Source organism: Helianthus annuus, chromosome 1, assembly GCF_002127325.2.
Source record: "Helianthus annuus cultivar XRQ/B chromosome 1, HanXRQr2.0-SUNRISE, whole genome shotgun sequence".
NCBI classification, from domain to species: Eukaryota; Viridiplantae; Streptophyta; class Magnoliopsida; order Asterales; family Asteraceae; genus Helianthus; species Helianthus annuus.
In genome coordinates this window covers 1,791,954-1,923,572 of record NC_035433.2, presented here as the reverse complement: position 1 = coordinate 1,923,572, position 131,619 = coordinate 1,791,954, and the positions used below count along the sequence as shown (strand labels likewise).

General features: G+C 36.0%; 9 protein-coding genes and 3 long non-coding RNA genes across 20 annotated transcripts; 4 read left to right on the top strand and 8 right to left on the bottom strand.

Moving 5' to 3' along the window:
• Positions 1-15,675: 15,675 nt before the first annotated feature.
• LOC110942232 (CTP synthase) lies at positions 15,676-22,275 on the bottom strand. Of its 2 annotated transcripts, XM_022183990.2 has the most exons (22): positions 21,988-22,275; positions 21,366-21,445; positions 21,156-21,242; positions 21,022-21,072; positions 20,824-20,941; positions 20,681-20,737; positions 19,788-19,852; positions 19,575-19,658; positions 19,374-19,424; positions 19,203-19,265; positions 19,079-19,125; positions 18,896-18,965; positions 18,758-18,820; positions 18,587-18,676; positions 18,479-18,517; positions 17,754-17,903; positions 17,604-17,681; positions 17,429-17,514; positions 16,846-16,894; positions 16,681-16,761; positions 16,060-16,153; positions 15,676-15,979 (listed from the first exon to the last, which is right to left on the bottom strand). In XM_022183990.2, the coding sequence occupies exons 1-22, from the start codon at positions 22,103-22,105 to the stop codon at positions 15,912-15,914; spliced, it is 1,689 nt and encodes a 562-aa protein (XP_022039682.1). In that variant the 5' UTR covers positions 22,106-22,275; the 3' UTR covers positions 15,676-15,911. The 2 variants fall into 2 exon arrangements, with proteins under 2 accessions (XP_022039682.1, XP_022039675.1); XM_022183983.2 differs by having other exon boundaries at positions 18,758-18,965.
• A 12,528-nt stretch (positions 22,276-34,803) lies between these two features.
• Positions 34,804-36,570, bottom strand: LOC110942222 (transcription repressor MYB6). Its single transcript, XM_022183975.2, has 3 exons — positions 36,369-36,570; positions 35,764-35,893; positions 34,804-35,525 (listed from the first exon to the last, which is right to left on the bottom strand). The coding sequence occupies exons 1-3, from the start codon at positions 36,499-36,501 to the stop codon at positions 34,931-34,933; spliced, it is 858 nt and encodes a 285-aa protein (XP_022039667.1). The 5' UTR covers positions 36,502-36,570; the 3' UTR covers positions 34,804-34,930.
• Positions 36,571-39,919: 3,349 nt separating this feature from the next.
• Positions 39,920-45,652, top strand: LOC110942199 (dnaJ protein ERDJ3B). Its single transcript, XM_022183949.2, has 10 exons — positions 39,920-40,085; positions 40,154-40,302; positions 40,393-40,519; positions 42,504-42,618; positions 42,807-42,923; positions 43,390-43,476; positions 43,580-43,639; positions 43,737-43,814; positions 44,755-44,826; positions 45,330-45,652. The coding sequence occupies exons 1-10, from the start codon at positions 40,015-40,017 to the stop codon at positions 45,486-45,488; spliced, it is 1,035 nt and encodes a 344-aa protein (XP_022039641.1). The 5' UTR covers positions 39,920-40,014; the 3' UTR covers positions 45,489-45,652.
• LOC110942207 (transcription initiation factor TFIID subunit 13) lies at positions 45,493-49,222 on the bottom strand. 2 transcript variants are annotated; one of them, XM_022183966.2, is made up of 6 exons: positions 49,081-49,222; positions 48,634-48,768; positions 48,513-48,550; positions 46,472-46,531; positions 46,313-46,387; positions 45,493-45,788 (listed from the first exon to the last, which is right to left on the bottom strand). In XM_022183966.2, the coding sequence occupies exons 2-6, from the start codon at positions 48,743-48,745 to the stop codon at positions 45,678-45,680; spliced, it is 396 nt and encodes a 131-aa protein (XP_022039658.1). In that variant the 5' UTR covers positions 48,746-48,768; positions 49,081-49,222; the 3' UTR covers positions 45,493-45,677. The 2 variants fall into 2 exon arrangements, with proteins under 2 accessions (XP_022039658.1, XP_022039649.1); XM_022183957.2 differs by having other exon boundaries at positions 48,634-48,771; positions 49,081-49,221.
• An 18,641-nt stretch (positions 49,223-67,863) lies between these two features.
• Positions 67,864-75,183, top strand: LOC110942179 (E3 ubiquitin-protein ligase MARCHF8). Of its 5 annotated transcripts, none has more exons than XM_022183937.2 (7): positions 67,864-68,086; positions 68,204-68,275; positions 73,800-73,849; positions 73,932-74,073; positions 74,203-74,283; positions 74,892-74,987; positions 75,063-75,183. In XM_022183937.2, exons 1-7 carry the CDS (start codon positions 67,925-67,927, stop codon positions 75,096-75,098), a joined length of 639 nt encoding a protein of 212 aa, XP_022039629.1. In that variant the 5' UTR covers positions 67,864-67,924; the 3' UTR covers positions 75,099-75,183. The 5 variants fall into 5 exon arrangements, with proteins under 5 accessions (XP_022039629.1, XP_035833649.1, XP_022039617.1 ...); XM_035977756.1 differs by having other exon boundaries at positions 67,900-68,086; positions 73,929-74,073; XM_022183925.2 differs by lacking the exons at positions 67,864-68,086; positions 68,204-68,275 and adding exons at positions 71,891-72,116; positions 72,226-72,297.
• LOC110942192 lies at positions 75,133-77,647 on the bottom strand. Its single transcript, XR_002594654.2, has 2 exons — positions 77,550-77,647; positions 75,133-75,564 (listed from the first exon to the last, which is right to left on the bottom strand). It is a non-coding gene; the product is annotated as an uncharacterized LOC110942192 (long non-coding RNA).
• Positions 77,648-78,998: 1,351 nt separating this feature from the next.
• Positions 78,999-80,070, top strand: LOC110942167 (bZIP transcription factor 53). 3 transcript variants are annotated; one of them, XM_022183910.2, is made up of 2 exons: positions 78,999-79,137; positions 79,240-80,070. In XM_022183910.2, exon 2 carries the CDS (start codon positions 79,480-79,482, stop codon positions 79,885-79,887), a length of 408 nt encoding a protein of 135 aa, XP_022039602.1. In that variant the 5' UTR covers positions 78,999-79,137; positions 79,240-79,479; the 3' UTR covers positions 79,888-80,070. The 3 variants fall into 3 exon arrangements, with proteins under 3 accessions (XP_022039602.1, XP_022039608.1, XP_035833646.1); XM_022183916.2 differs by having other exon boundaries at positions 79,041-79,137; positions 79,243-80,070; XM_035977753.1 differs by having other exon boundaries at positions 79,074-79,344; positions 79,495-80,070.
• Positions 80,071-91,270: 11,200 nt separating this feature from the next.
• On the top strand, positions 91,271-93,462 carry LOC110942158 (pentatricopeptide repeat-containing protein At1g43980, mitochondrial). Its single transcript, XM_022183897.2, has one exon. It carries the CDS (start codon positions 91,385-91,387, stop codon positions 93,245-93,247), a length of 1,863 nt encoding a protein of 620 aa, XP_022039589.1. The 5' UTR covers positions 91,271-91,384; the 3' UTR covers positions 93,248-93,462.
• Positions 93,463-93,993: 531 nt separating this feature from the next.
• Positions 93,994-105,149, bottom strand: LOC110942152 (nodal modulator 1). Its single transcript, XM_022183884.2, has 27 exons — positions 104,948-105,149; positions 104,800-104,865; positions 103,784-103,870; positions 103,445-103,501; positions 103,264-103,328; positions 102,980-103,149; positions 102,119-102,180; positions 101,951-102,034; positions 101,701-101,860; positions 100,916-101,031; positions 100,665-100,793; positions 99,922-99,993; positions 99,731-99,826; positions 98,996-99,073; positions 98,784-98,912; positions 98,457-98,639; positions 98,177-98,380; positions 97,970-98,083; positions 97,645-97,892; positions 97,117-97,162; positions 96,785-97,030; positions 96,446-96,676; positions 96,263-96,354; positions 95,958-96,186; positions 95,509-95,865; positions 95,332-95,405; positions 93,994-94,316 (listed from the first exon to the last, which is right to left on the bottom strand). The coding sequence occupies exons 1-27, from the start codon at positions 105,062-105,064 to the stop codon at positions 94,226-94,228; spliced, it is 3,603 nt and encodes a 1,200-aa protein (XP_022039576.1). The 5' UTR covers positions 105,065-105,149; the 3' UTR covers positions 93,994-94,225.
• Positions 105,150-109,792: 4,643 nt separating this feature from the next.
• Positions 109,793-113,832, bottom strand: LOC110942141 (UDP-rhamnose/UDP-galactose transporter 3). Its single transcript, XM_022183872.2, has 5 exons — positions 113,375-113,832; positions 112,070-112,254; positions 111,731-111,931; positions 110,719-110,886; positions 109,793-110,638 (listed from the first exon to the last, which is right to left on the bottom strand). The coding sequence occupies exons 1-5, from the start codon at positions 113,508-113,510 to the stop codon at positions 110,273-110,275; spliced, it is 1,056 nt and encodes a 351-aa protein (XP_022039564.1). The 5' UTR covers positions 113,511-113,832; the 3' UTR covers positions 109,793-110,272.
• A 2,983-nt stretch (positions 113,833-116,815) lies between these two features.
• LOC110942131 lies at positions 116,816-119,591 on the bottom strand. The gene is made up of 3 exons (XR_002594629.2): positions 119,455-119,591; positions 118,169-118,256; positions 116,816-116,888 (listed from the first exon to the last, which is right to left on the bottom strand). It is a non-coding gene; the product is annotated as an uncharacterized LOC110942131 (long non-coding RNA).
• Positions 119,592-127,749: 8,158 nt separating this feature from the next.
• LOC110942124 lies at positions 127,750-130,837 on the bottom strand. The gene is made up of 4 exons (XR_002594627.2): positions 130,699-130,837; positions 129,413-129,500; positions 128,098-128,153; positions 127,750-127,975 (listed from the first exon to the last, which is right to left on the bottom strand). It is a non-coding gene; the product is annotated as an uncharacterized LOC110942124 (long non-coding RNA).
• Positions 130,838-131,619: the final 782 nt, after the last annotated feature.

Sequence of the window (131,619 nt, the reverse complement as noted above, 5' to 3'; positions counted from 1 at the left end):
AAATCCACCCACTTGTAGATTTTGAATCATTTGTGCGATCAATCCAGCTTGCATCAGAATAACCTTCAAGTATTCTGGAAGAAGACGTGTATGTCAGTTCTAAGTTACTGGTCCTTTTCAGGTATCCAAGTACTTTACCCACTGCCTTCCAGTGTTCTGTCCCTGGATTAACAGTATACTGACTCAGTTTGCTTACAGCAAAAGCAATATCAGGACGAGTGCAATGTGTTGCATACATCATACTTCCAATAGCACTCGCATACTCCAGTTGAGCCACTGCTCTTCCAGAGTTCACATTAAGTTTCACACTTGGATCAAATGGAGTATTAAACTCTTTAATATTTAAGTGTTGAAACTTAGTCAGAATTTTCTCTATGTAATGAGATTGACTAAGAGAAATCTGACTTCCAGTTCTCTTCACCTTGATCCCAAGAATGGTATCAACTTCTCCTAGATCTTTCATCTTAAAGTTCAAGGACAAATATTTCTTAGTTTCCGAAATACCTTCAAGGTGAGTGCTGATGATCAACATATCATCAACATAGAGACAAATCACGACTGTATAACCGGGTTCGCATTTAGTATAAATACATCTGTCAGCACTGTTGTGTCGAAACCCGAAAGCAGTCACAGTGGTGTCAAATCTCTCATGCCACTGTTTAGGAGCTTGCTTCAAACCATACAGAGATTTAATAAGTCTACACACTTTGTTCTCTTGTCCAGGCATCACAAACCCTTCTGGTTGCTCCAAATAAATCTCCTCATTTAGATACCCATTTAGAAATGCTGTCTTTACATCCATTTGATGAATGTACAGCCCTTTCAAAGCAGACACCGCTATTAGAGTTCTAATAGAACCTATTCTAGCCACAGGTGCATAGGTATCAAAATAGTCGACCCCTTCTCTCTGCCTATACCCTTTAGCAACTAATCTCGCTTTGTAGGCAGAAATGGATCCATCTGGATGATACTTCCTTTTGAAAATCCATTTGGATCCAATAGGTTTCTTTCCCTTGGGTAGATCAGCTAACTCCCAAGTTCCATTTCCCATAATGGAATCCATTTCATCATTGACTGCCTCCTTCCACAAAGGAGCATCTCTTGATGACATTGCCTCGTTGAAAGTTTTAGGATCATCATCCAAATTTACAGCAAAAATGACCTCTCTCGTCACTTTCTTTTGAGTTCCTTCAACCAGGTAAGAAAAGAAATCATCTCCATAACTTTTCTCTTTTCTAACTCTAGTACTTTTCCTTGGTTCTTCAACTATTGGTGAGGGTTGAACCCTTTTCTCAGAAGTACTAGAAGTTGTGGTGCCATTTGAGTTTTCATCATCTCTAGAAAACTTGTTCTCAAAGAATTCCACATCTCTGGATTCTACAACTATACCTGATTCGTCATCCAACAATCGGTAAGATTTACTATGCGAAGCATATCCAATGAATACACTCTTGAAAGCTCGTTCTCCCAGTTTAAGTGTCTTTGGATCAGGTACGCGATAGTAAGCAAGACAACCCCAAACCCTCAAATGCTCTAGGTTTGGTTTTCTTCCTTTCCATAACTCATATGGACTCGTAGGTATCACACGACTAGTGATCCTATTATGAACATAACATGCGGTTAACACAGCTTCCCCCCACATATTACGAGGTAGACCCGATTGGTTTAACATACAGTTAGCCATCTCTACCAAGGTTCGGTTCTTTCTCTCAGCCAAACCATTTTGTTGGGGAGTATATGGTGCAGTTCTCTCATGTATGATGCCTTCTTCTTCGCGGAATGCATCAAACCTTCGGTTAAAGTATTCTCCGCCTCTGTCCGAGCGAAGAATTTTAATGCGTTTCTCCTTTTGTTTTTCAACCTCAGCCTTATATATTTTGAATGCCTCAAAAGCTTCGTCTTTTGAATGCAACAAATAAACATATAAGTATCGGCTCGAGTCGTCACAGAAAGTGATAAAGTATCTCTTACCCCCACGAGTAAGAACTCCCTTCAGTTCACAAATATCTGAATGAATTAGTTCTAGTAGTGATGTATTGCGTTTAGGAACACTTGGAAAAGGTTTCTTTGTGAATTTTGATTTAACACAAGTTTCGCATTTTTCAAAGTCTTTATCATTTAATTTTAATAAACCTTTAGTTTGCATTTTTTCAATGTTTTTAATATTTGTATGAGCTAAACGTTTGTGCCATAAAGAAATTGAACAAGCGATATAATCAGAAGACATAATTTCATTCAAATCAAAACCAATTGCATTACATTCACCAATACTAGAACTAACACTACCACCACTATCACTATCACTTTCATTCCCAAACCCGTCAATCACTGAAACGCCCCCTTGATCCGAATCTTCTTCTTCACCAATCCCATCTTCAGCTAAGTCAAGACGATACATTCCACCCGTGTTCTTTGCTTGACCCACATAGATGTCATTTAGAGAAAACTTCACACGGAGATTCTTGATAACCAGCTTGTAACCATTCCGATCAAACTTATCAGCAGAAACAAGACCCTTGGTGATACCAGGAACATGCAACACGTCCTGAAGAGTAACCACTTGACCATCTCTGAAGTTTAGATGCACCGTGCCTTTACCTCGAACCTCTACACGATGTCCATCAGCACATACCACCACTGTTCCTTGAGGAACAGGAGCATAAGTAAGAAACGAGCCACGATTCCCACAAACATGAACAGTGGCTCCAGAATCCAAAAACCATCCTCTACATGCCACAATGCGTGTATATTGAGAAAGCATGTTGACTTCACCAAGACCCACATTGGCCACTAGATTGGTGACTTTCTCAACATCAATAGCACTCGTAGAACCAACCGTGGATCCAGATTTCCTCTGAGAGCACTCTCGTGCATAATGCCCTGTTTCTCCACAAACATGACATTTACCAGACCTCTTTGGTTGATGGTTGTTAGTGTGTTGTGACTTCTTGAATTCTTTCTTCTTTGGTGCTGTAAACTTCTTATTCCTTGATGATGCCCCTTTTCCCTTTTGACCAGATCCACCAGCAACATGATTCACACTTGATCCGACTTTACCTCTTTTGTCCCTGTTGCGCGTTTCCTCCTCAATTCGAAGGTGCTTCAACAGTTCATCCAAAGAGTAGTCCTCAGACTTGTGCATCATTCTCTTTGAGAAATCCTTCCAACCAGGAGGCAATTTTGCAATAATAACCCCTACTTGAAATATTTCTGGTAGCGGAATAGAAAGTGCAGTCAATTTGTTAACAAGAACTTGGAGTTCATGCACCTGCTCCAAGATTGACTTGTCATCGACCATTTGGAAGTCTAGGTACTTGGCAATAAGGTATTTGTTAGTACCTTCTTCATGAGCCTTGTACTTATCTTCCAAAGCTTTCCACAATTCTCTAGCACTTTTTATTGGCGCGTACAAGTCATAGAGACGATCCGAAAGGGAATTTTTGATGTGACCCAGGCAAAGATCTTCAGCTTCCTTACGGATAAGTCTTTGCCTTGCCAAATCTTCATTTGGGAGCTCTCCTGCTTCACCAGGAGGGTCATCAGGGATTGCAGGCAAGTCAGGATCAAGGATATAGTAAAGTTTCAGCACAACTAGCATGAACTTAACCTTGTCCGCCCAGCGGGTATAGTTCTGACCATCGAATCTGTCCAACTTGACAAACTCTTGATTCATGAATCTCAGATTGGCTGTTGGTAGTTCAGAGTCCATTAATTCTGTTGATTAAAACACAAAATAAAATCCTTTAAGATTGTTGAAAATAATTTAATCAAACAATTAATTTATTAATTACCGAGTTATCAGCCAAACCAGTTTGTTCCAACTTGAGCAAACTGATTAAAGAAAGGTAGAAGGAGACTGTCCCGTTGTCGGACGAATTTAAAGAACAAGTAAATTAAAACCAACCTGGCGAGTGAGAACGAAGATCCTTGAACGAAAGCCTTGAACTGCACGGAAAAACTCCTGTCCTTAAAGGATTTTACGCGCTCGTATTGTTGTGAGCTGCAGCGTAAACTCCCAGGATTTAATGCAGAACTGATCTGGTATTCCAACAGCAATGGAAACCAGAAAACGCAGAAGCTGGAACGAAAACACGAACACCCAGATGGAGGAGAGTAGGCTGCGAAATTGTGAGTATGTGAATGGGTAACAGGAAGTCTTTATTTATAGTTGTGGGTTATACCAGAGAATGAGAAAAACGGGGAGAGATATACCAATCCCATACGAATTCGTTTTTCTGGATGCATATCCACACGAATTCGGTTACTGTATAGTTATCCCATACGAATTCGAATCAGTATGGGATAACCCCCACTGTTTCGAATTAATCTCTATCTCTCTATCTCATTCAATCCACAAATCTGACCCACCTGACCAGACCTTAGCTAAAAATAAAAGCCCCCTAGCTCCTCGCGACGATGCGTAAGTGCAAAGTGCAAAGTGCGCCTCAAACGCGACCATTCGCGAGCTCGCGGCTCGGCTCGGCTCGGCGCGCGTGTGGGCTTCATCCACTACTCAACCCATTTAACACTTTGGAGGCCCATAAGGGGTAATCCCTTATAAACCACTCAAACTTCAATCACTCCACCAATGTGGGATGGAGGAAACATACCAACTTGTATGTTCCTCTTTAATATTATCTACAACACCAGTGAGACCCCCGGCTCGATAGTAGTTTTCTATCAAGCCTTGGACATAAGGCACATAACACTAAGCAATTGAGACAAACGCCGATTAGTGCATGTACCCCTTGTCTTTCGGCTATCAACGCCACCACATGATGCATGATTAACCATCCCCTTTTTTAACGTTATTTTCACGAAATTAGTAAAATAACGTTAAAATTAGAGCACTTTCACTTTTGCCCCCGAGCGCCCACACATATATACATTATATGTGTAACGCCCTGTGTTTTGTACTTTCTATTTATAGCTTGTCTTACTCGTGTTGCTAATTTTGGAAGCTTTGTATCATTGTACTCGTTCCTTCTAGTACTCGTTGTAAACTCGAGATTTTGATCATGAATGAAAACTTGCATTTCCTTGTTACATACTATACATACACCATAATACGATTAATCATGAGATCATTTGATACTTCTTTGTGATACTTACAAACATATGTTGAACTTGTAAATATATGACATATACTTGTCACTTACAAACATGTTACATACTTGTACATTACACTTTTTACCTAGTTAAATCATGTTTTATTTCATATTTCACCTTGTTACAAGTTAGGGGAAACATTGTTGCATATTATTACACAACTTAGCTAATAAAATTACTCATTATAATGTTTTAAAAAAATAAAAAACTAAAGAAACATGGCAGCCCAAATTCAGCAAAATTCAGCCCCATATAGTTGGGTTTTGTTGGCTAGTTTCAAGGTGTAACCCCTTCTAAACACTTCCAAAGCCCAACCCATTGAAACCCTAATCCTTCCCCCTATAAATACCACTTATAACCAGCCTCCCTACCACTTTTGCAACACTAGAAACTCTCAAAACATCCTCCAAACCGTAGCTGAAAGCAAAGGTTCGAGTAGATTGACACCCCTTCACGAAAATGAGCATAACTCACTCAATTCTTATCCGATTCACTCGATTCTTTTTCCTACTTGCTTGTATAATCATGGGGTTCGATTCCTAGACTTCTCCTTGGAGAAATCAGACCTGGAAATGCCCCGAAATAGTCCATAAACTTTCTGTTTGTTTTTATGTTCATCAAAAACTTGTTTAAACCTATGCAACTTGTGTCCAACACATCTCATACCTATGTCCTAATGCTTACAACTTATCCCATGGTTGGTTAAGCTTAAAAACAAGGTTGAGACATCTAAATCAGAGGTTAAAACCTCATAAACTTTCTGTTTTCAATTAGGGTTTTACCCACAAGTAATGTTCAAGTGTGAAACTTGTTGAATGTGTGATGGTTGGATTAGCTTGGGCTATCCTTCATAAGAATCCACTCATTACTTGATGTTTTGCTATAGATTAGTTGTTGTTAATACCTTGATACTTGTATGTTCATGACCCTCCTTGTTGTTTATAACAACAAGTGTAGTGGTGAACAATAGAGGTGCCTAAATGGAAGCTTGTTCTTCCTACCTCATGTATGTATTCTATGACACAAAGAGGTACCTAAATGGAGACATTAATCTCCTACCTCATGCTTGAATCATAAGACTTGTAAACTATATAATATCTAAGTTATTCTATATGTATACATCTAAGTAACTAAGACTTGATGATGACTTAATAGTTATTTGTTAAGTGGACGTTACATCATCTATGACCATGCCCTTGTTACGACTCTAATGGATCTTAGAATCCATGAAATCATACCAACTCTTTTGAGTTTCAATAGTGTCAAGAACAAGAGTTATGCGTACAAGATGATTATTTTCACCTATGTTACTTTCTATATATTAAAAACTCCGAATCTATAATCTTCCGTTATACGCCAAACTCACACACCTACGTTTCCTTGTGTAGAAGGACAAGGTGCTCCGAACTAATTCATCTACAAACTTGCTCTCGGAATTTCAAATCACCACTTGTAAACCGTGAGTATACTCGTACTTTCCCCCTTTTCACTTTTACCACTTTTGGGGTGTAACATGTTTACCTATTGAAACTTACACATGAACTTTTGTCTAAACACATGAACATTCCTATAACATGCTTGTATATGTGATGAGTTGATACTTTAAATTTGGGTGATTCTTATGTGTTGAACTTATCATTAACTTCGTACGAGCCAAACCTTGACATATGTAGCGCTATAGGATTAACGACCCGCCTCTACTGAAACTTTGGTTATGTCATGAGCAAGTTGCGTTTTCTTGGTTTGATATGTTATACACATGCCATATTTAATGTTTATCTTGAATCGCATGCTTGCTATGAGGAATTGTTCACACTTTTATCTTATGCTATGTATGTACCAAACTTGTATACTCGCCTTTGCTTTTGCATTGAATTACTTTAAACATGTTACAGGTTGATGAGGACGATGCTAAGAAAAGAAATAGCGTTGATGCCTAGATACACATATAGACGTTAGGGTTTAATATGTTGTATCAAATTTTGTTATGTTATCATGTTGTTTCGTTAAACTTGTTGTATTTGAATTTCTTGTAATGTTGACTATTTGAAGTTATGAAATGAAATGAAATTTGGATTTTCTAAATATTGTCACAAATAGCGTTATGATGTCTCTAGCAATCTTCACACTTCGTCTCATCCCGATGTTTCCGCCATTGGTTGGGGTGTGACAGATTGGTATCAGAGCAAACAAATGCTTACGCAAGGGTACCTTCGCCTTTCTCGCCCACATTGTGGAAAAGAAGGACAAAGGCCCAAGCATAAGCGACGTTCCTGTTGTACGCGACTTTCCGGATGTATTCCCCGACGATCTTCCTGGTCCGCCTCCTACTCGTTCTGACGATTTTCGCATCGATTTAGTGTCTGGTGCTACGCCTGTCGCTAAGTCCCCCTATCGTTTAGCACCCTCTGAGATGCAAGAGCTCTCGAGTCAACTTCAAGAGCTTCTTAACAAAGGCTTCATACGCCCTAGTACTTCTCCTTGGGGCGCTCCCGTTTTATTCGTCAAGAAGAAAGATGGGTCCTTTCGTATGTGTATTGACTATCGTGAGCTCAACAAGCTTACTATCAAAAACCGATACCCTCTTCCTCGCATTGATGACCTCTTCGACCAATTGTAAGGCGCGACCTGCTTTTCAAAGATCGATCTTCGTTCTGGGTATCATCAACTTCGAGTACTCGAAGAAGATGTACCTAAAACCGCTTTCCGTACACGTTATGGTCATTATGAGTTCGTGGTCATGCCCTTTGGTTTGACCAACGCACCTGCTGTCTTCATGGATTTAATGAACCGCGTGTGCAAAGCATACTTGGACCGTTTTGTGATCGTCTTCATCGACGATATTCTCATCTATTCCAAGACGCAAGAAGAGCATAAGCGACACTTGCATCTTATCCTTGAACTCCTTCGTGCTGAACGTCTATACGCCAAATTCTCCAAGTGTGAATTTTGGCTAAAAGAGGTTCAATTCCTTGGTCATACTGTCAACAAACTCGGAATTCACGTTGACCCCGCAAAAATCGAAGCTGTGAAAAATTGGATCGCACCTAAATCTCCGTCTGAAGTTCGCTCGTTTCTTGGTCTTGCTGGTTACTATCGTCGTTTCATCTCCAACTTTTCAAAAATCGTTGTTCCTTTGACCTCCTTGACTCAAAAAGAGAGACCTTTTGTTTGGGGTCCCGAACAAGAGGAATCTTTTCAAACGCTCAAGGACATGCTTTGCAATGCTCCTATCCTAACGCTTCCTGATGGTAACGATGATTTTGTCGTGTATTGCGACGCTTCAAACCTTGGCCTTGGTTGCGTCCTTATGCAACGTGACAAGGTTATCGCTTACGCATCGAGACAACTCAAAATTCATGAGAAAAACTATACTACCCACGACCTTGAACTTGGTGCAGTCGTTTTTGCATTGAAGATTTGGCGACACTACCTCTACGGTACTAAATGTGTGGTCTTCACCGACCATAAGAGCCTTCAACACATCTTCAACCAAAAAGAACTGAATATGCGTCAACGTCGTTGGGTGGAATTGTTAAACGACTACGATTGCGAAATCAAATACCACCCAGGTAAAGCGAATGTAGTAGCCGACGCTCTTAGTTGTAAAACTCACGTCAAGAGTATTCGTTGTTTCCAACTCGTCCTCGACCTTCAAAATCGCATACGTAACGCTCAGTACACATCCGTTAATGAGGGTAACCTCTACAACGAAATGCAATGTGGTGCTGAAAATAGTCTCGTGTCCAAATCTGATGGCATTTTATACTATCTCAATCGTATCTGGATTCCCGACCGTGATGATCTTCGCAAATTCCTGATGAAGGAGGCCCATAACACGAAGTATTCTATTCACCCTGGTGCCGACAAGATGTACCATGATATGCGTACATCCTATTGGTGGCCTGGAATGAAGAAGGATATAGCCACTTTCGTCTCGAAATGTCTCACATGTTCCAAAGTGAAAGCTCAACATCAACGTCCCTCTGGCTTACTCAAACAACCCAGGATTCCTATCTGGAAATGGGAGAGCATTGCCATGGATTTTATCACTAAGCTTCCTCGCACTACTGCTGGTCATGACAGCATCTGGGTAATCGTTGATCGATTGACCAAGTCAGCTCACTTCCTCCCTATTCGTGAAGATTTCAAAGTCGAGAAATTGGCTAAGGTCTACATGAAGGAGATAATCTGTCGTCATGGTATTCCCATTGACATCATTTCTGATCGTGATGCTCGTTTTACGTCTCGTCTCTGGCAAACTTTTCAATCTGCTATGGGTACTAAACTCAACCTTAGCACTGCCTTCCATCCTCAGACTGACGGTCAAACCGAGCGTACTATCCAAACCTTAGAGGATATGCTTCGTTCATGCGTAATAGATTTTGGTGGCAACTGGGATTCACACTTGCCCTTGGTCGAATTCTCGTACAATAACAGTTATCACGCGAGTATTCAAATGGCACCTTTCGAAGCATTGTATGGTCGTAAGTGTCGTTCGCCTATTTGTTGGCACGAGATTGGTCAAGCTCAACTCACCGGTCCCGAGCTTATACAAGAGACGACGGACAAGATTTTAAAGGTTCGAGACAACCTATTGAAAGCCAGGAACCGACAAAAGAGTTACGCTGACAAAGGACGCAAACCTATGGAATTCGAGACAGGTGACTTCGTGCTTCTCAAGGTATCCCCTTGGAAGGGCGTGGTTCGATTTGGCAAGAAAGGGAAACTCGCACCTCGCTACGTTGGTCCTTTCAAAATTCTCGAGAGGATTGGCGAGGTTGCGTATAGACTGGACCTGCCCGAAGAGCTCAGCAATGTACACCCTGTCTTCCACGTGTCCAACTTAAAGAAATGTCTAGCTGACGAAGGACTCCACGTTCCTCTCGAAGACTTGCAAGTCAACGAAACACTTCACTTTGTAGAAAAACCGGTCGAAATCATGGACCAAGGAACCAAGCAATTGAGGCGCAGTCGAATTCCTATTGTCAAAGTTCGATGGGAAGGAAAACGTGGCGCTGAATTTACTTGGGAGCTCGAAAGCGAAATGAAATCGAAATATCCTCATCTTTTCCCTGAGTCTTCCTAAATTTCGGGACGAAATTTCCTAAAGGAGGGGAGACTGTAACGCCCTGTGTTTTGTACTTTCTATTTATAGCTTGTCTTACTCGTGTTGCTAATTTTGGAAGCTTTGTATCATTGTACTCGTTCCTTCTAGTACTCGTTGTAAACTCGAGATTTTGATCATGAATGAAAACTTGCATTTCCTTGTTACATACTATACATACACCATAATACGATTAATCATGAGATCATTTGATACTTCTTTGTGATACTTACAAACATATGTTGAACTTGTAAATATATGACATATACTTGTCACTTACAAACATGTTACATACTTGTACATTACACTTTTTACCTAGTTAAATCATGTTTTATTTCATATTTCACCTTGTTACAAGTTAGGGGAAACATTGTTGCATATTATTACACAACTTAGCTAATAAAATTACTCATTATAATGTTTTAAAAAAATAAAAAACTAAAGAAACATGGCAGCCCAAATTCAGCAAAATTCAGCCCCATATAGTTGGGTTTTGTGGGCTAGTTTCAAGGTGTAACCCCTTCTAAACACTTCCAAAGCCCAACCCATTGAAACCCTAATCCTTCCCCCTATAAATACCACTTATAACCAGCCTCCCTACCACTTTTGCAACACTAGAAACTCTCAAAACATCCTCCAAACCGTAGCTGAAAGCAAAGGTTCGAGTAGATTGACACCCCTTCACGAAAATGAGCATAACTCACTCAATTCTTATCCGATTCACTCGATTCTTTTTCCTACTTGCTTGTATAATCATGGGGTTCGATTCCTAGACTTCTCCTTGGAGAAATCAGACCTGGAAATGCCCCGAAATAGTCCATAAACTTTCTGTTTGTTTTTATGTTCATCAAAAACTTGTTTAAACCTATGCAACTTGTGTCCAACACATCTCATACCTATGTCCTAATGCTTACAACTTATCCCATGGTTGGTTAAGCTTAAAAACAAGGTTGAGACATCTAAATCAGAGGTTAAAACCTCATAAACTTTCTGTTTTCAATTAGGGTTTTACCCACAAGTAATGTTCAAGTGTGAAACTTGTTGAATGTGTGATGGTTGGATTAGCTTGGGCTATCCTTCATAAGAATCCACTCATTACTTGATGTTTTGCTATAGATTAGTTGTTGTTAATACCTTGATACTTGTATGTTCATGACCCTCCTTGTTGTTTATAACAACAAGTGTAGTGGTGAACAATAGAGGTGCCTAAATGGAAGCTTGTTCTTCCTACCTCATGTATGTATTCTATGACACAAAGAGGTACCTAAATGGAGACATTAATCTCCTACCTCATGCTTGAATCATAAGACTTGTAAACTATATAATATCTAAGTTATTCTATATGTATACATCTAAGTAACTAAGACTTGATGATGACTTAATAGGTATTTGTTAAGTGGACGTTACATCATCTATGACCATGCCCTTGTTACGACTCTAATGGATCTTAGAATCCATGAAATCATACCAACTCTTTTGAGTTTCAATAGTGTCAAGAACAAGAGTTATGCGTACAAGATGATTATTTTCACCTATGTTACTTTCTATATATTAAAAACTCCGAATCTATAATCTTCCGTTATACGCCAAACTCACACACCTACGTTTCCTTGTGTAGAAGGACAAGGTGCTCCGAACTAATTCATCTACAAACTTGCTCTCGGAATTTCAAATCACCACTTGTAAACCGTGAGTATACTCGTACTTTCCCCCTTTTCACTTTTACCACTTTTGGGGTGTAACATGTTTACCTATTGAAACTTACACATGAACTTTTGTCTAAACACATGAACATTCCTATAACATGCTTGTATATGTGATGAGTTGATACTTTAAATTTGGGTGATTCTTATGTGTTGAACTTATCATTAACTTCGTACGAGCCAAACCTTGACATATGTAGCGCTATAGGATTAACGACCCGCCTCTACTGAAACTTTGGTTATGTCATGAGCAAGTTGCGTTTTCTTGGTTTGATATGTTATACACATGCCATATTTAATGTTTATCTTGAATCGCATGCTTGCTATGAGGAATTGTTCACACTTTTATCTTATGCTATGTATGTACCAAACTTGTATACTCGCCTTTGCTTTTGCATTGAATTATTTTAAACATGTTACAGGTTGATGAGGACGATGCTAAGAAAAGAAATAGCGTTGATGCCTAGATACACATATAGACGTTAGGGTTTAATATGTTGTATCAAATTTTGTTATGTTATCATGTTGTTTCGTTTAACTTGTTGTATTTGAATTTCTTGTAATGTTGACTATTTGAAGTTATGAAATGAAATGAAATTTGGATTTTCTAAATATTGTCACAAATAGCGTTATGATGTCTCTAGCAATCTTCACACTTCGTCTCATCCCGATGTTTCCGCCATTGGTTGGGGTGTGACAATATGAGCATACCGCAAGCGGGGCGTAAGAATCTCTGTTGTTAAGTTGGTAATGGGTTAAAAGGGGTTTGGATGTAAAGGGCTCAACTTTTGGTACGGGTTAAAACTTGAAACGAGGAACTGATTTAGGGCTGTTTAGAAAGCTTGCGGCTAAGTCGAAAGTGGCTCGTTTTTAAATGAAGCGAGCCCGAGCCAAGGTAAGCTTGTTGACTCGCTCGTTTGGCTAATTTAAATAAAACCAAAAATTTAATATATTTAAAGTATAACCCAAGTTTTGCTATATATATAAATTATAGATTTTGTAGTTCATAATTTTTCTTAAAAAATGTTATTTTTTTGATTATATATATGTTGGTATGTGTAAGAAAATACAAAATTTAAAAATAAACATGCTGGCTCTAGCAATTTATGACTAGAGCTCGAGCTCGATTTTCAGTGCGTTTCAATAAACGAGCCGAGCTGGCCCAGCTCGTTTGCAGCCATAGTCTTGTTCCGTGCTCACACATCATAAACGGGATTAAGGCTAATCCTTACAAATGAACCCTTCAAGTTTTAGAAAGACAATTTATCCGGGATGTATATAGTCATACCTATGAGTATTGTCTTAACTTTATTGTTTGCTTGTATTTTCAAACATGAATTTCCACTGAGTAGGTACCCATCTGGACAAGAACATCTGTAACTTCCCGGCAGGGGCGGATCTACCTAGTAGTCAGGGGTTGCCCGGGATACCCCTCAACTTTCTTAGCGAAGTGTAATGTTTTTTTTCTAATCTCCGGTTTATTTATAAAGGATACCTATAAGTAAATGTTAGGATACCCCTAAAGATAGGTGAAAATAAGATGAAATGAAATTTTCCGATGAATGTAAACAAAAATTCCGGCCACAAAAAGTTGCAGCGGCACTTTTGAAAAAGTGAAGAAGATAAACTTGCATTTAGTTTTGAACATTGGGAAAGATGAATAAAAAAAAGGCAAAAAACAACACCTGTCAATAACTATTTCCTTTTTATCCATTTACTCTATTTAATTTATTGTAAATGTAAATATTACTTGTTTGTTTTCTTTAGACCATGTGTAGTGGTTATACACTATAATGCCCCCACCATGGGGCGTTTTGCGCCATGTGGCGTCCTAGTCAGCAAGGGGGCATTATAGCAAAAGTGGTGTAGTGGGTATAATGCCCCATAATGCCCTTCCATTCATTTAAAAGGATTAAAAAAAAAAAAAGAAAAAAAATTTTATTTAAAAAGTTGTTGCCCTATGTGATGTGTCAGCCCCTCATTGGTCAAGCCATTTGCAAAATGGCGTTTTAATAGTCACGCCGGGAGGATTTTTTTTCAAAAAAAACGCCCCAAAACGCCCCATGTAATGGGGGTTTGGGCGTTTTTGGGCGTTATAAAGCAAAAATTTTTAAAAAACACGCCCCGTTACGCATGGTCTTAGTTTTTACTTTGTTTGTTTATTCTTTAATTAAGTTTAGATTTACTTACTAATAAGTTTTCAGTGTTTTTTTTTGTTGTTGAATTTTACCGTACAAAGAAAAAAACATATGTGTTACAAACTAAATAATGTCTATGAAACTTTTAAATAATATTTAAAGTTTTATATAAGTTTATTCGTTAACGTCTCTAGTGTATAGCGCACCGGTTATCAAAGAGTGACACTATATAATAAATTATGTATCAAGAAAGGTAGATGAACAATTTTTCTTTTGAAAATAGTTTCACAATACACGTATCAATATCTAAGTAATATATAATTTCAATTATGTCTTGTCTTAAAATATTATCGTATTATAATTTTGAAATCTTATACGAATTATTTCATATTTTTTATTCAACTCATGTAATACACTCTGTAACCTAGTAATTATATACATACACACACACTAGCCGTACAGTGCCCCTAGGGGCTTTCGAATTCTTGGGAATGACCCTCAGTAAAAGAAAAATTTTTAAGGGCCCCTTTTTATTAGCTGCACATGACTCCTAGGGGCTCTCGAATTCTTAGGAACAACCTTAGATTAAAAAAAATTAGGATACCCCTGAATTTTTTTTCTAGTTCCGCCACTGCTTCCCGGTGTGTTCGTACAGTAAAATTCACAAGCATCTGTCGAAGAGCTGGCACCCTGTTTGATCATTTCTCGACTCTATGCTACCTAACGAAGCATTAATTTACTTAAGAGAAGGAGGAATATTTGTCTGGCAACACAATATTCCATAGCATGTGTTATCCGGGACAGTAATATTGCAAAGCGATATGCAACCTCCAATAACCGTCGTTAGCCTGCTGATTAACGCAAGATTATTGCAACCGATAGCTGTGAATCTAGTGGAGGTAGACGAGTATGTAAACGGTGTATCTGTGAAGTTCACGTCTAAATGGTCTGTCCTGCCAGAACAGTTATACGTTAGCAACGGATTGTTGACACGCGCTGTGCCTTCCAATGAGATTTCTAACACTTCAAGATTGTTGTTGGTGATGAAGGGTCTTGGAGGGTTGAAACTTGTGTTGCAAGTTATGGAATAAGTTTGGTGTGCTGAACAATTCGATGTGATTCCGAATGGGTATGGGATCGTGACGGTTCCACATCTTTCTTGGCATCCAGGCAACGGTTGAGACGATGTTTCGGTTAAACAAAAGGTTTTGATCATGAACAACAATAATAATATGTTTCTAGTAAACATCTCAACAATTGGTTAGACTGTTGTGTAGTTGATCTTAATCTGTTTTTGAATAATCAAAGGCATCAGGGGTTTAATTGTTATTAGGGTGTAACATCATAAAACGTATTAGTATAACAGTTCTCGTCTATGGTTTTTTTTTTTTTTTTTTTTTTTTTTGAACGGCAAATTGGGATCATTGACGGACCACTGATGTATCTTCATGTCATCAGTGGAACCACCCGATCATATCCATCTCTACTAGGCAATAATACCTATAAACTAATTCAGGAGGAACCCAATAAACCTGGGAAAAACCCCCTTGTGGGAATCGAACCCAGCCCACCCCGAAATGAATTTCCCTTCTTAAGTTGACATAACCACATGACATTATATCAAAACAAACTTTTCTTTGTAAAGTAAGATGCCAAGCACACAAAATTTCCAGGATTTGAAACAAAGTACCATGTCATTTCCCAACACAAACTTTTCACCAAAAGTAACCAACATTCAAATTTCGCATGAAACAATGCCGCACCGCTCCACTGCATCTATTCAGGTTCCCCTTCCCGCAACTAAAGTTAAAAGATTCCTAATTTCCAAAAACACAGAGAACAGTTTGAAGGTAACTAAATCGATCCATTCTGATGTGACTTCATATACGCTTCTAACTGCCCTGTTGCCGCTAATATAAGACCTGCAGTCAAACATACGTTCAGTTTCATATACGTGTGATGGCAAATGTATCCGTAATACGTCATAACTGACTGCAGATACCTAAAAATAGGGCCGATGGCTTTCCAGGACGCGATTTATATTCAGGATGAAACTGCACTCCCACATAGAATGGATGGCTCGGAAGCTCTAAAATCTGCATGACATAAGAAAAATTAGCAGTTTCCAATAATAATAATAAGAGTAAATTACAAAAATTGTCCTTTATATATGTCATTTATTGCAAACTGTGTCCTTTGTCTTCAATAATTACAGAAAACGTACTCAATGTTTGCAAACCCTTGCAAGTTATGTCATTTAGCCCTAACTCAGTTAATTTTTTGTGGTTAAATCTGACCAAATGGACCCCACATGAGGGTATTTTGGTCATTTTACTCTCATGTGAGGTCCATTTGTTCAGATTTAACCACAAAAATACCCTCATGTGGGGTCCATTTGGTCAGATTTAACCACAAAAAATTAACTGAGTTAGGGCTAAAGGACATAACTTGCAAGGGTTTGCAAACATCAAGTACGTTTTCTGTAATTATTGAAGACAAAGGACACAGTTTGCAATAAGTGACATACATAAAGGACGATTTTTGTAATTTACTCTAATAATAATATTTGTTAACTATAAGGTATGATAAAGATCAAGGGTTCATCATAAAAGTTGAAACAAACCTCCATCCGTTGACGACTTTCATCCTTCCCCACAAATCGTAAGCCGGTTTTCTCTAAATCTCCAACCACCTCGGGATTCACCTACATGACGATGAAAAACTTCTCAAATGAGTGATTTTGTTTGTACTTTTTTACTTTTTTTAACAACCAAATTCCGTTCTAAACCTCGTAACGATGACGGTGTCGCTCATCCACATGATCTGGGTTGTGATACCTGGCAATAAAAAAAAACATAGTAACCAAACAGAAGGTCCGCTGACGCTGATATTTAACGTGTTAAAACACTGAGAAACCGAACCCAAAAGGGTGTGGTTTTCATAGTGTTATATGACATTAAGTATTGAGTAAAGTACACGGATAGTCCCTGTGGTCAACTAAAAATTTGGATTTAGTCCCTAGCTTTTTTAAAGTACACGGATGGTCCTTGTGGTTTGCATTTTGTACACATTTAGTCCCCAACTTTTGCCAAAAGCACATGGATGGTCCCTGTGGTATGCACTTTGTAACACATTTAGTCACTAAACGTTGGGGACTAAATGCATTACAAAGTGCAAACCACAGGGACCATCCGTGTACTTTTGGCAAACGTTAGGGACTAAATATGTTACAAAGTGCAAACTAAAGGGACTATCCGTGTACTTTAAAAAAAAACTAGGGACTAAATCCAAAATTTCGGTTAACCACAGGGACGACGATCCATGTACTTTACTCTTTAAGCATTTAAATAGTTAGGTTGTAGATCGCATACAGTTTTGCAGTTATACAATCAGCAGTCTGCAGTAAAGTTCTTCTAGAGCCAAGCCTCATCGTGTTCCCCATGTGTGTTCTTGAACCCTGAATGTAAACGCGCAAGAAAAAGAAACTGATAATATCCCGTATACGTTTTACACAAACAAGAGATTTGCAATATAAAGCGGAAATACCTCTGGCATGAATATCACAACGGGATTTGGTGCATGCTCATCAAATTCAGTACTATTTGCCCCTTTCCAGCCCAAGATCTGAAAAAAAAAATTGTTATATTACGAATACATAATATTAAGAAAATTAACAGTTATCGTTAAACAACTTACGGATCTAGAAATCTCAATAACCGAAATCTGCATGCCTAAGCAAATGCCAAGATACGGAACTTTATTCTCTCGGGCATACTTAGCAGCAAGTATCATTCCGTTCACACCACGATCACCGAATCCACCAGGAACCAAAACACATGCTGAGTTCTGTACATATTAATATTTAGCTTCACAATAATATTAACTCATACTCAGATATAAACCAAGTTGTGTACAGAGAGAAAGAGTAAAATGCCGTTTTCGTCCCCTGATGGTTTGGCCAGTTTTGCGACTTTCGTCCAAAGGTTTCTTTTTCCGCATCTAGATCCAAAAGGTTTGAAATCTTGCCATTTTCATCCGGCTCATTAACTCCATCCATTTTTCTCAGTTAAGTCAGGGGTATTTCCATCTTTTTTGTTAACTTAAAGGGCAATTAGGTCTTTTCCACATTTTGTAAAAAGACCGAATACCGAATTGCCCTTTAAGTTAACAAAAAAGACGGAAATACCCTTGACCTAACATAATAAAATGGATGGAGTTAACGAACCGGATGAAAAAGGCAGGATTTCAAACCTTTTGGATTCAGATGGGGAAAAGCAAACCTTTGGACAAAGTCGTAAAACTGGCCAAACCTCAGGGACGAAAATGGCATTTTACTCAGAGAGAAATGATAACCAATATGCAGAATGCATGACGGATATTTATAACAGTCATGCAGAGTTAGTTGATGTATGAAACGTTACCCTTAGTGCCTCCCAGGCCTTTGAATGAGCTTCTGGTGTCTGCAAAAGAAAAATCGGTTAAGACGAATATACTTGAACTAAATGGATAAAATAACAGGGGTGTCATACCGATTTAGCACTTTCGTCTTCGAGATCCGAAGCAGCAATCCATTCAATGGAAGGTTTTAACGAACACGCGATGCAGGCATGAAGAAGGGCCTGCATTTCAACCACACGATTATATAAACCAAAACTAAGAGTCTGTACATAGAGTTTAAACTTTAAATACACTAATCATACCTTAACGACAGACAAATAAGAGTCGGTTAGGCCAACGTATTTTCCCACCATTGCAATCTTGACCTGCACGGAATAATCGTTGGTCAGACGCGAAACGAAACGTGGTAATAGAAGAGAATAATCGGGATGAAAACTAACAGAGTTAGTGAGATTGTCAAAAGTTTCGGCCCGAGTAGTCCACTCTTGTAAATTCGGAGGTCCGGCTACACTGAAACACACAATATAATCGATTAGTATACAGTCTATTGTGTCGCAATATCATAACTATTTTACTTGATTATGCAGTGAGTCAGTGACGATAAGGTACATATAAAAGCTCACCGAACTAGTGCTAGCTGTTTCAGGATAGCCTCATGAGCATTTTGGTTCTGGAACAAAGTCATTGAAATTAAGAAACGATGCAAAAGATATCAAAAAATACAAAAAAAATGTTAGGTTTACGTACACGAAGTAAAAGAGGAACATGCCAAATGTTTGGAACGTCATGTATATTGAGAATGTTAGCAGCCTGTTTACAGAATACAGAATTAATCAGGAAACAAAGAAACACAAAAAAAAAATAAAAATAAGTAGAGTCGATACAAAAGATTACAAAACGGTGTAAACATCAACTTACAGGTACATGGCAGAATTGTGAGAGTTTCTGCTTTGTATTTTCCAACAATGGCTGCAAGGTAATCACGGCAGCTAATTAAAACTTAACTACTTATAAGATCCGATAAAGAAAAAGCGACATTTATATGTAATTTTAAGTTAGTCTTGAATATGATTACATGAAACATATGTTGGTAAAAAGTGAGTCCAGATAATAGCCTACCTGTGCGGACCGGCATGCTAAGAAGTGAGGCGTTAGGCCTAATGCTCGCAGTTCTCGAACACTGTGTTGTGTAGGTTTTGTTTTCTGGAAAAAAAAAACAAGCATCAATTAAACACAGGAGTTAACCAATCATAATAACATAACATTTTCCCTTTTTCAAATATTAAAAATTTATAATTTAAATCCAAGTCAAAAGACGTCGAGTATTATTACCTGTTCCCCAACAACACCAAGCACAGGTACAAGGCTAACATGAATAAGGCAGAAATTATCTGGTCCTGTAGTAAAAGAAAAAAAAAATACATAAGCACAATCAACTATACAAACTGCATGCTTGGTTTTAAAAAGCGCGCCCTAGGCGCGCCTAGGCGCAAGGCGCAGGGCCTGGGGCTTTTTTGCTTCTCGCCTTGTGTAATTACAGGAAGCGACCAAAAGGCGCATTTTTTGATGTTTTTTTGTGGGCTTTTTGGCCTGAGGCGCGCGCCTCATGTAACCTAGGCGTTTTACTGCATAAAAATATTGTACCTTGGGTTTTTTGACTTGTACATGTAATTAAAATGGTAAAGCCTTACTTATAGCTATATTTTGGTTAAAGGAAGCTAAAAACCTATGGGATATGTATGGGATATATAAAAAATATTAGAGTGAATTTCAAGTTTTGTCCTTTATCTTTAGGCCACTTTGCAAGTTTTGTCCTTTATGTTTAAATTTGACGAGTTTTGTCCTTTATGTTTAAAAATCAAGCACGTTTTGTCCTTTATGCTTGATTTTTAAGGACAAAACGTGCTTGATTTTTTAAACATAAAGGACAAAACGTGTTTGATTTTTAAACATAAAGGGTAAAACGTGCTTGATTTTTAAACATAAAGGACAAAACTCGTCAAATTTAAACATAAAGGACAAAACTTGCAAAGTGGCCTAAAGATAAAGGACAAAACTTGAAATTCACTAAAAATATTATATAAACATCTTGCGCCTCAGGTACGAAAAGCCCACCGCTTTTGCGCTTTGCGCTTCGCACCTCAATTTTAGACCTCGTCGCTTCTGTGCGCCTCTCGCTTTTTAAAACCAAGACTGCATGTAACGAATCATGATAGTAAACTTACCGGTTGAGAAAAACAACTGCCGCAAAGCCTCTATGAAGGGCATAGACTCAATGTCACCTAAAAAAAGATTAGAAATGTAATAAGTAATAATCATTATACTTCAAAAAGTATTACAAAAGTCAGGCTTCAGAAAGAAGTATTACCAACTGTCCCTCCTAACTCTATGACACACACATCTGCGGGCCCGTCTTTCCCATCCACAGGAATAGCAGAAACAGACTCAATCCAATCCTTAATAGCATCCGTTATGTGCGGGACTACCTAAAACGCGCTTGAACACACAGATCAAGAGTAAGTAATAATATACTAATAAACGATTCAATTTACGCATGTATACTTGCCTGCACAGTCTTTCCAAGGTAATCTCCTTTTCGTTCCTTCTCAAGAACCGACTGATCAAACGAAAACAAGTTAGTTTATCACTACCTTTGCTAGATAAACATAGTTATGACATTACACCAATCGATTTTGGCACCTGATAGATCTTTCCAGTAGTAATGTTATTATCTCTCGTAAGCCTCACATCCAAGAACCGTTCGTAGTTACCGAGATCCAGATCGACCTAATAACATCATATCCATATATAAATCATAGAATCATATACAAACAATAGTTTTTTAAAACTTATGAAATGATATATATATATATATGTGTGTGTGTGTGTGTATATATATATAAACAACACCTCTCCACCATCATCAAGAACAAAAACCTCTCCATGTTCAAAAGGCGACATGGTACCGGCATCCGTGTTCAAGTACGGATCTGCAACCACCAAAGATCATAACAGAACATGTTAGATGCATGCAAAGCAAAGCCCCTTAATTTGAATAACAGTTTCACATGCAATTCACCAGAGATCATGACAGAACATGTTAGATGCATGCAAAGCCCTTAATTTGAATAACAGTTTCATATGCAATTCACCAGAGATCATGACAGAATATGTTAGATGCATGCAAAGCCCCTTAATTTGTATAATAATTTGATACACAATTTCAAAATAAGATGAAAAATATGATCTCTGTACACAATCAGAACTTAAAGTTACCAACAACATAACAAAATTTGCAGCATGCATGAGCAAATCAAACAGAAAATTCAAAAGGGGTTTCTCACAAACTCGAACAGTCGAACATAACCAATAGTTCTCTGGTTAATAACGGTTACCGATTTTTCTCAGAAATTGAAAAACCGTCTCAATTTGGAGCAAGTGAAACAGTTATTTTATAAAAATTTATAAGAACTGTATCTTTTTATGAATAAAATATTAAAATTCTAATGATGAATTTTGAAAAAAAACGAACCGATTTTGATTGAGGTGACGCGAAGGCCACAGGCTTTGAGGACGACGCCAATGCTACTGGCGGTGACGCCTTTGCCGAGGCCGCTAACGACGCCTCCAGTGACCAAAACGTACTTCATTTGTGTGGTGGTTTTGGGTGCCTGCAAGGTGTTTGTGAAAATGTCGCAGAGAAAGAGAGAGAAATGAAATAAAAGGGTTGGTTGAGTGGAGTCGTTTTCTGGAAAGAGAAGAAGAAGAGGAACAATTAAACCCTGGTTGGAGTGGAGTGGGGGATATTAACCCACAAATGGAATCAAACATATAATAGGACAACTTTTTGTTACAAAAAAGGCTATTTGTGGTTCCTTCCCCATTCACTTTTTTAAACCATTTTTTATTATTATTTAGCGTAAATAACTTCAACTTTTATCAATTGACTGACAACATTTCTAACTTTCGATTTGTATTACACCACTCCCAACTTTCAACTTATTGGCCGATAGCACTTCAAAACTAACCTAATACTAACCCATTTTGCTAACATCAACTGTCACGTCACCAAACTAGTGACACGTCATCAAAAAAGCCAAGTTAGATGTCACGTCAGCTGCCATATCATCAACAAAATTTCACATCGGATGGCACGTCAACACACAAGTGTCACATCAGCAAAAAAACTAACTGGGTTAGGGTTCAGTTAGTTTGGGAGTGCTATCGGCCAATAAGTTGAAAGTTTAGAGCAGCGTGGAACAAATCGAAAGTTAAGAATACTAGCGGTCAATTGATGAAAGTTATGATTATTTAAATCAGTTATCCATTATTTATACTAGTATTATTATTATTATATCGTCATTATATATTATTGTTTATTATTGTATGTTTTGTCATTGTATTGTTACATTGTAACCTTAATTGATGGATTATCATGTTTGTGATAGGCTAGTTTACCCATATCCACAAACACAATAATTTAGGTGTCTTATCCCACGTGTGTTGTTAACTATGGTCTTTAAAGTGATATGTTTGTACTTATAAAACATTATTAAGGAATTATTTTTTGAAACTTTTTCTTTGTTGTAACTTTTTAATCCATAAAAAATAAGTAGTACTGAATGAATAATTGATATAATATATTGTTTGTTACGAAGGTATACCAAATTATATAATAGGGTGTAATGCAATGTAATATGATATAATCTAATAATAAGGTGTAATGCGATGTAATATGATATCATCTAATGTTATATAGTATTATATTACGTGGTTGATATAATGTGATATAATGTAACGTAATCCTATATCATATGATATAATATAACTAGCTTTTGAATATATAGTATAGAAACAAAATTTAAAACAATAGAAAAAAGATCTCAAAAAACAACAAGATATTAAAAAAAAAGAAAATCTAATTCTAATAAAAGAGTCTAACTAATGTCACGTATCATTTTCTCCTTCAGTTCATTAATAATAATATTATTATTTATATGTCATTGGCATTTTCTTTTTCAATTCATTAATAATAATAATAATAATAATAATAATAATAATAATAATAACTAATACAAAACAAATAAAGATTCATGTGGTATACTTCCTTAACAATATAAACACACCATTTTACGAATCAATTATAAACAGGTGATCATCGCTATCCGTATAATATCTCACAAATATTATTACTAATAACGTTATATTCAATAACTCTTTATTTAATCCGTATAGAAATGTTTATTTAATCTGTATACATATTAAGAAAAAAAAAAAAAAACAAAGGGTTCAAATGTAAAACATTAAATAGTTTTTATCTCAACTCATTTATTATTATCTTTGACTAATTAATTAGTGATAAACATTATCATCATCCACACTTAAATAACTCTTTATTTAATCCGTATACAAATTAAGAAGAAAAAGAACAAAGGGTACAAATGTAAAACATTAAATAGTTTTTCTCTCAACTCATTTATTATTATCTGTGACTAATTAGTTAGTCATAAACACTGTCATCCTCCACACTTAAATTTTTGCTTACACACATCAAAATTTATCCTACATGTTTTGAAATTTATTCTACACATATTGAAATTAAGAAGAAAAAAAACAAAGGGTACAAATGTAAAACATTAAATAGTTTTTCTCTCAACTCATTTATTATTATCTTTGACTAATTAATTAGTCATAAACACTATCATCCTCCACACTTAAATTTTTGCTTACACACATCAAAACTTATCTTACACGTCTTGAAATTTATCCTACACATATTGAAATTTCTCATACACAGGCACGCAGCTCGTAATTCATTTTACACACCTTGTAATTTATACTACACTTTAAATTATATATTTTTTTTATTTTTTTGAAAAATATGTTTTTTTTTAAATAAGTTACAAATTTAATGTAGTTAGCTATTAAAAAGGAAGACTATCAATTAATGATCCATATAAGTTTACCAGTATACCCTTACGCTAATACTAAATACAAAAATTAAATGAAGTAAAATGAAGCATTCTTATTGGTTGAAATTTCTTTTTTTTATTCTTACAAAAAATTTCTTCTCATTTGAACTCTATACTATATATATGATCATAAAAAACATATCGTAATAGAAAAGGTCATTTTTATGGCAATAAAGCTACTAGAGTGGAGCATTTTTGTAGGATCAAATCAAGCCAAAATCTGATTTTGTATATGAATCAAAGATGAACACACTAAAAAATATATCTTTAAAACCCTTGAAATGATTTGCAAGTGATGAATACAATATAGCCCCCAAATCTCACTCTAAGTGTGTGTTACCTAGAACCCTAATCATCTCTATCTATTTATAGCCTTTACCATTTTAGGCTAATTACAATTAAGTCCCTAGAGATAATAACTTACTAAAAATATCACTAAACATGAAAACTAATTAAATGAACTAATAAATATATTTTGTCTAAATAAAATATATTTAAGTATCCAAAGCAATAAAACTGTCATATCTCAAACTTCCACACGCCATATCATTCTTCGATCTTCTCGTGTCGACTTGCGTGTTGACTTTGACTTGATAGCGTTGACTTTGACTTGTTTGCGTAGACTTTGTTGACTTGATTCGTTGATAACATTAGACTACACGTTTTAGACCCAACAATCTCCCCCTTAGGCTAATGTTATCAAACTCTTGTATCATCTTTAGAACCGCCAACTTTATGCATGTTGTAATCTTGAATTTGGTAAGCTTCAGTCTCAATCTTAGGCCCAACAATTTTCTAAACAATGGTCGAGGGAAAACAAGATTAACATAATTTGAGTAAGCGGATATATGGTTCTGGATAATTATGTTGGCTATCACCTGAACTTATACCCATGAAATATATCTATTCTTTCAGTCTCATACTCTAATGCCCGTCTCAAATTAGACGATAGAATTGTTGGTCATGCAATTTAGGAGAACGAGTAAAAGATGTTGTAGATCCCAAGCCTCAAGGATTGTAGGTTACTGTGGTAAGGATCTTTGGTTGTGTGTTGTTATTGTGGTAGACGGACATGTGGTCAATAATTGTAGGTTAAACTAGTGGAATTTATTCGCGTGTTCGGCAAGAATTCGTTTATTATGATACCAGTGCAAATGTTGCTCAACCAAAATTTATGTGGTACCGATATTATTGGGATGGTATCAGTTTGGGTCGTCGTGGTACCGGTACGGTGCCGACACTCGTTGTAGTTTACAATATCAAAAAGATACTCTATTACGAGTACAACTCGGTTTTGAACAATTTGTATGGAAACCCACAAAAACGAATATTGGTACCATTATCGAAGTTGCTCAAACGATATGGTTAGGTTTGTCACGATAAAAAAAAATCAATTAGATTTGACCAGATTATTTATACAATATTATTCAGAACTCGGTTTGGAGATAAATTTATATCGAGACGTAGATAAAATATATACACATTGCAATAATATATACTTGTAATTTAAAACTATATAAAAACAAAATTTAGTCAAGATTAATTATATTAATAAAATAAATAATAACTATTAAAAGTTACAGAAAATATTGAAAACTTGTATGGTCACTGTCCATAATTTGGTAAATGTTATATAAAATGATAAATAAATAAGCTATCGGTAAATGAAAAGACTAGTTAAGAGTCCAAATACTCCAAGAAATCTTTAAGAAAGAAGGAAATTGTTTCTAAGAAACTTGGTGGCAAGAGATTAACCGATTACGTGGATGATCAATGATGACACTTTATCTTATGATGGAGATATGTAAAAACATATATGTTTAACGATTCAAACATCCACAAAAATATATATGATAGTTGGGACCCCCTCCTTGATATAGAAGGTAGAAAAATTCATAAGTTATTAGGATAATGAGAACATTGACATGTTTGTTTTATTGTTTACCTTCGGAAGGATCTTTCAATTGCTCACAAAAAAAAAGAGTTTAAATGAAAAGGCAGATGATTTACAAGAAATTATAAATAAAAAAATCTATTAAAAAGTTGATAAAAATTTACAAGAAATTATAAAAAAATCTAATAAAAATTGATTAAAAAACTAAGGATGTTAAGATAATATTGTAATAATCTAACAAAATTGTGAAATATTGACATGCATCTGCTAAGAACGCGTGTGAATATTGATTCGGCTACATGCATCTACCGTGTTCTTGTATTTTTACTTCTCAAATCTGGTATTTATTATCCAGATCGTGCAGAATTTCACTCATTTATGGGTTTTCAGTCAAGGACCTTCTTACGGTTCATAAGTTCTCGGGGCTTAATCAAAGCAAAATAGATACGCTTCTTGGCATGATATACATGACGTGTTGGTGGCTTGGTGTATCTGGAAGACGAGGAACGAGCTTACATTCACAGCTACAAAAAGAGACATTTACTCCGTCTTTGAGGATATCAAATCGCTTACCTTTCTTTGGTACAAGAATAGGTCGAAATGTTTGAATGTAGTTTGGTCCGATGGAACCGTTGCCCATTGTAACTTTGCTTTTCGTTGTTGTATCGCTAGCTTCTTACTAGTTTTTGCTTTAATGAAAGTCGCCGTTTCAAAAAAAAAAAAAATTCTTCTAAGCATATAAATGAGCATATACCACATCGAGTAAAAGTCATTGTCAGTAATGACTATAAAAGGATGTTGCCATGAAACATGTGTACATTATAGATCGTAAGTTCCAACCAAAAGAGGAAACAGTACTTGTTAAACTTCTTCTAATGGAAAGATATACATGACCAACAAATTTGTTAGACTAGCAAGTGATGTTAATAAACAGACAAACCTTGATAACTCTAAGTGTTAGGATCTGAGTTTCTTAGATTGTGTTGTTTAATAAAGTTAGGATCTAAGTTTCTTAGATTGTGTTGTTTAATAAAGATGGACGATGAAAACAAAGATTAATGTGCAGCGGAAATGAAAATAAACTTTAACACACAATCAAAGAAGAAAAGTTTAAAGATTGTATCTATTACAAAATTCAACTATGTGTGCATGCAACTAGATTCCCCCTCAGCCTGAGCTCACTGATTTGTTCGTATAAAGATGACTTGTTGCAAAAGAGCTAATATAACGGTACATGCGCCAAGAAAGAATCTCGGGACCGTAATTGGTCTTTGGATTTGATTAGGACATTGACTAATTCTTGCTTAGAGTTGGGAGTCGTGGTGTTTGCGCTCAAAATCTCTGAGTTCCTTTTGGTATTCAGACTGGCAGCATTGTCCACGCCACCACATCAGCCACCAAAATCTACTTGTAAATAATTTTCCGGAATATTTTGGGCAGTCTCTATCTTGGTTAAAATGAAATTCACGGTGGCGTGATAAAGCCCCTAGGGGCTTTCCACTTGCGGGTTATTACCGCGAGGCGTGTGGCTGACCGAAATCTTGTTGAGTGATTTCTGGTTGGAGGCACTGTTCTATTTATAGTACAAACTAAACCACTGAGCATCTTTGTCTAACCACTGATAATACAAAACACTGATTATACATAAACACTGCTGCAGCTTTCCACTATTGTATCCTAAGCACTGATGTTGAGGATCAGTGCTTTCTTCAAAGGGTGATCAGTCCTTGAATGAGCAGTGCTTTGGTCTTCATCAGTACTTGAGAGACAACAGTAGTTAGGGCTTCAGTCTTTCTACTTCATCAGGTCTTTGGCTATCAGTTGTTGAGAAGATCAGTACTTAGAGTCCATCAGATGATAGATAGCCACTGTCATAGGGAGAATCTAGAACAAGCTCTGCTTATGATGATCAACTGTTGTGAACCAGTTTTGGCTTTCCTTATCATCTGCTCTTCTGGGCTTGAATGCATGGGCCAACACTAAGGCCATGTGTAGTTGTTCAGATTTGGGCGTTTTGATGCCCAACCATGCCTGGAAACGGCCCCCATGGGCGTTTGTTTTGATTTTTTGGTGTTTGGCGTGGAATATACAACGCCTGATGGGGCATTCTTTGACCAATCACCAATTTCCAAGCTTTATTTGTCCAATAATAATTTTTTATGGTTTTTCTTTTATTTAATTCTATTACACCACAATACCCACATCCCACTACACCCATTTTAGAAAAACGCCTCATCGCTGACAGGCTGTTACATGGCGCACAACACCTAAGGGTGGGACATTATTCACCCAACGACTACGCATGGTCTAACGATGTTAATTCTTTTCATGTCGTTCGTAAAACCTACTTATGATTCACTAAGTTTATTTGAACGAAGTTAAGTATTTGATTTAGGCTTTTATGATCTTTATTTAATTATTTAATAAATCCTAATCACACATTTGATAATTATATTGTACAATTATTTTGTCTAACTTATATATTTCTCAATTTATTTACAACTATCCAATATACAATTTAGGGGATGTTTGGCAACATCTGAATGGTTAAGTGCTGAATCACTAAGAGGTCTGTCTGAACCATTAAGAGCCTGTATAATACTTAACCGTTCAGAGGCAAATGTTTGACCAATTCAGATTAGAGGTCTTAACCATTCAGACTCTGTATAATGCTTAACCATCCAGAGGCAAATGTCTGAAACATTCAGACATCTGCTCGTGAAACAAACAGTCTGAACCATTAAGTGTTGAACCAGTATGAGGTCTGAACCATTAAGAGTCACATTAAGAGGTAAACAACCAGCCCCTTACACTCAATTATCTCTAAAAACAATTATTTTACAATTAGGATCTGATCGACACGTGTCTATGGCGCTAAATAATATGCGGGGGTACGACTGTCATTCCACGTTAATTTTTGAACATTCCCTTATTTGTCAGCGCCTTTTTATTCCATTTTGAATCAAAACTCCAAAATTTTCGTGTTAGCTGTTACCTCCTCTCCAAGTTTTCGAGATCAATGGCTTTTGATATGGATTGCGGGTTACAGGGTAATCTGTTAGACCTTTGTTTGAGCATATCATGTAAAATTAATGGCGTTTTTTATTATTCGTGTTGTGTTCTTCAAGTAAATCATGTAAAAGCAATGTCGTTTTGTTAATTATATATCTTATAGTGGCGTTTCTTTTGGTATTAATATAAATTCAAATTAGGCGTTTTCCCAGGATATCTCTTATATATATATATATATATATTGTTGATGAAAGACAATGAATAGTAATTTTAGTTTTATAATAATATATTTTTTATATTTTATTATTTTAGTATATAATACTTTATTATTATTACATTAGTATATAATACTTTATTATTATTATTACATTTACTTTAACTTTTAACTTATTTCTCTCTTTTTCTTTTTTAAAACCATATACCCTTTGTCATTTACTTTTTGTTTTTAATAATTAATTTTTTTTATTATCATATTTCGTTTATCAGCTAATTTAATTTTCTTTAATAACTTGCGTTCGTTATTTTTTTTCTAAAAACTAAAGTACGTAGTTGTACTTATTTTTTTCCCTGGACGATCTGAAATAAAGTATTGTTAAAAATGAAGCTGTATTCGCAATAGAGTATTTATTTGGTATCGTTTTACGAGACGATGATAATCCGAACCGATTTTGACGGTTTGGTTTTCTAAACAACATGCTTCATTTTAAAATAACGTTTGTTTAGCATTATCATTTGTCTCGTTTCGCTGCAACGCACGACGTAAACAAACTTAGTTTAATTTATGGAAACTTGTATAACTGAATGTCTGAATGGGCTTAGTGTACAACTTTGTCATCTGAAATTAATGGTGGCCCACTGGCCCATAATAATACAGCCCAAGCTGCTAGGCATCAGGGAGTTAGGGTTGGCTTCAAGTGGGCCAAAAAGTTGTTGACCGACAGCCCTAAAGTTGGAGCTTGTGGAGTTTTAACATTATCATCATATTTTCTATGTACATAAATTCAATTCCATAAAATATAATATAATAAATGAATGTAAGATGAAAAAATTATCTTAGGATTTGAAATATAAAAGATGTATGCTAGATCCATCTTAAATCTGAATCGAGTTAGAATGAAACTTTAATGTTCATAAACCTTTAAGTCGATCAAATCGTGAAAAGTGAAGTAAATTGGTAGGTTTGAACGATTTGAAATTCATACGATTCAACTAATGGTTTAGAACCACGTTTAATGGTTTGGTTCATGGTTGGGAACTTGAAACCAAGTTTATAAACTCATATGTTTGCGTTAAGTGTTATTTGTTGGTTTTTGACGTCATCAAGCCATCTTATATAAACCTCATCATCATCAATACTGAGTATGATGATGATGATGAGGAGGTTTACATAAGATCAAAGTAATATCATAATAACATGTATTGTCTGTGTGGAAACATACCTACGTGTCAAAATTGGTGCGAAATCACACTTCATGTGGACACCTTAGCTGTGTGACACGTGTATTCTTAACCTTGGGATTTTTTTTGTCCGAAACCTCACTCCATGTGACAACAAATCGTTGGAGTGAGAACAAATCGTATTAAGAAATTAAAAGAAAAACAATTCTTAATTTTAAAAATCATTTTTTTGTGCGTCCCTCCCACGGCTTAATTTGTACGTCCCGCCGGCGCCTTTAATTTCTTTGTGCGTCCCGCCGATAGCCATCGATTTCTTTGTGCGTCCTGCACAAAGATGTTAATAGGTTAAAAAAATTTCTACGAAATATACATGTGTCGAGTCCTTAGTGTGTCCATGTTGAGTATGTTTTCGCACAAAGTTTGACACATGGAATGTGTTTTTGCACAACAAGTATATGTTCATTTTTAGAATTTGGAAAATCAGTGTTCATTTTGAAATATTTTTCTGGTCATATGTTCATTTTGTAACTATTCCCAAATAAACTAACACATGTGCCTCAATAGGGTGTGGTCTCATACAAAGCTGTAACACAGGTTTATCCTAATAAGCCTTCAGGTGCCTTTATTAGGAATAGTCCATTTAATTTATACAGTAGCACAGATCTTTGACAATCACATATCAACCCTCTATTTAAGTTTATAATTGTAATGGTCACATCACCATTGCACAACTTGCCCTTATGCACTCTCTGTTTAATTTCATTCCATATATGATGTATTTAAAGACATAAATGTAATCCCAAGTGGTCCTATCCCGTTGTGCATGCTAAATATTTACGCCTCGGGGCCATCTGAGAAGGTGTTTAATATGAGGGTGACCATACTGGTCGCGAGCTTAGTCACTCCCCTAATAAGTCCAAAACATAATAAAACTAGTGAACCTTAATCATACACGGGAGAGGAGAGGAGATTGAGCTTTGTCGACATAAGGCCGTCGCACTACACCCGATGTCCTTGACGTTAGTGTCGGACAGTTTTTAAATATGCATGATTTCTTCATTTTTTTTACCAGAAAATATTGATTGCTAAATATAGTTAGTTAGGGACATTCAATGTGATAATGTTATGGGCAAGTGGAGTGGGCCTTCAATGTGACAGGATAATATTTGAAAAGATTTTAGTTCTTAAATTCTTTAAAAGAACGTGTACATATTTATATAGAAACTTGTGTGTATGTATATATATATATACACAAAAGTTTTGTGTATAAACTTGTCACGATATGAAAACTAAACAGTTTATGTTGATAACTAATTAGTTTATTGTAAAAAAGATATATATGTAAAAAACAAAGACAACTCAAAAAATATAAAAACAATTGCTAAATGGAAATGGATTAAATGATTAATTGCTTGAAATAATATTTGGATGAATCTCTTAGGTGTAACATAACATGACACATAAATATAATATAAATATAATGTATTCTATTTTTTTATTACAGCCACGTTCTATTAAAGCAAATAAATATATCGTATTGACACATAAATATAATTATAATGTATTCTATTTTTTTAGCAACCACGTTTCTATTAAAATAATCTATCCGATCTAGTTATCATATACCTGCATGGGCGGACCTACATTGGTGCCACCGGGGTCTCCGGACCCCAATCTTTTAAAAAAAAATAGTAGATTCGGTATATTAAATTGTATATGGACCCCATGAATACAATTAGATGGACACCATAGAAATAAAAAGAAAGCTGGTGTAGTGGTAAATCTCCCTCTTTTCCACCAAGAGGTCATGGGTTCCATCCTTGATAAACCCATTTTTCTTATTTTTTTTAAAAATCTAGTTCAAACCTCACTTTAACTCGACCCGAACGAGGACCGACCCGAAAATGGATCCCATTGAAATAAAATCCTGGGTCCGCCACTGTATACCTGTGAAAAAACTTTAGTTAGTCAAACATACCGTTTTGGTCAAAAATCTGATTAAGGATAATATAACCAAACTTTGATTGTGAGGTAGAGTGCTTGATGTGTTAAACATTTGACAATTGAGTGAACAAATATGAAACGTAAACAATGATGAACACAGGGATTTATACGAGGAAAAAACTCTTGATCAATTATTGATCTCCGGCACAAAAAAACCTGACAATAACAATCTCACTTTAACGGAAAAGTAGATACGCGTATCCGTAATGAACAATTGACAGATTTTAACCTCAATCAGAATGTTGTAAGTTATTTTGAAACGACATAAATAAAAGTTAGAAACAAGATAGAGTTATTTCTCCATCGTAGTGAGATCGAAATTACAATGAAAGTAAAAAAAAAAAAAAACTTAAGAATGCATCTTTCATATTAGGGTGTAAGGAGTGGTTAAACATTTTGGAGTGGCAAACTAAAAAATCAACCAATGAGAGTGTGCCACGTCAATCAGTGAAAAGTGTTTAAACTTTGGTGAAAAGTGTTGGCAATGGTTTAAACACTTGGTGAAGTGGTAAACTTTTTTTTTTAAAAAAAAAAGAAAAAGGTGTAATTGGTTGAGAGATGGCATGGACCCCACCCCACAACACCCTCTCTCTCATACACTCCCTCTCTCTCTCCTGCTCCCTCACTCTCTCTCTTCTTCCCCGCGTCGGCAAGCAATCACCGATCCATTTACCACACCGATCGGTAAAGGGGTTGGCGGCGGTGTTGCCGCTCGACAAACCGACTTTGCCGCGCCCCTTTACCGACCACTCCGGACACCCTTACTTGCATGAATAATTCACATTACTAGCATGAATTATTATCGATGAGGGGAAAACATTTTCAGTTAATATTATAAACTTAATAATACTCAATTTCCTTTTAAATTTTACCGAAACTATAACTAAATATCAAACTGTTGGTCTTGTTGCTTTAATTACTTACATGAATCATCCTGGAAAATGATGAAACTGTCATCAAAAAGCACATATGGTTTTCTTTATCAACAGAAGGAAAGGATACATGAGACATGTAGTCATAGTCTCGATCACAGATCACTTCGATCTGTCGAATTCATTTTCAAAGGGAAGATGTCATGTACAAATTAAAAAATATAAATAAATTTGATTATTATAATTTATAGGCAATCTTTTACTTAATATTGTTTTGCAACCCGAATGGATTTGTAATCAAATCGATGATGGTCTGAAGTTAAGTTTCAACATGATAAATACACAATACGACCTTTACAGTTTTGGAGTGCTATATATGAGGTTTCCCATCTATGTAACTATATTATTACTTCATGTAATAATATCGTTACAAAGATGGAAAACCTCATATATGTTAACATATGAGGTTTGGCGTGAAGTTTCAACATGATATAATTACATGTATGTTAATTATGTAACTCTGTTAAAAACTTAAATACAAGATATAACTTTGAAAATCATTTATGCTATATTATAAGACGGTTAGTTTAGAACCAGTGGCGGACCCAGGATTTTTGGACAATGGGGTCCCATTTTTCCGATGTTCAAATTTTTTGGATCGCTCGTTATTCGGGTCGGGTCGAGAAACATAATAGAAAACAATATCATAACTAAACTACAAGTTTCATTTACTACACATTCAGCTATTAAAATACCCAATTTTAAAGTCAAGTTTAATTCATTTACTACACATTCAGCTATTAAAATACCCAATTTTAAAGTCAAGTTTAAAAAAAAACCCAAAATAACGAAAGAAACAGGTATTGAACCCAGGACCCTTTGGATGTAAACAAGGGGTTTTAGCAATCGATCAGGCTCACTCTCATTGTTATGGGGTCAAACTAAATTATTTTATGGGGTCCATAGAAAATTTTATATACCGTTTCTACTACTTTTTATAAAAAGATTGAGGTGTATTTTATATACCGTTTCTACTACTTTTTAGCAATCGATCAGGATCCCGTTCCGCTTAACGTGGGTCCGCCCCTGTTTAGAACCCTAATATACCGAGTTTGATAGATTACTAGAATTCGGTTCCTTATCTAATAGTTGGAGATCATGTGGTGTATTTATTCTAAAAAATCTAGGAATTGCTGTTAAAAATATCAAACATAATATAACATGATTCATTATAAAACAACATGATAATACATCATTTATTACTATTGGGACATGAATGTATGATGACCAAATCAATCTTACAAAACTGAATAAAAAATAAAACTAAGAGAGAAGCCATGCAATCATTGCATCTTGCTTTTGTACATCCACCCCTACTTGTTGTTCTTCTTCTGGACTCTCCCATGGCCATGACATAATTATATCATCATCTTCCTCAACCCCCAACCCTAACCCTAACATGCTGTCACCATCTTCAAAATTCCATTCCCACCCCCAATCAACCTGGTTTACTTGGCTACTATCATTGGTTGATGGGCTTGAAGAATTTATATGATTAATCATATCATCTTGATCAGTTAAAGGCAATACCACAGTTGGATCCATTAACAGACTTTCGTCGTAAAAGCATTCATCGAATCCGTTCTCGTTCTCTTTCTCCCTCTCCACACCGGAAGTAGACGAATCATGCATTACTTCACCACCACCGCCTACGGATGGATTAACCATGTTAGTTTGTGGCTCGGACGATGGTTTGGAGGTCTTTTTACGTGGTTTCTTGATCTTCGTGGCAGCGCTCCGTCGCTTGGTGGGAATTGGAGAGGAGGAGGGGGTGAATTTGCGACTCAAATGCGAGTTCCAGTAGTTTTTTATTTCGTTGTCTGTTCTCCCGGCCAAGTGGCCCGCTATCAACGACCACCTACAACGAAAAATTAGATGCTATTAGTAAATAAATAAATTACGCGCACAAGGTTATGTTAAACGTACCCCATTCTCTAAAAATATATCTATCTATTTATAAAAACCTTGGATTTGATGTTTTCATAGGGAGTAGGATGAAAATAATAGGATATGTTTAGCAAAACCCTAACCTATTATATATTAATGATTTCTAATACTTAATTGTCTAAAATTAATTTTGAGAAATTGATAAAAACCTGTTACCGAGCGAGGCATGCAGCTTAAGTATGAGCTCTTCTTCTTCAGCAGATATATTTCCTCTCTTTAAATCAGCTCTTAAGTAGTTTATCCATCTCAACCTACAACTTTTCCCACACCTCAGCAATCCTATAAATGTATTTGATCAATATTAACTCTCATTAGTGTCAAACTTTATATAAATTATAACAAAAAAAATCATGTTTATATAAATTATAACAAAAAAATCATACAAATTATATTTGATCAACATTAACTCATTAGTATCAAACTTTATATAAATTATAACAAAAAATCATACAAATTATATTTGATCAACATTAACTCATTAATGTCAAACTTTTTATTAATTATAACAAAAATCTTACAAATTATATTTGATCAACATTAACTCATTAATGTCAAACTTTATATAAATTATAACAAAAAATCATGACAAATTATATTTGAACAACATTAGCTCATTAGTGTCAAACTTTATATAAATTATAACAAAAAGTCATACAAATTATATTTGATCAACATTAACTCATTAATGTCAAACTTTATATAAATTATAACAAAAAAAAATCATACAAATCATCATATAATAAAGCCAGATTACCAGCATTTTTTGGCAATGATCTCCAAGAACCTTCACCATGAAGATGAATGTAATTAGACAGTATCTGGTCTTCTTCGGCGGTCCAGCGGCCTCTTCGCAACCCGACTTTCGCGCAACATGGAGCTCTTCCCATGATCGAAATTACCTATATGTTGAAGAAATTTGTAGAGATTGCATGCATATATAAAACAAAAAATTTTGGTAGTAAAGTGGGGGTGTGATCGCTGCATTTAAAAAGGGAAAAGGATGATGGGGCCAGAAGGGTGTGGTGGAATGGTTTGCCACATGTGTACAAGAAATGAGTATGACTAACTCTCTTGTCGTGGCTTCTTCTCTGTCGAGTACTCTCAAGGCGTAGCCTTTTAGCATGTTAATCTTCTCTTTGTCCACTTTTTTCATTTATTTATTTTAAATTTTAGTCTAAGATTTGGACCCAAATATTAACCTTAGTAGGTGTTTTTATTGCATGTAGAATAGTAATAACTAGTGGGTTATATCCACGTTTGGCGGTGGGGCGACGTGACTTTTAGGAAATTTTAATTAGAAGATGCAATGCTAAAAATAACGTTAAGAGTAAGAACCCGTTTGATCTTGTAAAGGACGAAAAGTGTAATTTACCCTTAATTGTTTTTTCAGAGTTGGCTTTCAGTATGGATGTCAATGAGCTGGTGCTAAGTGGTTAGGGAGAGACCTGGTGTTTCAAGTGACCTCAGATACAATTCTTGCTTCCCCCCATTAGTTTCGGCAAACTAGTATGCGTCGTTCACTAGTTTCGATCCTTGAACTGAACGGGTTTTACCTCATCGCATTGTCGTGCCTTCGGGCGAGTGTTCACGGGCTTCGGCCCTAGGTCAGGGTTTCCCCTGTTCGAAGGCGGGTGTATCCCGATGTGATAAATTTCATCAATAACCCATTTAGATGATTTATCGGGCGGTAAAAAGTATGGATGTACCACTATTAAACTTTATAGAAGTTCTTTAGTCTTGTTGCATCATTAATCTGTCTTCAAGATTGGATTCAAAAAGTCGAGGAAAGAATCAACTTTGTCAGTCATTCGACTAATCCAGATGATTTTAAACAAAAAAATGAAAAAGAAAAAGGAATATCATACCTTAGTTTTAGTTTGTTATGAAATTTATTAAAGTTTTATTATTTGTAGTCACTATCTTTTGAGAATGATTTTAATGACCAAGTAACTATCTTTGATTGATTCTTAGTTTTTAAGTACATGTTTATTTTGTTGATTCACTTATTCGTTGCCTATTTTTTAAATACACGTTTATTTTGTTGATTCGCTAATTCGTTACCTGTTTGGATAAATAGTATTTATTTACACTAGTTTTTTTATCATTCGAAAAATATCATTGTTTATTTATTAGCTTTGAGAACCATCTGTGGTACGAGTATTTAATGCTTGAAAGAATAGTATGATTATCATAATAATTTCTACGAGTATTTATATGCCATCCATTAGTTTTCTTACCGATCAAGCCCATCTAAACCAAGTGAATAATCACATTTAGACAAAGTAGGCCCAAAAGACTACACAATATGCAGCCTAACCAGTCCCAGAAGAAACATAATTACATGCAGCCCATAAATAGACTTACATATTGCAGAAGGCAGATCTAGACATAACTTACAAGTTACAATTAACAACCCACATTCATAAACTGATATGGCCCAAACCACATTTATGATCGACCTACTGACTGGCCCACTCAAACCAGGACTGACTGACCAACCATGTATGGGTCATTTGGTCGTCCAGGAATGATCGGGTATTGAGAGAAATCAGGTAGGGTTTGGGTAGGGGTATGGAGGAGAAAAACTATGTCCGATGTACCAGGGTAGGGCATGATCGGTTTCGGGTATAACCGGGTATGGATCCGAGCAGTGGCGGATCTTGATTTAAAACTCAGCATGGGCCGATGTTTTTTTGGAGATAAAATCAGCCTGGGCCGAACCAATACACATTTAAAAAAATTCTCGAAAATCTGAAATTTAACACTAATAGGCGAAAAAACCGCACGGGCCGAGGCCCGGTCCGGCCTCCTCTAAGCTCCTCCCCTGGATCCGAGTATTAATACATAGTTTTTTTTTTTTTTTTAAAGTTTGTTTCTATTATTTACATAAAAGTAAATTTGTCTAAAAATTAAATTTGGTTTGTAATGAGTAAAAACAATTAGAATAAATTACAATAATTATTTGCTTTATAATATGCATTTAAAAAATAAAATTTAATTATAAAAGTTGTAAAGCAAACATAAGAATATACTTTAAAAATTCGGGTACTAAATCCAGTATTCAAAAAACCGGTATCGGGTATATGGTATAACGGGTTCCGGGTATTGTCGAGTATAAATCGGGTACGGTTTCGGGTACAGTATTAAACTCAAAATGTATACTCTATCCATACCCCACAGGTAGGGTCAGGTTCGGTTACGGATATAAAATATCCGGGTAGAAAAATAACCGGTTCTGAGTTTTTTTCTCGGGTCTGATTCCGGGTTTTTCGTGCACCTCTAGGTCCCGTATCTGGTATGTGTTTTATCCTTACATTGGTTTCTGGTATTCTTCGATTACAAGTATGTGAATTTTGATGACCTAAAAAAACCATACGTCAGCTATAAGTGAAAGTCCCCTATCATCGTTATTGTTAAAAACTTTAAACATCAAGTACATATTATGGTTTTTGTTATCTTTGACGTTAAAAAACTATGTTTAGAACTCCACTCTGTACTCTGATGCACGTATTATCTTTTGTGAATAATGACAAATGAGATAACCAAAAAGAAAAATGTAGTATTCTTAAATGTACAGAATAACTATACAATTAAATGCATTAGATACATCAAATTTCATCAGGTTCGTTTTTTTTTTTTTTTTTTTTTTTTTTTTTTTGTAAACCGAAAAACTCGATAGTCTGTTGAATCGATAACCGGGTGTGCATTTAGGGCCGGTCTTCAGTTCTTTATTAATAGTATCCTCGGGTTTTAGGTCGGGCATGGCCATTCCAACGTTTTTGAGAACCTAAGCAAACTACAAATGTGAGGCCCTTTCGATTCTCTGTTTTCTTCTTTCTAAGTCTCAATCACAAGCGCAATATCAAAATTCAAAGATTCAAAGCATCAATTAGGAATTTAGGGAAAACAGTGAGTAAGTGAATTGCAATATAGAGAGATTATCAGATTACCATAAAAAAATAGCTGTTAACCACCCTAGATTATCTTTGCGACACCATTAATTTCCCATAATTTCACGTCTAATCTTTCCTTTTTTCCCAATCGACCACACCACTTAGAAAAATGGGCATTTGCGACGTTACACGTGATCGGTCAATCGGTCATCCCTTTATTACAGGACCAATGGGCTATCAATCTATCATTCAAAAAGTGGGACCACAAGTCAACGGTCAACTCCTCATTTGTGCTTTCTTTCTTTCTTGCCGTGTTCAACTCGTTACCACGTGGCAGACTACCATTGGTTCCCACAACTGCAAACTCTCCCTCATTGGTTACATTTTCTCAGTTCCACGTAGCAAATCCTCTGCTTGCTCCAATGTCTACTATAAACAAACTCATGATTCCACAATATTCATGATAACAGTGTGATTATCTCCAATAATTTCTGTATCAGAACCCTAATGGCGCATTGTAGATCGAATTTTTTATTCGTAATCTATCTATCCATCTTTCTACTGATTGCTAATGCAGCGTAAGTGTTCTTCTTCTTTCCGTCGTCAAATTTCATCTTTGTGTGGTTAATTATTCTGTTTGTTACAGTAAAAGTTACTATGATATACTTCAAGTTCCGAAAGGTGCATCAGACGATCAGATTAAACGATCATATAGAAAGCTTGCGTTGAAATATCATCCTGATAAGAATCAAGGAAATGAAGATGCTAACATAAAGTTTGCTGAAATTAACAATGGTAGTAAATCATACATGCATTGTGTTTATTTATAGATTTTGTGTTTCCTGTTGGTGTGAAAGTGAATGGTTTGTGTGTATGTTGTTTCAGCTTATGAAGTGTTGTCGAACAGCGAAAAGCGGAGTATTTACGACCGGTACGGTGAGGAAGGGCTTAAACAGCATGCTGCTGGTGGCGGAGGAGGCGGAGGGGTGAATATTCAGGACATTTTTAAGTCGTAAGATTTCGCTTTCAGACCTTAGTAATATAAGTTTAATCATAGTGTCATTATTACATTTTACATAATATTTTTCGCATTGGTTTTGGTCCACAACCCGAATCTCATTTAACAGGGGGAGGGGGAGGAAAATGAATTAAGAGAGAAAAGGAGAGAAAAGATGTGATTTTTATCGTGTTCCCGAGTTTAATGAAATGTAAAGGAAAAGAGAAAAAAATAAGCATTTTATGTTTTCCTGAGTTAGAAGGAAAAGAGAAGAAAAAGAACAATTTTACGATTATACCCTTTAAACATAAAACATTTTAATTAGATTGGAGGGTAATTTAGTAATGAGTTAAGTTTCCGTAAAAATAAAATAAACGTACGAAACGTACGAATTGAAAGAAAAGTCAAAAAAGTGGTGGTGGCATTTTGGTAATTATCAGCAACTTCAAAATTACTCTAGTACAGTAATTTTGAAGTTGCTGATAAATACCAGATTGCCACCGCCACTTTTTGCTTTTTTGAAGTTGCTGATAATTACCAGATTGCCACCGCCACTTTTTGACTTTTCTTTCAATTCGTACGTTTCGTACGTTAATTTTATTTTTATTTGATCCTTTACCATTTAGTAATTGATAGGATTTTCTCTCCCAATCTCTCCAATTTGGGAGGATGAATATATGGACAAATTTTCTTCCCTTTTCCCTCCTTTTCCCTCCCCTCCTATCCTTAAAAAATCTCGGGAACATGGTTTTTTCATATTTTCATCTCTTTTCCTTCCCCTCTCCCTGTTAAATGAGACTCGGGAACAGAGTGTTAGTTATACCTTCACTGAAGAGTATTAGTATAGGCATGTAAGTGTCATTTGTAATAAACCATGTGCTTGGTTAGCTAGCGGGTGTTTGGGACTGGTGGACCGGAGTTTTTTTTCAGCGGTGTCACTAATATTCAGTGTTCGATGTCTATCACTAGATTATAGAATGTTTGGACCAGTTCATAAATGGGTCGGGTAACATAATATAGATATAATGTAATACGAAATCCTTTAAAAAATACATGATAAAATCATGAAGCGATCAGACTTTCGACGATCCAAATTAGTAATTAAGTTTCAGACTTTCAACAATCCAAGCATGATATAATCAAATGATGTAAACAAGTTTTGTTTAAATGACAAAGTTAGTCATTAAGTTACAAACTTTGACTTTTCATCAAAACATGAAGCTTAAAGAATCAACATTTGAATAAGCTGGGGCGGATTCAGGGGTGTTTTGGGGGTTCCTGTAAACCTCCTCTGTTCGGGAAAAAAATGAAAAAAATAGTGGAAGCCTTGTATGATTTGGAAAAAAATATTGAGAATTGGTGAAAATCTACCAAAAGGAACCCGGTAAAAAGAGTTACTGAATCCGCCACTGAATAAGCAATCGAAACATGAAGAGGCTGAACACTGTTCCTGGTGTTTGGAAGAGTAAAATACACGGATAGTCCTTGTGGTTTGGTTAAATTTCACCTTTAGTCCCCAACTTTTCTGAATTACACTCTTAGTCCCTGTGGTTTGACAAGTTGTTACTCGGATAGTCCCTAAAGCGGATGAAGGTTACTCGAATAGTCCTTGTGGTTTGACAAGTTGTTACTCGGATAGTCCTTGTTATTTCACACCCACTTAACCAGAAAAACTAACTTCCATCCGCTTTGGGGACTATCCGAGTAACAACTTGTCAAACCACAGGGACTAAGAGTGTAATTTTGAAAAGTTGGGGACTAAAAGGAATGATGGAATTGCTTATAAAATTACGCATTTGAATCCCGGACACCCTCAAAACTATTTATCTACAATATCAAAACATAATCACATAACAAGTTTTATAAGGCATCCTAGATACCTTCTTAGATATTGTAATCTTTGGCGGGATGTTGTTGTTGACTTCATGCTACATTTCATCATTTAAGGCATACATCCACTTTTGAAAATTTATTAAACATATTAATTTGCATTTTTCAGTTTTTTTGGTGGCGGAGCAGACCAAGAAGAGGAGGACCGGGTGGCAAAAGGTGATGATGTAATCGTTGACCTCGATGCAAGTTTGGAGGATTTGTACATGGGAGGGTCCCTAAAGGTAAAGAAACTTTACTGACCAGATTACAAATTTTGAGCCCTCGTATATGACCATATAAACCTATAAGGCTATAACGTAACTGTTTTTTATGCAATGTTTGTTAGTTTGTATGATGTTACACACTTGCTAATTTCCAGCATTTTCTTTTGGCTAGTGATTTCTCTAAACCTATGGTTAAACTTGATTAGATTTGGAGGGAGAAGAACATTTTAAAGCCTGCTCCAGGTAAAAGACGCTGCAACTGCAGGAATGAGGTTTATCACCGGCAAGTTGGTCACGGAATGTTCCAACAGATGACAGAGGAGGTATTTTCAAACAAATACTGTTATGAAGAACCTTAGTTTTTTTTTTTTTTTTTTTTTTTTGTCTCATGATAGGTAATCATTATACAGATTGAGGATCCTGTACATTAATCCAGAAGTGTGAGAAGTGTATTATAACACTATATATAATACTATATAACACCATATAAACACCGTATAACAATATGTAACACCATATAACACTATGTAACACTATATAACACTATATAACAAATATAACACTATAGTTTGTCTGATAGCATTTCTATGATAGATGTATAGTGTTATATATTGTTATATAGTGTCGTATAGTGTTACATAGTGTTATATGGTGTTACATATTGTTATACGGTGTTTATATGGTGTTATATAGTATTATATATAGTGTTATAATCCACTTCTCACACTTCTGGATTAATGTACAGGATCCCTACCCTCATTATACATATGTGTGTCTTGTGTTGTTCAGGTCTGTGAGCAGTGCCCTAATGTAAAGTATGCAAGGGAAGGGGACTTTATAACTGTGGATATAGAGAAAGGAATGCAAGACGGGGAGGTAAACAGTTAATTCATGGTTAAGATACTTTATTATTTTTATATATAAACTTACTGGTTGTAATTGATTGTTAAAAATGGTTCTGATGATTTTATTATGGCAGGAAGTGGTCTTTTATGAGGAGGGTGAACCAATTATAGATGGTGAACCTGGAGATTTGAGGGTTAGTTTGTTATTATTGATGGCTTAATTTTGGTCATGTCTGTTTAAGAAAAAGAAAAATATTATATTGCTGACGATATATCTCGAATTTCGTGCAGTTCCGCATTCTTACAGCTCCACACGACAGGTTTAGGAGAGAAGGCAATAACCTTCACACAACTGCCACAATAACTTTGGTACCCCCCCCCCCCCCTCTTTCCTTTAGCTGTTACCATAATGACTAATGCTACCCCTCGCAATCATGACACGTCATTTAAGAAAGTAGATGATTTAAGCTATGTTTATTTGCTTGATGTCTATTCTTATTATACAGCGGATCAAAATGAGTCACTCTTGTGTAACGGCTAACTTAAAACGTGTCCAAATAGGCCAGCCCCACCAACAACCACCTATATGTTGTTGTTAGGGCTGCAAACGAATCAAATATTCGGCGAACAGTTCGTGAACCGTTCGGCGAGAAGTTCGTTTGTGTTCGTTCGTTTATTAAACAAACGAACACGAACAAGAAATTTCGTTCGTTTAGTTAAATGAACAAACACGAACAAAGGTCGTGTTCGTTCGTTTATGTTCGTGAACGTTTGGTAACGTGTTCGTTTGTGTTTGATAGTTCATTAGTGTTTTTAGTTTTTATATTTATTTAAAAAATTCAAAATTCCGACAAATTAAATATCTAATAAGTGTCAATGTATTATATATTTTGTTTATGAACTATTGTTTGTGTTAGTTTGTGCTCATTTGTGTTCATGAACATTAGTTTGTGCTCATTTGTGTTCGTCAACATTCGTTTTTGTTTGTTGCCTAAAATTAACAAAGATTCGCGAACACATATATTTCTTAACAAACGAACATGAACAAGTTCATGTTCGTTCGGCTCGTTTGCAGCCCTGGTTGTTGTCGACACCACCTATGTCACCACCATCACGCCCACCTCCAATGCCGCTAGCAGTAATATATTAACATATATGATATATAGCGGGTGAACCTATTTTGATACTTAATTGAAATCACACTTTCTGAACAGACATAATCCACCCAATGTCCTCTTATAAGTAATATACATTTTGGTGTTAATATAATTTTGCTTTTGTGCATTGATTAAACCCCTTGCCTTTTCAGGCACAAGCACTTGTTGGGTTCGAGAAGACGGTTAAACACCTTGACGATCATCTAGTGAACATCGGCACAAAGGTACTGATTTTGTTTACATTTTAGCTTTCATGCGCCATCTGGTAATTTTATAAAGAGATAAATACTTATAAAGATGGTTGTAAAACAAGGTCTCCAAAGCCGAGTACTCCCCGAGTAGTCGCTACAAGGTAGGCTGCCGAGGCGACTTTCTTCAACTCCGACTAATTACTCGGAATCGATCAAATGCGGTCAACATTGGCCAAAATCGGATCTAGTAGGTCAACTCAGGCCGAGTTTGACTTAAAATAAAATAAAACATAATTTTTATGCCTATCATATTAAAGAATGAATATCAAATTCAAGTATTTTGTTATAAATATTAGTAAATTTATGTTATTTGACATATTTAATTTCCGAAAACTAATTTCTTTATAATTTGGCATCTCCGAGTACTCCCCATGTACTCTCCGACTAGGCCGAGTACTCTCAACTCCCCGGTCGACCGACTAGGGAGCGCCTAGCGACTTTTACAGCCATACTTATAAATGAGAGACTGTTTGCAGGGAATTACAAAACCAAAGGAAGTGAAGAAGTTTAAAGGCGAAGGAATGCCACTGCACTTTAGCAACAAGAAGGGTGATTTGTATGTTACTTTTGAAGTTCTTTTCCCTACATCACTAACAGATGACCAGAAGACCAAGATCAAAGACATTCTCGGTTAGTTAGTTAGATAGCAGGATACATGTATAATATATTTGTTATCAAGGCTGGTCCATAGATTTCTTGTAGAACAAAATGCCACCCGTAAACCATTTTTAGATGTCAAACATTGTAAACATGAGATTGAATGATTTGGATATAGCTATGCTGAAATCTTAAAGTGCACGAAAGTTGTTTTTTGCACCATTTGATCATTCTGGCGATACCAGCTTCTCCTCATCCACGTCGAACGCTTTTCTAGCTTGTTTCAGTTCTTCGTTCATTGACAGCAGTTCTGTACAACGGTTTAACTTGGGCAAGTCCTATAAAGACAATTAACATGATATTAGCAAACCTTTACGTATTAAGGTGTGCAAGAAGAAAAAAAAAAATATTTATTGTTTAAAGAAAGTAAACTGCCATTTTGGTCCCTGAGGTTTGGTCACTTTTTGCCACTTTAGTCCAAAACTCAAACCTTTTGCATTTGCGTCCCTGTGGTTTCAGTTTTATTGCCATTTTAATCCAAAAATGAAATCAGGTCATATTTGTCTTATAAAATCCTGCAATTTTGTCCTTTTCCTCAGGGGCAAATCAGATCATATTTGTCTTATAAAATCCGGTATTTATTTATAATTTTTTTTACCATTTTGCCCCTGAGGAAAAGGACAAAATAACAGGTTTTTGTAAGACAAATATGACCTGATTTCATTTTTGGACCAAAATGGCAATAAAACTGAAACCACAGGGACTCATATGCAAAAAGTTTGAGTTTTGGACTAAAGTGGCAAAAGTGACCAAACCTTAGGGACCAAAATGGCAGTTTACTCTTAAAGAAAAGAAAAGATACTTTGCGGATCAAGAACAAGAAATCCTCAGTCAAGAGCTTTCCCCTCTTTGATGCAATATCTTGGGCTTTATGCACCTACACTTCCATTGATAACTTCTTACAACGAGTTTTTGTAATCCGATTCAAAGATTAAAAATAAATAAATAAATAAAATCTCACCATATCTGTCACATATTCAACAACAATGTCCTCCACAAGAGCAACAGTCTCTGGCAACGGCTGGACAGTGGCATACACCAAAATCATGTCAGACGTGTTTTCTAAGACAAAGATTGCATGTTACTAAACAACTATTACATGTCGGACAACGTTTTCTAAACACATTATAAGATACTAATCATCGACACGTGTTTTGTCTATTTTTGTATGTGATTTCTGTTTGATAACAAGGCACCAAAGGTGTGTGCTGAAGCACACAGGCGAGGCGAGGCGAGGGCGTGAGGCACAACAAAGCCGTCTGGAGTGCAACAAGGCGCAAAGACACAAAACATGGAAAACCGGTAGGGGTGAGCAAGTTTAGGTCCGGACTGAAAATAACCGAGAACCGAACCGAAAATATACTCAACCCGACCCGAACCCAAGTACCTAGGTATTCATGGTGAAACCCGACTTGGACCAATGGACCGGAACCGACCCTATATTTAGGGTAGTGAATCGGTTCTGTATTTTATGTTTGATCGGTTCTCGGGTCGGGTCGGGTTTTTCCTTTTGCTCACCCCTAAAAACCGGCATGGACCTACTAAAAAGCATGTCTGAACCAGCCTAAACTAGTCTAAAACAAGCCAAAAAAACAGTCAAACCAGCCAAAAACAAATATAAAACAGCTAAAAATGGCATGTTTATACTATTGCCTTGCTTGTCTCGGTGTGCGCTTTTTAAGCGCCTAAGCGACATGCTCACCCTTTGCGCCTTGTGCTCTTAACTATACCAGGCGCGCGCCTACTCACCTAGGCGCTCAGGTGCAACCAGGCGCAAGAAAAGCGCCTTCTGGCAGTTCAGGCCCGATCCAGTCATATTCCGGCCAAACCTTGTAAATTCCGGCTAGATTACGTAATTATTCAGGCACTCAGGCGCTAATTTCTGGCCAAAAGTTGTCTGAACCTGTTTAAAACCCCTAAAAGTTGTCTAAAACCCTTGAACAACGCTGGATTTAACCTAAAACCACCTAATTTAGCCCTAAATTAGCACTAAACATGTCTAAATCCCATTAAACACTGCCTTCATACACTACGCACCTAGCATAATAAAGCCCTTGCTTTTTAGTGCCTTGCATAAAAGCCTCAGGCTCACCCTTTGCACCTTAAGTGCGCCTTTGACAACTATGCCTAGATAACAGTAAATGTAAGAGCACCCGACCACCAGCAATGTCAAGGACGCAGCATTGCAGCGGGTTCTCAAGGACGTCCATAGCTTGGTTCATTTTCAATATAGTTTTGGCTATAACCATAGTTATTAAAGCGCTAGGCACACTCAAGGCGCATAGTCCTCGCCTAGGGCCTAGGCGCAAAGCGCACAAAAAGCTAGGGCCTGAGGGAAAAAAAAGCACACAATGAAAAAAAATAAAAAATATATTACGTATTAGAAAAATAATAATATTCTTCAAATAAAGTAAATAAAAGCTATTATAAACATTTAATATTATATATTTAGTACCAAAAGTTCTAAAACATTAGTGTATTGGTGTATAAAAGTAGTTTTCCTTAGATAAAAGTAGAAATCTGGCTAGAATCTTGCCAGAATAAAGAGAGTTTGGTCGGAAACGCTCTGGAATCTATCAATTGCGCCGGAATTTATGCCTGAAGGCCCTGAACCATCACCTAGAGAATTAAAGCGCAATTGCCTAGACTTAAGGCGCAATTGCCTAGACTTAAGGCGCAATTGCCTTGCCTCGCCTGAAAAATGGGCCTAGGCGCAAGAGGCGATGGCTTTCAACAACTATGGCTATAACATATGGGTAGTAATACAAATGACTGCATGAGTTTGACACGATATAACAATTCATCAGAATATTCCTTCCTTGAAAAGAAATATATGTGTTTAAAATATCTTTCATATGTCCATTGCAAGATTTTATCATCATATTACATTGTTCTTAAAAAAATCTTTACTCTGAATGATTCATATCGTGGTAATCTTCATCAAGTTAAACAAATAAACATTTAACAAAACCCAAACATAAAACACTGTGGCTGATACTTACATTAGGATCATCTCCAAAACCATACATCATATGCTGCACTGTTTAAATCAAATCAAATCATAATAAAAAAAAATAAGAAACAGAAATTCTCATAAAAAAAGTGAAACAAACAAACACTCACAATCTTTCTGAAAAACTCCTCTTTTGCGTTTGAATGATGTTTCTGATGGCTGTGATGAACCAACTTTACCTTTTGATGAGGCTCCTGCTGGATTATTATTACTATTATTCATCTTAACCCTAAATCTTCTATAATCTACTGCAACAAACAGATCAAATTTATCAAAAGAATATTTGACGAGTAAAAACCTAATTCTTCAATAACTTAATTCACTTTTTGAAATCGTTACTGGTTTTGGAAGTAACGATTGAGATTAAACCGAGAAATTTACGTTAATCAAGTGATTATCGATTGTCACTGATTTTAATTAAAGTAAAAAAGTTAGGTCAAAGAAGGTTAAATCGTGATTTGAGTATAAATCAGTGAAAAATTGAGAAGGTCTCCGAATGGAGATGCTTATGAGGAGTGAAGATGTGAGAGAAACAATTGATAAGAGACGGAGTTTACCGGCGACGACGGAGACGCGGAGGTGGAACGGTGGAGAAGATGATGATTGGGGGGTTGTTTTATCTGTCACCGCCTTGGTTTGGTTTGAAAATTCACGAATGGTAACCAACCGGTACCAATTTTCCTGAACCGACTTGATTTTCTCTACGGTTTTGGTACCCAAATTTAGCGTTTTCGGTACAGGTATGGTATAGTGATGAGCTTTTTTGTCTCAAATACCCGTACTCGTATCCGTACCATACTCGTACCAATTTGAGGTATCGGGTATATGTATTGGTACCTAGTTTTATTGATTTCAGTATTCGATGCTTTCGATAGGGGCACAAGTAAAAATGAGTACTGGTATCGAATTTTATATAAACTTAAATAAAATTATATTATATTTTATTTCGTATATTTATAGTACTCGTATCGATTATACCTTTTAGTAACCGTGTTGTATTGCTACTCGTACCAGTTTTACCTATTTGATACTCGTATACCCAAAATTTCTATATGAAAACTACATACTCTCCACTACTGAGCGAAAAGTTCTGGGGGTCGGCCGCCCCCTCCCGCCCCCACTATGTTTCGCCCCTGCCTACATGGAACAATTGGAGATATTTTAATTGTAACTAGTGAATAACATCCGCGCTACGCGGCGGTGGTAAAGTCGTTTTCCTTTCGTCATCTGTACAATAACGATTGAAAGTTAAAAAAATCACGTTACGCCATTGTTACACATCGACAATACCATTTCGTGACCTGTACAATACCAGTTAAAACTTAAATAAAAACACATTACCCGCGCGCTACACGACGGCGATACTGGCGTTCGGTCGGTGTGGGTTCAGTTTGTTTCGTGTACAATACCTGATGAACTTAAAAAAAACACCATAGAAACAACAGAGACACAAATAGTTACATACTATGTTACGTGGCGAGGATACCCTTTCGTTACCTGCACAATACCGGTTGAAGCTTAAAAAAATATGTTACGCCGGCGTTACGTGGCCACGGTACTAACGTTTGATCAACGTCGGTCCGGTTTGTTACGTTTACGAAACCAGTTGAAATTTAAGAAAAACACAAAAAAAACCCACAAAAAGACAAAAAAACAACACTATTCGTTGGAATGTTTGAAATTAATATATATATATATATATAGGGTGGGGTTCGGCTAGAAAGTCCAAATTTCCTAGAAAGTGTAAAAAGTCATAAAACACTCTAATTTCAGCTTTAAAACACACCTAAATCCCACAAATAACAAAGTGAAAATTACTAAAACACCATATTCAAACCATAATAGTTCATAAAAACTTAAAACACACAATCGTAGAACTATGAATATAAAACACAACATGCTAATCAACATAAAACACAATAATATTTGTTATTCGATAATCAGAGCCTTATCATTCAAAACACAAAACATAACCCACATATATGATGTTTTATTACTCTTCATTTTGTTATTTGTGGGTTTTTGGTGTGTTTTATGGTTGACAATTTGGTGTTTTATGACTTTCTACACTTTTTAGGAAATTTGGACTTTTTAGCCAACTCCTAGCCTATATATATATAGGATTAGGTTCAAGAGTGAACACCAGTGTAGCTTGCGAACTAAGTGAACTAATCCTGGCCATACACGTGTGTAGATCAATGGCCAGGATTTGATGTTGAAATTAGGGGTGTGCATGGGTCGGTTTGGGTCGGTTTTGACCAAAAACCATAACCATAACCGTGATGTCGGTTATTGGATAACCATAACCATAACCGATCGGTTATGGTGGTTATGGTTATTCGGTTTTGATGGTTATAGTGGGTCGGTTATGGGTGGTTAACCGTGTATTTAGCTTAGCTAAAAATAGCTTAATTTTTTTTAACATGGAATAAATTGTTATTGCATATTTGTATATATTAGTATATTACATAGTATTAAACAAATATATATAATCTATAATATTAATACCAATTATTATTATCGAATATTCAAATAAAGTGATATGATACATTCCATAAATTCAAATAAACATTCAACCAAAATCACAAAATAATATGAAAAACCCATAAGTACTAAAAATCTTCAGTCAAAAACATCAAATATTAAAAATATGGTGAAAGTCCTAAATCCTACAAAGATTTATTACATGTCGGTTCGGTTCGGTTATGGTGGGTATGGAAAAAATGATAACCACAACCGACCCGCTACTTTCGGTTTTCAAAAAAACTATTAACCGACCCACCGGTTTTTTATTCGGTTCGGTTTTTTCGGTTCGGTTTTGTCGGTTAATTCGGTTATGGTTCGGTTAATTCGGTTTTTTGCACACCCCTAGTTGAAATACACAAGTGTATTTTACGATTTGATGATGAGATCCTGGCCATACACGTGTGTAGATCAATGGACAGGATTTGTTCACTCAGTTCGCAAATACACTAGTGTTCACTCTAGAACCCCACCCTATATATATATATATATATATATATATATATATATATATATATATGAATGTGAAGCGTTTTTATTTTCCACTTGGTTTTGTTTTTCTCTATTTACTTCTCTGTTTTCTAATATGGTCCAATTGGTTCTCTTAGTACCTTGCTAAGGGGTTGGTTGGTGTTTTGTGTTATACGAACGTTCCGATTGTCATTCAAGAAAAAACATAAATAGATAAAAAAATCTTTTTGATGACCACAATTTTTCTATGTAGTTAAAGTGGTTTTCGAGTTAAAAGACGTTCAGTAGTAGTAGCAACACATGTCCATCCAGCATTATAAGCGGTACAGGTGAATGACGACAATGGTGTAGCCTGTTCAGAGGTTGCTTTTGATGTGTTTGCACTGACACCAAATTAGTCTAAATTGTTGTCCACTGACGCTACACTAGCCGTCCTTGACACGTGTTCTTTTGTGGTTGGATGAGATGTGGACCCAAGTTTACCTTTTGTGTCTTCTGTGCCAGCTACGGAAGTGTCATCGCTGCCGGTAGAGCGTACTTGTAATCATCTGATTGGTGGGTTTTGGATCTATATATGCTAGGATATAGTGTTTTACATGTTAACACATACTTGTAAAACCCTACACGTGTGAAATCAAACCTTTTTGCATCGTTTACACATACTTATAAAACATACATAAATGAATTAACTTTTTCTCCAAACGTTCACAATGCATATTCTTTCACAATGAATACACCTTTACAAAGACAAAAACATAATCTTCATGCCTTCATAAAAATATAAAATCTTAACAAGTTGAACACACAAGACAATCAAAATCTAACACATACACACAAACAACCAAACAAAACACGCAAAACCCACGGGTGGCAAACTGGCGATTATTTGCGCTTCAAAGTGGATGGTGGCATGACAACTTTGGCGATAGTTGTGAAAGTCGATGTGACCGCTAAATTTAATGCTTAAGCCAAAGTTATATCATGGAGATTAAATGAATAAATATATATCCATTTTGTTGTGTTTGTGCACCACCACATGGAGAACCCATCATAATATACAGCCTTGAAACTATGAGATCTATCAATATCAACATAATGGCCACTTACAAACACACTTACGTATACACACATGTGCTTAATTGAAAAACCAATGGAGGATCTTAGAGTTCCAACTTTTCTCCTTATTGAAAAAGACTCTTTTCCACATCTCCTGTGACTTCTCTTCTAAATTCATCTTTTCTTTTCTATTTCGTTTTGGGCACATTTGAGCAATTTTAGGAACAACTCCGGTGTATGCCGACAATGGAGAGGCCTTCGTGTATCGAACAATCGCTTGTTGTGGCTGTTCTAACATGATTTATGAATAAGTGCTTGGATCTGAATTTTTGAATGTCTTAACAAGTGATAGCAAGGGTGTTAAACCACTCCATGTGGTTAATTAACTAGAAAAAGTAGTGGATTTGGTGCATAACCACTACACTACTAATTGTCTTTTGCTTTGATATCGTGTTTACCTTTATTATTTACTTTTTTATAGGCCTGTAAACGAACCGAACGTTCATGAACTATTCATAAACTTGTTCGGTAGAAAGTTCGTTTATGTTCGTTTATTTAATAAACGAACACGAACAAAAAAATTTTGTTCATTTAATTAAATGAACGAACATGAACACACATTGTGTTCGTTCATTTATGTTCGTGAACATTCATTTATTTACGTTCGTTTAAATTTAATAAATACATAAATAGTTATATTTATATAAATATTAGGTTTTCTAACTACTTATATAAATATAACTAATGAGTATATCTATGAACCCTTATTTAGATGTGTTTTCGAATGAAATGTCATATATTAGACTTGTTTCTTCAATTATGTTAATTTATGTTTATTCAAATATGTTCAGTTAATTTATTTTATGTTCGTTTGTGTTCGTGAATTGTTCGTTTAAGCTTTAAACGAACGAACATAAACGGACACGAACATATCACATTAAGCTTCCACTACCCTATAAGCACCAAAATAGGGGTGTGGTAGGGTAGTGTCCTAGCCACGTCGCCAATCTTTTTTTAAATTCTGCAACGGTCATCTCCCCTTCCAATGGTCACATTCATCCAGCTTCCAACACCCGCTCCACATACCCGGAAAGGGGTCCCGAGCTACACGGGGTGGTGTAGCCGAGCGGATACCCTACCCGGACATGCCTATCCGCAACCACACCGTCTCCCCTAAACGAATTTAAATAGTACCAATACTAATATGAATCACGGACTGAAATAAGCAAAAGACTACTCTTAGAAAATGTCTGATAGGGTGTGGGCACCTACAAAACCATCCAAAAATAAAAAAACAAAGCAAGACATTCTAGGAAAAACAAAACAAAACATTCTAGGAAAAAAAACAAAGCAAGACATTCTAGGAAAAACAAAACAAAACATTCTAGGAAAAAACAAATCAAAGCAAAACATTCTAGGGCTCTTTTGGGTTTCTTTGGACTTAGTGATAATTGACTAAGGGACTATTTGATAACTTATAAACCAGTTTTTTACCCGTCACGCGTTGCGGCGATGTTGTACGCGTATAGACGACAATCAACCCGACACACTTTCGAACTAAAGTTACATTTGAAACATAGAGTAATCTGAATTCATACGCACGAAAAGTCGTTGTACGCGTATACTGTTGAATGAAAATGTATTTTATTTGACTCGACTTGTTTACAAACAAAATTTACGCCTAAACGAAGACCAACTCAAATCGTACATAAAATAAACACGTATGTATGGGTCGTACGTGGTGTACGTGGTGTGATGAAGTATAAACTACAATCAACCCGACTCATTTCCGAACTAAATTTACGTCGAAACGTATAATAACTCAAATTTATATTCTCAAGTGAAAACGTATTATATTTGGCCTAATATCCTTCCAAACAAAATTTATGTCAAAACGCACCTAAAAACAACACATGATATAATTGACTCGACTTGTTTCCAAACCAAAATTGCATTAAAGCGTAGACGAACTCGAATTTATACCGAGACGTACATAAAAATAAAAATAAAAACGTTGCAATAAATTAATTTTAGAGTAAACCCCAAACTTTAGTTTTTTTAGGGGATCAAAGTGAACATTTCAAAGTTTAAGCGCTAGTTTTGATACTATTGCAACGCTGGGTAGAATGAGCATTATAAATCACTTTAGCTTTTTTAGGGGATCAAAGTGACATTTCAAAGTTTAAGCGCTAGTTTTGATACTATTGCAACGTTGGGTAGAATGAGCATTATAAATCAAACAAATTATATACCAGAAAGCACTACATAAATTACAAAAATACAACAAACCACTATTCATTCTCTTCGCACAAACCATTATTCATTCTCTTCACCTATTAATAGTATACAATTGGTAAATGCTGAATTAGTAAGAGGTCTGCAATATTAAGTGTTGAACAAGTAAGATGTTTGAACCATTAAGAGCTAGTACGATTCAGAGGCAAATGTTTAAATCATTCAGACATCTGCTTGCGAATAAATAGTCTGAACTATTAAGAAGCATGGACCATTAAGAACTCAAACAAACAGCCCCTAAGATAACAAAAGAAAAGGGGCCAATAATAATCCCAACTCATTTAATCACCAATAATAATCCGAATTATTCACTTTTGTTTGTAAAATACTCCCAGTTAAAAAAACACTAACTAGGTTAAAAATTTGCTGATGTGGCTTGCCACGTCACCTGCCACATCAGTTGCCACGTCATCAAAAATGCCACATCAACTGCCACATCAGCTGTCACGTCATCAAAAAATGCCACATCAACTGCCACGTCATATGACACATCAGCTAAAAGGGCCACATCAGCAAATTTTTAACCTAGTTAGTGTTTTTTTTAACTGGGAGTATTTTACAAACAAAAGTGAATAGTTCGGATTATTATTGGTGATTAAATGAGTAGGAATTATTGTTGGCCAATAACAGTGAGTTGTGATTATTTAAATCCAATTTGCCATTTTTATTTACTAATATTTTGTTTAGTAGTAATTAAATCTATAGGGTATTTGTTTGTGTATTAATCTAAGAATAGATTTTCGTTATAGGACTTTAATTGTATATAATATTGTGTAAAGTGTAAACATGTTATGATATAACATGTAGGGGGTGTTTGGGGTTGATTTTTGAAAATAGATTATGCGTTTTGAATAATCAGAATCAGATAATTAGCTGTAACAAAACGTGTTGTCGAAAGATAGTGTTTGGATTTGATTATGTTGTTTGATATCATAATAATCAGATAATCAACTATTTGAGTGTTTGGCAAGTAGATATATTTTAAAAAAAATAAATAAGTGAAAACGTAAAAAATCAGTTTTTGGATTATCACGTTTTCCTGCAGCAAGGGGTGACCTACTTATGGATTATCACGTTTTGAACTCTACAAAACGTAAAAAATCACTTTTTATTAATTTTTTACCAAACACTCAAAATAGATTTTTTGTGATTTCAAAACACAATAATCAAATAATCAGGTTGAAAACGCAATCCCAAACACCCCCGTAGTGTTCTACCATCGAACTTATTATGATTTGAAAATTTTAAGGGTTTAGTTTTATTCTAAAATTAAAATATAACGCAAAGTTATATTATTTAACTTGTTTTCATACAAATTACTCAATTTGTCCCGCTTTTGCTTTAGTTTAACGCACAAAGATAACAAGTCGTGTACATTTTAGCTAAAGATCAAATCATTATAGGTCCAGTACTTGTTAATTCAAGATCAAATCATGTTAGACCAAAAAATAAGCCAGCCAAATGGCTTTATGGATTTTAAATGACTTTAAAAAGTCTTCAATATGAATTTATACATGTAGAATAACAAAATATTATAACATTTATGTATTATTAATGGGCAAATGCCATAAAATATAACGCAAAGTTGTTTATGGACTTTTACGAGATAAAAAAGATACTTTATATTCATTTAACATTCACAAACTTGATTCTTCGTTTCCCTCAAACTCAATCTATTTTGATTCAATAAACGTAATGACTTACTCAAACAACTATACATGCATGTCGACGTACATGTTTTGGTCAATATTTCACAACAATCTCACACATATCATTCATTTTTACATACTCAAAACTTCTTGATCATTTTATATGCTTAAATTGTTGTGTTTCAATTTATACTATATACGCAATCGTTATCATTCATGCTTATACTTATATTCATACTCATATTCATACATTCGTACCTATATGTGAGCATAACCCGAGTGGTTCCCTTACGTTGGTCGCATACATACTTAAACATAATCATACTCACATACTTAATTTGTGCCCCTCTGGCGTGGGTATGAAGCCTGGGGTGGGGCAGGTTGGGGAGCTGATGTGGATGGCTGAGATTGGTTGAGTTCATGTGACCGTTGGGCTAGCCGTTGGCCAACGGCTATTTTATAAATAAAAAACAAAAAATCGTTAACTTTTATTCTATATAAATCAACCAATTCTTACTAAATTTTACTATCCAAATATTCAAAAACCATCTCCCATCACCTAAAAAAATTTATACAATGAATTCTTCAAGTTCAAGCGATTCGTCAGATAGTTATGATTCATTATCCTCATCGAACGACAGGACGGAAATATTATTATCAACAGTGGCGAGGCTCCTGAAAGCTATCATTGAGATTCAGAAGAAGGGACTTCCGAACCCCAACCCAAACGGAGGAAGTATATCGTTCGTGAACGCGAAACCGCTAACGATTTGTTGGTAAGTGATTATTTGTCACCCGAACCAACGTATGATGCAGGAATGTTTAGGCGTCGTTTTCGTATGAGTAAACAATTTATTTTTAAGAATATCAAAGGATTTAGAGGATAATTACGATTTTTCCGGCAAAGACCCGATGCACGTGGTAATTTAGGATTTACCACGTGGCAAAAGGTTACGGCCGCCCTAAGACAATTGGCTTACGAGAATAGTTCCTACATAACGGACGAGTATTTAAAAATGTCGAGACGGGTGGCTAGGGAAAGTTTTCACAATTTTTGTGCCTATATCATTGAACTATATACGAAAAGATAATTGAGAAACCGACGTTTAGTGATATGCAACAACTTTCGGAACATCACGCTAAATATCATGGTCTCCCCGGGATGATAGGTAGTTTAGACTATATGAAATGGGAGTGGGAACTTTGTCCAATTGCATGGCAAGGCTCTCACACAAGCGGATATCATGGAATGTCGGCTATGATGCTTGAAGCCGTTGCATCACAAGATCTTTGGATACGGCATGCATTCTTTGGTATGCCAGGTTCACATAACAATATAAATATTATTCATCACTCGCCCCTTTTCAATGATCTGATAAATGGTGTTGGACCTAAAGGGACATTTTTCTGTAAATGATGTTGAATACATTCATGGGTACTATATTGTTGATGAAATTTACCATGAGTGGGTTGTTTTCATGAAATCTTTTTCAAGAGATGGAACTATAGATCCTAAAAGAGTAAAGTTTAACAAAGTTCAGATGGCGGCACACAAAGACATCGAGCGAGCATTTGGTGTTTTGTAGAAAAGGTGGCGCATTTTGAGCATGCCTTGTCGATTGTATCAAAAAGATCAAATAAGAAACATGATGTACGCGTACGTCATTCTACACAACATGATTTTAGAGGATAAAGGCCGGGCAATAGTTGAATATTATCCCGAGGAGACCCAATCAAATAACGAAGACATTAGTGACGAATAGAGAACGCAAAACCAAAATCTAATCGAGCCACGACAAAAAAATGCAAATCTTCGAGTTGATTTGGTACAACATGTTTCAACACTTTCTAGATTTGACAACGTTTGTAACGACTCACACAAAAATGTCCTAACACGCTCCGTAAGTGAAAACCCGGACCCTGAAAACCCTACTGTGCATGGCAAATCAAGAAATCAAGAATTCCGGTCTTCAGGCGGGCCGCGTAAGGGTAAGCCTAGGCTTACGTGGGCCGCGACAGCTCTTGAAACCTCCGGATAAGCTTTAGGACACGTGTCGTTACACGTGTCACAACCACCTATGACTCAGCAACTCTACTGCCGCCTTTATGGCCCTCGCGGGCCGCGTAAGATACATCAAAGGGTTTACGCGGGCCGCGTAAAACCCAAAAGTTTGCTATAAATTGCCTGGGCATGAGCAGTTCATCTGTGCTCGAAAATTTCCTTCAAAAATCGTTTCTTTCTGCAAAAATTCGAATTTCCGCATAGGGAAACGCTGCTACGGATATAGGGTATTAACTCGATCACTGTTCAATTTTTTTCTTTCCGTCAGCTTTTATTTTTGTAAATAATAGCTCGGGATTATACCTTCTAAATCCTGAAACTCTGCCCGTTATTAAGGTACTAACTCTAATCACTGGTACGATACTTTATCCGATCGATTAAAACTATCCGATGGATGTTTAAGTGCTGCTCAAACTCGGGTTATACTTTGTCATTCGTCGTGAATTCGATGGATGTTTAAGTATCGCACTTTGTCATTTATTGTGAGGGTTTCTATCTCGTGATTATCGTTAAAGTTGAATTGAGTTAATACACTAATACGAGTTCCATTGTATCTAGAAATTAGAACTCGTAAGCAAGTAGCTGCTAGAATACTTAATAGCTAAGTAAACTTAATAGTTAAATAAACTTAGCAGTTAAGTTAGTTGAGTAGGTTAATTAATCTGTTAGTTAAGTTAAGTATGATTAATTAATCAGTTAAATTAAGTTAATCAAGATTAATTAAGTTAAGCAAGATTAATTAAACTAAATAAGATTAATTAAACAGCTAAGTAAGTTATTTAGTTAAATGGATAAGGAAACTTAATAGTTAAGGAAACTTAATGGTTAAGGAAACTTAATAGTTAAGGAAACTTAATGGTTAAGGAAACTTAATAGTTAAGGAAACTTAATGGTTAAGGAAACTTCCTAGCTAAGGAATGAATCTACCTTACCTATAAATAGGAAGCTTAGGAATTCATTTTCCTTTGTTCATTTCTTCTTTTCTTCTCTCTATACGTAGGTGTTCTAACCAATAATCACCAAGGCGATGTTCTGTCCGATCGATTCAGGAACCATCTAACGAATGCCAAAGTGTTGTACTTTGTGAATTTCGTTAAACGGAATCCAAAGTACTATACTTTGTGAGTTCATTAAATGGATACCAAAATACTGTCTGAATAAGACTATACTTTGTGAAATTCGTTAAGGTTCGAATCTCGTGATCATCGTTAGGTTTGATATGGTTTTACACAAATACGTATTCCATTCTGTTAAACTATATGTTTAACCATCCGAATACTTCCAACTATACGCTTACAATCAAAATGGATGCTTAATCATCAGAAGATCCAAAATAATAAAGTATATGCTTAATTATCAGAAGGAGTAGAATCAAGAAGCTTGTTAAATCAATACTGCATGCTTATACTACGAGTCATTCTCTTTTTACCAAAATTGCTTTCAAAATCATATTTGTTTCCAAAGTTATAATTACAGGGATTAAGTTTATGTAATCTTCAATTACTGTCGGTATGTGGGGTTTTGTATACATTACTTATTTCCCGTCACCATTGGGCGACGAGTTAGCCAATGGGTGATCTGACCATAGTCACAGAAACGAGTCGAGTGACAAATACCGATTTGGGGTAATTGGTTGATAGAAACATTGTAATCTCCCTTAATACTGTATATTATAACAGTGTGTCATTTTATCAAAATGAATGATTCACTCAGTATTTCCTGCTGACAAAACCTTTTTAAAACGCGTTTCAGGTAATTACAGTATATCGGAATAAGAATTGGATACGGCACTGAAGGGCTTCAAGAAGTGGCTTATTTTATTAATTAAATCAAATTAAGAAATATTGTTTATGTAATTGGATTTATCCCTTATCAAAGCTACCTTTGTAAAACATGGATTTATTCCATCTATTTAATAAATAAAATCCGGTGTTTTCTAAACTTTGATATTTTTCCTAACTCACGGTCCTGGTGAAATTTCCGCTGCAATGTTTTTCAAAAATAAACCACCGGTAGCACTGGGCTGCTCGCGGCTCCCGATTCCGTCTAGGTGGGGTCGGGGGTCGTGACAACGTTGAAGACGAAGATGAAGATGATTGATTTTTTTTATGATGTAATATATTTTTTGTTGTACTTATTTAATATTAATTAAATAGGTGTTTTTAAAATTAATATATTAAATTCTATGATTAAAATAAAAAAAATGAAAAATAGTTGCCAAATGTCAACTCACGTCCCCTCCACACCCCACTTTTTTTGGGTGGTCTGATGGAGCCTATCTCTGCCATATGTCAACCCAAACCCCAAACCCAAACCACACACCCAACAGTCTGATTGTGATAGTTGTCAAACTCACATTTGAAGCGTAAACTGATTTGTAACTGCAGTCTTCGCTATGGAAGATTAATCCCTTTTTTCTAATTTGTTTATAATCTGTCGTTGATCCATTGCTAATTAATATGATAAGTTTTCCTGGGTGAAGATCAAATAGAAAGTTTATTTTGGCTAGGAATGATAGGAAGCAATAGGATTAGGACATGTGGCAAAATTTAAAATAAAGAGGAAGGGTATTTTAGTTAATCTTATCCTTTCTTCTTCTTTTTCAAAACCCAGTAACTTCAAAACCCACCATTTTCAAAACCCATCATCTTCAACCATTTCTTCGCTTTCTATCTCAATAATCACTACATTATAGTACGATTTTCGTCACTAATCAATGATTCAAACACCCGATCAACGTGTTCTTTAGCTTTTTTTTTTTGAAGAAAACCCAGTTTACTTTCATACAAAATCTCGGCTTTTCCGGTGATTTTGAAGATAATCACTCGATCCGTTCGATTCGAACGCTGATAAGTGTTTCAATCATTCAAAATTCGTCAATTGTTGAAGAAATCACTTTGATCCATGTCAGAAATTCTTTAATTTCATTTTTACGATCCGGGTTTTTGATTTAGTCATTGTGTTTTACGATCTTGGCGGGGGTCCGGGGGCAGCGCCCCTGGTAGCGGGGTCCAAGGGGCAGAGCCCCTGACTGGGGTTGAGTTGGAAAATTGCCTCTGGAAATTGCCTCTGGAAAACTGCATTGGTTCAGACAATTCACAGCTCAGACAATTCACAACAGAGACAATTCACATCACAGACAAAACTATTGTCATGGTTCAATGCGTTTTAGAGAGAACACTTTCTTTGGTGTTTTTAGGCAATTGCGTTTTAGAACTAAAACATTTTTATGTGTTTTCTGGCCATTGCGTTTTAGAAAAACACATTTTTTGAAGTGTTTTTAGTCATTGCGTTTTAGGTAAAACACATTTTTAGGTGTTTTCAGTCCATTGCGTTTTACAGAGAACACTTTCTTTTGTTTTTTTAGGCAATTGCGTTTTAGAATGAGACGTTTTTAAGTGTTTTCTGGCCATTGCGTATTACAAATAAGTCATTTCTTTGTTTTTTGGTGCATTGCGTTTTAGGTAAAACACCTTTTTATGCGTTTTCAGTCCATTACGTTTTAGAAAACAGACATTTTAAGTGTTTTCTGGCCATTGTGTTTTAGAAAGTACACTTTCTTTTGAGTTTTTAGGCTATTGCGTTTTAGAAATAAGACATTTTTTTGTGTTTTCTGACCATTGCGTTTTACAAATAAGACATTTCTTTGTGTTTTTTGTGCATTGCGTTTTAGAAAAATGTCATTTTTTTAGGTTTTTTTTTCCATTGCGTTTTACGTAACTGGGTTTTTTCCATTGCGTTTTACGCAACTGTGTTTTAGAAAAAAATCGAAAATATAGCAATAGTATACTCATTTTAAAGATAAAAAAACGTTCGTTTTTTGGTGAAATTTTTATAAAAAAATAATGTCGTATGAAAGAGTTATTAACGTTTAAAAAATCGGGGGGAATTGGAGGAGAGAAAAACTATTGCCTTGGATTGACTAGAATACTCCTAAACAAACTCACGCATCTCTTTTCTTCCCTTAAATTTCCCTGATTTAATCTTAGCCCTTGATTAACTAAATGGATGGTTAAGATCAATTCCTAGCCTTCTTAGCCAAATAAACTTCCTATTATATCCTAACCCAAGTTTTCCTTACATAAATATGATTGTTTTTTTTATTTATAGTTTGTTTCGGTTTATTGTTTTCTCAAAATTGCGATATAAATTTTATTAAAAATGGATACCATGCCGCTATCGTACCAAACGAAACGAAACGAAACCGAAACCGACGATGAGTAGAAGTTTATTATTTTTAGGTATTTATTTAAATTCAAATGATATTTTATTCATCATTTAATTTGATTTTCTTCAAATAACTTGTGTTCTATGTTTATTATTCTCAACATTGTGATATAAAATTTATTGAAAATGGATATTGTGCCGTTATCGTACCAAACCGAACCAAAACCGACTGAACAACATCTATATCAGTATTTATTTTTATAGTTTCTGTTTTCCATGAACTGATCTCGTATTGCTACCATACCATACCTAACTAAACAGAACATCGGTACCAGTACCTATATTTATTTTTGTGGTTTCATGTTTGATAACGAATATTGTGCCACTATAGTAGTGAACCAGACCGAACAACTTCGGTATCAGTATCGATACATGTATTTATTTTTATTGTTTTTACTTTTGATAAGGTGACACCGTATTGCTACGGTACCGTACCGAACAACATCGGTACCAATACCTGTTTTCTTTTTTATGGTTTATGGTTCTGATAATTTTTCATTTATACAACTCGGTATGTGAAGATAAATGAATATTAGTACTAGTACCCTGACGTGTATTCATTTTTATGGTTTCCCGTTTCGATAAATTTTCATTTATCAGTACCACTACCTTGAAGATCTGAACTGATCAATATCGTTCGAACAAGATCGGTGCCGGTACCGGTGTTCGTTTTTATCGTATTATGTCGATGTAAAACACGTGTTTACTTCTATATCGAGCGTATATATCGTATTTGTACTGTAATGAACCTGACCAACACTAATTGAATGCCCACAATAACGTACCGCCGCAACGCATGAACAAATAAACTAGTTAAAATTAAAAGTTAATAGGTATATAACTTATTTAAAAAAAATCAGTAATTCAAATGTAAAAGTGAATATGAGCAAATTGCTACAAATCATATATTTGTTGTCATCTGTTGAGCCGAACAATTTCTAGAAAACTCCATAATGGAGAAGTGAACCGCCGAAAATGACATTTCTGGATCACCTTGTCCAACATTTTAAATTTTGCAAATTTGCACCCATATTTAGACATCCCTACAATTCATGTGTCTATCTCCGATAAATCCAAAGACATGCATTAAAAACTTGTACACGTGATCTTAACACCCACTTGTATTTATTTATTCAGGTCCCAAATAAAAAACAAACATAACATGAGATTTTTATCCAGAAAATAAACATCCAACTAGAAAACATAGAGCATCACCAATTATCTCTTGACCTAGTGTTAAGGGAAGGTGGAAAGTTTTGCTTCTTTTGAAGGTCCTGGGTTCAAATCCAGACAAGGGGTGATTTTAATACTAACTTGGTGATACTAACATACTAACTACTAACCCGGTTAACAACATCCTGACCGTACGCTGTTCAAAAAAAATGAAAACATAGAGGATCTGAAACGGGAAAGACCCCAACACATAAAGAATAAGTCTTCCCTCAACAAAAATCTAATATTTGATGAAGACTAAACTTTTGGTTAACATAAGAGCATATTGTCACGGGCTAAATGTTTGAAGATCGCAATGCTATGGGCTGGGCTTGAACGCTTGGGTTACTGGCTAGTCCTGGACTTTATCGGGGAACGGAGTCAGTGTCAATGAAGAGGTGTACGTGCCTAGTCGTGCAAACGACGAACGCACCACTGGTCGAGAGCTGGCGTCGCTCTCCTGATGAGTCCAAGGCAGGACGAAACCAGTGACCCACACAAAGAAGCGGGATGGATTGGCTTGTCCCCGGGGACTTGGGGACGCCACACGGGGGTCGGAAACTAACCCCGTGACAACTTGGTATCAGAGCAGAACGATTCTCGGATACGTTGGAACGTGACTCTTAACCAAATGAGCTTAACATTTAGAGTATGGTTGCGCAATGGTGGTGGGAGAAGACCAAATATGGGTTTGCTTCGGCAAAGGTCTTTGTACTCCGCGAGTATGGGATCGTGAGAGCCGCTCAAGTATAGTTGCAGTGAAGCCCTCCGTGTTATGTTCAAAAATTATACGGTCCTAGCAGCGCCGTAAAAAGGAAGTTTTGTGAAAGCTGCTACAATTATTCAGGTTCCCCGTATTCCTGAAACAAGGTGAAACATCGGCACCTAATCCGATGCGGCGGACGTCAGCGCCACTTAAAACCAAAACTGACGTACTATATTGAACATGCACGACAGAAGATCATTGTTGCTGTGCTTCCGGGTGTCCTGCCCTCCCAAAGTGAATCATGCTCAACATAAGGGGATCATGCATTGTCAAGTATGCGAGCTGGTATGGGACGGCGAGCATGCACGAGGACGTGCATGAAATGGTGGTGGGATAGTGTCACGGGCTAAATGTTTGAAGATCGCAATGCTATGGGCTGGGCTTGAACGCTTGGGTTACTGGCTAGTCCTGGACTTTATCGGGGGACGGAGTCAGTGTCAATGAAGAGGTGTACGTGCCTAGTCGTGCAAACGACGAACGCACCACTGGTCGAGAGCTGGCGTCGCTCTCCTGATGAGTCCAAGGCAGGACGAAACCAGTGACCCACACAAAGAAGCGGGATGGATTGGCTTGTCCCCGGGGACTTGGGGATGCCACACGGGGGTCGGAAACTAACCCCGTGACAATATGCTAAGATCAGGCGGTGTGGGGAAACACACTCAGCCACCTCAGCTGGGTGGAGCCCTCAACACTACCCCGCACAGCCAAATGGGACGCTATCTATGGCCATAGCCATAGCCATGGCAGGCGTGGGAGGAAGAAGAGGATGAGGTGCACCTCCATGAACCAATTAGATTTCATTTTGTTGTTAATTTATTTTTTTATTTTTTATATAGTTAAAATGGGCTTTATCTCACATCGTGCAACCGTTTACGTGGCGCTAATATGATGTAGGGCTTTATCCCACACCACCCAGTCTAAGAGACATTCACTATGTATGTCGCAAACCGTCATGGACGGACAACCTGTTGCAATGCTTCACTTTTTATTGTTTGTGGCGTGTTGGTTTTTCATGACACATGGTCACGCGAGCATGGTATTGACTCACTATTATTTTAATAAAAATATTTTAAAAAGAATTTGATTTCCATAAATATAAAAATATATTTAAAATTTATTATTTTAATATTTAAGATTTATTATTTTTAATATTATATTTTAATCTATTATTATGTTTATGATCAATTTATTTAATACTTTATTATGTTTGTTTTAATTATATTAATATGTACTTATATTTCTTTTCAGGTTTGTTATAATATATTAGAAATCAAGTTTTGTTTGTGAGGAGAAAAGATTGTAGCAAAATGCTTATTTACATTAATTAATAAATATATAGTTTCTTAAAATAAATATAAAAAAAATGAGAAGAGATAAGTGGATTTTTTTTTTTCTGAAAAGAGTGTTAGATGGAAAATTTATTTACTAAAATGGATGATTTAAAAAATATTTCCAATAATTGGTGTCTTTTAGAAACATTCACTTTCTAACCCTAATCTTATTGGTTAAAAAATTTATATTTAGAAAATAGGTATTTGTAGTGTGAGTCTAGTAATTTTGTTATACCCCAATATTAAAACAGCGCTTAAATTTATATAATTTCATATTATGTTTATTCAGGTAATATGTACTATTACTTTTAGTTGTTTACATTTATTTTTTTTAACTAATTTCGTTTTTTTTTGTTATTAGTTTTTACACCTTAGTTTTCAATTTGCTTTACCATTTTTTTCTTTTTTTAGTTATTAATTTTTACAGCTTAGGATTCATTTTGCTTTACTAAATTTTCCAGTTAATTTATGTTTATTTAGTCAAAGAGATATATATTTTCTAACACGTTGAAAAGAACCCTTATTATTATTATTTAATATCTTGGTTTAAAACACAACAAATATGAAACAATTTTTTATTGAGGTTTTAGAGATATATTTATCCAGATTGTATATTACTTTAGGTAAAAAGAATTCAATCGTATATTATCTTTATTGGATTTGATTATTATTTTAGTTTTTTTCCGTTTACGAACATGAACGAACTTTTCACCGAATAATTCACAGACCGTTCACTACATGTTCGATTCATATGCATGCCTAGCCCACTGTATCTCGTATATATCGAGATTTGAATAAAAGTATGGAGTAAACCACTTGAGCTCAAACTCGGATCGACTCGAGCTTTAAATGAAGCGATCTCGAGTTGTTCACGAACATCTTACCTCGTCTACACCCTAATAAAAGTCAGAGAAATAAAATTACAACATATTTAAAGGGGTCTCAAATTTAGTTAAAAAGATAAGGAAAATTAGTAAAGCAAAATGAAAACTAAGCTGTTAAATTTAATAACAAGATAAAAGAAAAAATAGTAAAGCAAAATGAAAACTAAGGTGTAAAAATTAATAACAAAAAAAGAAACGTAATTTTAAAAACTAAATGTTAGGTAGAAGATCGTTTAAAACAGGAAAATTAATAACAAAAATTGGTTCAAAAGGGTTGTTAGTTTCAGTTCTTAATGGTTCAGTCCTCTTACTGTTTCAACACTTAATGGCTCAGACTGTTTGTTTCGCGAGCAGATGTCTAAATGATTCAGACATTTGTCTCTAAATGGCTAAGCAATATACCGAGTCTGAATGACTAATACCTCTTATCTGAATTGGTCAGACATTTGCCTCTGAACGTTTAAGCATTATATTAGCTTTTAATGGTTCAAACATCTTACTGGTTCAACACCTAATGGTTCAGAACTCTTGCTGGTTCAACACTTACCCATATCGAACGCACTTTTTACATACACATTGATATCTAGAGGATGCAAGTCCATTCCTAGTACGGAATGACTTTAAAGTTAACTCTTGCAAAGGGAAGTTATTGCAAGGGACATGAGAATAGGAAGTTGGACTTAGATGACGTGAATTACAGTTGCAAAGGGTCAACCAATTTTGATATTTATATTCAATCCTTACATTCAATAAGGGCATTATTGTAATTTCATTTTTGGCTATTGTTTGAATAATAAAATAATAATCATCATCATCCCCCCTTCCTTTAAAAGTCTCAGAACCACCACTTGAGTCTACTACCAAAATCAAAACTCAAGCAAAAAAAAAAAAAAAAAAAAAAAACCCTCAAGCCAAAAAAAAAAAGATGGGAGAAGTGAGATTATTTATTGATTTTGATGATGATCAATATTTGTTGTATCCATCAATTTCTTCAGCAGAAATTATATTTTGTAGAATATGTCATGAAGCAGAGTTTGAAAGCTCTAAAACCATGGAGTCTCCCTGTTCTTGTTCTGGTACAGTAAAGGTATTAAAATTTTAATTATTATAATTCAATTTTCTTCTTCTTCTTCTTCTTCTTCTTCTTCTTTTTTTAAAAAAAATTATTATTTGATGATGTGATGATGATTTGTTTGATCATCAGTTTGCTCACAGAGATTGCATACAGAGATGGTGTGATGAAAAGGGCAACACCACTTGTGAAATTTGTCTTCAGGTTTGGTTTTCTTCTAGTGTATGGTAATACACGTTACGTTTAATACACAACCAATTTAAATATAAAACTGTGCCAGTCTGTAATCGTTTCTGTTTTAATGAAAGATCGTTGGGATTGAAACAAAAAATATAAAACTGTTAGAATACAAGCAGTTGTGGTGGGAGAAAGAAAGACGGCTAAAAACTTTCTTATTTCTGATGTATCACGTTTAAAACAATAGATACAAATGATTATGCGTTTTATGGTTTTATTTGAAATGATTTTTTATTTAACTTGGTTATATACTTGTATATTCATTGAACTTGATAACAAATAATAATAAAGGTTGGTTGGCTTTGTATATTTAGCTTTAAATATTTGTTTGTGTTGAGTTTCATGTGACATCCTGCGTGTGTTTGTTCATGTCTGGTTTGTCTTTGGAAAATAATATCCTAAACATACATCGTATTATATTAACTACTAATATAATATCATTGTTTTTTCAAGTTTAGTCAAATTGTGAAAAAGTAAATAAATCATAATTATTCTTTTTTTTATTTAACTATTATTCTTTTTAATCATGCATAACTTATTTTTTGATCATTTAATATCATATATTTGTTATTCTCTCTAATCATTATTGTCTATAAAATATAAAGTAAACCATTTTAAAATAGTTTGAGTTAAAGTCATGTTAAATTTTTTGATAACAATTTTTATTTGGAGTAACCGGAAAAAAATATATAAAGCCTAATTATTCTTTTCTAAAATGAACTATAAATTTGGACTTTGGCATACTATGTATAATTACATGAAATACATGTATATTATACATAGTATGTGCCCTTTATGTAACGAGTTTGAGGAATCGGTGGAACATCTTTTTACTGCTTGTTCAGTGGCGATTCGGGTTTGATCGGAGTTAAGTGTATGGTGTAAAATCCCCCCGATATTTGCTTTCAACTTCAAAGACATTCTGGATTTACACAATTATTCTAAAGTTGGAAAAAATGCTAAAAAATCATTCAAGGGTTAGTAATTATTTTGTGTTGGTGCATATGGAAAGGAAGGAACGACATGGTCTTCAATCAAATCAGTCGTAGCCCGCAGGAGATTGTGAGGGAGATTAAGTCTAGAGGGTTTAGTTGGATTAGAAATAGAACGCCATGTAATTATATTAGTTGGGGTGACTGGTGTAAATACTCTATGTATATGTTATAATTTTCTGCCCTTTGCCCGTTTGGGTCGAGGGGGTGTGTTTTGTTTGGCTTTGCTCGTTTGGGTCCGAGCTGTGTTTTTTTAATGAAGTTCTCTTTTCAAAAAAAAAAAAAATGTAAGACCATGTGTGGTGGGGTTTGAAGTTCAACTTTCTCTTTTGGGTATTATCTAACATGTGGCGTCCTGGTCAGTAAAGAGGTATTATGAGGCTTGAAGTTAAAAATGGTATAGTGATATAATGCCCCAATAATGATTACTCAATTATTATTTTTTTAGAAAAATAAAACAAATAATATTACATGGAATACTTGGAAATTTCTTATCGGCCAAAGCAAAAGTTCTCCGGCGTTTTAAAAGAAACGCCCAACCAACGTTTTGAAGTAAAACACCCCGGGGGCGGTGTACTTGAGCGTGGTGGGGCATTTTGGGGCAAAAAACGCCCAAATCCTCTACCACTACGGGTGGTCTAAAGACAAAGTTAAGTGAAGTAAATTGTGGATTTTATGTGCTTGGAAATTGTGGAATTGTTATAACATTGGTTTAAAAAACATGCCCTAGGTGCGTCTATAGGCAAGGCAACACAAGGCGTTTGTGTATGTGATTCAGACTACATAATGACTACATAATGCGAAAGTTTTATGAAAAACGAGAGCTTCTGGGTTTTTTGATATCGGCGCAAGCGTTCGAGTCAGTGCTTTTGTACACAAAGCGTTGTGCATAATTAAACTCAAGGAAAGTGGGATTGGACTGGAGATGAAACAGATTGACGATTGTGATCTGGATGAAGTAGAACGGCGTTGTGCATATGGAAATGAAATAGTGATTAAGAGTAATGAAGATGAAACTGACGATTGCAACTTTTTTAGGGTTTACACCCTTTATATTTTTTATTTTTGTTTTAACAAAAATACATTTTCATCCTTAATGTTATAGTTTTTTTATGAAATTTAACCCTAAACTTTTTCTAATTTATTTTTTTCTTTTCTTGCTTAGTGCCTTTTATTTGTTGCACATATAGCTTAGTTACTTGTACATTAAGTGTATTATAGAGATTATGTGCTTCTTAGGTTGTATATATAAGTTATTTAGATATTAGACCATAGATAGAGCTTACATGTGTCTAAATTTTGGGTATATGATGCTACAAACATATAAAAAGTAAATCGCGTCTCACGTATAAGAAACAATGTTCTTATGCGTTTTGCGCCTCAGTTTTAGACCTTCTCGCCTCGGTGCGTGTCTCGCTTTTTAAAACCAAGGTTATAACATCGTTCGCCTCGGTTCGTCTTCCTCAGTTTTAGCGTCATTAAGCTATTTTGGCTAATTGAGATTTACTTAAATTCCAAACGGGAAATCACAGTATACATTGGAAGAAGTAAGGAGGTGTGGAGTACATGTTTGTCTAAGACTATTATAATTTCAGGAACCCGGGGGGTTAATGGGGCTGCACCCCTTGGTGGGGGTCGAGGTCAACACCCCAGGCGGGGTCTTAGGGCAACGCCCCATTTGGAGGTCTCGATGTACTTAAAGTTGTTTAATTGGAAATTGCACCCTAATAGTTTGAATGAGAGGAAGACAAACACTCAAGTGGAGTGGAAATCAATAAACAATGATGATGGTTAACCTTTGGTGAAAATGTCAACATATTGGGAGATTGATGGAACATGAAGTACGCAAAGTTGGTCCATCGTTGTTTGATGTTTACTTTTTTAGAACAACCAACTCACACACTCATTGATAAAATAATATCATTCCTAATCTAGAGCTCACACATTTATCTACTACAAGAATAGAACCCTCAATATCTAAAGCAGGAAGGAGTTGTTTGTTTCAGCTTTTAATGGTTCAGACCTCTTACTGTTTCAATATTTAATGGTTAAGACTGTTTGTTTCGCGAGCAGATGTCCGAATGATTCAAATATTTGCATCTGAATGGTTAAGCATTATACTAAGTCTGAATGACTAAGACCTCTTATCTGAATTTGTCAGACATTTGCCTTTGAACGGTTAAGCATTATACTAGCTTTTGATGGTTCAAATATCTTACTGGTTCAGACATCTTGCTAGTTCAACACTTACTCATTCAGAAGTTGTCAATCAGCCTCGAACACACTTTTTACATGCACATTGATATCTAGATGGTGCAAGTCCATTCCTAGTACGGAATGACTTTAAAGTTTTTAACTTAACTCTTGCAAAGGGAAATTATTGCAAGGGACATGAGAATAGGAAGTTGGACTTGGATGACGTGAATTACAGTTGCAAAGGGTCAACCAATTTTGATATTTATATTCAACCCTTACATTCAAAAAGGGCATTATTGTAATTTCATTTTTGGTTATTGTTTGAATAATAAAATAATAATCATCATCATCCCCCCTTCCTTTAAAAGTCTCAGAACCACCACTTGAGTCTACTACCAAAATCAAAACTCAAGCCCAAAAAAAAAAAAAAAAACTCAAGCCAAAAAAAAAAAAAAAAGATGGGAGAAGTGAGATTATTTATTGATTTTGATGATGATCAATATTTGTTGTATCCATCAATTTCTTCAGCAGAAATTATATTTTGTAGAATATGTCATGAAGCAGAGTTTGAAAGCTCTAAAACCATGGAGTCTCCCTGTTCTTGTTCTGGTACAGTAAAGGTACTAAAATTTTAATTATTATAATTCAATTTTCTTCTTCTTCTTCTTTTTTTTTTTTTTTTGAAAAATTATTATTTGATGATGTGATGATGATTTGTTTGATCATCAGTTTGCTCACAGAGATTGCATACAGAGATGGTGTGATGAAAAGGGCAACACCACTTGTGAAATTTGTCTTCAGGTTTGATTTTCTTCTATGTTACGTTTAATACACAACCAATTTAAATATAAAACTGTCAGTCTGTAATCGTTTCTGTTTTAATGAAAGATCGTTGGGATTGAAACAAAAAATATAAAACTGTTAGAATACAAGCAGTTGTGGTGGGAGAAATAAAGACGGCTAAAAACTTTCTGATGTATCACGTTTAAAACAATAGATACAAACGATTATGCGTTTTATGGTTTTTATGTGAAATAATTTTTTATTTAACTTGGTTATATACTTATATATTCATTGAACTTGGATAACAAATAATAATAAAGGTTGGCTTTGTATATTTAGCTTTAAATATTTGTTTGTGTTGAGTTTCATGTGACATCCTGCGTGTGTTTGTTCATGTCTGGTTTGTCTTTTGAAAATAATATCCTAAACATACATCGTATTATATTAACTACTAATATAATATCATTGTTTTTTCAAGTTTAGTCAAATTGTGAAAGAGTAAATAAATCATAATTATTCTTTTTTATATTTAACTATTATTCTTTTTAATCATGCATAACTTATTTTTTGATCATTTAATATCATATATTTGTTATTCTCTCTAATCATTATTGTCTATAAAATATAAAGTAAACCAGTTTAAAACAGTTTGAGTTAAAGTCATGTTAAACTTTTTGACAACAATTTTTATTTGGGGTAACCAAAAAAAAATATATAAATTTGGACTTTGGCATACTATGTATAATTACACGAAATACATGTATATTAGCCTATTAAAGATACGTTTAATAAAAATAGTTGAAGTTTTCTTAACGCTTAGCTTATTAAGGATACGTTTAATAAAAGTAGTTGAAGTTTTCTTAACGTTAATTGTACTTCCGTTTTTAAGTTGTTAAAAGATTATAAAAGCTCCAAAAGAGTACTTGTCAAACAAACCTTTTTTCTTCGACGGGAATTATTTTTAGACATGAAAAGAATAAAATCTAAAAAGCTTGTTAAACATAGGTTGCTTATAGTTAAACATAGCTTGTTAAATTACAAGTTATAAGACAACAAAAAGAAAAGATAAATAACGCACTTATCGCATATTGCTTTAAATGTGATACACACAGTTATTCAACGGACTCCCTTTTTCTCTGTCTATGATTATCTGCTATACGCTATACGCTATGTGCAAGTGCAAACATTTGTACGGTTCTTATAGTTTTTATCTAAAATTATTTTTTTATTGATGTATACACATTTTTGTATCTACACACTTAAGTCAATGACATGAGTTCACCATAGTGGAAAAATGGGGTCCAACATAACCAGAAAAAAAGGGGATGAGAGTATGCCAATTGCCAATATATATCTGTATATTCTTATCTCCTAATATTCATATTCCAAGTCCTTGTCATCATCAATTTAAAGCTACTCAACTCAACACTCTTCTTATCCTCTATGCTTTTAATTTATTATTAATAATTTAATATCCTAATTTCTAAATGAAAATGACACCCTTTTTTGTCATGTTGCAGGAATTTGAACCTGGATACTCATCTTCTCTAAAACTCATCCAAAACCATAGGTAATTCACCAATTATCCTTTGATCAAATCAGCCAATTTTCACATATTTTTCTCATCTAATTAGTTTAATTAATAATATCAGAATAGTAAGTTTGGAGGCGCCTGAAACTGAGGTTACTTCTGCCATTATTGTTCAACAAGAAAGGACTGCTGAAGCAGAATACCCGCAGTGTTCGTCCACCGCTGATACAAGCGCTTATATATGCAGATTTTTTGGTCTTGTTGTAAGTCTCGTTTATTCCCATTCGCATAGGAGATTAGGATCAAAGCGTGCGCACACACACACAACATGAATACATATATGATATATCTATATCCCCAGTGTGATTAAATACATGTTTTTTTACATGCAGGTTACACTACTTCTACTAGTGAGACATTTGTGTGTCTTGTGGCTTGAAGGAACAGGGGATTACCCGTTTACGCTTTTAACTGTAAGCACCCATGAGATTTTTTTTTTTCAGAATAAAGTGGAATATGTCAAAGCAGGGTAGGGATCCTGTACATTAATCCAGAAGTGTGAGAAGTGTATTATAACACTATATATAACACTATATAACACCATATAAATACCGTATAACATTATGTAACACCATATAACAATATATAACACTATACATCTATCATAGACATGCAATCAGACAAAATATAGTGTAATATTTGTTATTTGGTGTTACATAGTGTTATATGGTATTATATGGTGTTACCCGGTGTTTATATGGTGTTATATATAATGCTATAATACACTTCTCACACTTCTGGATTAATGTACAGGATCCTCTATCTGTCAAAGCAATTGGAAACTAAATTTGGTACTTAGCCTGAATTTTTTTCATTATTTGGAAACCAAACATACTCAACCATACAATCCATTCTTGAATTAACATATTAATAATTCCAACGAATTCTGCAAACCAAATGGGTAAAAACGGAATCAAATTCCAATTAACATGTTAATAATTCTAACGAATTCTGCAAACCAAACGCCCATAAATCGTTGTTAATCAACTAGTAAATTTAACTAGCGTGTTTCGATTTGCAGTTGTTGATTATGAGGGCTAGTGGGATAATAATCCCTATGTACATACTCATCCGCACGGTTGACGCCATCCACAAGACCATCACAAGTCGTTATCAGGTTTGCCTACTAACTATTTATTTACGCAAAGTTCTAAAATCATACATTGTAACTGACCCTAATCTTGTGTGTTAGGTTCCGGATGATGGCAATCAACGGCAAGCAGTATAGATTGATTTACGATGGATATATCACCATATACATGTACAGTAAAACTTATATAAAATAAAACTTTCGCAATGGTTGTTTCATGTTAGTTCAAAATTTGCAACTGTATATATAACCAACCATAAAAGTCAACATACCTCATCAGACCAAATAACATAAGTCAACATAATCAACTATTTCTCTGTTCTAATCTTCTTTGACTTGACAACGGGCGCCTCGTCGTCATCATCGGCGTCGCCTTCGGACACTATTTCATCTGGTACATCATTTGGAACGTTATGCTTGGTGATGAATTCTTTCAATACGCTCATACTTTCTCCTTTTATATAAACCAACTGGTCTGAAAGAATACCCTTGCAAGCTTCAATCGTATGCGTTTCTGATCCAAGACAAAGTGTTGCTTTAACCGATGGATTCAGAAATGATTCGTCTTGCATCTGCATCTCCATAGTAATTTCACCACAAAAACCTGCATAATTCTCCAGAGTTAACAATGCATATTGATGAATACATTTCAGTAGGGGTGCAAACGAGCCGAGCCCGAGCTCGACCAGGCTCGAGCTCGAGCTCGTTTAACATATGAAAGCTCGAGCTCGTGCTCGGCTCGAAGGTAATTTTTCAAGCTCGAGCTCGGCTCGGGCTCGACTCATTTAGTATTTTTTTTTAATTAACTTTTATTAATTATAATTATTTTTATACATATAATTTAGTTATTTTTTTATATTTATATAAATGGTAAATATTATTATTTAAATATACGTTTAATATATTAATAAAAAATATATAAAAAGAAAGCTCGTTAAGGCTCGCGAGCCGGCTTGAGCTCGATAACCGAAGCTCGGGCTCGGGCTCGTTTACTAAACGAGCTTGTTTTTAGGCTCGGGCTCGGGGTCGAGCTCGTTTAAGCTCGGCTCGTTCGAGCTTTTTTTCGAGTCGAACTCGAGTAGCTCGCGAGTAGCTCGGCTCGTTTGCACCCCTAAATACAGGCTTTCGAAAAGATCATATATAACATTTAAAAATGTCTACTCGTTGTTGAATTGTAGGAAATCAAAGATCAATGTCATCCTTGGTTTTAGGCAGCGAGTGGCGATCCGATGCGTTTAGATCCCAAAAGTTGATGTGTGATGCGCGAGGCCATAAGGCGCGCACATAGCATCACGTATGCGAGGCTTTTGTTATTAAAAAAATACTAAAAAGTATTTATAAATTATATTTTAACTCGTTACCTTTTAAACTCTAATATATAAGCAAGGTTTTAAAAGGCGGAAGCGGGTATCATGGCGTTTTCCCTTAGCCTCACGAGGCGTAAGCCTCGAGCTCGAAACATTACTAAAAAAATAAAAAATAAAAATACGTATATCTCATAAAAATCACAAATTAATACAAAACAAACATCATAAATAGAAAATCGTTCAACAAACAAGGTTTAACATCAAACAAAACATCATAAAATAGTACGAACAACTTAAATTAGAAATGTTATGACATCTAAATATCATAGAACTCGTTTTCCTCCGCATCATCATCCTCAAAGTTTTGATCTGGCCCACCAATTAAGCCCAATGAACACTAAAGGGGTCTAATATAAAGTCCAAAAAACCTAAAAATTTTCAATTTTCACAAGGTCTGGTGAGGCTTAAGCCTCACCGCCTCGGAAAGTCTCGGACGACTGAGGCCTAGGTTTCAGTTGACCCCTATGAGGCTAAGCCTTTAAGGCGTTTTTTCATAGCCTCAGCTGAATACTCAGAACACATTGCTAAATCGAATGGTCAGAATCAGATCTGTTCTAAACTCAAACACGTTGGAATCTAAGTAGTTAATGCGGTAAAAATCAGATATCGGTCAAGGACTAATATTTGAGATATTGGTAATTGCGGTGGAATATCGGTAATTTTAATATCATGCTGGATTTATATGTATAACAATTTAACACTAACAATTCAAAATACTCTCCTACCATTAACAAATTAACCTTTTGCAAGTTGCAAAACACTAACAGTTGAGCAAGTAGGAACTGATTAAGACTTAAAAAACTCATATTTAACACTAACAATTAACAATTAGACTTAAAACACTGATAGCAACAATAAAAAGAAAGACAAATGGTAGAACTAAGAAGAAAGGTATTGATGTCGGGAAAATCGGTGATATATCGGTCAAATATCAGTCAATATTGCCGATAATATCAATACCGATATTCTGACTGATATTTTGCACCGATATCTCACCAAAGGACCGATAACCAATATATCACCGATACATCGGTGATATTAACTACATAGGTGGGAATGACTGTCTAATTTGTTCAAATACTAGTCAACAAATGACTGTTGCTATAACGAAAATTGGATCGGGTGGTGTTAAATTTGATTCCAATCGTATACATATAATCTACACATGAAACAACACGAGTTGCAAATACCTAGCCTAGGGTTTGAGGGTAATAAAACTGACCTGATGTGATGATAACGCCGACTTGTGTTCCTGTTTGTGTGGGTGTTTGGAATTGGAATTATCCCCCTTTGGTTTACAGGAGTTGATTGATTACAAATGTTGTCCCTCAACTATTGTAAAGTTTGCATGCCTAGTCTAAAAGTTTCATTTATTACAAATGTTGTCCCTCAACTATTTGTTAATTCTGATCTCATCCTTCTATTATTGAAAATTTATAATTTTAGATATCCATGATAAGTTACTCGACAGAATTTATTACGGGGATGGCTACAGTACAAATCACTTTATTCTAAAAACTGCAAAAACATATCCTAGAACTTAAAAAGTTAAAATTAACACATACATGAAAGTAACGTTTCTGAATTCTATTAGCATATTAAATTAAACAAGATAATTGATTTTAGCACGTATGCAAATTATATCACTTTTCATTGTGGAGAATTATACTAGCACATTAAAAACAAAATGAGAATTCAAAAAAAAAAAAAAAAAGAATTGATTGCTCGTTGGCACAATTATAGGAAATTCAATATAATCGATATTATTTATGTTATTATTTTACCCTTTCTCCAATAACTATTTAGATGTCACATAACACTTTTTAAATAATTCATACACTTTTTAGACAATTTGTAGTTTGTATTTGATCTTACTTTCGACTCTTCATAGTTATTCTATCACATCACAAAAGGTAATATTTTAATACTAATATTCCTTGCTAATGGCACTTAAAAGTTGTATTATTCTAGGGATGAGCAAATGGTATCTGGTACTGGTACCGAATTTACCGAACCGGGTACATTTTTGGTACCGATTCGGTACCGATTTTTGACATTTTCGTTACCGGTTCGGTACCGGTACCGAACCGTACCTACCGGGTATATTTGGTACCGATACCTACTTTTGGGGATTTTCGGTACCGGTACTTTCGGTTTCGATACCGGTACCGAGCTTATCCATATATTATTCCATCCTTAAATTCGAAAGATACCATTATACCAACCACCCATAAAAGTTGTATCAAAATTATTATACCACCCCTCCTTTTATAAAAAAAAGGTTAACAAAAGCCTCATCATTCGTGTAACTTAATGGTAAAAAAACTACATACGTCCATGAATACAAATACAAATGACGCTAATGACCATGTCCATCACCATTTAAGAAAAAACTCATCGCCCAAAAGTCCACTATGATAAAACACCTAATTCAACCATTTTGCTATGATTCCTACTCATAACTTCCACTTTGGAAAATCACTGGCCCACCTTAGGATGAGCTCGGTACCGATATTTAAAAGTAAATTTTAGTAAAATATCGGTACCATACCGAATTGGCACCGAGCCAAAAGTAACGGTACCAAAAACGCTAAAAGTGGGTATCGATTCAGTAACAAATTTTCAATACGGAAAATTCGATACTTATACTAGCACTCTACCGGTTCAATACGGCTACAACCGTACAAGTCCTGTATGCTCGTCCCAAGCCCTACAACCGTACAAATTTTCAATAAGCGTATAATATTTTGTAAATCAGGCAGCCACTCGCGAGTCCTGGCGATTATATCACCATTCTTCACGAGGCCAAGGTTTATCTTTCTCCCTTTCTAGGGTTTCCTTTTCAGTTTTCATCATCATCATCATCATCATATAATTCTAATCATTTCTTCTGTTTCAAAAACCTTCTCCAGCAGATCTTCTATCTGATGAAAAAGCTTTAGATTCTTCATGACGTTTGCTGTTCTAATGCGCCGGATCCGAATCCTCCACTCGTTCTCCGTCATCTTCCTCTACTGGTTTCACGAGCTTTCATGAATTCATCTTCAATTTCACTTTCTTATTCCAATTTCTAATAAGTTTCTGTTATCCGTCAATTGCAAAAATTCTAAACTTAACTCCGTCAATTTTCACGGAATATTCCAATTCCATTAATGACGTCATTAAAGCAAAATCAGCATCTGAATTATGACGAAAAGAAGATGAAGAAGTTGATGTCGAACAGAGAATCTGCTCGTAGATCCAGAAAGAAGAAGCAACAACAACTGGATGAACTGCGTGTTCAAATTAACCAGTTGAAGGATGAAAACAAGGTTATGATGCGTAAAATTGACGGTGTAACCGGAGCGTTTGTTGCGGTTAATTCAGAGAATAATGTTATGAGAGCTCAGCTTACAGATTTGGCGGATAGGCTGCGGTTGTTGAACAATGTGTTGTATGTTGCGCAAGAGGTTAGCGGTCTGGTTATGGATATTCCTGAAGTTCCTGATACCTTAATGGAACCGTGGCAGCTGCCTTGCCCGGTTCAGCCCGTTACTGCATTGGATATCGATATGTTTTAGTGTTGATCTCGGGTTTTGTTACGTTATGGCTGTCTACGAGGTGTTCTGTTGTTTGAAGTTTGAACATGTGATTGAAAGTTCTTGGTTTTTAGTTTTATGTATATATATATGACTGTCAGTATGGTACTATGGTTATTGTGATATAGTTGTTTTGGTTATAAATAAATTGTGATCTTTTGGTTATGTTGATCTAGTTGTTGATCAATTCTTTAGATAAATATGATAGAAACAAGAAGATAAAACGTGTGTACCTGATTTAGCCAGCAACCGCAGTGAAGGAGGTAGACATGTTTTTGATTGATTGAGTTCCCGTTTAGAGTGTATGGTTATGATGGCTTACAGGGGCGGAGCGGATACACCTTGAGAAGAGGGGGTAGCCTACTGTCACGAGCCAAATGTTTGAAGATCGCAATGCTATGGGCTGTGCTTGAACGCTTGGGTTACTGGCTAGTCCTGGACTTTATCAGGGGACGGAGTCAGTGTCAATGAAGAGGTGTACGTGCCTAGTCGTGTAAATGATGAACGCACCACTGGTGGCGAGCTGGCGCCGCTCTCCTGATGAGTCCAAGGCAGGACGAAACCAGTGACCCACACAAAGAAGCGGGATGGATTGGCTTGTCCCCGGGGACTTGGGGACGCCACACGGGGGTCGAAAAGTAACCCCGTGACACTACGCTGCCCCTTGATGCTCTGACGGTAGTGCAAATTTTGGAAAAAAAAAATGACGTTTTTTCGATTTTGCTACACCTGTAGATTTTTTTTGAAACGTTGTCCCTATAATTATTTTCTAGATCCGCCACTGTTGGCTTAGGTGATCCTGATGATCACGATTTTAGAGAGAGACAAAGTGTAGGGGACGAAATTGGTGCTGATATGATTATTGTGTTACCCAAAAACCCTCTCAAGTAATCTCTATTTATACACCCAAAGGGAAACCCAATGTTTATTTAGTAAGGGTAAATACGTCTATTGAATTTTTACCAATTAATGATATAGAGTTCTTCTAGTTCATGTATGGTTTAACTTTAACACCAGATTTTATATGTCTAAGATTATAAACATGTGTATAGTATACAACTAAATAGTGATTTGAACATATACAAAGTTTAAGTTCAACCAGAATGATCTATAACGTTTAAGCATTCGCGAGTAGCCTTAATCGTAGCGTCCTCCAGATCTTTAAACATAGATTGCATTTTTGTATTCTCTAAAAAGCACTTTTGACATGCTTGTATTTCTCCTTCAACTTCTGTAATATCATCTTTGAGCACTTCCACGTTGCGACTCTTAAGATCATCCAAGGCCTTGTTCAGTTTTTTATCGCAGGATCCATAATGAGCCATACATTTATCCACGCATTTCGCAGTACCCGATGGATCAATAGTTGGATCACTCACTATCGTTTTAGCCTCGTCCATAGCTAACTGTGTATTTGTTTGTGCTTGCTTAATCAACGACTCTACAGCCAAAGCATCATCGTGGTCAAGGTATACAGGAGTCGAATGGAGCTTAATGTCCGATCCGGGTGGTTTTTGCAGTTTGTTTTGGGATAAATACGATGAAATTGTGCTAAATTTTTCTTTTGCCGCATCCATAGCTTTAGAAGAATATGAACCTATCGCGTCTTTTGCTTCCTCTAAAGTTGAAGGTAAAACGGGCCCAGAGGCCGGGACAGATGTCATGCTTGATACATCTTCATTAACCGAAGACATCGGGCCCTGTTCGTTTGGGGCTTTGACCGAAATGGAGGGTGACTCGGAAGATATTTCCTCTTTGTTGTTAAAAATAGATTTAGCCTTATCTATGATTTTAGAAAGATCTGACTCTTTAGATGAATCTGGGCTTGGAGCAGAACTTGGGCCCATTTTGTTTTGGGCTTTGTCGTTATCTTTGGAAGAAACCGGGCTAGATTCCTTTTGGGCTTCCTCTGCTAGCGACGGTGATATTTGTTCTTTTTCTTCGGTGATGTCGTCCAAAAGTGAATCAAATTTTTCTTTAGCGCCATCTAAGACCCCGTACGGATCCAAAGGTGAGGCGTTAGGGGCTGAAGGCGTGGGTGCGTTTTGATCTTCAGAAGATGTATCCTCCTTGTTTTGAGTAATCCAAGATGCAATCGAGTCGATCTTTTCTTTAGCCTTATCTATGACTCCAGATGAAGACGGGCCGAGAGTCTCCTTTGCTTTAGATGAAGCGGGCCCAAGAGCCTTTTTCGCATCTTCTATAGTGGAAGGTGAAATCGGGCCTAGGGCCTCTTTTGCTTTTTCTAAAGCGGCAGGTGAAATTGGGCCTAGGGCCTCTTGTGCGTCATCGATAGTTGACGGTGAAATTGGGCCGAGGGCCTCTTTCGCTTTTTTAAGAATGGAGGATGAGGATGGGCTTAAAGCCTCTGTAGCTTCTTCAAATGATGGAATTGGACCAAATGCATCTTTTGCCTCTTCAAGTTGTTCTAAATCCGATGATGAAAGCGGACCAAGCTTATCGGCGGCTTCATCAAGTTTCCGGCCAAATTCGTTGTTAACTTCATCGTATATCTCATCTACTTCATTACCTTCTATTAAGACAACAAAAAAGAGAGAAAGAATGGAGATGATAACAAGAATGTGATTATTGATCTTCATATTTTTTTTTATATATATTTTTTTAATTATTTTTCTAAATCTAATTGAAGACTCTCAAATGGACAGAGAATCAAGAAGAAGGGACATGTAAATAGTTAGGATTAGTTCATTGGTTTAGCTTGAAACAAGGAATATGTGTTTGCATAGGTCAAAATAGAAATGTAAATTGTGGTCAAAACTTGTCTTGCATTTCCACCTTTGTTTTTTTAATCTCTTTAAAGTTTTTTATTCTTTTTATACAAGTCAATATCTTGGCCAAACCGTATGTAACATCACTTATACATCCAATATTGTCCGCTTTACTCAGTAGACGCTTATATATATATTTTTTTTATCGTCCAAGTGAAAACTTTTCATGAGATCATATATTATGGGATAAGGATTGTTTCCACTCAAGCATGTTTAGCTGTATAGTTCTCTCATTCAATCATTCATACTCAATGTGGTAAAACATGTTAATAATATTTAAGCTAGACATCTCTTATGACCTGACATTTATGTTTTAAACATTACACGATGATGTTTGATTCATCTATAGTGTCACATGAAGGCCTTATCTTTCACTTTCATCTTTTCTTTTTTTAATAGGTGCGACGGGCCTCCAATTTTTTTTTTTAATTTAACTATGTTGCAGTGGTATTCGACTATCTACGACTTACTGGAAGATATCATTAGAATGGCAGAGCAATGTTAGCTACAAATTGAGAAGAACACAAGAGAGAGAGAAATTGTTCAATTCACAGCTACCTTCTCATTAACCAACCTGGTAGTTATAGTAACTAACAACTAACTCCTAACCACTGTTATTACAATATTACAACTAACCCCCTGACTAACACATTATTACAGTCTAACCCCCCATATTACATTCACTATCTAACAATACTTCCCCCCAATTCAAATTCTTGACCTCAAGAATTAAAATCCGGAAACCTCAGCTCAAATTCAGCCAAATCCTCCCACGATGCTTCTTCCAATGGTAAACCTTGCCAATGTACCAACACCTGAGCAGCCAGCCGATTACCCTTTCGAACCAAACGCTTATCAACAATCGAACGAGGTTGCAGTAAAAAACGAGGGTTTGTCGGCAGAGGAATGACAGGATCATGCTGACCAAAAGCTTTCTTCAACAGAGAAACATGAAATACCGGATGGAGCTGAGCATCACTTGGTAAGTCAAGTTTATAAGCAACCTTCCCCACTTTCTCAGTAATCAAAAATGGCCCAAAATATTTTGGTCCAAGTTTTGAATGTCTTTTTCTCCTTATCGAATTTTGAACAAAAGGATGCAATTTAAGATACACCCAATCCCCTGTTTGAAACACTCTTTCACTTCTGTTTGCATCTGCATACTGTTTCATACGATTTCTGGTTTGCACTAGTGTATCCCTTAGCAAATTGATCATAGCTTCTCGGTCACGATAAAAAAACTCCACTGAATCCACTGCTGTATCATTAGAAATATAAGGAATATGAACAGGCGGAGCAAAGCCATATAGGGCTTCAAATGGACTCATTTTAAGGGCAGAATGATAAGTAGTGTTGTACCACCACTCTGCTAAACTTAGCCATCTCAACCACTGATCAGTAGAGTGCATACACATGCATCTCAAATAGGTTTCCAAACATCTGTTCAAGACTTCAGTCTGCCCATCACTTTGAGGATGATAGGCAGTGGAATAAGCTAAGTGTACACCTTGTAGACGCATGAATTCCTTCCAAAAATTGCTTAGAAAGATAGGATCTCTGTCTGACACTATGTTCATAGGACACCCATGCAGTTTAAGAACATTATCAACAAAGACTTGAGCCACCTGAGAAGCTGTGTAAGGATGAGATAGAGCTATAAAGTGTGCATACTTAGTCAAACGGTCAAACACCACCAGAATAGTATCTTTTCCTTTAACTTTTGGCAGCCCAGAAATAAAATCCATTGAAACATCAGTGAATACATGAGTAGGAACTGGTAATGGCTGTAGCAGACCAGGAGTAGCCACAGGTTCATATTTTGCTTGTTGACATTGAGCACATTCCTTCACAAACTTGTACACTTGTTTATAGCACCCTTTCCAATAACAAAAAGATTTCACCTTTTGCAATGTAGAACAATAGCCTGAGTGTCCTCCCATAGGTGATGAATGAAACAATTGCAAAATGTCATCTTGAAGCTGAGCATCATTACCTACCCATAACTTGTGCTTTCTTTTTAAGAGATTACCATCCCAAGTGACATGTGGAATAACTTTCCCTTGTTGCAACTCATGTATCATACCCTTCAACTTAGGATCAGATTGCCAAGTAGACTTAATTCTGTTCAATAATAATGGACTAATTGAGCTCATACCCATTTCAAATAAAGCCAACCCTTGCACTCTAGACAGCCCATCAGCTACTTTATTCTCAGATCCTTGCTTGTAAGCTATCTCATAGTCATACCCCATCAATTTAGCCAACCATGTTTGCTGTAAAGGAGTGGTTATTTTCTGACTTAACAAATATTTCAAACTTCTTTGATCAGTTTTAATAAAAAACTTCTTTATGATCAAATAATGGTGCCAAGTTTTGACTGCCATAATAATGGCCAACAATTCCTTTTCATAGACTGAAAAAGATTGTTGTTTGGTAGATAAAGCTTTGCTTATAAAGGCTATAGGATGCCCCTCCTGCATCAAAACTGCTCCTAAGCCTTTTGCTGAAGCATCAGTTTCCACCACAAATGCTTTAGAAAAATCAGGTAAGGCCTGCTGAGCCTCACTACTCCAAGTAAACCCTTCCTTCTTCATGAGATCATTCAAAGGTCTAGCAATAACTCCAAAAGACTTGATAAATCTTCTGTAATATCCAGCCAAACCCAGGAATCCCCTTAATTGTTTGATAGTAGCTGGAACTGGCCATTGCTGAATGGCTTCAATCTTCTTTGGATCCGTTTTTACCCCACTTCCTGAAATAATGTGACCCAAATATTCCACACTTCTCCCTGCAAATGAACACTTTGACCTTTTGGCAAACAGGGTATCCTTCCTTAACAGCACTAATACTTGTTTTAAATCAGCCAAATGTTGTTCCATCATGGGATTATATACCAATATGTCATCAAAGAACACAAAAGTAGTTTTCCTCATCAGTGGTTTAAAAGTCGCATTCATCATAGATTGAAAGGTTGCAGGAGCGTTAGTGAGACCAAATGGCATCACCACAAACTCAAACAACCCCTGATGAGTACGAAAAGCTGTTTTATGAATGTCGTTCTCATTCATTCTCACCTGATGGTAACCAGCCCTGAGGTCAAGTTTAGAAAACATTGTTGCCCCTCCAAGTTCATCCAAAAGTTCCTCAATTAAAGGAATAGGAAACCTGTGTGACAACTCGTATTTCGAACTTATTTTGTGTAACGTTACGTGCTTATGTGAGCTATATTATTTGATTTAATGTATGATTGAATGTTATGTGTTTTGTGTAATGTATTGTATGTATGTATTTAATGGCCCATACGCACAACCTGATCCGATCGCACAACATTACACACGACCGCACAAGCCCACTTCTGGCCTTATCTCTTGTTATCGGACCAAAGGGGCAGCCCATGATGGGCCGGCCCACTCCCTTTATACGAATAGAGGATGGAGTATGCCTCTCATTATTCTTGCAAAACACCTTCACACACAAAACCCTAGTTCGGTTCCTCTCCTTCACGAACTTGACGGCAGCCAAACAATTCCCCATCGGAACTTGTGGTGTTCGGATCAACTCTTGCTCTCTCTCCTTCAATTGGTTAGTGTATCACCTTGTTCGTGTGATTATTTATATATGTTATGTTTGCCATGATACGGTGTGTATGAATGATATACTTGTGAATTGGATATGTTGTATGCATGATAACCGGATCGAAGTTTACTATCCTTGTTATTATTCTTGTTGTAAATCGGATTGGCTGCATGATGGACCGAATTCTTGTTAATCGGCTGTGATGAGCATGACTTATGAGTGTGATTATGAATTAAGTTGCATGATAGTTTATAACTTGGTTAATCACATGAATCCGATCATATGATCTGCATGTTGGTAAATGGTTGTTCTTGAATATGATATGAACATGTTTGAAGATGTTATGAAACTGTGAATGTTGTTGATTTGATCTGATTGTGAAACTGCCAAATCTGTTTGCTAACATTATGGAATTGATGAACTGGAATTATGGAAAGCTGTTACAATCTGCTTGTCTCGACCAGGGTTGCGAGTCGAGAACCCTTAGTCTCGACTCGAGACCACCTTACAACACAAACAACACAAACCGAGACCACGGTTGCGGGTCCGGTTGCGACTCGAGACCGTGCAGTCTCGACTTGACCATGACCACTCGAGACCTCCTTGTTGCGACTCGAGACCTCAAAACCAGTACAACTCGAGACCGCTTAGTCTCGACTCGAGATCGTTAGTCTCGACTCGAGACCGTGAACACTTGCACATTATTATTGGACCTGCACTGTCACGAGCCCAACCGATTGGGCCGGATACTTGGACTTGTTTACGTGACTGCTATTGGACTGCTATGAATACTTGTGTATGCCATGATTATATTTGCCACAATACGTGTAGAACCTATGTGCTATATTCGAATACGAACCTGACTTGTATGATAACCATGCTAGGACGTGGTTGATCACCCTATAGCTTACTCGAACTTTCTGTGTATCTGCCGAGCAAACCAAGGTGAGTTCACACAGCCAAGGCATGGGGTTCCCGGGTGGGAATGGGATTGGATGACTTATTGTATATACTCGGATGATAGAACCTAACGACAAGATACGGCTAGACTAGTAACACTTATTGAACTGATCTTCGCACACCTACCAAGGGTTGGCCGCGATATTATGACTGACTTCGCACACCTGCCTTAGGAAGGCCGCGAACTAAATTTACTAATCTTCGCACACCTGCCTGGGGGGGGGGGGGGGGGGGCGATACGAATAAACCTAGTCTAGAATACTTGGGAAGAACATCCCCTAATATCTTCGCATACCTGCCTGGGAGGCCGCGATAGAAACTAATGCGATACATGACTAAACGAACGAACATAATGCTACTCATACTATACGATTACTGAACTGTACACTGTGAACTCGCTCAACTAGTTGTTGACTCTCTGCTGCATGCCTTGTAGGACCTTAGGTACTTATGGAGCTTGCACAGGGAGTAGCAGGTCGTTGTGGGCATGGAACGTGAATGCTTATTAAACGTTTATGACATTACACACTTAATACTTATGTTTGGGTTTTTACATTTATGCTTCCGCTACACTTGATTATGCTGGTTTTGATAAACACCTTTCGTATTGATGGATAACTAATACTACTTATTTACATGTCCAATATGATTGGTGGCTTGATCCTGGTCATGTCACGCCTCCAAGCGGTGGTACTCCGCATGTGGATTTTGGGGGTGTGACAACCTGTCCTTCATAGTAGCTTCATTCAATTTTATATAGTCCACACAAAACCTCCAAGTCCCATCCTTCTTCTTGACTGGAACTACAGGAGAAGCAAAAGCACTCTGGCTGTTCCTAACTGTTCCAGCATCAAGTAACTCTTGAGTCAACTGCTCTAGCACATCCTTTTGATGAGCAGGATATCGATAAGCTCTTTGATTGATTATAACATTCTCATCCTTAAGAAGAATCTTATGGTCACAACTTCTTTTAGGAGGTAAAGAAGTAGGTACAGCAAAAACATCAGCAAATTCATCCAATAGGGCCTCTAAAGCTGCACTTTGACTATTCGAATGAACTTGAGTTTCATGTTGAAATGATTCTCTGTTCAAAGTTTGTAAACTGTACAACTGTGCACTAGCTAAGTGCATAGAATCATTCAATAAGGAGCTCATTTTTTCAGCGGAACATACTGTCATCACATTTGCCCCAATACCCTTCAATTCAAACCACTGCTCACCCACCTTAAACTTCATAGTCAGTTGTTTGAAGTTCCAGTTAATATCATTTAATGTCTGTAACCACTGCACCCCTAAAACCATATCGTAATTACTCAAAGGAATGAGCATTACATCAGTGCTAAACCAATTTCCCTGCATAATCCATTTAAAATTTTCACATAACTGAGTACAAGCCATCTTGTTGCCATCAGCCACTGTAATATTCAACTCAGGGACTTCTTTAGTAGGGCATTTCATTCTCAAGGCTAAATTCAAGTTCAAAAAATTGTGAGTGGAACCAGAATCTATTAAAATCTGAAGTGGTTTAGTCCCAATCGCCCCTGTAACCCTCATTGTAGAATAAGAAGGAACACCCATGATTGCATTCAAAGAAATGCATGGATCATGATCAAGTACAGGAGCCATCATCACCTCATTGAGGCCAGTATTGTCATCACTGCATTCATCCACTTCTACTATTTCAATAGAAAACAGTTGTTTATTCTTGCATACATGAGCTGGGGTATATTTTTCAGTACACCCAAAACACTCTCCTTTTGCCCTCTTCTCCTCAATCTCTTTATGAGATAATCTTCTAGCATTTAGGGGTTTCGGCTTAGGAATTGGTGTAGGTAACAAAGGAGTGTTAGAACCCCCCATATTTCTGTTGGTGTAATCACTGCTTTTGGAACTAAAAGAGTAAGAAGATTTAAAAGACTTGCCCCGACCAACAGAAGAGGTATTGTTGTCTTCATGAATCCTAGCTAACATATATGCTTCCGGTAAATTTCTTGGCCTAATCAACTTCACAGGATTATCAATCTCAGGCTTAACAACCCTTAAAAACAGGCTTACTGCATATTCATCACAAATATTGACCCTAGTCAAAGCTAAGTCAAATTCCTTGCAAAATTCACTCAAAGAACCAGTCTGTCTTAGATCTACTAAGGCCCCCATTGCATACGAATTAAGACCCACCCCAAATCTTGCAAGAATGAACCCTTTATACTCATTCCACAACATACCCTCGATACTACCCCCCTAGACTTCACAAATGATTGATGCCAAAGTAAAGCTATATCTTCCAAATGAACTATTACAAACTTTACCTTAAGATTTTCAGGAGTAGCATCAATATCAAAGAAGTGTTCTACCCGGCACAACCATCCTTCAATATTATCACCATTGAATTTGGAAATTCCATTTTTGTAAGTCTATTGTTGCTGTTATGATAAGGACCAACAAGCTGCTGACCTTGTGGTGCCAGATGACCTTGATTGTTGCTCAAAGCTTGAATACTCCGAATGATTTCATTCATTTGATTTTCCATTTGAGTTTTCATGGATGCTATATTCTCAGCATTCTTAGTGGCCACAGATTCCAAACGAAGTAAAGTGGTATCATGCTCCTGTATCTTTTGTTCCATTGTTTGACTTCGCGTGGACATCTTCACCGATTGATTTAGAAATTAATCGAACAAAGATTAATTTCGGAATTGAAAGAACAGATAGAAATCAATCGAACAAAGATCGATTTCAAGGTTTTTGAATTGAAATTTTGACAGAAATTGATCGAACAATGATCAATTTCGAGATTGAAATGAAGCGATTGTTTAATTGTGTTGATTCGATTCGAATTGATATACAGAATCACCGAGAATCGGTAGCTCTGATACCAATTTGTTAGCTACAAATTGAGAAGAACACAAGAGAGAGAGAAATTGTTCAATTCACAGCTACCTTCTCATTAACCAACCTGGTAGTTATAGTAACTAACAACTAACTCCTAACCACTGTTATTACAATATTACAACTAACCCCCCTGACTAACACATTATTACAGTCTAACCCCCATATTACATTCACTATCTTTTTTTTTTTTTTTGAAAGGCTAACTTCAATTACATTCACTATCTAACAAGCAATAAGCGAGAAAAGAGAAATAGAGTAGAAACAACAAATAGTAGGGCCATTATGAATTGACGATTGATAACAAGGATGGCGTTTTATCAAAAAAAAAAAAAAAAAAAAAAAAAAGCAAACAATTAAACTAAGACGACGAAACTAACCTTATCAAAAATAATGAAAGAAAAAACAAAACATGCTGATAGTGCTATTCTCGGCTAGTGTTTAAGGTCTTTACTCTAATTTTTTCTCAAATATTTCTTTCCATTTTATTCTTAAAAAACTTTAAAAAAAATTATATTTTATTCTTAAATTATAAATTTAATTTAAATACTATAAATTAGCAACTTATTTGTGCATGCGACCTAATTTTGGGGTGTTTTTCAAAATAAATTTGACTTTACTTTTAGTCCAAAAGGTATTTGATAAATTACTTTTAATCCAAAACTATTTGAATTATTACTTTTAACCCAAAACGTTTCATCTTTTTCAGTTTAACCTCACTACTTATTTACCTTCAACTTTGGCCCCCTGTACTTTTTATCTTTCGCAAATTTTTCGTTTTACGCTCCGCTCTAAATTTTGCGAGTTAACACGACGCAACGTGCATGTGTGGTTCAACATTTTTACGTTTCGTCTTAGGCTTCGTTCTAAGTTTTACGAGTTAACACGTCGCAATGTGCGTGTGTTACGTCTTCTATTTTTTCTCATTTTTTCTCATTTGACAGGTTCGTCATAACGTGCGGTATCGACTTAATTCTTATTTTCCATGTTTTACGGTTTGGTCTAATTTCTTCACATTGAAACGCCGCAAATTCAGTGTTGGTGGCTGTTCGCAATGATGTGACGTTGACGCTATCTGGCATGGTTTTACGTCTCCGCCGCAACGCGAGGTGCTAGTTATATGGGGTGCTTCTATAAACATTTATGTCAATACATCAAATCAAAGCTCATAATATATATACATCTAGTGTTTGCAACAAGAAATCAAAAATCAAAATTTGGCACATACAAAGACATGAATGATGCCACCATGAAAGACGAAAGAGTATGGTGTGTTCTCCACGACCCTTCTTCTTCTCAACCCTCTTAAACCATTGTCTCTCGTTAAACTCTCTAAAACTCATTCACGCCCAACTCATCAAGCTTAGTCTCTGCAACACCAACACTTTTCTGGGCAATCGTTGTCTTGATCTTTACTCAAAACTCGGAACAATTAAAGATACCCTCTTCGCATTTGATGACATACGTCACAAAAATGTGTTTTCTTGGAACATCTACATGCGGGTTTTCATAGATTTTGGTGACATTAAGTCTGCACGCCAAGTGTTCGATGAAATGCCTGAACGAGATGTTGTGAGTTGGAATTCTATCATTTCTGGGTATTCTTATAATGGGTTTGGATATCATGCACTTGGTGTGTTTGCTAAAATGCACACGTCTGGAGTGACTCCAAGTGGACACACTTATTCTATAGTTTTGTCATTAGTCCCCTCTGTTTGTCATGGTATGGAGATTCATGGGAATATGATAACGAAAGGCGTCGCGTTATCTTCGGTTATTGTTGGGAATTCTTTGATTGATATGTATTGTAAGCATGGGTTTGTGGATTATGCTTTTGGTGTGTTTCTTGATATGAAACAAATAGATGTGATCTCATGGAACTCACTGATTGCAGGCTGTAGTAAATGTGGTCACAAAGAAATAGCGTGTGACACGTTCCGTAAGATGAGAACAACACATTATTCACCCGACGCGTTTACAGTATCTTCGGTATTGACTGCGTGTTCAGGGTTTCAAGATTTACCAAAGGGTAGACAAATATTCTCTTTATCGATAAAATCGGGCTTTCTTTCGAATACAATTGTTTCCAGTGCTGTTATCAACATGTTCTCAAAATGTGAAAGTGTGAAAGATTCGTTTTCCGTTTTCGATGAACTTGGTTTATGGGATTCGGCTGTTTGCAATTCGATGATTTCAACCTTCACTAACCATCAACTTGAGGAGAATGCGATGCGTGTTTTTGTTCTTTCGTTGAAGGAACACATAAAGCCGACCGAATTCACACTCAGCTGTTTGCTTAGTTGTGCGTCGTTGTTTCTGCCGGATGTACATGGTACACAATTGCATTGTTTCGTTGTTAAATTAGGGTTTGAACGTGATCCCGTTGTTTCAAGCTCACTTATTGATATGTATAGTAAATGTGGAGTGTGTGATGCTGCAAAGATTATCTTTGATCGAACGGATATAAAAGATTTAGTTTCTTGGAACTCGATGATTTTCGGTTATACTTACAATGGAAAACCAGAAGAATCTATTGTGCTTTTCGAGGAGTTACTCAAAACGGGCCCACAACCAGATGAAGTAACGATGAACGGTGTTCTATTAGCTTGTGTTCATGGTCGTTTGATCGATAAGGGGTTATCGTTCTTTCGTTCAATGGAGAACAAATACGGGGTCAAACCGACAGCCACACATTTGACCTGGATTTGCGAAATGATGATCCACGCAGGTGAAGTTAGCGAAGCGATGAAGATATTAACGACAAAGATTCCTAATAGACTCGATGGTTACTTATGTAAATTGATTCTTAGTTGTTATGAGGTACAAGAAGACTTGGAGTTGACCGAACTAGTTGCGGAGAGGTTGGTCAAACTGGAACCGATGTCTTTGTTCGCGTATATGGCGTTGGTTAAAGCGTATGAAGCGAGGGGAAGATGGGAGAGTGTGGCTCGAGTGAAGAAAGTTATGAAAGATAGAAATGTTGCGAAAGTGGTAGGATGCAGTTGGATTGGCGTAGATGGTTTGTTTGTTTTTAACGAAAATGAAGTTGTTCATCATGGTGGAGAAGATGTATACTCAGCATTGAGATTATTGATGCAAGATATAGAAGATGAAAGATCTTGGGTATGAAGACTGAAAGTAAAAGATTAAATTTCTTTATTTTTTTCAATATGTACAACTTATTTTATAGTACATAAGAGAGTAAATCAAGATCAGTTAAGTTGTGTTCTGATTTTGTTTCCTCTCTTACTAAGTTATACATTTCTAACAATGAGTTGAGCCCAATGTCACTAGGTAGTCCTACTAAGGCCTCGTGCGGCGTCCTTGGTTGCTCAAGGGCTCAATGAGTGTCACTTATGATATGGGTCTGGTCTGGTCTTGTCTTATCATGACTTATTAGGGCAGTGGCCCCAACTCTGATAAATGGGACGCGAATAGGGCTGCAAACGAGTCGAGCCAAGGTGGGGTCGAGCTCAAGCTCGAAATTAATTCAGGCGGTTAAACTTGGCTTGAGCTTTACGTCGGAGTTAAACGAGCCTAAGAACAAGCCAACGAGCTGAGCCATGGGCCGAGCTGAGCTTAGCTCGAGCTGCGCTTGGTTACAAAATGAGCCAGTTTGGTTCACGTCATCTCAAATTGAGTTTTTTTAGCTAGTTTTTCTCGAGCTTCTTTCGAGCGAGCTACGAATCGCGAGCTTTATGAACAGCCCTAGACGCGAAAGGTGCAAGCAAATCCGTTGTATACGTTTTTTTTAATCATTAAGACCACTCCAAATGATATACATGAGTTACCGTTGTTCAACATATTTGAGTAGATACGATATTCATTCATATGGCTCGTTACACCATGTTCGCCTAAGCATCTTAAAACACATATTTGATGTTAACATCCCAACCTGCCTTATCCATTCAGCGTCGCCAAAAAGACGTTGCGTGTCACAATTGTTTGCCACTTGTGGAAAGTTCAATTGTAGCTTAATAAATAGCAAAATCATCATTTTCTATCCTTGGTTAAAATGTCACACTAGTTTACTCTTCATATAACAAAAATGGCTAAAAGTAAAATACTGGTTGAACTGAGCATCTGAAAGAAGAAAGGGTCTACCCTTTAGTAAGTCTTTCTTCGCACGGCTTTCTTCGTTGTTGCACTGGGTCCCGGTACCAGTACTCCTACATTGCTTTGGTACATGTCTTTTAATCTGCAGATCGTCAAATTTTATAAAACAGGATAACATGATACGATCAACTGGACGTTAAGCAAATACAGTAATTTCTTAAATATTATATATACTACGATTACCAACTTTTGCGAACAATGCATTTGAGGTTTTTTTTTGTGTTTTTGTATTTTTTTACTTTTACCCTTCAACTTTCAGTATGGACACTTACAACCTCTTAACTTTTTAAAGACTTTATACTCGAGTTTTACGTGTTTATTTATTAGAGTAAACTGCCATTTTGGTCCCTGTGGTTTGGTCAATTTTGCCACTTTAGTCCAAAACTCAAATTTTTTGCATCTGGGTCCCTGTGGTTTCAGTTTTATTGCCATTTTGGTCCAAAAATGAAATCAGGTCATATTTGTCTTATAAAATCCTGTTATTTTGTCATTCTCTGCAGGGGCAAAATGATCATTTCTTTTTTATAAATAAATACCATATTTTATAAGACAAATATGACCTGATTTGGCCCTGAGGAAAATGACAAAATTGCAGGATTTTATAAAACAAGTATGACCTGATTTATTTTTGGACCAAAATGGCAATAAAACTGAAACCACAGGGACCCAGATGCAAAAGGTTTGAGTTTTGGACTAAAGTGGCAAAAGTAACCAAACCTCAGGGACCAAAATGGCAGTTTACTCTTATTTTTATGTACGTGCGAGTATAAATTCAAGTTGATTTACATTTCGACGTAATTTTTCCCTGGAAATGAGTCGGGTCAAATATAATATGTTCTTATGCTTATTCTAATTATGTAAGTTTTCGGTTGGTCTACATTTTGACGTAAATTTTCTTTTATTTTATTTTTGACATAAATGAGTCGGGTCAAATATAATACGTTTCGTGTTTATTTTTTATGTACGTTTTTAGTTGATTTACGACGTAAATTTTTTCGGAAAGCCGCGGCAATGCGCGGGGCAATTTACTAGTTTTTATACAACTGACTCAGGTCTTAGAAATTAATAAATAAGTAATAGACAAGACTTTTAGCTACCTTGGCATGCTGATAAATAACGCAATCACTAATACTCCAATAATGAGTGGATACACAGGTGCCGGAGTCAACTCCTGTTAAAAAACCGAGAGGTTAAAGTAGCTCGGTGATTAAACGAACAATATAACTCAGAATCAAATTTTACATGATTTCGACAATCTTCTGAAAAAGACAAACCTGTTTATGGTGATCATCTTCAACTCTGTACGTCAAGGGACCCACATAAACTTGGGTATTTTTCTCCAAATCAACCTCAATGACGTCAGATTCGAATCTGAGGGTGCGTGGTGTTAACGTAGACCGAAGCTGCAGAAGATGTTTGCCCCTAGGCAAACCCTTTACCTGGAAGAAGTTTGAAATAGACAAAGGTAACAACGATTCGATATTTGATGGATCACTAGCCGATCTAATTTCCAACTTTAGGTGTTCATGCAACTCTTTATTCCCGCTTCCTTGAACCGTTCCGGTTAATAAGGTTATTTCCGGCTGCTCGAAAACCAAAAAGTCTAACCCCTTGATGTCTTCGTATCCAACCTTCACAAGTCACAAATTTTAACACGTTCAGTTTATTATTGTTCGATATTTTATAATTATAGTATGTAACTATGTATAAGTGTATAACTCACCTTGACTTCAACAGATTCTGGGGAAGCACGTTCGATGTTAGAGGCGCCAAACGCGTTTGTCTTTGCTATTTTTATCGTGTAAGTCGTATCCGGATGAAGTCCCCTTAGACGGTAACTTCCCGATGAATCTGTGACGGTTTCTTCATAATAACCTTTTGAGTCGGAACGGGCCTCGACCGAAACGCCTTCTTTTGGTAGACCAGATAACAGAGTAACCACACCCATGGCACTAAAAGTTTTAGAAAAAATAGATCCAGTTAAAACCAAAATAAATAAATAAAAATATTTAAGAAATAAAGGGGTACCTGTAAGCAACACGTGTGGCGTGGAAGACGACTTCGGTGGACTCACCGGACCCGAGTTCAACTGCTTGTGCGGATGGTGAGAAAGCATACTCCTACAAATTGTACGAAAACAGTTAATATCAAAATCGCAAAACGAATATTAAATTCATATAAAGTAAATGCAAATGAAGAAGAGGTGAGTACTTTTAACAGAGGACGGAGATAAAAACTTCCAGGAAATAAATTATCAAATACGAAAGTTCCACCAGCAGCGGATATCGAGTTATTTCTATAACCGTCTTCCCCGCTTAACGATAGCAATACCGACGGAAATAAATCATTGGCACCTTCTTTAGAATGTATACGGACCGAGATTTGCCCTAGCTTCTGACACGAAAAGGAATTTGATCCAAGTTCCTTTACATGATAACCGGCCTATTACCACAAAATAAAACAAAATAAATATTTAAAAAGCCGCTAAATGATAAATCTGTAAATTGCAAGATTGTGGTGTTTTTGAAGTAGCGTGTTGAAACTTCAAACCTTTGAAGCTTGGGTATGGTAGGTGATGTCATCATATAGGGGTCCACCAACGAACAACCCGTCTGCGTTTGTAGTCGTTTCGAAGGCCAATTCGTTTTCCTTGATTTGACCATTTTGACTATCTCCGGAAGCTATGATGCGAATAATAACATCGGGAAGTGGGGGAGAAACCGATCCTTCAATGTACAACCCGAGTCGTCCGGAAAACGGAGGTACCGCTTGACAGCCGTCTTGTCCCACTTTGACCTGATTAAAATGGTAATGATTAAACGTGACGACTGAAAGATTACAATGATGCGTTAAATGTTAATTGTATCTCCAGAGTTGAGTACCTGATGTTGTCTAGGATAAAATAAAATCTTCTTTTCATTTCCGCTCCTGCAAGACGTAACACACATCATATTCCGACAAGTATAAAAGGATGTTAGTATAAATAAAGAAAAGAGTAAAGTACACGGATGGTCCCTGTGGTTGGCTAAAATTTTGGATTTAGTCCCTAACTTTTTTAAAGTACACAGATGGTCCATGTGGTTTACACTTTGTGGAGCATTTAGTCCCCAACGTTTCCAAAAGTACATGGATGGTCCTTGTGGTATGCACTTTGTAACGCTTTTAGTCACAAAATGTTAGGGACTAAATGCGTTACAAAGTGCAAACCACAGGGACCATCCATGTACTTTTGGAAAAAATTAGGGACTAAATGCGTTACAAAGTGCAAAACCACAGGGACCATCCGTGTACTTTTGAAAAACTATGGACTAAATCCAAAATTTTGGTTAACCACATGGACCATCCGTCTCCACATACGAGTGGAGAAACACTGAAACAGCCAGAAATAACACATAATAGTGAAGATTTACCGAATATCACGAGGTGCAAATGTAAGTTTTTCTCCAGGATTTGCCCATACTTTATATTCATAAAGAGCTTTATTTGATTGTTCGTTCTCATTAACAAATTTTGCAGTAGTGCCATCGATAATCGTTCCTTCATCGTTCAAAATGTCAACGACTAGATTTTTCGGTAACTGGTCAACGCCATTTTGTGAGGTCAAGTCAACCTTAATTTCTCCTTGAAGTAGATACTTCTCTCCTTTCAGATAGATAGGCTAAAAAGATTTCAAAAACAAAAAAACATGAGAAATTATGCAAAAAAAAAGATGTTAAAGACAAATAAACGATATACCGATGTATTGGCCGTGTCAATTTTCACAGGTGAGTTCCCGAAAAGTATACACGAGTTTACAAAGTGAAGTTCATGCACTCCAGGAGATTCAACACATATGCGCTGAGAACCTTTCTGTAATTAACAACAAAATGAATTTGAGAAAAGCACGATCAAAGTACAGTGTTGACTTCAACAGTTCAACCTAACGGGTGTTTTTTAGAATACCTTAATTTTCAGATCCACACGTGAACCATGAGACTGATGCAGATAAGCATCTACATCGTGAGTAGAAACTAAGTTAACCCAATAACCTTTCTGAACAAAGTTAACCCCTTTAACGTCTTCGGTTCCAACATCAAGAGGTACCGAGCTCTGTTCCCAACACCAGTTATCTTCTCCGGATTTAGCTCCTTTAGAAACGTGTTTGACCTAAATAAAACATCGCAAATCTCGATCAAATAAATACATACCGGGAAGAATAAGCATATGTTAAAATATGCATTACCTCAAGCTTATATTTTCCCGGCAGGACATTTTCAAACAAAAATTCACTACTTTGGTCAGTCAAAGTCAAACCGACTGTCTGCCTTTCTTCATTTCTTTTAGCACCGAATCTCACAAGATCAACAGAAACAGATGCATCACAATTTTCTTTGCAAGTTACCGAGCCACCTACATTAACTTGTGCCTGAAATTTAAAAGTGTATAAAGTAAGATATAAAATAAGATCATTACTCTGTGACATAATGAATATATTTTGTGATCAATATTAACATGGAAAAAGTAAGAGAGAAGTAACGTCAGAACATTTTAACTTTTGAGATATAATTACCTGATAAAATTTCGGTGACAGCAGTGGACCATTGACGTTAACATCAATATGTGGTGGTGAGAATAAAAGATGCGGTGTAGTTTCAGGTGTGACTGCAATAGCCGATAATCGATAGTCACCGGGTGGAACCTGAAACCAAATTAGACCACTTAAGCGATTGCAGTAACTACTAAAACATCTTAATACTTTTAACTGAAGATTCTGTAAAGTACCTCAAAGCAAAAATAGCCGTTATCATCAGTTTGTTTCATTTGCGGCTTGACATTATCTGGTCCATGAGTCAGAGCCACCTGGAAAAAAGCATAATGCGTAAATAAACAAAAAATTATGTTCAGTATTTCATAATTTCATCATGTTTTCCTGAAAAACTGATTATGGATATATATATATAGGGTAAGGTCATGCGAGAAGCACCTTTATTGCGAGAACCGCGAGAACCAATGTGAACACAACCTAAAATAGCTAAAAAAAACCTAAAAAAACCCTAAAAAAACCTAACCCCCACCCCCCAAAAACCTAACCCCCCCCCCCCCCCAAGCTAAATGCTAAAAACTAAAACCCCCCAAAAAAAACCTAAACCCCCCTCCCCCACCCCCAAAAACCTAACCCCCCCCCCCCCCCCTCAAGCTAAAATGCTAAAAACTAAACCCCCAAAAAACCTAAAAAAAAATCTTAAAAAATAAAAAAAAAAATCTATAATTTTTTTTAATATTTTTTATGTTAAAATCGCTACTTTTAGTAGCCAAAAAAATTTTTTTTTTGCTACTAAAAGTAGCGATTTTTATATAAAAAATATTAAAAAAAAATTGTGTGTTTTTTAGCTATTTTTAGGCATTTTTGGTTGTGTTCACATTGGTTCTCGCGGTTCTCGCAATAAAGGGTGGTTCCTAACGGATCTTTGTCCTATATATATATATATAATAATGAAAAAAGAATATTGGAATTACTTTTGATTTGTAACCAGAATCAACTGTGTGCACTGAGCCACAAACATCATAAGACACTGCTTTGATATCAGCAACCGATGCCATATTTGGTAAAACCTGAAAAAGGTTAAATTAAAGGTGAGTTGGGCTGTAAAAAAAACTAAAAATACAAGAAATGTCATGTGTGCTTCATTTTCGCGCGGTGCACTTGCCATGAAGTCAATCAATTTGTCAAACTTGTAGTGCTCCTTTTTCGCTTCAATCAGATACTGTTTGGATGTAACCTGTAAGAGAGCACACAGAGCAAACATATTAAAGAAGAAGATGCAAATAGAGCTCCATGCAAAAAGAAAATAATCTTTTTATAGAAATTAAAAACAAGTCCAAGTATAAAATATAGAAAAATAACTATATTGGCAAAAATTCAACCAACAATTAATATGAAGTAAGACCATCCAAATGCATATCGTACAAATCCAAATTTGTTCTAGACTCTAGAAAAGATTTAGAATTGTCTTATCTAACATTAAAGTAGAACTAGGATTTAGATTCTTGTACACATAAATGATATATATATATATATATATAGTGAAAGTTTTAAATACTATGGGTTTTAACGTGCAAAGGTACGAAGTGAGCAAATAACGTGCGTAATTTGAGTTAACCAACCCATGCGTAATTTTCATGTTTGATGACATACGGATTTTGATTTTTGTAACATGTGTATTTTAAAACTACACATGCGTAATTCACTTCGTACCTTCGCACGTTAAGGGGATATTGTACAATAACCTTCCCCTATATATATGGCTTCGTCTTGTCAATGGGATTTAAGCTTTCTATAAGATTTTCTTATGGTTGATATCTTCAGAATTATACACATACATGATACACTGACATACATATGTATGTATAAATACACAATGTATATACCATTTCCAATGTCTGAACTTACCTGGTCGAGCTTATAATATCCGTTTTTATCAGTAACGGACCTCTCCATACCATCCACCACAATTTTTACGCCATCAACTCCCTTGCCCTCGGAATCAACAACACGGCCACCAACAGAAAAGCCGGTAACCTGCCACATTTAGTTATATAACGGTTAGTTTATCCACATTAAGAAATTAAGCCAAGTGTTAACCAACTGACGGTTTATCTTTGACCAGAATTAGAAAAAAAAAGATCAATATGTTGATGTACCTGAAACTTTTCAGATACAGTTGCATGATCATGCTGAACAGTCACAGTGACAGAGGGAGGAGAAACATCGAAAACTGTATTCTCGCCCTTATAATAAGGTATAAGCTCATAAACACCTGTATCACAAAATGAAGTGCGGAGATATAATTAACTGAAAACATTTTAACCAATTTACAAAACTATGAGTATCGTAGAAAAATCTTCAGATAAATATGTATAGTATGCTTTAGTGAGCAACAAAATTAACAAAATTTGTTCTTATATGTGTGCATAAGTTAGCTGAAGATGATACACGCAATAACCAAATCATCTTCAACATCTAAGAGTGAAAATAAGGGATCGCAAATAAGTTGAAAGTTACACTAATATTTACGACGATATATATCTAATTAAAAACAGTACTGAATCACCATGCAATGAAATCAAGTTAGCATCCTGTCGTGGTAGTGATATCATAGTAGATTTTTATAATCTCTTAACCATTTACTTATTGATGTTTACACTAGAATTGTGTTTCATCACAATTCTCAACGGGTCAAAAAAGAAAATAGCTAGAAGGTGAAACGGTCAAATGGGTTTAAAGTTAATGCTTTTCATAATGCATACAACCTCCCAAGTCGTTTAATACATAAATTTACATTAGTGGTGTAATAATATTGTTTCTAATCATAATTAACAAATTAACAAAATAAGCGTTTGCGGATCAACCTGAAATTAACACATTCACCATTTTATACAAAGATTCATATGCAAAACAGTGGCATGAAGAGAATCCATAATATTACCGCATGGAATTGATTTGAAATTAAATTTTCCATCAACGTCAGATATTGCATGACAGAGAGCGGTTCTATCTCCAGATGGGTTACCAGAACCCTGTGGGCAGTGCACTTCCTTAACATCGTTAGAGTACAGATAAAAGTGAACCCCCAAAATAGGGTTTCCCTGAAAAACGATAACATATCATGTGAATTAGTTTTGCTAGAAAATAGTAATTAAAGTCAACATCCCATCATATTACCATGTAAGACTTACTTGTGCAACTACCGATCCGCGAATATCATAACCAGTGACAAAAAAGACATCGTCAACTTGGATATTTCCAAATCCCAATTCAACCTATCAGTTTACATTATATTTAAGCGACTGAGGAGAAACAGAAAAGATTGTAAAAAAGTGTTAAAGACAGTGTATGCATACAACCTCTGTTGAGCCTTTAACTTCAATACTCAAGTCATTATGGGATGCCCGTAGGTTATATCGTCCTACACCAACAAATGTTATAATTAAAATAACGAAAGCAACCCACCAACATCATGTAACAACCATGATATACGTCAATCATAAGATTAAGTTTTTGCTAGCGGTGGGCCTGTAAATGAACCGAACAAACACGAACAGAGGCATGTTCGTGTTCGTTCATTTAACTTTAACCGAACACGAACCTATAATCGAACACAGTTTTTTGTTCATGTTCGTTTGTTAAGAAAATGGGCGTCTTCGTGTTCGTTTATGTCCATTCGTTTAAAACCCAAACGAACAGTTCACGCATGTAAGCGAACATAAACCAACAAACTTAAACGAACAAAATTTAACAAACAATAAACAACATAAATGAACAAACATATATGAACACAAATGAACATAAATGACTAAAGATAAACGAACATAAAGTAATTTTTCAATATAAATTAGTGATTAATTAAGATAAATTCCATTGCAAAATCCATTTTTATTACTAGAAAGCCCAATCACCAATTAGTTATATTTATATAAGTAGTTAGAAAGTGCTTTCTATGTTTAGTATTCATATAAATATAACTAATGTATTTAAATTAAAATGAACAAACATAAACGGACATAAACGAACGAACAAAACGTGTGTTCATGTTCGTTCATTTAATTAAATGAACAAAAAAATTTGTTCATGTACATTCGTTTATTAAATAAACAAATATAAACGAACTTCCCACCGAACAAGTTTGCGAACAGTTTAAGAACGTTCGGTTCGTATACGGGCCTAGCTAGTGGTTTTTCTTATATTCAAAAGCAAGAATATTTGACCTGGAATTATATTGGTGAAAGAGTATCTCCCAGCTACTGATGTAAAAACAGAAGATACAACATCCCCGTTGGAATTCAAAAGCTCGACATTTACGTTTGATGGACCACCGTTGGTAGATGAACAACTTGCACCACCAACGGCTCCCACAACTTTCCCACTAATACTGAACCTGCAAAAATACCATACATTAAAATTAGAAACTCAAGTATAGTAAAACACTTTTTTACGAAAAAGAGATTTACAAAGATGTATGAAAATGACAAAGCTAGTGTGCTAGACCAACCCTGTAAACCGAAAATTTATATCTTCGTTGCCATTACAGCCAGCATGATCGACAAGCACAGGAACCTACAAAAGTAAAACATCAGAAGTTTAGATCGTGCGTTTATAATAGTTTAGCGTGTATCAGAGAATAATCTAAAAAAGTTTGAAGTGGAGTGTTTCGTAAGATCTAAAGTGCATACCTGATCTGGGTTCCATGACCATCCTTCTGGTCCTTTAACTTTGATAACAAAAGAACCCTGCATATAAAAATATCCGCCTTTTAGTGCCATCACCTCAAAGTGAAGAAACTAGATACTACTACAACCTATTTTCGGTATTAAACAATGAAACAAAAAGACAACAAAGTTTGCAACTTCAAGAATCCTAATGGTAACGCAACCTCAGGATCAACATGGATCAAATATACACCTAGCTCCAAATAACATAATTCCAAAAATGATATATGATAAATGCATGATTAAGGATACAAACTGTGAAATTATGAGTGTGTAGATATGCCTTAGTGTATGTTATCATACCTTATCATAAACAGGGATGAAATAGTAACCATTAGGAGCACATTGTGTCCGCTCCTTCACCAAGCCATCCAAAGTACGCAGCTCAACCTACAGTATGTTAAACAACATATTAGTAACCTCGAGAGTTTGGTTATTTATTACTGAAACATTGGATTCAATAAAATTGGATGACAAGAGTCCATAATCCCATGTAAAACGTCATGAAGCCTATACAAAGGCTTGTAAACTGTAACCAGCATCTAGCAATTAAGCATACAAGAATAGCAAGATCTTTATGCAAGGTATATCCACATTCAGCTTTTCACAAGACATTTTCCTACCACTACCAACATAATTTCCCCATTCAGACATGTTAACGTTCTCCATATGAGTAGAAAACAGCCTTCTCTCCCTCCAAAAAAAAAAAGAAGACATGTTTCGTATCTTAAAATCCTAATCGAGGAAAGCCGCAGTATATTGATAAGACAAACATAAAAAAGTAAAGTGATTTCTGTAACATTTCTATGAGTCTAACCAAACAGCTGATACTGAAGGTAGTGTTCGTTTCATGGAATGTAATGAAATGAAATTGGAACAGGAATTTGCGTAGGAATTGAAATTTGGAATGTAGCGTTCGTTTCACAGAATGGAATGAAATCTGGATGGAGTTGGAATGTAGATTTCGTTCCTTAATCCTTATGTTACTGTTCAATTTCTATTCCTTCTTTTGTACTTGAAACGAACAACATAAGGATTGGAATCTACACATTCCAATTCCATCCATATTCCATTCGATTATGTGAAACAAACAATACCTAAAATTCCTCATAACAAATAAGTTTCAGAGGACCTCAACATACAATGATCCAATCATTTCAAATGAAACACAGTCAGTCAAACAAATTTAGTAGATTAACATTCAATACAGTTTACATATCTTCAAGTAGATAATAACTTCAGCTACTATTAACTTCAAATTTTGCAGCTATATCTACAATTTGCATCAAAAACAATCTATAACTAGTTTAGAATCATACCGTGACATGAGAATAGTCCAATTTCGTATCGGTAGGTTTCCTTGACTTGATCAAAGATGAGGTCGCCTACAAATGTTAAACAAAATCACGATCGAACAATAACAATAACGATATTAAGCTAGAACTGCAAATGATTCAATTCGTGCACCTCGATGAAACCACCGCAACCTTGGATCGCATCGGCAGAAACGAGTGTGGCCGTGTGAATCGTGAAGACGATGAAAAGGAAGCAGAAGGTTAAAAAGTTATGGTGTTTGAGCGCCATTGATAGCGCAGACCTAACTCCTACTACTAGTAGTAAGAACAGATCTTATGGAGTGTTTGGATACTCCAAAGTGACAAGATGAATGAATTTGGGTGCGTGCAGATATTAGATGCAGATGCAGACGGAGGATGCGAGTGAGGCCTTTTCAGCAGGCTTGGCCCATTTGGGTAGCCCATTAAAGGTAGCCCATTCGATTATTCACATATCACCAACTAAAGATCCAAAAACCAGTGGTCAAAGTTGGTCAAAACCAGTTTGGATGAAGTATAGTCGAACCCTATTAAAATCAGTTATGGTAGGGTTTAAACCGGTTTGGGTTAGGGTGAAGGGGGTGCACACCTAATAGGTGAGTGCCCTCTCTTACGCCAAACCAATCCCCGTGTGCCACGTCAACTCCCCTCTTAAACTCCCCTAACACCCCCATTTGATGGCGCCACTCCCCTATTAGGTGAATTGGTTTTTTTTTTTTAAAAAAAAAATAATAAAATAAAGAAAAGCTGTGATTGGTCCCCTCTCTCCTCTCTCCTCTCTCTCTCCTCCCCTCTTATCGGTGAGCCGCCACCTACCCTCCCTCCTCTCTCTACTCACCGCATCAATGGCGGTGTACTCCCCGACCGGTGAAACACATCCCCGAAGGGGTCCCCGAAATACACCCCGTACACCCTTATAACAACACCCAAAACCGGCGGTATTATAAACTAGTTGGTTTGTCTATCATATGAAAGCTTCGATTATCGATATGAGAGGTAGGATGGGCGTGATAATGATCGTGAGTACTCACGGTGATATGATTCTCTCTTTGATTGTTAACTTATGTAGTTGTGTGTTTAAATAATTATTTATGTAATTGTGTAATGTTTAACTATTTAAGTAGCAATTTTATTTTAGGCATGTATTGATTTAATTGTTTGTTTAAATGTTTAATTATTTAAGTATTAATTTTAGGCATGTATTAATTTAATTGTGTGTTTAAATGTATTAATTTACTTTTTATGTATGTACTTTAATTTATTTTTTCTTATTTTGATATTTTTTCTATTTGAATTATGTTTTTTTATTTGTAATTAAAGTGTATTTACTTTTTTGTGTTAAATTGTTTAATTTAATTTTTAACTAGCGGACATCACGTTAAAGCATGCGCATACGTCATACTAAATCAAGCCGAGTCGTTGCATCTCTCAGCTGTTATTTAGTGCGGATTATAACAAATCCATTGTGTACACATATTAGTAAGAAGAACTATTCGTGGCATAGTATTCTACACATCATCTAGAAGCCGAAAAATGTGGCCGAAAAATGTGGTGCCAGTTGATAGCAAACGTGCCAAACGACAACTATTTTGTCAAACCTTGTGCCAATGTGGTGCCGATTATAACAAATCCATTGTGTACACACGTTATTTTTTCAAACCTTTAAAATAACCTTCAAACCAATTGTCAAATGACCATAAATCTCACCAATTTAACCAAAACTCTTCGAATCTTTCAACTTCAATAATCCTACACGAACTCATTAAATCGAATTTAAAAATCGACAAAAAAAATTAGCATACTTTTTGTACAATTGTCGTTAGAACCCCTCGCTCGAGCCACGATTGTCATACCACAACCTAACCGTCTCCATTTTGCGAGTATTCGGCCCTTCACTACTTAACCCAGATTGGTGCAATATGTATTCACTCCTGGGTCGGCTGTATTCACTGGTGGCCTAGTCTTGTGTGCCCAAAGCCATTTTTCTGAATTTGATCATGTCTTCGTTGTACTGGGCCGTGTCATAGTGTGAGCTCCCATTGTTGAACGACCAGTGTCCTGTCTTGATCCCATTATCAAGATCAGACAATGATTCGGAGGCGAGAATAGTGGCAGACACACACAGCTCACAGCTGCACATGACAATGTCCTGCTCCTCTCATCTGTATTTCTTCCGTGACACCGGACGTTGTGGCCAAGTTGGACTACTCGACTGCCGGCAACTCCTTGGCTCTCCCCAGATGTGCGGAAACCCGACCTCCACCCGCCCGAAGGCACGACAATGGATTAATCGGTAAAACCTCGCCTCCCATCCAAGTCGAACCGGCGCCACCTGTATTTGCTCTTCACTTGGATGCCGCAGAAACTAATGAGGAGAGTGGGAATCGAACCTGAGTCACAAAGAACACCAATTCTTTCTCCAACCACTCCACTCATTGACAATATTTATTAGGTAATTAAAATTAAGTAGTCGTATTTTATTTAATTATAATTACATAAATATTTTCTAAAACATAAAGTTATAAAGTTATATGTTGAATTTTATAATTCTTTGTTTTACTTTTTATTTATTATTAATTACATATTTGAATCTAACAAATATTAGAGAAATAATAGATTATATATATTTTAGTTTAGTAATATTGCACTTCATTTTCTAATTTATAAACATTTAAAACCACATAATTCAATTTTTTTTTGGATCACCCAAGGCTAAGAGTACATTCTACTAAGCTCAAAGTTGTTGTTAATTTATAATGGTTAAATGGTTAAATTAGAAAAACAAAAAAAGTTTGTGGGTAGTTGAAAAGAGTGTTGCTAATGATTTTGTGGTATTAGAGTATTAATTTTACGCATGTATTAATTTAGTCGTGTTTTTAAATGTATTAATTTATTTTTTATGTATGAACTTTAATTTATTTTTTCCGATTTTGATATTTTTTCTATTTGAATTATGTTTTTTATTTGTAATTAAAGTGTATTTACTTTTTTGTGTTAAATTGTTTAATTTAATTTTTAATTAGAAAAACAAAAAAAAGTTTGTGGGTAGTTGAAAAGAGTGTTGCCAATGATTTTGTGGTATTAGAGTAGTTGATGGTAGAAATGGAGGAGACAATATAGGATTGGTGGGTTCTAAGATACATAAAAGAAACAGCTTCGTAATCATAAAATTTATATCGGAATGCTCATAACAAAACAAATGACACTGTGCTTTTATTGTTTAGTTACTGAGCACGTTATGTGAATAATAACATTAAAAAAAGAGTGAGGTGGAAGCTTTTCTTTGACTTTATATTAAACATGCGCACACAAATTCCTTCCACGCCCGCCCCTCTCACATTACTAGGCTCACAAGGAGGCCACACCCTGCTCACGCACATCGCGGCAATGTTCATCTGGGCATGGTGCTTATGCGGTAGCGCCCCTCTCATGCTCATCTTACGATACACAGATACCCTTAGCATGTAAAAAATATTAGAGAAATAATAGTAAAAAAGTATCCATACGTATTATCCAACAAGCATACCTTGAATTGTTTGTCATTCATATGGTTGCTAAAGTAAATTGCATAACCTTCACATTAATGAGATATGGTATCAACTCAATGGTAACTCTCACCAAAACTTGGTCACGAAATTTAACCGTTGTTGGGAAGCAGGTGGTGTTCTCCTTTTTCTTAGGTTCGAGGCAACCGGATCTTCAGCACTGATGAAGTTCCGAACAAGGCATTGCAACAACTTGTTAAGGTGTGTTTCAAAACAAGAAAATAAAGGCTTTAGAGGATAGAGTGTGCATCAAATCTATAAAAGTAGCACTAAGTTGTGGTGAAACCCAATCTTGATATAACAAATGGCCTCTTCCTAACTTTTCATTATTTCCAGGATTTTAAGACACCTATATTTAAAACTTTCTAAGTATTGTTAAAAGAAAAAATATTGTATTGAGTAGTATATATTTTTCTTTAAAGTTTACAATTTTAGGAGATACCAGTTTCTTGCAATTAATCATTTGTACCTTAGTGTTGTGTCAATTGGATTTTTCGAAGTGTTCTGAATTGACGTTTCTATCAAAACGTATGCTTTCACCTAGTTATATAGCTAATGTTATTAAATCAAATGTTTTTCAACTTAATCACCGCAAATGGAAAAAAAATTATAATATAAAATTGGTTTGAAAATGGGACTGTATCAAAATTTCACGTATCAACTTTATTTTCACAAATTTATTTTATTTCTTAAGAAGTTTGTTAGATATGAATGAGACATTAATTTATCTAAAATACAAAAAAAAAAAAAAAAAAAAAAAAAAACCTTTGTTTTAATGATTTTCTTTGGTTTAAAACTATTTATTTAGCTTTTTCCATATAACTATTTACTCTTACATCAATGTTTTATAGTTTTTCCCCAATCATTTTTCATAAACTATGGCTGATTCCTTTTATAATTAACTAGAATTACGACCCGCCGCAATGCGGCGGGGATTCTCTAGTTATAACTAAGTCGACTTAGGACCCGTACGTTATGTTGAACATGTCAAACGGGAAAAAATAGACGATGTAAACACGTTCACCCACACACGCACGTTGCGTCGTGTTAGCTCGCAAAATTTAGAACGAAACGTAAAAAAACGTTCAACCAAAGACGCACATTGCGATGTGTTAAGTCCCAAAATTTAGAACGAAGCATAAAGCGAAAAATTTGCAGAAAATGAAAACTATAAAGGACCAAAGTTGGAAGTAAAAAAAGTTGTGAGGATAGATTGCAAAAGATAACAAGTTTTGGGTTAAAAGTAAAATAAACAAATAGTTTTGGGTTAAAAATAATTTAAGAAATACTATTGGGTGAAAAGTTAAAAAAAATCATTTTTTTAGAAAACCCCCAAGCTAAGGTTACAACAACCATATGCATAACCATTTTTTCTTTGACAAAACCCCCCAAAGCCAAGATTACAATACATATATGCATTGACATGTTGCTTCTTTATAGTGTTTTAATTTAATATAATGTTTTAATTACTAAAAACAGAAATAAACTAGTCATAAAATCCGTTTCTTAATTGTACACTAGATATGGAATAATAAAGGGTTATTGGATTTTATCCCCCCTAATTATTGGCCATTGGCCGCTGCCACCCCTAAATATCACTTTGACGCCCGTCACCTTCAAGTTAACATTTAGTGTGTTCTGTCACCAGCTGTTAACTGATCACTAACTTTCGATTATGTTACTATACTTTTCGGGTGTCATAAGGATCTTAGGAAGGTTTAGGGATCTTAGCACACCCTCAAAAGTATAGTAACAACATCAGAAGTTAGTGATCAGTTAACGACGTGGTAACGGAACACACTAAGTGTTAAGTTGGGGGTGGTGGGCATCAGAGTGATAGTTGGAGGTGGCAGCGGCCACTAACCAGGGTGATAAAATCCAATAACCCAATAATAAACAACAAAAACAAATAATTAAATTTCAAAAACTTGTGTTTCTTTAGATTCACCAAGCTTGACTGTATGATCTTCCATTCCATCTTTCAACAAATTCAATTCCTCTTCAGTTAAACTGTTTTGAACAACTAGTGTTGCTTTGCTATCAGCCTTTTCAACTTCCACTGCCCAACTATAGATCACCATGCCACCAACAGCAACAAGCATCCCCATAATGTTCTTGAAAGTCAACTCTGAGTCAAACAAAAGCCAACCCAAAGTCAAAACACACACGGTTTTCATATGACCCAAAACTTGAAACGAAACGGCTGAAAATCGCCCTATGCAAAGATACTGGCTAATGTTGCAGAAAACCGCCAACGAGCATGAAAGGAGTATGAACAACTACAGTTATCATGAACACAGGATTATTAGTAACATGATATGGCATATACTTTATCACGAATAAATTCCAAATGACTTACGACTGCCCCAAACGATATGGTTTTCATGTAATCTGATACAAGATTTCCGCTTAGATAATAGTCGATGAACGGCCCAAATATAAGGAGCGAGAGGGCCTGAATAGGAGCCGTCTTACTCAATAATTCGAATGAACCGATAGAGTACTTGGTTTGCAATGAGCCTATTGACTGCATCACACAAAAAATCTTCCTTCATAAATCTGAGATAACCAAACAAAGATAAGCCTGACCAAACGGGCGGGTCAGGTCATCATGAGCTACTCGTGATCGGCTCGGTTAAAAGCTCGAACGAGCCGAGCCTTAACGAGCCCAAGCCCGAGCTCGAGCTTGAAATAGAGCTCGTTTTGTTATCGAGCCCGAGCTCGAGCCTGAAATACAAAGCTTGTTTAGGCTCGCGAGCCTAAACGAGCCTATACAAAATTTTAATTTTTTTATATATAATATATTAATAATGATGATAACATTGATGACCCGAGCACGAGCCGAGCTTTGGCGTGTTTAAGCGATGTTGAAGTGAGCTCGAGCCAAGCTTTTAGCTCGTTTAAGGTTGTTCTCAAAATAGTTCGAGCTGAGTCGAGCCGAGCTCGAGCTTTGGGTTTTACTCGCGAGCCGAGCTCGAGCTCAAAGAAGTAGGCTCGAACCGAGCCGAGCTCGAGCTTCATAAAAACCTAACGAGCCGAGCTCGAGCCTGGTCGAGCTCGGGCTCGGCCCGGCTCGTTTACACCCCTAAGGTCATGTAACGGGTCAAACTGGGTTCGGGTCAAAATGGGTGATTCTAAATATGTACCCACTTGCTTCGGATGAAAATGTGTTTTGACCAAAATGGACATGGGTTGAAACGGGTCGTTTTAGAAAAAAATAATATCATTTTCACGTATCTGCTTTATTATCGCAAAAAAAAGGCCATTTCAGATGATACCCGAATATGAGAAACGTTTACACATATAACATGTCTAGGTGTATAATTATATAAACTTGTGTGACATGCTTATTGGGGTATTAATGTACTTACAATTTGTTGCAATGATGTCGCGAAAACAGCTACACAAGCGCATATAAAACCTTTAGCGTTAACTTTGACGTCAGTGACAGTGCAAACACCGACGCCTATAACAACGACCAGAACAGACATTTTGACTTCCTTTGAGTATTGTTTATTATGAAGGATCCATTCCATCACACAAACCACTGGAATCATGCTCAGTTTTGTTATCTACGCCGCATAAAAACAAATGGTACTATTAGCGACAATCCAAGAGGGGGATCGAATTCGTTTTCTTTAAAGAATAAACGGTTGTTTAAACGACTAGAATGATCATGCTTAATTCGGACACACTTAAAATCATGTAACCTGGTAGAATCCAACTGAATTTAGCATGAGGCTGAGGTTCATCCCGGTGATGGACATATTTGCAACGACAGAAAACCACAGAAGTTCCCACAAAGGAACATGCTTTGATGCAGTGTAGCCGGTAGAATTTGATACAAACCCGACAAGAGCGGTTACAGCAAAGTGGAATCCGGTTAATGTTGTGGCTGGAAAAACAAACTAAACGAGTCAAACAGGTTGTAAATGGGTTATACGGCTCACATAATGTATAATAAATTAAGGGGTTGGCTAAACGTACCTATTACTAAATGCACCCTCCCCTATTGACTTAGACTGATTTTATTTTATATTAGGAAAAAACAAAAATACAGCTAGTGTAAGTACGTTCGCCTTTCTCTATGATTGTATATTAAAGTTTTTCCTTTTATAGGGCCCATATAAAAAATTGTCCTTTTATACGGCCCCTATTAAAAATTGCCTTTTTATACGACTCCAATAAAGACTGCTTTGACAAGGGGCACATTCATTAAAAGTAGACAACGGGTCGGGTATGTTCAATAAAACCGATGGGTTAAACGGGGCGTCGGGGCACAAACGGGTTTACCTATAAAATGTTTATTTCTTATTCAAACTTTATTATTTTTTAAACGGTTAACCAAGCAAACCCAAACATGAACCGCGGTTTGACATGATAATCAAAACCTGATCATAACTTATATAAAGGTAAGGCTAAACATACCCTCATGCATGTTTAACCACCTCATATGAGAAAACAGATCCTGCTACTAATATTGTACGGAAGAGGGGTACATTCAATAAAACCATAGAAGAGGTAGGGCTCGGCTTGTGGTTAGCTTTTATCCCGAGCTCGGGTATTGAATTTTCATGATTATAAATTTTATATATAATATATATTATTTAGTTACTTTTATATTAGTTTTATATATAATAATAATTATCATATAAATACATTTCTAATATATAAAATAAAGTATATATAATTAGAAAACTCGTTTAGGCTCACGAGCCAGCCAATGGCGGACCCAGAAATTATTTGCTGGAGGTGCGGAGAAGGTGTTCAACCATATTTTTAAGGGGTGCGATCGAGTTTTTTGCCTAAAATATACACTAAATTTTTTTTCAAGGGGTGCGGCCGCCCACCCTGGCCAAAGGGTAGGTCCGCCCATGGAGCCAGCTCGAGATGATGAGGATATGTAAAGCTCGGGCTCGGGCTCGTTTTGTAAATGAGACTCAATATCGGATAGCTGCTCATGATGGATGGGATGGGTGTGCAAATTAAATGAAGTTGAGAGAGTGAGTAATTACCGAATGTGAAAGCATATCCTCCGGTGGAGGACATGAGCTGCTTATTGGTCATAATAATTCCAACCGAGCTTACAATATTCATGGCCCATGCACCAACATCTGATACTCCATTTGGTTTCTTGATCTCCATCTCCATTATATTTTCTCAAGTCAATGGCGAAGAAGAAGAAGAAGAAAGAAGAGAACCCACCACACTACAGATCTCGAAGCAAGCAGTTTTATTTAAGAAGGTGGCAAAGGTATATAATAATAGGGGAAAGTGGGAGTAATAACGTGAGTAAGACGGCGATTGACATGAAAAGTAAGTATTCATGGACCAAAAATAGCTCCAACGAACACTTTCTGTTTTGGTTGTGAGATGTTGATTGATGCATCTCGTTTTTGTTGGGATTTTTATGACGTTGATCGGACGGGATTTACGCCGTGCAAACTGTACAAGGCGTGAAAAATCCGGGAGCAAGTTGACCATGTTATTAATTCATTGGAATTATCCAAGCTTATTATTAATTAACTAGTTGACAACCGTGTAATACAAATATTTCAAAATTCAATAAACCTAGGAATCAAATTTAAAAATTTTATATAGTAAAACACTTATACACTTTTATAGGTTATTGAAGAAACACCATCTGGTGATTAGTTTGTGATTTGGGTTTCGGCAAATAAGGTTAATCTTCTTTATCTCGTTCAAGTTGTGATGTGATGATCTTGTAAAACATTAAACACACCGTTAATCTCGTTACGAGGCGGGGAATAGGGGGCTCTCCTCATAACCACCCTCCAGCGTGAGAATAAGTATATGCTTTGAGGATATAAGTGTGTGATTAAGAGTGAGAAAGCAAGAGAGCAACATCCCTAAACCTGGAGGTGAAGGTCACTATTTATAGCCGGAGTGGTGTAGAAGGAGATGGGCTGATAGGCCTTGGGCTTGCAGTCGACAACAAGCAATATCTGTTTTGTCCCCTCTGCCACGACCGTTGGCGCTTCTAGGCGAGAGGAAAGCTGGCGCAGGCTGAATGGATCCACGTGGCCTGACCGTTGTCCTTGTTGTCTCGTCTGTCATCAGCGGCTAAGTGGAGATCGTGGAGCAGATGTCGGTGCACGCTGATTGGTGCCACGTATGCGTCCTTGTGTACCTTCTTGTCTCATGTATGATTGTTAATCGTGGAGCATGATCGGATACAGCCTGTTGAATGCTCATTGGTCCACTACTCTACCACTTGTACCTTTAGTACTTGTCCTTGGATTACCTGCACTTTTGTCCTCCGCGCGACCATTGGGGATATCCCGTGTAGCCGGCGCAAGGTCCAGGAAGTGAGGGTTTTCATCCAAGGAGCCAAGTGTGAAATCTGGTCTTGTGTTTACCTTGACCCCGCGCGCGACCTAGGTTACACCTGATTGGCCGGCGCGAGGTTGGGAAAGCTACCAAATTAGTCTGGGAAGAGTATGGTCTCGCGCGAAACCTGATTGGTCGGTGCAGGATTTGAGACCATACCCCTTTAGTTATCATTTCGTTCAGACTAAAAATAAAAATAAATTCTTCGAAGAAGTCAAAAGGAAGTTATCAAACGGATTCCGATTGACTTTGTTAAGACGACACTGAACCGTGTCATTCTCATCAAACTCTACGATATGAGATTTTAGCTTTTTAATTATGGACTTATGGCTTGTAGATTTTAGAATTTTTGTTTATATCATCATGTTTTATATATATTTGTGTCATTGTGTGTTTTTTGTGATTCATTGTCTTTTTTCCTCCACATTGTGTTATATTTTTCGGTATTGTGTTATATTTTGCGATCTATTGTGTCTTTGTGCACATTTCAGATTTAGCAGACTTTGTTGGATAACTTTAGCCTATCAGAATAATATTATATAAATATTTAATATTTGTAAACTAATAACTCTTGTGAATAATATTTAGAGTTACAAATCAAATATTAAAGTATTACAACTTAAAAAATAATAATTTTACCAATGCTATAACTTATAAAATCTAGATCTTTGTAACAACTACTAAGTTAGGAGACAATATGAGATTGACAAGTGTCCTTTTCAATTTAAAGAGGGAATGATATTATGGTAATTCTACCTTGAATCTGCTTACCTCAGATTTTCAACCGACCATAACTTTTTCATACGATAATATTTTTTTAATTACACTGTATTAACGAGCATTTCATTCTCTTTAATTTGAGCAAACTATTGCTATAGTTTTCTTAATTAATTTTTTTTTACAAGCTATAAAATTACGTGATTTGTGTAACGTTGCGTGATTGTGTTCTAATATGTAATTACTTACCATATGTGCAAGCAGTAACAAATGTTTAATGTGACCATACATCTATAATCACGTACCATATGTAACAAATGTAATATCACGTGATTAGGTTTGTAAACGAACCAAACGTTCAGTGAACCATTCGACAGGAAATTCATTCATGTTTGTTTATTTAATAAATGAACGAACATGAACAATTCTTTTTGTTCATTTAAATAAACGAACGAAGATGAACAATGTCTCGTTTGTTCATTTACGTTCATGAACGATCGTTTATGTTCGTTTATTTACGTTTGTTTATGTCCATTTATTTAAATTTGTTCGTTTGTGATCATTTATATCTGTTTGTTTATGTTCATCTTTTAAATTAGTTATTACTAATTAAGTTTAAAAATCTATTTAATTTTCTTTATCATCCCATAACTAGCTTTGACTTTCCGATTTCAAAACTTTCTTTTATATGATATTTATATATTTGATTTATATTTTCCAATTTAAAAGCAATATTTTCTATCATATGAAACGTGAATTAATGTTCACATATATTTAGGTTCTTCTTCTCCTCTACTATTTACAATTCAAAGCCTTGTTCAATTATGTTCGTTATGATTTGTTATGTTCTTTTATGTTCAATTATGTGTGTTTGTGTGGGTTTATGTTCGTGAACCGTTCGTTTATACTTTTACCGAACGAACATAAACGAACATGAACATGTTTATTTTCTTAACGAACGAACACAAACAAGAAAATCCGTTCATTTAAATGTTCATGTCCGATCGTTTGTGTTACGCCCTAACACGTTTTACCTTAAAAATGAAGCAGCGGAAAAGAGCTTTAAAATTTCTTTCCTTATTAACGACATTACTTTCGAGAAGGTTCCCAAAAGCTAAAATGTTAAACGTTCTATAAAAGAATTCACAACATTCATACTAAAATTTACATTTCTAGACGTTATATATTTCAACTATATGATCGATCTATCCGTGCAATCCTTGCTCTTGACTCGATCTACGTCCGCTTCACTTCCTAAGTAGCAGAAGAAGTCTGTGTATCACCTGTGGGCATCAAATACAACTTAGCCATTAGTCAACGACAACATCATATATCATTAATCTCATATAATTAAGGATTGAATAACGTTTGACAATTTAACATTAGTCCATCCAACTATCCTTACTCATCCTCTAATTCCGGGTTGGGCTTAAATTTCGTAAGAATCCGATGTACTCGTTCCTGCATTACATACCAACCTCAAACGCATAATTAGTAACGTTAAAACTCTACATATTTAAATCATGCACACGTACCATCTTACATGCATACATACTCCTCTACATACATACATACCTTTCTTACAACTTTACATACGTGCATACACTCATACATGTCTTTACACATACATACATACACAACCACATACGTACATATCTTTCCTACATCCTTATATAATCATACAATATTTACATGGGACTTAGACTTAGATTTATAGCCCATAGACATCTAAGGAACCATCAAAATCATGTTTGGAAAGTCCACCGTAGTCCACGGATAACAAACCGAAGCCTACGATACATAAATCAACTTAAATAACAAATTTTTAGGTTTTTGAACTTGGGGAGGGCGTCAGCGACGGCCCTAGGGTCGTCGGCGACCTCCCTTGCAATTACCCGTAGCCAAAAATCCCCGTAGACAGTCAAATAACCCGTCAGCCAAAAATTCACTTTCTGGAGCCCGTCGGCGACGCCCCCATACCCGTCGGCGACGCCCTCTAGAATTTGCAGGTTTCTGCAGTTCCGTTTCGTCGTCCGTACGCACTAAAACGCGCATAACTTTTGAACCGTTTACCCGTTTAACCTCCCGTTTCTTCCTACATGCTTGTAAATTCACATTCTATCATATTAACTTAAAATCCTACCTCCGGATTAAGGAAATTCTTAACTTACGTGCATTCGACATATTATCATTTTCTAACTATTTGACCCGTTCGTGCATTTATCAACATAATCTGTTTATTTGACCTCAATCTCATATGAACTTTAATAATTTCATTGGCACCTATCATAAAAGATTAAATTCTCGGACGTCTTGCATCCTCTTAACCCATTTTCGCTCAAAAGCTTATTTTTGACCCGTTATGGGTATTTGCGCACTAAGTGGACTATGACATACAAAACCCTATACTTCGCTTTCATACTTGTCCAAGACATTACTCTAATCGAATAGCTCGTTTCCAAACGACTTCTAAGGTCGTTTGCCAGATATACCTATCAAGGGCATTTTAGTCAACTATGCTCTATCCTTAATAACAAAGGAATTCCTTACATAAGTAACCAATTCCACTACTTAGCTATAATTTCTTAATCATACCTACCTTGCTCGGAGCAAAACTAAGATCCGTTTAATACTTCATTGACATCATACAATTCATTCCTATTTGACCTCAATTATCACATATAATTAAATTGCATATAACATTACATAAACAACTAAGAAGTGATTACGGAATCACTTACCTTGTGCATTCGTGTTCATACCCGCTTCCTTGCCTCGTCTTGTCCCGTTAGCCTTCCATGCTTGGTCCATGCTAGTGTGGTTCCTATTCTTTCATGCCGTCATGCCATAATAATGTTAGTATTCATGCTCATTCATATTAACACACATTTTCCAACTCTTATCTACATTGACTTTCACTAACACGCATACGACATGATTTGTCAACCACATAGTTCAATATTTTTGAAATCCAAATTCGTTATCACACATAACACATAATTGATCTAACACATATTCCATGATCTCTCGATTCTTATATTTGTGTCAAAATGCCTAACCATGCTATAAATTCTCTGTTGACTTTCAGAAAGTTAACCTTCTAGCATATAACTTCCAATTTCGAACACGCATTTATGTTGATATAATAGACCATATTAATGACATCATATTAATTTCATACATAATGTTGTATAACACATACAACTACATGATCACCTAGTCACATACACAATATACACAACCAATTTACACATACTTATGCTTTCATAACTCTACATTCGACAACCGCATTGTTCAACATTCACTTAATCAAAATTATCATCTTACATACGTACACGACATAACTCCAACATTATCACTTATCAATAAACTATTCATTTCACATTCGTACACATTCACTCTTAATCACCATAAATCAAGCGCATCAATTACATGGCGAGCATCACACCATTGAAGCATAAGGTACAAGTTCCTAATGCATAATTTTACCAAACCATACATTCAAATCCGAATTCTCATATGGACTCCACCTTAAGCACACTTAACTTATTATTTTGCTAACGGCTACACCATAAGCACCTTCTATACATACTTACCCACAACTTTCATACAATTTCACAATTTTGCTCTCTTAGGCATTTCATCGAACACTTGGCGGGTGTACTACTAACAAAACATTATGTACAAGCATTCTTTGCATATTCTTACTAGTTCATATCAAGATCATCAAATTCCCCTAACCTCACCTAACTTTCATCCTAGATCAAGGTCATTAACAATAATCCACAATATCCAACTTCATATATATCAAAACTATATTTGGTTTAGCACATGCAACATCATCATCTTCATAACATTACTTCTACAAGTGGGTTTTTCACAAAACCTCAAATAGCATCAAAATCGTGTATAATTCGCACTCCATACGATAACCTTAACATATAATCATGCTCAATTTCACACAATTTCGAGGATTGATCATAACCCAATTCATACAAACATCATCAAATCCAAAATTACAACTTACCATGTATTTGTTAGGGCTAGATGACCAAGAAATCATTGACATGCATGAGTACAACTACGATTAGGGCTTCAATTGGCTGAATTTCTTGAACTCAATTGAAGGAGAAGGGTTTCTCCTTTCCTGCCTTTTGTTCGCGACCCACAAGACCCAAAATTGGGTTTTTTTTTTCCTTTTTCCCCCATGTTTTTAATTAAAACATCTTTCCACTTGCCCCTTTTTAACCCCTATAGTTTGTTTATTATCTTGTTTGGTCACAAAGAAATTCATTCTTTGTTATTGAAGTTACATTTTAACTAAACTAAATAACTTGGTTACCTCATATTAAGCTTTAGCATAAGGGATCAAGTTATCAAATTTAAATTCGGATTTTGGGGCGTTACAAGTCTACCCTCCTTAAAAGAGGTTTCGTCCCCGAAACCTTGCTCATTCTTACTCTTACCCCCTTTTCTTTGTACTCATTTAGAGTGCGTAATACAATACGAATATATTCAAGATCTTGGCTAAGATTTTACTCATAATTGATATACTTGTATGCATTGTCCCTACTTACTTAAATTAAGCAAACTTTACCTTCACAAACACATGAAAGGTCATAAACTTATCCAGAGCCCTTATTAGTGTCATTTTTACTTTTTGTGATTTATTTCATTCTATTATTATATCATATACATTGTTTCATTCTGCTCACCACGAGCAAATCCTATCATCCCGTTACTAAAGTCCCTCCTACTTATATTTCACTTCCATAGAAGGGTCGACGTATCATTATACGCATATCATAGACTTTCGATATGCCAATTCTTACTTATAATCACCCTTCTTAAACTCACTTATCCATACTTAACACGAAAATTAGGCATTATTTCCATGGTCACTTTTGTTATTTATGCCATGCGTATCTTTTCTACAATGTCTTGTTCAAATGAACATGGCCAACAAGCCGAGCATCAAGGTTAGTATTTCTTACGATACTTGTCATCTCTTACATTCTATCAGGATTTCCACAGTTACGAGCATTCAAGTTCTATACCACTTGGCGATCATTACGAACATTTTGAAATTCATTCTACATTTTTGCATTTCGGTTTGTGTATATATATATTCTATTCTAATACATCAGTCTCTAGTCGAGTCATAACCTCCTATTTAAGTTATAACTTTTTTTATACATACCTGACGGAAGTAGATTCCGTTGATTTGTTATCCATACCTTACGAAGATCATTCCTTTCCGATTAGTGACATTGCGTGTCCATTAATCAAGCTCACCTACGAGTACAAAACTTAAAATATCAAAACATTAACTAATGAGCCCAAATGGCAATCGCCATCTGACCCGCATGACCCGTTTATCCTTTCGACCTTCTCGCACGCAACGCATTCGCATAAATACATTCATATATATATAAATATATATGAAAATTTAAGCATAGTTTGAATCATATCACTTAAGAAACATTTACTTGTCTGGTTCGTAATTACTTACACCTTCGGATATTTTCACTCCTATCATACTTTTGTTCATTTGCTTTACGTTTACTTATATGACTTGTGTGACATAATTATGGTCAGACTATTGACTTCTTCTCAAGTAGACTAGCTTTAGTCGTTTATACCTTAAATCCGTTTCGCGGATTCGAACACCTTACTTATACCTTTCGTACCTTTCATGTTTTGAATCCGTCTCACGAATTCAAATATTGCATTCACCTCTTTCATTCTTTGAAGCCGTCTCGCGGATTCAATCATTTCGTTCATGCCTTTCATTCCTTGAATCCGTCTCGCGGATTCAAGCATTGCATTCGCATATTTCATTCCTTGAATCCGTCTCGCGGATTCAAGCATTGCATTCGCATATTTCATTCCTTGAATCCGTCTCATGGATTCAAGCATTGCATTCGCATATTTCATTCCTTGAATCCATCTCGCGGATTCAAGCATTGCATTCGCACATTTCATTCCTTGAATCCGTCTCGCGGATTCAAGCATTGCATTCACATCTTTCATTCCTACAAAGTACTCTCAATCCCCCGAGAGTCTTACTACCCATTTCACCCACACGCCTAGCTGCTACCAAACTCTATCGGACATACCTGTAATAATTATCACGGTCTCACGAACGTCATACGTTTCTTGTGTACTGGCCAGGTACACATTCCACGTACTAGTTTCGTGTCTTCGCGTAATCGCCACCTTATGTCTGAAGAATTTAGTTTCGGCTCGTGTAACATTTTCAAAACTTATTTACCATGTCGTTATCATAATTTGTTCAAAATTTTTCTTTCACTTGCTTAACCATACCATTTCATACGCCCATACGTTAGGTTTACGTACCTGGGGTCAATTCGTTTCATTACTTGCCTCGATGTCGGTCCTAGACCGCATTCACGGATCATCTCTTCCAACAATTGCGCTTACCCTTCACAAAACATACTATTAGTTTCCTTCAAATACATAATCTAATACATACTTACATTCGCTTTTGCCTTTAGGCCTCGATCGAGTCTTGGATTGCACGGGTTCTTGGTCACGAGAGCACACCGGTTTGAGTTCAAGTATTTACCTCCTGTTACTTGATTCTCTCAAACCAGGGCTCTGATACCAACTTGTTACGCCCTAACACGTTTTACCTTAAAAATGACGCAGCGGAAAAGCGCTTTAAAATTTCTTTCCTTATTAACGACATTACTTTCGAGAAGGTTCCCAAAAGCTAAAATGTTAAACGTTCTATAAAAGAATTCACAACATTCATACTAAAATTTACATTTCTAGACGTTATATATTTCAACTATATGATCGATCTATCCGTGCAATCCTTGCTCTTGACTCGATCTACGTCCGCTTCACTTCCTAAGTAGCAGAAGAAGTCCGTGTATCACCTGTGGGCATCACATACAACTTAGCCATTAGTCAACGACAACATCATATATCATTAATCTCATATAATTAAGGATTGAATAACGTTTGACAATTTAACATTAGTTCATCCAACTATCCTTACTCATCCTCTTATTCCGGGTTGGGCTTAAATTCCGTAAGAATCCGATGTACTCGTTCCTGCATTACATACCAACCTCAAACGCATAATTAGTAACGTTAAAACTCTACGTATTTAAATCATGCACACGTACCATCTTACATGCATACATACTCCTCTACATACATACATACCTTTCTTACAACTTTACATACGTGCATACACTCATACATGTCTTTACACATACATACATACACAACCACATACGTACATATCTTTCCTACATCCTTATATAATCATACAATATTTACATGGGACTTAGACTTAGATTTATAGCCCATAGACATCTAAGGAACCATCAAAATCATGTTTGGAAAGTCCACCGTAGTCCACGGATAACAAACCGAAGCCTACGATACATAAATCAACTTAAATAACAAATTTTTAGGTTTTTGAACTTGGGGAGGGCGTCGGCGACGGCCCTAGGGTCGTCGGCGACGGCCCTAGGGTCGTCGGCGACGGCCCTTGCAATTACCCGTAGCCAAAAATCCCCGTAGACAGTCAAATAACCCGTCAGCCAAAAATTCACTTTCTGGAGCCCGTCAGCGACGCCCCCATACCCGTCGGCGACGCCCTCTAGAATTTGCAGGTTTCTGCAGTTCCGTTTCGTCGTCCGTACGCACTAAAACGCGCATAACTTTTGAACCGTTTACCCGTTTAACCTCCCGTTTCTTCCTACATGCTTGTAAATTCACATTCTATCATATTAACTTAAAATCCTACCTCCGGATTAAGGAAATTCTTAACTTACGTGCATTCGACATATTATCATTTTCTAACTATTTGACCCGTTCGTGCATTTATCAACATAATCTGTTTATTTGACCTCAATCTCATATGAACTTTAATAATTTCATTGGCACCTATCATAAAAGATTAAATTCTCGGACGTCTTGCATCCTCTTAACCCATTTTCGCTCAAAAGCTTATTTTTGACCCGTTATGGGTATTTGCGCACTAAGTGGACTATGACATACAAAACCCTATACTTCGCTTTCATACTTGTCCAAGACATTACTCTAATCGAATAGCTCGTTTCCAAACGACTTCTAAGGTCGTTTGCCAGATATACCTATCAAGGGCATTTTAGTCAACTATGCTCTATCCTTAATAACAAAGGAATTCCTTACATAAGTAACCAATTCCACTACTTAGCTATAATTTCTTAATCATACCTACCTTGCTCGGAGCAAAACTAAGATCCGTTTAATACTTCATTGACATCATACAATTCATTCCTATTTGACCTCAATTATCACATATAATTAAATTGCATATAACATTACATAAACAACTAAGAAGTGATTACGGAATCACTTACCTTGTGCATTCGTGTTCATACCCGCTTCCTTGCCTCGTCTTGTCCCGTTAGCCTTCCATGCTTGGTCCATGCTAGTGTGGTTCCTATTCTTTCATGCCGTCATGCCATAATAATGTTAGTATTCATGCTCATTCATATTAACACACATTTTCCAACTCTTATCTACATTGACTTTCACTAACACGCATACGACATGATTTGTCAACCACATAGTTCAATATTTTTGAAATCCAAATTCGTTATCACACATAACACATAATTGATCTAACACATATTCCATGATCTCTCGATTCTTATATTTGTGTCAAAATGCCTAACCATGCTATAAATTCTCTGTTGACTTTCAGAAAGTTAACCTTCTAGCATATAACTTCCAATTTCGAACACGCATTTATGTTGATATAATAGACCATATTAATGACATCATATTAATTTCATACATAATGTTGTATAACACATACAACTACATGATCACCTAGTCACATACACAATATACACAACCAATTTACACATACTTATGCTTTCATAACTCTACATTCGACAACCGCATTGTTCAACATTCACTTAATCAAAATTATCATCTTACATACGTACACGACATAACTCCAACATTATCACTTATCAATAAACTATTCATTTCACATTCGTACACATTCACTCTTAATCACCATAAATCAAGCGCATCAATTACATGGCGAGCATCACACCATTGAAGCATAAGGTACAAGTTCCTAATGCATAATTTTACCAAACCATACATTCAAATCCGAATTCTCATATGGACTCCACCTTAAGCACACTTAACTTATTATTTTGCTAACGGCTACACCATAAGCACCTTCTATACATACTTACCCACAACTTTCATACAATTTCACAATTTTGCTCTCTTAGGCATTTCATCGAACACTTGGCGGGTGTACTACTAACAAAACATTATGTACAAGCATTCTTTGCATATTCTTACTAGTTCATATCAAGATCATCAAATTCCCCTAACCTCACCTAACTTTCATCCTAGATCAAGGTCATTAACAATAATCCACAATATCCAACTTCATATATATCAAAACTATATTTGGTTTAGCACATGCAACATCATCATCTTCATAACATTACTTCTACAAGTGGGTTTTTCACAAAACCTCAAATAGCATCAAAATCGTGTATAATTCGCACTCCATACGATAACCTTAACATATAATCATGCTCAATTTCACACAATTTCGAGGATTGATCATAACCCAATTCATACAAACATCATCAAATCCAAAATTACAACTTACCATGTATTTGTTAGGGCTAGATGACCAAGAAATCATTGACATGCATGAGTACAACTACGATTAGGGCTTCAATTGGCTGAATTTCTTGAACTCAATTGAAGGAGAAGGGTTTCTCATTTCCTGCCTTTTGTTCGCGACCCACAAGACCCAAAATTGGGTTTTTTTTCCTTTTTCCCCCATGTTTTTAATTAAAACATCTTTCCACTTGCCCCTTTTTAACCCCTATAGTTTGTTTATTATCTTGTTTGGTCACAAAGAAATTCATTCTTTGTTATTGAAGTTACATTTTAACTAAACTAAATAACTTGGTTACCTCATATTAAGCTTTAGCATAAGGGATCAAGTTATCAAATTTAAATTCGGATTTTGGAGCGTTACAAGTCTACCCTCCTTAAAAGAGGTTTCGTCCCCGAAACCTTGCTCATTCTTACTCTTACCCCCTTTTCTTTGTACTCATTTAGAGTGCGTAATACAATACGAATATATTCAAGATCTTGGCTAAGATTTTACTCATAATTGATATACTTGTATGCATTGTCCCTACTTACTTAAATTAAGCAAACTTTACCTTCACAAACACATGAAAGGTCATAAACTTATCCAGAGCCCTTATTAGTGTCATTTTTACTTTTTGTGATTTATTTCATTCTATTATTATATCATATACATTGTTTCATTCTGCTCACCACGAGCAAATCCTATCATCCCGTTACTAAAGTCCCTCCTACTTATATTTCACTTTCATAGAAGGGTCGACGTATCATTATACACATATCATAGACTTTCGATATGCCAATTCTTACTTATAATCACCCTTCTTAAACTCACTTATCCATACTTAACACGAAAATTAGGCATTATTTCCATGGTCACTTTTGTTATTTATGCCATGCGTATCTTTTCTACAATGTCTTGTTCAAATGAACATGGCCAACAAGCCGAGCATCAAGGTTAGTATTTCTTACGATACTTGTCATCTCTTACATTCTATCAGGATTTCCACAGTTACGAGCATTCAAGTTCTATACCACTTGGCGATCATTACGAACATTTTGAAATTCATTCTACATTTTTGCATTTCGGTTTGTATATATATATATTCTATTCTAATACATCAGTCTCTAGTCGAGTCATAACCTCCTATTTAAGTTATAACTCTTTTTATACATACCTGACGGAAGTAGATTCCGTTGATTTGTTATCCATACCTTACGAAGATCATTCCTTTCCGATTAGTGACATTGCGTGTCCATTAATCAAGCTCACCTACGAGTACAAAACTTAAAATATCAAAACATTAACTAATGAGCCCAAATGGCAATCGCCATCTGACCCGCATGACCCGTTTATCCTTTCGACCTTCTCGCACGCAACGCATTCGCATAAATACATTCATATATATATAAATATATATATGAAAATTTAAGCATAGTTTAAATCATATCACTTAAGAAACATTTACTTGTCTGGTTCGTAATTACTTACACCTTCGGATATTTTCACTCCTATCATACTTTTGTTCATTTGCTTTACGTTTACTTATATGACTTGTGTGACATAATTATGGTCAGACTATTGACTTCTTCTCAAGTAGACTAGCTTTAGTCGTTTATACCTTAAATCCGTTTCGCGGATTCGAACACCTTACTTATACCTTTCGTACCTTTCATGTTTTGAATCCGTCTCACGAATTCAAATATTGCATTCACCTCTTTCATTCTTTGAAGCCGTCTCGCGGATTCAATCATTTCGTTCATGCCTTTCATTCCTTGAATCCGTCTCGCGGATTCAAGCATTGCATTCGCATATTTCATTCCTTGAATCCGTCTCGCGGATTCAAGCATTGCATTCGCATATTTCATTCCTTGAATCCGTCTCATGGATTCAAGCATTGCATTCGCATATTTCATTCCTTGAATCCATCTCGCGGATTCAAGCATTGCATTCGCACATTTCATTCCTTGAATCCGTCTCGCGGATTCAAGCATTGCATTCACATCTTTCATTCCTACAAAGTACTCTCAATCCCCCGAGAGTCTTACTACCCATTTCACCCACACGCCTAGCTGCTACCAAACTCTATCGGACATACCTGTAATAATTATCACGGTCTCACGAACGTCATACGTTTCTTGTGTACTGGCCAGGTACACATTCCACGTACTAGTTTCGTGTCTTCGCGTAATCGCCACCTTATGTCTGAAGAATTTAGTTTCGGCTCGTGTAACATTTTCAAAACTTATTTACCATGTCGTTATCATAATTTGTTCAAAATTTTTCTTTCACTTGCTTAACCATACCATTTCATACGCCCATACGTTAGGTTTACGTACCTGGGGTCAATTCGTTTCATTACTTGCCTCGATGTCGGTCCTAGACCGCATTCACGGATCATCTCTTCCAACAATTGTGCTTACCCTTCACAAAACATACTATTAGTTTCCTTCAAATACATAATCTAATACATACTTACATTCGCTTTTGCCTTTAGGCCTCGATCGAGTCTTGGATTGCACGGGTTCTTGGTCACCAGAGCACACCGGTTTGAGTTCAAGTATTTACCTCCTGTTACTTGATTCTCTCAAACCAGGGCTCTGATACCAACTTGTTACGCCCTAACACGTTTTACCTTAAAAATGACGCAGCGGAAAAGAGCTTTAAAATTTCTTTCCTTATTAACGACATTACTTTCGAGAAGGTTCCCAAAAGCTAAAATGTTAAACGTTCTATAAAAGAATTCACAACATTCATACTAAAATTTACATTTCTAGACGTTATATATTTCAACTATATGATCGATCTATCCGTGCAATCCTTGCTCTTGACTCGATCTACGTCCGCTTCACTTCCTAAGTAGCAGAAGAAGTCCGTGTATCACCTGTGGGCATCACATACAACTTAGCCATTAGTCAACGACAACATCATATATCATTAATCTCATATAATTAAGGATTGAATAACGTTTGACAATTTAACATTAGTTCATCCAACTATCCTTACTCATCCTCTTATTCCGGGTTGGGCTTAAATTTCGTAAGAATCCGATGTACTCGTTCCTGCATTACATACCAACCTCAAACGCATAATTAGTAACGTTAAAACTCTACGTATTTAAATCATGCACACGTACCATCTTACATGCATACATACTCCTCTACATACATACATACCTTTCTTACAACTTTACATACGTGCGTACACTCATACATGTCTTTACACATACATACATACACAACCACATACGTACATATCTTTCCTACATCCTTATATAATCATACAATATTTACATGGGACTTAGACTTAGATTTATAGCCCATAGACATCTAAGGAACCATCAAAATCATGTTTGGAAAGTCCACCGTAGTCCACGGATAACAAACCGAAGCCTACGATACATAAATCAACTTAAATAACAAATTTTTAGGTTTTTGAACTTGGGGAGGGCGTCGGCGACGGCCCTAGGGTCGTCGGCGACGGCCCTTGCAATTACCCGTAGCCAAAAATCCCCGTAGACAGTCAAATAACCCGTCAGCCAAAAATTCACTTTCTGGAGCCCGTCGGCGACGCCCTCTAGAATTTGCAGGTTTCTGCAGTTCCGTTTCGTCGTCCGTACGCACTAAAACGCGCATAACTTTTGAACCGTTTACCCGTTTAACCTCCCGTTTCTTCCTACATGCTTGTAAATTCACATTCTATCATATTAACTTAAAATCCTACCTCCGGATTAAGGAAATTCTTAACTTACGTGCATTCGACATATTATCATTTTCTAACTATTTGACCCGTTCGTGCATTTATCAACATAATCTGTTTATTTGACCTCAATCTCATATGAACTTTAATAATTTCATTGGCACCTATCATAAAAGATTAAATTCTCGGACGTCTTGCATCCTCTTAACCCATTTTCGCTCAAAAGCTTATTTTTGACCCGTTATGGGTATTTGCGCACTAAGTGGACTATGACATACAAAACCCTATACTTCGCTTTCATACTTGTCCAAGACATTACTCTAATCGAATAGCTCGTTTCCAAACGACTTCTAAGGTCGTTTGCCCGATATACCTATCAAGGGCATTTTAGTCAACTATGCTCTATCCTTAATAACAAAGGAATTCCTTACATAAGTAACCAATTCCACTACTTAGCTATAATTTCTTAATCACACCTACCTTGCTCGGATCAAAACTAAGATCCGTTTAATACTTCATTGACATCATACAATTCATTCCTATTTGACCTCAATTATCACATATAATTAAATTGCATATAACATTACATAAACAACTAAGAAGTGATTACGGAATCACTTACCTTGTGCATTCGTGTTCATACCCGCTTCCTTGCCTCGTCTTGTCCCGTTAGCCTTCCATGCTTGGTCCATGCTAGTGTGGTTCCTATTCTTTCATGCCGTCATGCCATAATAATGTTAGTATTCATGCTCATTCATATTAACACACATTTTCCAACTCTTATCTACATTGACTTTCACTAACACGCATACGGCATGATTTGTCAACCACATAGTTCAATATCTTTGAAATCCAAAGTCGTTATCACACATAACACATAATTGATCTAACACATATTCTATGATCTCTCGATTCTTATATTTGTGTCAAAATGCCTAACCATGCTATAAATTCTCTGTTGACTTTCAGAAAGTTAACCTTCTAGCATATAACTTCCAATTTCGAACACGCATTTATGTTGATATAATTGACCATATTAATGACATCATATTAATTTCATACATAATGTTGTATAACACATACAACTACATGATCACCTAGTCACATACACAATATACACAACCAATTTACACATACTTATGCTTTCATAACTCTACATTCGACAACCGCATTGTTCAACATTCACTTAATCAAAATTATCATCTTACATACGTACACGACATAACTCCAACATTATCACGTATCAATAAACTATTCATTTCACATTCGTACACATTCACTCTTAATCACCATAAATCAAGCGCATCAATTACATGGCGAGCATCACACCATTGAAGCATAAGGTACAAGTTCCTAATGCATAATTTTACCAAACCATACATTCAAATCCGAATTCTCATATGGACTCCACCTTAAGCACACTTAACTTATTATTTTGCTAACGGCTACACCATAAGCACCTTCTATACATACTTACCCACAACTTTCATACAATTTCACAATTTTGCTCTTTTAGGCATTTCATCGAACACTTGGCGGGTGTACTACTAACAAAATATTATGTACAAGCATTCTTTGCATATTCTTACTAGTTCATATCAAGATCATCAAATTCCCCTAACCTCACCTAACTTTCATCCTAGATCAAGGTCATTAACAATAATCCACAATATCCAACTTCATATATATCAAAACTATATTTGGTTTAGCACATGCAACATCATCATCTTCATAACATTACTTCTACAAGTGGGTTTTTCACAAAACCTCAAATAGCATCAAAATCGTGTATAATTCGCACTCCATACGATAACCTTAACATATAATCATGCTCAATTTCACACAATTTCGAGGATTGATCATAACCCAATTCATACAAACATCATCAAATCCAAAATTACAACTTACCATGTATTTGTTAGGGCTAGATGACCAAGAAATCATTGACATGCATGAGTACAACTACGATTAGGGCTTCAATTGGCTGAATTTCTTGAACTCAATTGAAGGAGAAGGGTTTCTCCTTTCCTGCCTTCTGTTCGCAACCCACAAGACCCAAAATTGGGTTTTTTTTTTTCCTTTTTCCCCCATGTTTTTAATTAAAACATCTTTCCACTTGCCCCTTTTTAACCCCTATAGTTTGTTCATTATCTTGTTTGGTCACAAAGAAATTCATTCTTTGTTATTGAAGTTACATTTTAACTAAACTAAATAACTTGGTTACCTCATATTAAGCTTTAGCATAAGGGATCAAGTTATCAAATTTAAATTCGGATTTTGGGGCGTTACAGTTTGTTCGGTTAAAGGTAAATGAACGAACATGAACAGGCCTCGTTCGTGTTCGTTCAATTCATTTACAAGCCTACACGTGATTATGTATCAGTAAGTAATTACATTATTATAGTTTTTTTTATTGTATAATATTTTTTTACTAAAGTATTCTTATTACGTAATTATACATTCAATATAATGAGTAGTTAATTGTTTTTATGCTATTACATGATTAGATCTGTAATTGTCATTACGTGATTATTGATGTGTTATATTGAGCCTTTGTTGCTGCTTTTGCACACATGGTACATGATTGTTACATGGTACGTAATTACATTGAGCATTTGTTACTTCTTTTGTACATATGGTACATGGTTTAGGTATTCATTGATTATGTTCCAATACGTAATTACGTACTAGAACATTGTCACGTAATGTTACATAATCACATAACTTTAAGGCTGTCTAATACAACATCTATTAATCTCTGAACTTAGTTTACTAAGAAACTTAATATATATACTACTAAGAGGGTCTAAACACTTCATTCAACATCGA

What these genes read in the sequence shown, in the direction of transcription:
- LOC110942232 (XM_022183983.2), bottom strand. Translation starts at nt 22,105, where the DNA reads ATGAAGTACGTTTTGGTCACTGGAGGCGTCGTTAGCGGCCTCGGCAAA. An exon ending in ACCTTGGAAAGACTGTGCAG is followed by an intron (nt 20,942 to 21,021) that starts GCAAGTATACAT and finishes AGCGCGTTTTAG; the next exon opens with GTAGTCCCGCACATAACGGA. An exon ending in CTTATTTGTCTGTCGTTAAG is followed by an intron (nt 18,677 to 18,757) that starts GTATGATTAGTG and finishes GTTGAAATGCAG; the next exon opens with GCCCTTCTTCATGCCTGCAT.
- LOC110942222 (XM_022183975.2), bottom strand. Translation starts at nt 36,501, where the DNA reads ATGGGAAGAGCTCCATGTTGCGCGAAAGTCGGGTTGCGAAGAGGCCGC. An exon ending in ATCATTGCCAAAAAATGCTG is followed by an intron (nt 35,894 to 36,368) that starts GTAATCTGGCTT and finishes ATACATTTATAG; the next exon opens with GATTGCTGAGGTGTGGGAAA. An exon ending in CATGCCTCGCTCGGTAACAG is followed by an intron (nt 35,526 to 35,763) that starts GTTTTTATCAAT and finishes TTTTCGTTGTAG; the next exon opens with GTGGTCGTTGATAGCGGGCC.
- LOC110942199 (XM_022183949.2), top strand. Translation starts at nt 40,015, where the DNA reads ATGGCGCATTGTAGATCGAATTTTTTATTCGTAATCTATCTATCCATC. An exon ending in CTACTGATTGCTAATGCAGC is followed by an intron (nt 40,086 to 40,153) that starts GTAAGTGTTCTT and finishes TGTTTGTTACAG; the next exon opens with TAAAAGTTACTATGATATAC. An exon ending in CAACTGCCACAATAACTTTG is followed by an intron (nt 43,815 to 44,754) that starts GTACCCCCCCCC and finishes TTGCCTTTTCAG; the next exon opens with GCACAAGCACTTGTTGGGTT.
- LOC110942207 (XM_022183966.2), bottom strand. Translation starts at nt 48,745, where the DNA reads ATGAATAATAGTAATAATAATCCAGCAGGAGCCTCATCAAAAGGTAAA. An exon ending in TTGAATATGTGACAGATATG is followed by an intron (nt 46,388 to 46,471) that starts GTGAGATTTTAT and finishes ATGGAAGTGTAG; the next exon opens with GTGCATAAAGCCCAAGATAT. An exon ending in TCTTGTTCTTGATCCGCAAA is followed by an intron (nt 45,789 to 46,312) that starts GTATCTTTTCTT and finishes TTGTCTTTATAG; the next exon opens with GACTTGCCCAAGTTAAACCG.
- LOC110942179 (XM_035977756.1), top strand. Translation starts at nt 67,925, where the DNA reads ATGGGAGAAGTGAGATTATTTATTGATTTTGATGATGATCAATATTTG. An exon ending in GCAGATTTTTTGGTCTTGTT is followed by an intron (nt 74,074 to 74,202) that starts GTAAGTCTCGTT and finishes TTTTACATGCAG; the next exon opens with GTTACACTACTTCTACTAGT. An exon ending in ACCCGTTTACGCTTTTAACT is followed by an intron (nt 74,284 to 74,891) that starts GTAAGCACCCAT and finishes TTCGATTTGCAG; the next exon opens with TTGTTGATTATGAGGGCTAG.
- LOC110942167 (XM_022183910.2), top strand. Translation starts at nt 79,480, where the DNA reads ATGACGTCATTAAAGCAAAATCAGCATCTGAATTATGACGAAAAGAAG.
- LOC110942158 (XM_022183897.2), top strand. Translation starts at nt 91,385, where the DNA reads ATGGTGTGTTCTCCACGACCCTTCTTCTTCTCAACCCTCTTAAACCAT.
- LOC110942152 (XM_022183884.2), bottom strand. Translation starts at nt 105,064, where the DNA reads ATGGCGCTCAAACACCATAACTTTTTAACCTTCTGCTTCCTTTTCATC. An exon ending in TTGACACGGCCAATACATCG is followed by an intron (nt 97,893 to 97,969) that starts GTATATCGTTTA and finishes AAATCTTTTTAG; the next exon opens with CCTATCTATCTGAAAGGAGA. An exon ending in GCCACACGTGTTGCTTACAG is followed by an intron (nt 96,187 to 96,262) that starts GTACCCCTTTAT and finishes TAAAACTTTTAG; the next exon opens with TGCCATGGGTGTGGTTACTC.
- LOC110942141 (XM_022183872.2), bottom strand. Translation starts at nt 113,510, where the DNA reads ATGGAGATGGAGATCAAGAAACCAAATGGAGTATCAGATGTTGGTGCA. An exon ending in ATTCAGTTGGATTCTACCAG is followed by an intron (nt 111,932 to 112,069) that starts GTTACATGATTT and finishes TATGCGGCGTAG; the next exon opens with ATAACAAAACTGAGCATGAT. An exon ending in CGACATCATTGCAACAAATT is followed by an intron (nt 110,887 to 111,730) that starts GTAAGTACATTA and finishes TGTGTGATGCAG; the next exon opens with TCAATAGGCTCATTGCAAAC.